This window comes from Ziziphus jujuba, chromosome 1 (assembly GCF_031755915.1).
Source record: "Ziziphus jujuba cultivar Dongzao chromosome 1, ASM3175591v1".
In the NCBI taxonomy this organism is placed as follows: Eukaryota; Viridiplantae; Streptophyta; class Magnoliopsida; order Rosales; family Rhamnaceae; genus Ziziphus; species Ziziphus jujuba.
In genome coordinates, this window is record NC_083379.1 from 39,233,223 (window position 1) to 39,356,458 (window position 123,236).

Here is a 123,236-nt window from a genome sequence, read left to right on the forward strand (position 1 = left end):
GAAGACCGAGAAAGAAGAGGATTCAATCTCAAGGAGAGGAGCGTCATCAATATAGATGCGGGAGGTGCAAACAGGTTGGTCACACCAGCCGATCATGCTCCGTCGCCGTACCTCTTGATAGCACTAACAACCAACAGCACCACTGAAACGAATTCCCATCAATCGCATGATGCTATATTCAGACAATGAGGCCATGTTATGTGGTATGCGTGTGTATGAAATGTAGTCAAGAATGCAATTAGTTGGTTAACCGCGTAACATGTGTTTTGGCGTAATAGACGTTGGCTTTATGTGTTCTTTTATTGTCAAATTCATCTGTCGTATTGTTTTGATAACATATCATTCCGTCTTCAATTTTTGGTTCAATTGTTTGTATGTTTCTTACTATTGCATGGATGATATTACTGCCCAATGGTAATGACCAATGCATCATCGGTAATTGACATTTGTACACCGTCGTAAAAGACTCACAACAATTCCATCCTGCAACTTCAATCATGTGTGTTCCAACCAATAACATGCTAAATGTAGCATTATTAAAGTGTATCAAATTTTGCAGCAAAACTGATAACTGTTCACGCTCGGTAATTCCCGAGTAAATCGTCGGTAACCACCAAATTCTCTCTGGAAAATTTACCGACAGTTTCGTCGGTAATTCCCGAGGTTGTACAGTTCATTATATTTTACCAATTTTTTGGACCCCACAAGGCCCCTAAGGTGTGTTGAATGCAAAAACATGCAAAACAGGGATTCTATTATTGTACTACGGAGAGAAAATCCCAAAATTTAATAAAAGTGTATCAAATTTTGCAAAAACATTGATGACTGTTCACCCTCGGTAATTCCCGAGGAAATCGTCGGTAACCCCTAAATTCCCTCTGGAATAATTACCGACAGTTTCGTCGGTAATTCCCGAGGGTGTACAGTACATATTATTTTACCAATTTTTTGGACCCCACAAGGCCCCTAAGGTGTGTTGAATGCAAAAACATGCAAAACAGGAATTCTATAATTGTACTACAGAGAGAAAATCCCAAAATTTCATAAAAGTATATCAAATTTTTGCAAAAAAATTGATGACTGTTCACCCTTGGTAATTCCCGAGGAAATCGTCGGTAACCACTAAATTCCCTCTGGAATAATTACCGACAGTTTCGTCGGTAATTCCCGAGGGTGTACAGTACATATTATTTTACCAATTTTTTGGACCCCACAAGGCCCCTAAGGTGTGTTGAATGCAAAAACATGCAAAACAGGGATTCTATAATTCTACTACGGAGAGAAAATCCCAAAATTTCATAAAAGTATATCAAATTTTGCAAAAAAATTGATGACTGTTCACCCTCGGTAATTCCCGAGGAAATCGTCGGTAACCACTAAATTCCCTCTGGAATAATTACCGACAGTTTCGTCGGTAATTCTCGAGGGTGTACAGTACATATTATTTTACCAATTTTTTGGACCCCACAAGGCCCCTAAGGTGTGTTAAATGCAAAAACATGCAAAACAGGGATTCTATAATTGTACTACAGAGAGAAAATCCCAAAATTTAATAAAAGTGTATCCAATTTTTCAAAAAAATTGATGACTGTTCACCATCGGTAATTCCCGAGGAAATCGTCGTAAACTACAAATACCCTCTGGAAATATTACCGACAGTTTCATCGGTAATTCCCGAGGGTGTACAGTTCATTATATTTTATTAATTTTTTGGACCCCACAAGGCCCCTAAGGTGTGTTAAATGCAAAAACATGCAAAATAGGGATTCTATAATTGTACTAAGGAAAGAAAATCCCAAAATTTAATAAAAGTGTATCCAAAGTTTGCAAAAAATAAGCAAACTGTTCACCCTCGGTAATTCCCGAGGAAATTGTCGGGAAACTACAAATGCCCTCTGGAAAAATTACCGACAGTTTCGTCGGTAATTCCCGAGGGTGTACAGTACGTCATATTTTGCCAATTTTTTGGACCTCACAAGGCCCCTAAGGTGTGTTGAATGCAAAAAAATGCAAAACAGGGATTCTATAATTGTACTAAGGAGAGAAAATCCCAAAATTTAATAAAAGTGTATCAAAGTTTGCAAAAAATAAGCTAACTGTTCACCCTCGGTAATTCCCGAGGAAAGAGTCGGGAAACTACAAATACCCTCTGGAAAATTTACCGACAGTTTCGTCGGTAATTCCCGAGGTTGTACAGTTCGTTATATTTTACCAATTTTTTGGACCCCACAAGGCCCTTAAGGTGTGTTGAATGCAAAAACATGCAAAACAGGGATTCTATTGGAGTACTAAGGAGAGAAAATCCCAAAATTTAATAAAAGTGTATCCAATTTTGCAAAAAAATTGATGACTGTTCACCCTCGGTAATTCCCGAGGAAAGCGTCGGTAAACTACGAATGCCCTCTGGATAAATTACCGACAATTTCATCGGTAATTCCCGAGGGTGTACAGTACGTCATATTTTGCCAATTTTTTGGACCCCACAAGGCCCCTAAGGTGTGTTGAATGAAAACACATGCAAAAAAGGGATTCTATAATTGTACTAAGGAGAGAAAATCCCAAAATTTAATAAAAGTGTATCAAAGTTTGCAAAAAATAAGCTAACTGTTCATCCTCGGTAATTCCTGACGAAAGCGTCAGGAAACTACAAATGCCCGCTGGAAAAATTACCGACGATTTCGTCGGTAATTCCCGAGGGTGTACAGTGCATGATATTTCGTTCGTAATAACCTCTGGAATATTTGATGTACTGTACACCCTCGGTACTTAACGACGAAACAATCGGTAATTTTCCAGAGGGTTTTTTTGGGATTACCGACGATTTCCTCGGGAATTACTGAGGGTGAACAGTTTCCATTTTTTTGCAAATTTGATATGCTTTTCTGAAATTTTGGGATTTCCTCTCCTTAGTACAATTATAGAATCCAAATTTTGCATGTTTTTGCATTCAACACACCTTAGGGGCCTTGTGGGGCCCAAAAAATTAGCAAAATATGACGAACTGTAGACCCTCGGGAATTACCGACGAAACTGTCGGTAATTTTTCCAGAGGGCATTTGTAGTTTCCCGACGATTTCGTCGGGAATTACCGAGGGTGAACAGTTAGCTTATTTTTTGCAAACTTTGATACACTTTTATTAAATTTTGGGATTTTCTCTCCTTAGTACAATTATAGAATCCATGTTTTCCATGTTTTTTCATTCAACACACCTTAGGGGCCTTGTGGGGTAAAAATAATTGGCAAAATAATACGTACTGTACACCCTCGGGAATTACCGACGAAACTGTCGGTAATTTTTCCAGAGGGCATTTGTAGTTTCCCGACGATTTCGTCGGGAATTACCGAGGGTGAACAGTTTGCTTATTTTTTGCAAACTTTGATACACTTTTATTAAATTTTGGGATTTTCTCTCCTTAGTACAATTATAGAATCCCTGTTTTGCATGTTTTTTCATTCAACACACCTTAGGGGCCTTGTGGGGTAAAAAAAATTGGCAAAATAATACGTACTGTACACCCTCGGTAATTACCGACGAAACTGTCGGTAATATTTCCAGAGGGCATTTGTAGTTTCCCGACGATTTCGTCGGGAATTACCGAGGGTGAACAGTTTGCTTATTTTTTGCAAACTTTGATACACTTTTATTAAATTTTGGGATTTTCTCTCCTTAGTACAATTATAGAATCCCTACTTTGCATGTTTTTGCATTCAACACACCTTAGGGGCCTTGTGGGGCCCAAAAAATTAGCAAAATATGACGAACTGTAGACCCTCTGGAATTATCGACGAAACTGTCGGTAATTTTGCCAGAGGGCATTTGTAGTTTCCCGACGATTTCGTCGGGAATTACCGAGGGTGAACAGTTAGCTTATTTTTTGCAAACTTTGATACACTTTTATTAAATTTTGGGATTTTCTCTCCTTAGTACAATTATAGAATCCCTGTTTTGCATGTTTTTTCATTCAACACACCTTAGGGGCCTTGTGGGGTCCAAAAACTTGGCAAAATATGATGTACTGTACACCCTCGGGAATTACCAACGAAAATGTCGGTAATTATTCCTGAAGGAATTTAGTGGTTACCGACGATTTTCTCGGGAATTACCGAGGGTGAACAGTCATAAATTTTTTTGCAAAATTTGATATACTTTTATGAAATTTTGGGATTTTCTCTCCTTAGTACAATTTTAGAATCCCTGTTTTGCATGTTTTTGCTTTAACACTCGTTATGGGACTTGTGGGGCCCAAAAAATATGTAAAATGTGATGGACTGTACACCCTCGGGAATTACCGACGAAAAAATCGGTAATTTTCCGAGAGAATTTGGTGGTTACCGACGTTTTCCTCGGGAATTACGGAGGGTGAACAGACATCCCATTTTTTGGCAAATTTTGATACACATTTATTAAATTTTGGGATTTTCTCCACTTATTATAATTTTAGAATCCCTATTTGCCATGTTTTTGCATTCAACCGAGGGTTTTTTTTATCTTTTATCTTTTATCTTTTTTTTTCAACGGTTCTCATTAGTAAAGATAGGTTCAGCATATTAAGATAACATTAGTATAGACCGTCATAACATTAAACATACGATCTACATTGAAAGTTTATTAAAGTACAAATCAACAGCATATTTTTTCTAAAAAACATAATGTCTTGCGGACCAAATGAAGGGTTCTCCTCACTACTCATGTATTCAATAAATTTCAGAGCGTAGACGCCACAATCACCCCTGCAGAATAGCATTAATGAAAACCAACTACGTGTATTTTCACACGTAACCACAATAAAAAACAGCAGCAATACAAGTTGTTTGAAATGACAACACATTCATACCCATTATCTTGGCGGGGTGCATCTTTGATCATGGTCATCGTGAATGGATCTAAAGTGGGAGACACGTTCGGATTCTTCCCGTAATATCCCCCATCCCTCAATAGGTAAGCCAGCATATACGTAAGGCATTCCGCATTCTTCAACTCTCTATTCTGGACATATTTATTTCCCATATTTGGATCGTATAAATCAATATGCCGGGCCTTCAAGTCCACACATGCTGCCAACCAATGCGCGCCTCCATTGTTGACAGGGATGTACACCTACAAATTAGAACATAACCTCATTATCCACAAAATGGGAAACTTAGTGAGAATTTTTTTCAATATATGTATGGACTTACATAATCACATATCCGCCACGACACGCTAGGTTTGGGTGACCTCCCACGCACATAGTTACAAAGGGTCGCATCACATGAATATGTGCTTCGAGATGCCCTCCATATGGGATAACGCCCTTTGATGGATGACTGCCAAATAATGAAATATATACAATATAAAATATCATCAATATAACATTAAGCAACGCAGTAACATCCCATCATCTTACCCAAAATAACACGTCTAATATGGCACAGGTGTTGGTGAACATCTTCTCATTATCAAACCGCCTTTTTCGTATGAAATACAAAATAGTGTCAATATGCTGCAAAACCACATTAAAGGAAATAAGTAACAAGTGCGAGGTGATAAATAAAACATCATTCCAAACATAGGACCACAATGATTTTACATGAACATAAAACATATAACTTACATCGGAATTCAACCATCCTTCATCAGTCAGTAGCTCAGCAAAAAATTCCTTTCCCACCGTCATATAAGATGTACACACGGTTGCTTCCTTCGGTGCCACCCTATACCACTCATCGAACGCCCTCTCCTTTGATGCATCAATAGGTCGAGTAAGATTAAATTTGACCTTCTTTTTACACGGGTCGGTGTAAGGAGAGATGACGTGATGTGACTGGTGGTAAACTCAACCGAATCGGCTTGTATCACCAACGTTATGCTTCCGATCTTCCACCTCAATCTCAGCTGATTGGTCATGATGTGGACTGTCAGCTGAAGCACCGATATCCCACCCGAAATGCAAAGGCCGATATGGCACCAAAGCCCAGGAATCCTCCACATAGGGTCCTCCAGGTACGATAGGCTCAAACGGTGTAGTACAATCATCATCCTCCTTCCTACCATTGGAACCGTCTATGGGTGCATCAAATTCTTCAGCTTGCTCTCCAACAGACGGTGCCACAGGGGATGATGGTCTAACCGAAGATGACGGTGAATGGCTATGCATATGATGCTCGGCCTGCAAAACACAATGATTATTTTTGCAGTTCCCAAACTCTAACAACAAATAATTGCTGAATTACAATATGTAATTTAATAATGCTGAAGCACTAAAGTAAAGTATACTAAGTTGTCTAAATGATACCTGATGCTTTTGTTGGTCAATAACAGAACTAAGCATCTTCCTTAACGCTGCCATCTCTTTATTTAATTCATCAACTTTTGCCTCCAAGCAAGCAAGCTAATCAATATCAATATCCAAAACATAAGTCAACATATATTAGTACAACATATGAAATACAAATTTGCGTGCAAGTAACAATTGCATACCCTAAAATTAGCATCTGGAGGGCCACTAGAATGCTCCTCAGCTTTGGATGCATCTTTAGCGCTAACATCTTTAGCGCCAACATCTTTAGCGCCAACTATTGGTGCTACAATTGGAGGTGACGTGTAGCGAACTTCATGTATGTCAACTGCTATTGTTCGCCAGTAATCCATAGTCTTCTCCTCATCGGTAGCATCTAACCTCCAGTGCACAACATACTACATGCAATGAAGAAAGGAAAAAAAAGTAAATTTGGAAACTGACTATGGTAATGTAACTTGAATGTAGTCGTACCATGTAGTCTAAACAAAATTTGCCTTACATTGCTATTGGAGGAGAACCAATTATGGACAGCAAAATGGTTCGGTTGCCTTGGAGTATGCCATCCAAGGATCCTCGGACAACGGGTTTCCAACCGGTCGGCAAATTGGTTACCAAAATCAAGGATTGCTTCAAACCCCCACACCTACAAAATACAAATTATAGGTTATTAAATATAAATTTTAAGTAAACGCTACATGTATTAAATATATTACCGTACCTGAAACACCAATGGAAAACCTTTTAGGTCATAATACTGTGATATATTCTTTACTGCACGTCCTCGTCCTCGTTGCTGGAATGCATTGTGGAATGAGTTGATCGTCTCCTTGTAGCTCAGAATGCCCCAAGGGTAGGAATTAAATACGTCGAGATCAGCAACCAAATCAATGAATTTTTTTTTTATTTGAACCTTCGGATCCATTCCAAGTACACCATGAACTAAGAAATATAGTAACGCAATTCTAACAGCATCCCAATCATCCACAAAAAGTGTATCCTTGAATAGTCGTTCCAGTTCAGGCGGTTTCAAGTCACTCCTGTCATCTAGCAACCTCGTGCGCAGCTCATTTCCTTTGGAAATTTGCATATCATACATCGAAGGGTACCTACAAAACTTTAACCCACTAATGAGTGCGAATTCCCACTTCGTAAACCGCACTGCAGATCCGCCGAAGTTAAACTCCAGTACTTCTGGATTGTTGGACACAACTTGTCTGCAAAGCAGGTGATGCACTAACTGACCAGAGAACCGGAGGTTCTTCATGTCAAGTAAGTGTCCAAAACATGTTTGTCTATACTTTTCGAGCTGCTCACTTGTGAGGACACTTGTAATTACTTTGTTCGCCCCTATTGGATTCCCGAATGAATGTGCCCTACCTTTATTTATATCGGCATCCTGCAACATCCGTTCCTTTGGAGCATCGATGGGCTGCAATATGAATTACATAAATGGAACTGACATCAACGATTTAATCATACCCTATTTTTCCACCCTAACTTGATAATAATAATTTCCAACTAAATCTTAAGACATATGGGTTCACATTTTTGCACAAGTGGTAATTACCGATGAAACCATCGGTAATCAACCTACAATGAACTAAAAAAAAAGCCCGATGGCCTATCGGCAATTACCGATGGCCATCGGGTGAAGTTTTTCTTCAGTTTTCACATTCATGAATAAATACTGTCACATGTCTTATCATTTACCGCACAAAACAACATAAATGAATATAAAACTTACCCTATCAGATGGGGGAGAGGAAAGTGGAACGTGCCCTCGAAGTTTGGTGCTTTCTGTCTCAGATTTGGATTTCTGCCTAGTAGTACGTTGACGCTTAGAGTCGGGTGCTGCTGCTATGCTACCACCGCGTCTCTTACTTTCCACCTTCTTAACTCCCTTCTTCGGTTGACGTCGCAAGTTCCTCTTTGGTGCCATTATAAAGTACAACCTACAAATGTACATTGACAACATTAATAAACTTTTATCTACCTTTAACAACATTGTCAACTATGTATACATACATGTATAAATATCCGCAATCCTCAATTTCATACGCTCTCTTCCTAAGGATATTGTGCATGCCATAACATTTACTGAACATTTAATGTATAGCAGTGTGCATGCCATCTAAATCTTTCTATCTTCTTCTTCTTTAATTTTTTATTTTTTTCTTTTTTGGGGATAAAGTGTTGCGTGTTTGCTTCTAGCTAACCATGTACCTAAAATTTTATGCATCGATCTTCTCTCTCTCTTTCTCTCTCTCTCTCTCTCTATATATATATATATATATACCTTTAGAAAGTACTAACTCTGGAATTCTCAACTTCAATTCTAATTAATCATAAAGTATTTTTCTCTTTTCTCCTGGTCAAGGGCCACCACCAGGAAATCCAAATCCGGGTTGGGGCGCACCAATAGGGAACCAAGGGAAATGGGGAAGCGAACGGAATCATAATGCAGATAGATACTCAAATCAGAGGGATAGAGGATCTCACGGTGGGGATTCTGGTTATGGTGAGGGTAATAAACCTTGGAACAGGCAGTCATCGTTTGGTAATGGAGGGGGAGGGGGAGGGGGAGGTTCTTCAAGGCCTCCGTTTAAGGGACAAAGAGTTTGCAAGTATCATGAGAGTGGTCATTGCAAGAAGGGTGCTTCTTGTGATTATATGCACTGTAACACCCCGTCCCGAATCGCACCGGAATTCGTGCACGTTGACCGAGGTTGACCGTTGACCGTTGACCGAAGGGGTCAAAAGTTGACTTTTTGACTCGGTGGGAATTTCGAGTTGACCAGGGTACCGTGGCGAAGTGCATGACGCCCTGAGTTCGTAGACTAGTAGCACGTCGAAAACGGAGCTACGGTTTGAAAGTTATGGGCAAAACAAGTTGAAGTGTAAACTGTCTAAAAGGTGCCGGGAGTTGACTTTTTCTTGTGATGTAATTGTGAGTTGACTCTTGTATGGTTGTAAAGTACTCGTCGATACGAGTTCATAGACTAGCGGCACGCTTAAATCGGACATGTGGTTAAAAAGTTATGGACGTTTGAAGTTTACCGGATACCGTATTATTTTAATATTTTTTTTGGGTCGGTGAACAGTGAAATGCCACGTGTCAGTTTCTGATTGGTCCACGTGGCATGAACAGTGTCATGCAGGGGTTTTATTTGTTAAAACACTCGGGGAAGAGAGAGAAAGAGAGAGAAGAGAGAGAAAGAGAGAGAGGAGAGAGAAAGAGAGAGAGAGAGAGCCACCGCCGGCCACCGGATTTTATTGTACACGCGCCGGACAGAAAGCTTGCCCACCTCATTTCCGGCAAAACCTCCAAATTTCACGGCGAACGGCCGCCGGACGCGCCCGGATCGGACGTCCGAAGTTTGGCGGCGATTTTTCCCCTCCACCGCCGGCCACCGCGAATCGGCACTATTCCGGCCGATATACAGTACACGCGCCATACACCCAGCATCCTCTCCTCAAGTCCGGCCTACCCACCAAAAATCACGGCCATCGGACCACCGACGCGCCGGGATCGGAGCGTTTTCCGGCGAGGGGTCAAAAATCTTCAAACGGTGATTTCTCCGCCGTCCGACCTCCGTTTTGCTCACCGTCGGTCCCGTTGGATTGCTCTCCTCACGATCTACAAATCTGCAAAATTTCACAGCAAACGGCCACCGTCGGAAATTACTGTTCCGGCGACGGTTGCCGGTGACGTGGCGGCCTGCCGGAAATTACTGTTCCGGCGAGTACCCCGAAAATTCCGGCCAGCTCCAGTCCGCAGTGTTCGACCTCCTGAACCCAAATCCGACTTCCGTTTCCACCAATTCGCGACGGTTTGGGAGAATTGCAGAGCCGAAACCCGAAAAGCTTCCCGATAAAATTCCGACCCCGTCGGGTACGATCATCGGAAATTAAGACCGGATCTGTGATTAGCATCACTCGAGCTTCGATTCGGTATATAATTCGTAAATTTTAGTTATCGTTTGGTGTTCGCTCCCCGGGTACCCATTTGGGGATTACCCGAATAAAATATTAATATTTGTGGTTTTGATACTGTGGATGTTTTAGGTGCACGTGCAAGTAGCGGAGTCGATCCTGCGGAGGATCTTGATTGAGATACGTGCACAAGGTGAGTGACCCACCTTCAAATTAATTTTGGGGAATTTAATTGATGAATATATTATGTGTGAATTAAATATTTGGAATTTAATTTCTATGTGCCAAATATTTATTGGATTTATTGTAGAATTATTTATGAATTTATTGGATTTAAGAAAATGCGAATTCTACAAATTTATGCCGTGTGGAATTATTTTATGGTTTTGAGGATTTTGAAATTGGTGTGGTTTTAATGGTAAATTGGGCACGATTCGATTTTCAAATATTTCAAGGAAAATATTTGGTTATGTTGGTGATTTCAATTTTTATGAAATATGCCCATAAAATATTATGGGATTTGATTATGATATTTCGAGAAATTATTTATGCTTGGAAAAAATGTGGATATTTGAATTGATGGATTTGGGAGTTGGTGGATTTGAAAATCATGGAATTTATGGTATGGATTATAAGGAAATTGTGGAGAATTTCCCGGTTCAAGCGGATGGATTATGCCCGCTATGCTTATGAAAAATGTGAAATTTGTTTTATGATTTAAATTTATGGATTTTATAATTTTTAGATGCACCGTGCACGTACTGGTGTTCTGATTATGTGATATGGTATATGTGATATGGTTAGTGTGCACACGGTTGTGATTAGCGCGCAGGTGGGTGTGAGTAGCGCGCGGTTGATATTATGAGGGTGTCCTGTGGATGCCATCGGAGAGGGCGGCCACCCCCCTTTGGCCGGGACACCAGGTTAGCAGCGGCGCAGTGGGACGCCACGCGACCGTATGCCGGTTTCTTTCTATAACCTCCTGTCTGGCGGTACCTTGGGACGCTGGGTACTGTTGGCGCCACTGGTATATAGTGGGTGCATCAAATGATTTTCAGAACTGTGTTTTAAAAATAAAATGTTTGGAAACTGAATTGGAATTAAAAATATAATTGTTACCGCTTCTGGTATTTAATTGATGTCTTGGTTTTCGGGAAATATGAATAAAGGGTTTTGTGAAAATGTTTTAAAAGGGGAACCTTTCCAACTGAGAGAATTGTAAGGGTTTTGAGAGACATTATTATTTCCAAATAATTATTATTTATATACCTATTACCGTGGTATGATAGTGTAGAGTAGTAGGGTCGCTCACTGAGATGATTAGCATCTCACACTCTTAAATTCCGTTCCTCTAGGTACCAGGTTGTCGGTGTTCACTCGGAGCGGACTCGATCTTCCTCGCTGTATTTGTTCGTGCAGTACCTTGTTCTTCTTTTACTGCAGTTGTACTATTTCTTTCACTTTTACTGTATTCTGTATTTTGTAGTACTTCATAAAGCTCTGTATACTGTATGGGACACTTATGTATTTGTATTGCACTGGATTACTGTATTTTTATTTTGGAGTGCTGAAATTTGTGGAACCAGTTCGTCGTACTGTGGGAGGAATAAGGGAACAATTATAGAAGTGTGTTTTCAGTGCAGGAAATTTTGTGGTAAATTCATCCCTTAGGGGAGGTTCTGCCGGATCTTCCACAGAAGGGTCCGGTAGGGTTTCCCTGGGATCAGGGCTTGTCTAGGGTTCCGGTGGGGAACTTTGGACGGGTCCTGACATGCACACTTGAGAGGTTTTAGTTTTAACATATCCATAGCAATAGCATCAGCCAGCAAAGGAAGAGCACTTTGATACTGTACAGTTTATTCCCCATTGGAGAGTTTTGACATGTATAAGCATTTTTTCTTTTCTATTTATTTGTAGAACAAAGTGCAATCTTCTAGTAGTCGACGACCTCACTTCTTTTTGCTCTCTCTCTCTCTCTCTCTCTCTCTCTCTCTCTCTCTCTCTCTCTCTCTCTCTCTAATATATATATATATTATGGTAATTTAAGGGTTTCAACATGTGTTGGAATTTGTGGAAAGGATGGGTATGTTGATGTTGCTGCTTGTAAGGGTCCTTTTGGTCTTAGTCAACAACCGTTAAAACATATTACCTTTATCTAGACAGGATGCTTTTATGCTTTTTGGATCAAATAAATGGCATCCTAGTTTTCATACATATTTGTGACACAAAATTCATAATATATTTCATTATTTTGTATATGAATACAAGGAAAAAAATCTAATAGGGAATTCTTTACGGTATTACATTCCTTTATGAATTACTATTAATTTCTCTCTCTCTCTCTCTCTCTCTCTCTCTCTCTCTCTCTCTCTCTCTCTCTCTTCTCTCATTCTTTCCCAAAAAATACCCAAAAAAAATAATCATAAAGTCTTTCTCTCATTTTTTCTCTAATTAATTTCTCTCTCTCTCTCTCTCTCTCTCTCTCTCTCTCTCTCTCTCTCTCTCTCTCTCTCTCTTTCTCTCTTTCTCTTATCTTCAATTCTATATATATATCTATACCCAAAAAAAAACATTTTTTTATAAAAATTTTTAAAAAAAAATTAAAAAACAACGTGTCGTCTGGGTGTCGTTCATCCCACACGACATGTCGTTCAATCAATCTTCAACCCTTGTCCGGGTTGACCCGAACCCGCCTAAACCATTACCGACCCGATTCTTGACCCGGTTATTTCTTCCACCTCCGGCCACCGATCAAGGCCAAACCGGTCCCATTTTTTTCCTCTCTTCATTTCCTACTAATGCCCAATATCAATCTATCCTAAATCTTCAAAAAATAAACCCGCCTAAACCAGTACCGATCCGATTCTTCACCCGGTTATTTCTTCCACCTCCAGCACCGATCAAGGCCAAACCGGTCCCATTTTTTTCCTCTCTTCATTTCCTACTAATGCCCAATATCAATCTATCCTAAATCTTCAAAAAATATAAACACAAAAAATATAAATAAAAACCCACACTCCACGGCAACGAAAAAAATAAACGTAAAGCCAAATCCACACAAAAACAACCCACACCGGTCCCACGGCAACAAATAAACAAAAAGATTCAACCAATTACCTTATTCCCTGTGCTGAGATGAGATCCTAATGTTTGGCTTTTCCACGAGAGCTTCGGTTTGGTTGTTTGTATTTGTGTGTTCGTGTAAAGCCGTTTGTTTGCTTTTTTTGTATTTTTGTATTTGTATGAAAGTGTAAAGACGTTTAGAAAAGGAAAAGTTTATTTTTGTTTGGTTTTAAAAATAAGAGGATATGTAAGTAATTGTTTTTTGTTTGAAGGTTATAAGAGATATTAAGGGGTAGATCAAAAAAGAAATGAATTGAGGGGGCAAAATTCATGAAGCTCGGTCCTATAGGGTATTGGGCCAAATTCCCCATTAACATATTCACTCAATAATAGGACCAAAAAAAAATGATATTCATGAGCATTAGATAATTATTCACTCAATAATAGGAGAGGGACAAATAGAAAATAAACTTATTAAATGAAATTGGCTCAGTTGATAAACTATCCACATCTATATTTAGGAGGTTATAAATTTATAAATTCGAAATACTGAATGGGAAAAAATATTATAATTGTTAAAAAAAAAAATGCTGCCTAATTTTTTTTTATTTAAGAAAAACACAATTTCCAACCTATATTCTAAGCTTGAAAACAAACTAGGTGCTAAGAGGTATTAACATAGTTAATGAGTGGCCTGTTTGGCCATAATGCTAAAAACCTATTTAAGACTCGCGTGGAGTTCAGTGGTTAGCACACCACAGCCCGCCCAGTAGGCGTTGGATTCGAATCTTGGGGGTAGGAGATGCCTGGGGCATAGCAAAAAAAAACCTATTTATTTATTATTATTATTATTTTATTGTTTATTAAATAAAAAAGTGTAAAAATATGGAAGAATAATTTATTTCTATAGCCTTCACTGTATCCTTCACTACGTCCCCGTAAATTCCCGATCTTTTCTATGCTCGATACTGAATCCTTGTAACCAACCCAACAAAGATGTAACAAATTTCTTTTATTTTTAACAAAACAATTTGTCAAATACATAGGTCCATTCAAATCATTCCACTTATTTGGGTATAAATATATGATTGCATTGCAGTGAATTAGATATAATAGTCTAGCACTCTTACTTATTTGGAACATTAACCAAAAATGGATTGGATTAAAAAAATAATTAAAAATTATTTACGGACTTAATCAAACTCCACTGCAATTTCTGTGACTTTTTTGACCAATCAATAGTTTGTCAACAGTAGTCAATAGTTTATAATGAAATAGTCCCATCTAAATTCATGCTTTTCTATGAGATAATAATCTAATTAATTAAAACGGATATATTAAGGGCTAGATTATTTATTGTCCTGTCCAAAAAAAAAATAAAAAATGGCAACAAATATGGGATTGAACAAAATTTACTATCGTTTAGTTCAGTTCAATCTAATCAAGTAATTCAAATAGATCATTAATAATTTTATAAAACAATTTTTTATCCAATATTCCCATTTCCAAAAAATTTTTAAAAATAAATAATAATAAAAAAAAACATGGCCAAACAAGCCTGAAATTCCTACATTGATAGTGTGAATTTAAATATGTAGGACTAAGCAACTAAAATTTGGATTTGAATGTAGGACCAAGAGTTAATGAGCTTTCCCAATAAACTAATTTGCAAGTCTAAGTATCAATATTTAATCTCCAAGTATCAAAGTTTATGAGTAAAATTATGATCAAGGGTAGTTGGATTTGGTTGTCGAAATTTATGTTGTATATTTTTGGTATTATGGATTGCCGTGCGATCTACATAAAACACAATTTATTTTGTTTGATTTCGTAGTGAAATAGTTAATCAAGTTTAGTTGTTGGTTCAAGAAATAGAGCTTAAAATCAAAGTTTTCTTCCCCAAAATCCCATCAATTAATTTGATTACAGTATGATAGATGAACATAATCTAACCAAAATGCTAAATGTTGGTCGATTTGCCACATTTCACTAAAATCCCATCCATTACTTCAATTTTCCTCATGTTCCACAAGTATGACCATTATTTGTCATAGTGGAAAATTTGTATTTATGGACCTAGCTTTCAAAGCAAACCTTCAATCTGATCATGGGCTCCATTTTATTAATTATCACGACCAAACAAAATGTTCTGAACCCACTTCACCACCCCTTTAACACTCTCAAACTATATATATATATATAGATAGATAGATATACAGCCACAAACACATACTCAATCATCCATCACTACTACAACACAAGAAATTTCTCTCTTTAAAGAATATTTGATCTTCTTCCTATCTAGAAAATGGCTCACTCAAAGCCTCTTCTTCTTCTTGGCCTTGGCTTCACTATTCTTCTGATCATCTCCTTTCAAGTACTCTCATCATCGGCTGCTGAGTTGGCTAATCATGAGAATGCTACAACCAGTAAATAAATTTCTTTCGCTTCGCATTAATTTTCCATTATATTGGATAATATATATGCAACATATATGTATTTTTTGGCAAATTTATCATACTACTTTTTTCACAATATATTATGTGCATTTCTTTTAAATGTGGTTTGAAAATCATCTGCTTAATTTTGTGGAAGCCCGATTATATCATACTGTTTTTCTGTTGTTTCAGAGGAGGGTGATAAAGCATATGCAAATGGAAATGGATATGGCAATGGAAATGGAAACGGGTATGGCAATGGAAACGGAAATGGAAATGGATATGGCAATGGAAATGGAAACGGGTATGGCAATGGAAACGGAAATGGAAATGGATATGGCAATGGAAATGGACAACGTGAGGCAGGACACAAGCTAAACTACGGATATGGAAATGGAAATGGAAATGGAAATGGGAATGGATATGGAAATGGAAATGGAAATGGTTATGGAAATGGAAATGGAAATGGAAATGGAAATGGTAATGGTTATGGGAATGGAAATGGAAATGGAATTGGTAATGGTTATGGGAATGGAAATGGAAATGGAAATGGGAATGGACAATACCAAGCAGCTGCACACAGGCTAAACCAAGGGTATGGAAATGGGAATGGAAATTATGGATATGGGAATGGTAATGGTTATGGAAATGGGAATGGTAACGGATATGGAAATGGAAATGGAAATGGAAATGGTAACGGGTATGGAAATGGTAATGGAGGAAATGGAAATTACGAAGCAGGACATAAGCTAGACCACGGCCACGGCCACAAGAACAATGCCAAACGTGGTGGAGGCAATCCAGGGAGTGGTTATGAAGCTGAGACTGCAAATGGTAAGAACTAAGAGCATGCAATTTGCCTATGGACCGGCATTCTCATTCCTATTATATGGAATAGATGTTTCACCTTGTTTTCAATAAAAAGTTGTTTCGTTTGAGACTAGTTCCATGAACTCTCTCAACTATATATATATATATATATATATTAAGCTTTTTTAAAGTTTGGTTTTTTTTTTTCTTTTTTTTTTTAATGTATACCATGATCACTGTCCGTGATATGCTACTTCTACCTATTGTAACGTGGTTTCGTGTGTTATAAAATCCATTGTTTTTTTTTCCCCCGAATTACTTATTATTGTTATTATTATTATTAAAAATTAAAAATAAAAAAATAAAAAATAAAAAAAATAAAACAGAGTTCCTAAATGAATATAGAAGAAATGGTTGCTAAGGGAAGATTAGCAATTTCAGGAAGATGGATATCACATTCTCTCCAAAAGGGACTTTGACTAGAAACAAGGTTATATAATATTAAAGAGACATTCAATACTTGTGATGGCAAAAAGAACTCAGAGCATTGGCTGCAGGGTTGGAAGGCCAAGAATTCTTACTTCATCTTTGACAAGTGTCTGCTTTAATATCTGTTACTTTCAAACAATCTCAGAAGAAGTATCAAAATACACACACACATGCACGCGCACACGCACACTATCAGCATCCAATTATATATAATTTATAGATCCCATCATAATATAATATTACATCCATCATAACAAAATTATATATATATAAATTATGGTCATTACGTTATGACAAATCCCAATATTTAAGTTAGTATCAATTCAATGTCCCACTAACCCTGTCCCAAATAGACTGGAATCACAGACAAACCAAACTATGCATGTCATGGAAATTTTACTGCTCAATTGTCATGGTTAGAATTTCTCTCGGAATCTTCTACATATCATTTGTTTTAAGCAAACAAAACCATAAAGATTAAAAAGCTAAAAATAGATAATTTGAAAAACTCTGTTCTAAAACTAGTCGGTAGCAATTTGCAATTTCTCCGATGAAATTGTACTCATTTTTACCAAGTAAAAAAACGAAGATAAAAAATTGCCATTCCACAAGTAGAGATCAATGTCATAATTTAACTGTAGTTTTAGACCAGTTAAAGAACTGCTTCACAAAACCCACCAACATCTTACACTCCTCAATAGCTCTTGAATCCGTACCATTCCTCAACAATGGAGGGAAAAACAACCAGAAAGCAGTGCTCACCACAAAAGCCAGAGTCAATGCTCCTGATACAACCCCAGGCAGCCTCAGCTTTCCAAACAATGCCTTCTTCAAGCCAAACTCCACAACTAAACACACGCCATGGAGAACAAAGAAGCACGTGACTTCCCACGTGGGAGGCACACGTATCACGTAATAGTACATTAGCTCGTGCATTAGACCCGACACCGTGAAAGCCGCAAGCACCGCCGCAAGTGGAGCCCAATTTGAGCCCAAAAGCGGGTCCAACGCAATCCTGGTGGGTTTGTATACGGTGTCTCGCAGAGCGTTGGTTACCATGAGGTTCCACCTTCTTCCCCAGAAATCTTGCAGAGATGTAGAAAAGTAGGGCTCATCGGAAGGCGATTGGAGCTCCATACCAAGAACGGGTCGGACCACTGCATTGCACGTGCCCAAAACAATGTCTAGAAAGAAATATAGCAGACAACAATACAGGCCTAAAACAATGTTTGGGCGCAATTGTTTTGTGTAATCATGGAGACCAACAGAGAGGGACAAAATCAATGCTTTTGTTGCCCAATTGAGAGGCAGTTTAGGGGGTTTTTGGGAATTGCTGATTTTGATTGGTAGGCAAGAAATTGAGAGAAAATAGAAGAAAGATTTTGGTGGGTAGTCAGAAGAAAGAGGACCCAAATCAAAACAGAAGAGAAGGAGCTTGAAACTACAGAGCCAAGTGATGAAGAAGGCTGTGACACCTGTTGGGAGGACTGTGGATAGGTAGAGAGGTAAGATGGTGAAGAGGAAGAAGACTGGGAGGAGAGAGATGAGTCTGAGTTTGCCTTTCGGAAGCTTTGAGGCTATGAAATAGCAATAGCTTAGAGATGCAAAGATTGAGAGCCATACCTTGATGAAGATCTTGAATTCATCTTCCTTTGACTTCTTGATCTCCATATTTTGTTGCTCACTTTCTGATTAAGATTTTGGTATTCCTTACCATCTAAAAATGGCCTTCTATCTTGTGTTCATGATTCATTTGGAAGTACATGATTCTCGCAGCTATGAGACAATATAATTCACCACACAGGTTGATGGTAATGCCCATTGTGGTCTTGCTTTCTACAACAGTTGTTTTTTGGCCTTTTCTTCTTCTTCGATTTTGTTGAATTCTTTATTTTATTTTATTTTGTTTTCAAATTTTTATGGCCAACTTTTTTGGATGCCATCTTTGTTGACCCACTTATGAGCTAGCATCGTCACAATTCCCTTCCCCCCCCCCCCCCCCTAAATTGATCCAAGTTTCCAACTTTACCAGAGAACGCTCGCGCATCTTCTAGATTATAGTACTTCTTTTTTTTTTTTTTTTTAACTCTTTTCTTTATTCGATGGCTAAAGATGTTTAATGTTTTTCAAGATTCTGCATACCACTTAGGAAATTTCGTTTATTCCACTTTTGGGGGGCCATGTTACCTGCCAAAAGTACACGTTTTTGGCAGATATTGGGATTGTTTAGGCACATGAGTAGGATAGCGGTCACCTTACCTTTAGGCTTTAGCCCATGTGATAGAGACAATTAATTATGAGCAAATTTCTTTAAACCCTTTAAATTTTAAATTTTGTAATAATTATACATTTATCTTATATTTTAAAAAATTATTATTAATTTTCTTTTAATTTTATATAACTTACTAAAATAGATTCATTTGTTAATTTTAAAAAAAATATTAAAAATTAATATTTTATAATTAAACAATATTATAAAAATATAATTATAATATTTCATAATTAAAATTAACAAATAAAAACTTACAAATATAAGTAATAATTTTTCAAAAACATTGAGTATAAGTATAATTAAAATAAAATTAAAAGGTTTAAATGAAAAAATTTCAATTAATTATTTATTAACCACTAATTATATCTTAGAGAAGAGCTTAATGATGAACACATGTTTCTCTGCATGGGAATCCTAGAAATTAGCTAGAATTACCTATAATTAAATATTATTCCTTTTTTTTAAAACATTTGTTTATATTATATATCCTATGGTAAAAGAGATATAAGAATATCTGTCATCATTATTAACAACAATACATAAAATTCTTGTTATAAAATATAAAAAAACAGTACTTGAAATGATAAAAATGCCATAGCACAACTTTTCATGAAAAACCTAAGACACCAAACAATCTACAAAGAAAAGAAAAATACTGTTTATTACCATTAATAATGAAACTTTAATGAGATCTACGTGTTATTTAATAATAATATAAAAAAAAAATCTATGTGTCATGTGGTAATCTAATTAATTACTATTAAAAAGCTTATTTTTTCCTATTAGGCATCTAATATTGAAAAATAAAAAATAAAAAAAAATTATATGTTGTTAATCAATGACTCTTATATCAACTGTGGAAGATCATCAATTATGACAAAAAACAAAATATATATTACTTGCCACCATTAGTAGGATACATAAGCAATTTAACAATTTAAGTGGATGCCTAAAAATTTTTATTTTTTAAAAATGAGGTTTTAAAAAAAATTAAATATTTAGAATAAAAACTTATTACATAATTAAAGACAATTAATGAGTAATAAGGGATAATAAAATAACAAGACTCTTATGATAAATAACAAAACTCAATTTACAAGAAGAATTTTAGTAAATTTAACATTATTATTTGAAAAAAATAAGAATATTACAAACCCAATGCGCATAAACAACCAAAATTAAAATCAAATTAGCTTAGATTTTTGTGGGGACAAATGAATGTAAGTGGGTGGTAAATTGGCCTTGACAAAGTCGAACAAAAGAGCATACTCCTTTATACCCTTCTCATGCACACCATTTCTCAACAGCTGAGGAAAAAACAGCCAATCTCCGGTCACCGCCAAGAACCCCAAAGTCAACGCCCCAGAAACCAACCTATGCAACCGCCACCTGTGATCCACCACCGCCTTCTTCACTACTATCTCCGCCGCCGTACACATCCCTTGGAGAACAAAGAACCACGTGACCTCCCACGTGGGATTTGCCCGAGTAAAGTAATAGTAAACCACCTCATGCATCAAACCGGACACCAAGAAAACCGCCAATAGACCTGGCAACCAAGCCCACCGCGGCCCAACAACCGTAACGGTAAACATACGGCGTACGGGGAAGTATACGGTGGGCCGAAGTATACCCGTTACCATGAGGTTCCACCTACGCCCCCAAAAATCTTGAAGTGATGTGGAAAGGTACGGTTCATTAAATTGAGGTTCGAGCTCGAAACCAAAAATGGCTCGAACCGGGATTGCAACAAGAGCTAGCACAATTTCTAGACCAAGGTACATATTTAGACAGTATAAAGAGAAGGTTATAACTGGGTGCAGATATGGTCTATACTCGTACATTTGAATAACAATGGCTAAAATCAAGGCCTTGATTGTGAATAAAATTGGTCTGTTTGATTTTTGGGTGGTTTGGTGAGATGGGTTTTGTTTTTGTTTGATTTTGATGGGGAGGGAAGCTATGGATATGAAATGGAAAAGATTTGGTGGTGGTGGATATAAAGGTCCTTCATCTAAGGAGAAGAGGATGAGCTTGAAATTTCCAAGCCAAACGAGGAAGAAAGTAGTGGGTGCACCAAGATGGAAAGAATGAAGATCTAAAGGGAGGATTGTGAAGAGGTAGAAGATTGGGAAGAGAGAGATGAATCTCATAATTCCTTTTGGGATTCTTGCTGATATGTAGTAACAGTAACATATACATGCAACGGCTTTGATCCATACCTTGATGAAGTTCCTGATTTCATCATTTCCATGATCATCCATATTTCTGAAATCCCTATCTCTCTCTCTCTCTCCCTTTTTTTTCCTGTCTTGGTTTTTTTGGTTCTGGTTTCAGTAAGTGGTGCTCGATTTGGTCAAGTGGAAGAAGATCTAGTATTTGTGTTTTAATATTTTAATTAATAACAGGTAGGTCGGTAGGTGAATATGAGGTCAATAATGTGACAAGTAAAGCTAAAGATCATATTCGTTATTAAATTCAAGCAAAATATATATATATATATATATATATTCGTTATTAAATGACATTTATCACGGGTCTCGTGGCTTGGTCGAGTAAGTCCTGCAATAAAATGTGGTAAATAAACCAATGTTTTACCTTGTTTCTCTGTTTTTTTAAATTTTGGATAGATTAGCTTTTTCTTACTTTGTTAACATAAATTTTGTGTGCAAGTGAATATTCAAGTAAAAAACGCCATCTTTGATTTTAACGCTCAAGTTAGACTGGAGGGAGTTGACGCTTTTTTTTTTTCAAGTTGTCTCAAAACGACTAATTTTTTGTTTTTTTTTTTGGGGTAGTTCTCACAACGACTAATTTGTTATATATATGGAGTGACTTTTGATACTGAGCCCCCAGATATACGGTGAAAAAGATTAGGAAATTGTAGAGGAAACTTTTAAAGATTGTTATTTTTTGTTGTCTATTTCATTTATTTCAAAATGCTGATAATTTTCTACAATTTTGGACACTCATTTTCGCATTTACCCAAAAAAGAAAATGTGATCAGAGACTTCAAACAATGTATTTTTACTCATTTTTTATTAAAAAAAATAAAAAATGATAACATAACTAAAAGAAAAAATAATCATCTCAAAAAATAATAATAATTAGATCTTTTTGAAAAATTGAAAAAGCCACAGAAAGCTTTCGTCAGATCACACATCCTCACTAAAATAAAAATAAAAAAATTGTTAAGGTTAATCAAATAAAAATATTGATATTAAAAAAAAAAAACTACATAATTAAAAAGGCCCAATGTTTTCTTTCGTGACTAAGGCTACAAATATAGGCCAGCCCCGTTGCCAAGTTCTCAAGAAACCAGTTCTAGTTCAAGTAAAGAGCGCAACACAAGGTGAATAGAACACTATGAACAGGAATATACCAAAATTAAGTTGTAAACTTACACAAAAAGAACTATTATTCAAGTATACAGCACATCCCATGGAACCTCATATGGCCAAGCAGCAGTAACCCTTTTAGCCTATGTACAGATTATGCTAAAAATGCACATAGGTATACAGATTAATCATTGAGCCAACCACCGGAACTTCTGCTGGGAAAAGATTGTTGAGGACTGGGACTAGGAACAAATCCCAACGGGCCACCTGGAAGGGTTTGGTGAGGACCAGGAGCAAAGCCTATCGAGCCACCAGGAGGAGGAGGAGGTGCAGGACAAGGAGAAAAGCCCATCCGGCCAGCTCTGTGTCCCGGTGGTGGAGCTCTGGGATCATAAAAGGGTGGTTCAGGCCCAAAACCACTCATTCTTGTGGAGTTCCATTCATCAAGTCGAGGTGCATATCGCTGCGTTGCCGAGATATTTATCCCATAAGGAGTTGGGAGTGGTGGGAGTGATCCAATCTGGCCATATCTAAGATCCTGTCCCACTAGAGAATTACTTACTGAAGGGTCAGGATTTTGCCCATAAAAACGAGCCTGTGTTTCTCTCCTAAGCCTCTCTTCCATATCAACGGTATATGGAGACCTATAGCCAAAGCTGTCTGTGTTTTCTCTCATGCGCCCCATAAATTGTTCCTCCATGTTTCTAATCCCATAATTGGAAGCAGGACTTACACTACCAGACCATCTGTTGGTCGCACTTGAATAATTATCATCAACATTCAAGCTGTACCTTCTGCTTATGTTATCAGGAAGTCTGGTTTCAGGCGCAGCATTAGTTGTTTCCAAGTGCACGCAGAAATCATCTGTACCACTCTTTCTGAGCTCAAAATGTTGACGTGTATTTTCATCAACCTTGTTGTTAGGCGGAGGCATTCCCCTTCGCCTCTCTCTTCCACCATCCAATTTGTTCTCTGCTGATATCTCACCCTTTCCCCTTCTTCGCTTCTTTTTACCACGCTGCCGCTTCACTGATTTCTCCTTGGGTTGGTTCCCTGATTTTGCTTTGGGTTGGTTCTTCTCACAGTCATGATTCTCACAGCTTCTTCCATCACCACTGCCCACAGTGGAGCTTTCATTATGTCTTTCAGTCCCTAATGCCCAATCTATGAAACCTTCTATATTGTCAGTTTGCACAGCAAGGTCATCAGTGATCAGCATGGATTCATCAATAGAATCATCATGATTGCCCATTGGAGATTCAGGGATTATAGAATTAGAAGGAATGCACTCCAGTGGCTCTTCTTGCCTGAAAATGTGACCATACTTTTCAGCTATAGCCTTGTGTTCAGCAGTCCAATCAGGACGGCTCCATAGATAGAGTACAGGTGGCCTTGTATTCCACTGCTCCATTTGCTTGTCATATACATCAACAGAACCAGGCAGATAAAATGACTGCAAGGAGATAATGGGAAGAAACACAATTAAAACCACACTTAAAAAATTAATTCTAATAGTTAAGCATCAGCCAATTGACATGGCAAAAGAATCTTTCAGTACCTTTCCTGATAAAAGCCGATCATCCTCCCAAATCAAATCATAAGGTAATTGCTTTTCATCTAACCTGGTATGGATGTATAAAACAGAAGGTGATTTCTTTTTCCATAATATGACCAAAGGAAAAATATAATTTGAATGCACAAGGACCTGCAGCAGTTTGTGTGAGGTATGTGAACGAGAGATTGCAAGCAGTTACCTCTGTGTTTCTGGTGGAACAATAAGAATAAGGAGTTTTGGATTAAATTCAAGAGCCTTGTCAATGAACTTGTTTGCCAGAACTGCTTTAACTCCGAAGGGAGGATTTAGCCCCAGGATCTGACCCAAAGAATACCAAGGAAAAGATAAAGTTGGTGAAAAAAAATGTACCAAAAGATGCATCTTGATCCTTAAGCTTTCAAATCTTACCAGTTGCGACCCAGATGGCAATTCATGTGGCTGGACAGTCATCCAATCCCTCCTCTCAAAATTATGATCATTCTGTAGAAAAGGATACTAATTAATTTATTTTTCTCTTTGATAAATATTTAACTTCCAAATAATAATCTTTCAAAATGTAATAATCAAACTGCCAAATCATTCAACTTCCACACAACGTTACCAGGTAAATTTAGACAAATTATACAAATGACAATGTAAAATATTAATCATTTGCAATTTTTACAAGCAAAACAGCAATCTGAAAATGAATCATAGAGCCAACAGTCAAATCAAAGCAAGAAGAGCGTCAATTTATATCAATACACCACATTCAAGCTTAAACCATGCCATAGTCACTTGTCTGACACCAGACTCAACAAATAGCAAATGCAAAACTCACTTAAAAATCAAATATATTACATAAAGAAACAAAAGAATAGACAATTTACAACTTTAATATGAGGGATTGCAAAATAAAACTTTGAACAAATCATATGATAGATGGCAATGGCAGAACCAAGAATCAGGGGGAGAAGAGAGAGAGAGGGATAGGGCAGTGCAGTAGTGTGATTCATTGGTGAAGAGAAAGTTCAGACAGTTTCAGTTTGCCATTTTTCTTTTTCAAGATTTACAAAAAAAATTAAAAAAAGGAAAGTTACAGTTAATAATTGCATTCCATAATTAAATAGTGTTACTGTACACAAATAACTACCCATCCCGAAATCCACGCCAAATTAAGTTAAAATTCATATGCATAGAAATATATCCATCCAAATTCATAGCCATGTCTATATATGATCATAAAGAACTATCATGTTGCATATCATTGATAATTATAAGAATTGAAAAAAATAAATAAATAAATAACCTTAGGTTGAATAAAATCATAGTTTTTGTACAAGCACTTCTTCCCTGTCTCTTCAAGCTTTCTCCTCATTAGGATACTGAAGTCATTAGCGCCACAACAAAAATCCACCACCTGTTAGCAGGACAGAGATACAAGCTTTACAATTTGACTCATCAATCTCAACTGTAATTTTCAAATTGAGACGCAATATAAACATGGACAGCCGGAAAAAAAGTAGCTAGGATAGCTACATTGTAATGTGATATAAGTTTTAAATTATATATATACCACTGGTACCTTTAAAATTTAGGTGACAAAACAGTTTCAACCACCTTCACTTGGCAAGACCCTAGACAGGGCACCACACAAGTAAAATAGGGTTGCATTTGTTATCCATAATTTGAAAACTTTTGGTTGTTATTCTAATCGTTTAGAACTATCTATAAAGGCTTGAGTCACAAATTATTAGTGTAAAGTCCCTTATCTTATTCAGTGCCTATTGTATGAATTCACAACAGCCAACTACTGTATGCTACACAACAAGATTCAATCTCTTTAATAAAAACCTATCTATTTATACCTCATAAATCATAAAGCTCTCTTATGGTTTCCAGTGATTCTTACACCAGAAACACTTCAACAATTATATTAGCCAAATAAAGAAGAATAAGGACTTAAAAACAATTTCGCTTCAAAAGTCAATTTGAATATTTCTGAATGAAGATAAAGTATAAGCCAGAGCACTTATAAGCACAATAAACAGGATTAAGTAGAACAAATGAGAATATTGGATCTGATAGCAACACTGTAAATTTATGTTTTAATGACAAAGATGAACAGTCAAGTAAGCAATCCCATAACTAATAGATTAGTTACAGCTTTCTAGCAATAAATAGATTCAAAGAAAGAATCAAACTATACTTATCAGGATCTTTAACCAATCTCACATGCATATTTTTGTACGTTAGTAAACTAAACATAGTCATTTGATGATCTGAGCTTAATGACAATCAATACAAAAATATGTTCAGTTGTAGAGCATCACATACCACAAATTTTACATATTTTCAGATGTAGAGCATCACATACCATATGCTACATAAATAAGGATAGAAGTTCTTACCGTATCACCTTCTCGTACATATGGATGGAGCTTATTGACAATCTGCACATTTAAGAGTCATACTTTCAGCATTCACTAGGCTCTAATGAAGCTTACACATTTAATTTGAATAAAGAAAGATATTTGTGAATCTGATTGTGTCACACGTGAAAAGTTTGTGAGCTAAATCCATATTTTGAACTGCAACAGCCACATTGGACACATTCCTGTATCACATGAAGATCATCTATATTTGGAACTACTCTTGCCACTAATAATTACATGTCCATTTCATAACAAGCCAATTATTCTCACTTCCCCAAACTACGACTGTACATACAAAAATGTCCAACATTCCCTTTTACATGATAACAAAAGAAATGCAAACTGAATACAAATTAATATTTCCAATTTCTTAAAATTTAGAATAAGCCAAATAACATAAAAAGGAGGGACCACACACATGAAATTCTTTGCAACTATCTTTCCATGGCCTTTTCCTCATTAATCAAAAGTACAGGATGAACAAGATACATGATCTTTATACCATAAAATACTGACAAAGGATGGAATTTAGCAAGTCCCCTACTTTTAGGTTGTTATATCATTAGTTCCAAGTAACTATATGAGTGAAAAAAGAACTTAAGAGAATTAATGAGAAGGACTCGTTCTCTGCTGTCATTCGTTAGATGGCTTGATGGCCATGAACCAACATGGAAGCAGCTTAACCAAACCCAACCCATCTCAGATGGCATGGTTTGGATCCAAAACCACCATGCAGTGGTCAGAACCCATTTAGCCAATAATCTTACAAAGAACGGTAAAACTGTTACACAATTAGCGACAGGTATTTGGTATTCCCTCAATCTTGTTTGTCAATGACGATGAAAAACTTTAAGGGATTTAGGGGAAGTAAAGAGGGATAATTCTTTTATTCTTGCCAATATGATGTGGTTGATTTGTCCCAAATAAATAAATAAAATTAAGATGCCTACGCTTGTGGGGGAGGAAGCTGGGTCCTTATGATTATTTTCCCAATCTTGTTCATCTCCAATTAAAAATTTTAAACAGTTTTGGACGGTTTTTTGCAATGTTGACTTTGTTTTGGACATTATGGCGGGAAAGAAATGGTAAGCTTTTTTAAAGACAGAAGTAAACATGTGAAGATTTTATGAGATGACATCAAAGCTTTAGGCATCTTTTGCAGGCATCTACTTTGAAAGTTTTCAAATATATCCTGCTTTCTTTGATTACTTGAGTTGAAAGGATGTGTTAGTTTAGTTTGTTAGCCCTTTTGAGCATTTATCATTTTCTAATATGATGCTAATCATCAAGAACGTACCGTATCAAAAAGAAAAAAGTAATGTTCATTTTAAGTAAATGATGGCCTTGTTCAAGATAACATGGGTGGAAAGAAACGGGAGGTTTTCTGAAAATAAAATTAAAGAAGTGTGATTTCTAAATATTTTGTATTAATAAAATCAAAAGTTTCTATCAAAAAGCAAAAAAAGAAATTAAAATTTTACTAGGACATTAAAGTAACCAAATAAATGAAAAGTGGGTTGAAAAGTATGGTTAACAAGAGAAATTGGAATTTAACTAGCATGTTATTTGAAACAACCTCAGGCAGGATGCAAGTAGGTTACCTCCTCTAGTTTTTCCACCTTTGTAAAATGGCGGCCAAAGGATGTATAGCGCATACCATGTAAAAAAGGTGCAAGATACACTTTGAGCTTGCTCTACAGAAAAATAAATCAATAAAGCAAATGAGGAAGAGGAAACAAGATCATTTTTTTCCGAAAAAAGAAGAAAAGAAAGATGTAGGCCCATAAATACATAAATATCTAAAGCATTAAAGGTGCAGTAAATGTGCAGAGAATGCTAGTTGAAATGAAAGGTAGGGCCAAAAATCCAAAATTAACTAAAATGAGTTATGGCAAAAATTAAGAACCTCTCAATATAAAAATAAGAAACGATAAAAGAAAATTTCTTTAAGAAAAAAGGAAGAAACAGCGGGAGACATAAATAACATATCTTTTAAGCAGATTAAAGATGCAGCTGCTTCTGTCACTAAACAATTTACATCAATTTACAAAATACAGACTGTTCACTAAACAAAGTAAAAACTAAGTTTTCAGCTTGTTCAACTAGCAATAACTTAGGAAGTATGGAATTAAACAAAGAACGTAAATGAGAACAATACAAACACTACAAATAGCTTGATATACTACAAATAGCAATAACTTGGGAAGTATGGAATTAAACAAAGAATATAAACGAGAACAATAAAGACAATACAAATAGCTTGATATACTGAACAAGTGAAAACCTCACGTAACCAATGGATTGTAGGATAATAAACTAGGGAGAATGACCTTCCACTTATATATCTGGCTGAGAACCTCTGGCTCACAAACAGCTTGTGCATCTTCATTACTTCCCCCTTTCTCTAATTGCTGCAAAGCTGTTCGAACAGCCTATATACATGTTCAAAGGAGAACGCACAAAAGAACATGGCAAACTATCAAAGAATGGATATATTAACAACAATTAAGACTTTGAAATTTGACAATGCGTGTATATACCTGAATAGAACCCTCCAATTTTCCCACTGTTATATTCTTGTCCGCAGCATACTTTGATGAGTTTGCATAAGTAGATGGAACTTTGTGCTTTTTCATAATATCTTCCAAAGTGATTGATGATGCAGCATCTTTCATTAATTGTGATATTCTAAGTGCAATAAACATTTCTCAGAATAACATGATATAAAACTAATATTGAAATCTCAAAACATGAGTTACAGCCAAAGTAGTCCCTAGTAAATCTAAATACAGGTTCACAATTGGCCTTACTTGAGCGCAATTTATAATTATTATGGCATCAATCAATGATCCACAACTATCCTTAACTCTTTAATATGAAAAGTTCAAACAATGCAACCATGCAAAGTTATTAGTACAATTGATTAGTTAGAAAAACAAATAGGTACCTCCTCTCTGAATCACAATCTAATGTAGGGGGCTCGTTGCTCAAGTTTTTTGGGGGAAGGGTTGCAGCTTTATTAAGTTCGTCATCAGGTGTGTCCTGCTTCCCAGACTTCAATCGTTCAGACCCCTTACTCACCTGAGCAAACAACCCGTCACCTAGGAACGCCTTATCTTCCACAACATCAGAGGACTTCAAATCCTTTTTGGGCACCCTCGTGGTAGTATTTAACCCAGAAAATTTCTTAGTGATATTTTTGTTACCACCCACTTTTACAGAGTATGACTCCTCATTCTGTTTGGATGCTGCATGATAAAATCTTCCCTGAGAAGATTTTCCTGAGCCAATAATTCTTTTTTTAGACACAGGGTTCTCTCTATCTTCCAGCAATTCTGATGTCTGTCTTCGCTTCTTTCCCTCAGCACTAGTCTTCATATTACCCAAAAAACTCTTTTTTTCCTCTACACCAGGGAATTTGATGTGATTCCTAATTGGAGTTTTAAGGTCTCTATCAATCTCATGTTTTCTGGGCACAAATATAGGTAAAACCAGTTAGCGAGTCACCTCCAGCAAATCATATACAAAGAAGGGTTGAAAAAGCACTTACAAACAATATATTAATATACGATTGGGTAGTAGACCTTCCCATGCCCTTATCATTATACCTTTCTTCCCTTCATCATCAAAAACAATCTTCCTGATACAAGCAACTCAAGCATAAATACACAGATTATTAATCGCCGACAATAATAATAAGTATTAACATGAAAAGAAGGAATTACAACTAAACACACTTTGGCAAGCATTTCCTGTGGTATGATGTAGGACAGCGTCTGCACACAGCAAACTGTTCATCGGGAACTTTTTTCTTCTCTCCTCCTTTACAAACAGAGCACTTATGAGCTGGACATAAAAATGATTCTCCCCTGGCAATCTTTTTCTCAAGTTCTTCAGAAGAAACTTCGTCATCCAGATGGAGCAATTTTGCAACACAATGTGGATGGTAAAAATGGCCACAAGTAGCAGAAGCACAACGGAAGACCTAAAAGCAATTGGTAAAGAAGAAAACTTTATGCTCTCCCACAACTATAACCTCAATAAAACTAAAATCACACATCAATTGAAGAAAATACTAACAAAATAAAAGGAGAAAACGGAAAAACAAGTAAAGGTCACTTCTCGACAAAGAAATAAAGGTCTGATGAAATATTTAATAACAGAGAAATTACTGAGAGGTCCAAACTGCTGGAGAGCTCAAAACAGAAGAAAAAGTGTGAAAAAAAATGCCATATCAATTGCAGCAGAAACAAATCGTTAGAAAATAATAATAATAAGAAGAAGAAGAAGAAGAAAAATAAAACAGGACAAACTAACAGGACACACTAATAAGAACCAATGTCCAGAAATGAATTGAGAATTACATAGCATTTCAAATAAGAAATAAATCAAAAGAACAATCCGAAAATCTACATCAAAATGAAGCAGATACAAGGAAGTATGAAGGAGGCCTAATTATAGAGGAAACAGCAAGCAGAAAGGTTAGGGGGAAAAATAAATAAAGAAAGTAAATAAGATCATAATATCACTAGGTTCACTAAAGTTAAGTTACCACTTAAAATAAAAGCTTAAGCTGATAAACACAGGGCCTGACTATGTATATAAAGCTTACATAGTAGTAGAAGAAAGTAAATTATAAGACCAATAGGTTCTCTAAATTTAAGTTATCACATAATACAAAAGCTTAAGCTGAATAAGCACTATATTAGTAGTTTCAACACACTTCCTCACATGTACGCCCACCAATTAACAGAGGATAGAATTTGGGCCTTATACATGCAGAAAAATTAATTAGTTCAAATGGAAGCATCAAGATTTTGACAGCTCTAATACCATGTTGAATTACCACTAACCCCAAAGCTTAAACTGATAGGAAGTTGACCCAGTTATGTAAAACAAGCTTAGATAATAGCAGTAGCAGTTTCAGCTAAAACAAGAAAGAATGTAAAGAATTCCAAAATCCCTTGTTTTGATACTTCAAAACCCTTTTATAACACTTTTAAAGCAAACTCATACCTCAGCACTTGAAGAATTGTTAGAGGAGCCTAACTTCCCACATACAAAGCACTGATGCTGATCATGTTCGCAGTTCTTACATAAGAAAACTGGTATTGCCTGCAAGTTCAAAAATAGAAAAGAAATATAATTCTAAATAATATAAACAATAAGAACAAATAGGATTAGCAAATAAAATATACAGCCGCAGCATACTTCTGCTTCCTCTTTGGACAAGAAGCCAAGAGAATCACACAGAGATTCAACACCAGCCTCTTCAGTTGCATGAAAGGACCTCATGCACTTCCCTTCACAACTGCATTAGATCACAAATGGTACTTGCAGCTTAAAACATGCAATTAATAGAAGAATTTTTTGAGATTACCATGCAACATTCCAGAATAAGGATGAAGTAAATAAAACAAAAATTCTTATTACTAACCAATTAAAACTTATACTAAGTGCTCCATCACATCGACCTCTTTCAGAGAAAAAAATCAGATCTAAACATAAAAGCTGCCTTTAAGCTAACCAAGAATGTTATCTTGGCAACTATCTAGCATACTTGCCTTCTATAAATAACTAATTTTCCTTTCAAAAGTTAAATCAGAACACACACTGAGGAAAACTTTTTATTTCTAACACATCTTAATACTTTTTGCACTCATTGAAGTAAAAACTTTGAATCAAAGCTCCTAACAATGTCTCTTTCAGGTGAAAGCTTACTTTCTGTATCCATATATTACAGTGATACCCAGCTTTCTAATTCAAGCTGCAAATGACATTTGATAGTCATCATACTAACCACCTTCGAACCATATGATTGAAAACAATGACCATGCTAATGATTAGGCTCTTTATGATGATGATGAATGATGATAATTGTAAGCAATAACTAAATGAGGAGCTAGTCCAAATCATATCTTATGAAACACAATAGTAAGCACAAGAATTAGACATCAGGGAGCATACCACAATATATCACCACCATTGTCACATATTGCACAGACAGAATCAAACAGGTCATCGTCATCATCAGAATCGTCTTCTTCAATACCATCAGAACTATAGTTATCTATGTCATTATCATCAACAATGAATGACTTTGGTACAGCTTTAATGCCCTGAAAACGCATGGTAAACTGGTTCAAAACAAGCAAATTTCATTGATAAAAGGGGAAAGGATAAAACCAAAAAGAAAAGTAGACCCACTAGAATGAAAAACAGATAAATAACAGAGTATGACCTCCTCGGGTACTTTATTCTTCCTTGGCTTCTCCTTGAGAAATGCATGTAAAAACTGTTCAGATAAAAAAAATTAACACTGTCGTTGAGTATGCATAATTAAAAAGACAAGGTGCCTTTGTTCGATAACAAGAGTTATAGTTAGTTATAGTTCATACAAAAGGGCTTAAGGTTCAAACTGGCCATAAACAATCATATAGAATCCAAAAAAATAATGAGTGAATCAGAGAGCAGGAGCTAGCAAAGGACAGTAAGAAAAGAAGTTTAAATCTCTACTATATTTTTTATGCATGTGGAGTTCTCATGTTTAATCAAATGACAATTCAAGCACTTCTAAACACAATATAAACTTGATATCCCAGGAAGTTACTATCACCAACTTTCAAGAAACAAAAATGGATCTGCCTCATTGAAAGTTCTCTTCTTTATATTAGAAACCAATCTGATAGAATACCAGCAGGAGTGTTCATATCTAGGCCAATATATTCTTCTTAATGGAATGAACAATGATACTGGACCTGATCTACGAATCACCAGAACAATTTATCATCCCCAGGTTAGAGTGAACAAGAATTGACGATATATATGACATGGTTATTCCAGCAGTATCCTTGCGCATTCTAGCAGAAAGTGAGATTTACACTATTAAATCAGCCATCAAAATAAATGTATTGGAGAATTTAAGAAACAAATAAAAATAATCAACTAAGAGCCCACATGCAATTAAAGATCTTTCCTAGGATGGCTCAAAGCAATCTCAAATGACACGGCTTCTCTTAATTAACATCTCAAATTCATTGAAAATTCACCTCATTTATATCAAATATGGTATCTAATGTTCAGCCAGGTTTTAATTTAGAATTTTTCCAAATGCATGCCATGTATTAACATTCTGCTCGAATATTTTCTAAACAGCAAATGCAAAAATATCTTTCCTAAAATAAAAAAAATAAAAAATAAAAAGAGTAAAAACATCTTCCTGAATTATCTAAAACTAAACGATTTAAATAATATGTAAAAAGGATAAATAAGCATGTTATAATTATAATGATAAGGAAAAAAGCTACACAAACCTTGGAGTTTGCTAAGGCATTATCCCTTCCAACTGCCTCAGTAATTAAATCCATGTGATCTATCAGATCATTCTGAGAAGGTCTACTCTCGTATGAACTGCAAATTAAGTAGACAATGCAAAATTTAAACCAAGAAAACTAGCAAATGGAAGTTGGATATTTATATACGTTTAAGAGATACCTGAAAGTTTTAGAAAGGTGATCCCACAAAGATTTGCTAGATGTTTCTGGATTTCTCTTCGCGAAATGAAGGCAGTTGACTGTTACTAAGATTGATCTTATTGTATCTTCAAAGCTCTTTCTGGGCTTCAGAAGCTTGATCCAATTGTTTTCCTTGGAGAGCACTGCTATCTCGGGTTTTACATTGGAAATGTCAAACCTCCACGCTATGACATGCTTATATATTTTCTGAAGGCCATCATCAGCAATCCCATGCAGGAAAAACTGTATCTTCTTGCTATCGGGTCTACTGTCCATATCCCATTGGATTGGTAAGAGAGAAAATGAAACAGGTTCATCCTTATCATCTACAAAATGGTAATTTGAAACAAATTGTGGCAGTGCTTCAGCCTCGTCATCTGATGATGCCATACGTAACCTCCCTCCTATCACACTTCCATTTTACACAGAACAAGAAGTTAAAGGAAAAATCCTTAATTGAAAATGAGAATATATATACATATATATATATATATATATTGGTAAGTCTAGCAAGATATAAAGTTCACATACGCCCTCTAACATGAATGTGCCAAGAAAATCACGGGAAATTGAAAACCCATATTTCAATTTTAAAAAATTAAAATTTCGTCTGAATTCTACGAAATGCTTTCTTTGTTTACTAAAAGATAAAAAGCGAGTAGTGAAATCTTGAATTCAATGCTTTACGTTTTACCAGGGAAGCAAAAAATCAAAGACGAAAACTGAATACAAATGAGATTCACAAGTTCCAATTTCACTCCTTTCACCCACTTTTCTCACCAACCAAACAAAAAAGTTCTAACAAACCCACTTCCTATGTACGCAGTATATACCATTGTTACCAAAAAGTACACCGCTGTAAACCCGAAAACGGTAACCAGAAAAAAAAATAAATAAATAAATAAAAATTAAAGTAAAATAAAATTCAATTCTCATAAACAGCCATTGACAAACGGCCAAATAAAATCGAAGAAACAACGCAATAGGTACCTGATACAAATTGAAAAACCCTAGTTTTGCCCTAGAAAGCTTTGGTTTCTCGAGAGTAATCAGAGGATCCTGAAGTGTACCTTTGTGGGTTTGGGAATAATTCATACATATTATGGCTCTTTCTTTTTTCTTTTTTTTTCCTTAATTACAAAAGTTTGAAAATATTTTCGGCATTATTTTATTCAATAATTTACCTCAAAACATCTTCACCGTCTTCTTCGCTGTGGTATAGATTTCATGACGTAACGTGATGTTGACGTCTGGGGATTTGATCTCGCTTTTATAAATTTTTAATAAATATTATTTTTTTAATAGAAAATTAAGGGAAAATGATGTCTTTATGAAACAAAACAATAGATGTGAGTACTTTTTCTTCTTCTTTTTTTTTTTAAATAAATGTAAACTTTAGAATTTAATTTTAAACAATTTTTTAAAATAATTTTAAACAAATTATTTTTATATTCTTCTTCTCCACCGTCTTCTTATAGGAATTCACAAAAGAAAAAAAAAATTATATGTGAAACTGTATAAGTATTTTAAAATTTAATTTTAATCAAATTACTTTTTATATTCTAGTTCTTTTGAAACAAAAAAAAAAAAATATATATATATATATATAAATAGCAACTCTACTCTATAAATTAATATTCTTTTTCTTCTTCTACTTATTCAATTTCATTCTATAATCTCCCTCAAATGGTTACATTTTTGTCTCCTTAAAAAAATAATAACTCTCAAATAACTTTGGAGCAAAATCTCATGCTCTTTGAAGTCGTGATTTTTGTATTTCTATCTCTTCCAAAGGTATTATTTGCAATTGAAAAGTAGGTATGGCTTTTTACTTTTTTCTATTTATTTTATGTCGATTCAATAGTTCATATTTTTTATTTTCTTAAGATTTAGCGATAAAATCTTCTTATATTCCTTGATTTGTAAAAAAATAAAAATGAATATAGTTACATTCAATATAAATTATGATTATATATATATATTGGTGTATTGAACATATCAATTGAAACAAACCGTATCTCATTTGATATGATGATATACAATTTCCTACCAAAAAATAATTTAGAAAATATATATCTGATATTTTAATATCATAATACTATTAAAAGCATCTTTTTTCCTATCAAAAACCATTTTAATATATATATATATATATATATATCTTTTGTTAAAAAAAAAAAAGACCATCTTATAACAAATATAGAATAGTTTTACAGTGTTGACCGGTACACATGAAGATCACACCTAAACCACATAGCAAAAGTTGAATTTCTTTTTTAAATATCAGTTTAAATTAGGTATGGTCCGCATTATAGAATTTTCATATATAAATATATATATATATATAGATATATATCTTTGTTTTCAAAATCTAAGTATAAACTTTCTAAAGGTACGGTTGGTAGTCTATCTTCATACAATATGTAACAAATAACAAAATCAAATACGAGTAAGGTGTGGACCAACTTTATTTATGAATTTGTGATACACGATCTCTAAGCAATATATATATATAAGGAAAAAAAATTAAAAAAAAAATAATAATAATAATAAAGGAACTGCCAAACGGATATATGAGTTCCGATAAAGACAATAAAAAATTATGGCACCATTTGGCTACTGAATCAGAAAGTAAAGTATTAAAAAAAAAAAAAGTGAAGTATTCCGAAAAAAGAAAAAGTCAGTATCAATAACATTTATTAAAACATACAGAGAGAGTTAGAAATAAGGAAAAATATATATATATATTATATATAACATTATTAACTTACCATCATTAGCTTGAAAGTGAAGATATTAAGAATCAGAATTTATTTAACCAACTAGATTGTTTGATTAGGAATAAAAACAGTTTCAAAAATTCAAAGCGAATTGCTTATAGAAGAAAGAACAGAGTGAGGGTAACAAATTCTTGTTGTCAACAGTTGGTGTTTTGTTTCTTTCAACATGATCCACATTGTGATTCTCAAAAGAATACATCCAAAACTGCATAGATATATAGTGGAAAAAGGACTTTCAACCACCCTACATCTTTTGCTTTCTCTTTTTGGTTTTGGTATCTATCTAACAAGTACATGTTTTACAATTTTCTCTTATTGTCCACCTTTTGGTATTGACATTCTCTACGAGCCTTTTTAGCGAGCAGCGTAGTTATTCTTTCACTTTGAAGGGTGTGAGCTACGAACTTAACCTACTATACAACCGTTTTCAACTCGACCCTTTTATGTCTCGTGAAGGCAAATAACTGAAAATGAAACTCACTCTGGCAAAGAAGACACCTCGTTTTCGAGCTGTGAGGAGACTGTAGAATCAGACGCAGCATCATCGATACTTAAGTTCGAAACTTCGCCATTTAAGGAAGAGCTTTCATTTGAAACTTCACCACTTAAGGAAGAGCTTTCATCCTCGCCGCTGATAGATGGTGCTGGGGATGCATCTGGAGTTGAAGGACAAGCATTGACATCAGCAGGGGAAGATGATCCATCTGACTCGTCAGTGACTTGTTGCAGGCTCCAATACATAATGCTGGCGGTTAGAGTGAGAATCATCTTCTGGTTCACCTGCCATAACATCACACAGATAATCATGAAGTTAAAAAATTTGCTTTTGAAGTTTATGAAGTAAAACTACCATTTGCACATTTCCTTATTACTTCCTTCTGCCATATAGCAGCTTGTGCATTTCTAGAGAGAAAAGGTTCCAAACAACATTCAAGAATGCAAAAATCTCCAGATAAATGCCGTGATAGTATTGTGTTCTCAAAAACCATGTTGCTTGTCTAAGTAATAAAAGAGCAAGCAGCAAAATTTCGTATCTGTGTGTTAGATGAGATGGATGAATAACCAAAATACACCATTACAGTTGCAGTCTCACCTCCATGATGTCCTCAGGCAACAAGAAAATGGAACAGCCAAGTTTCCGTGCAACACTGATTATGTATGTAGCATTCAACTTCTTTTCATCATCTACCATTTCCGAGAGAGAGAGAGAGAGAGAGAGAGAGAGAGAGAGAGAGGTGAGCCAATATTTTTGCAAAATTTTCTGAAGTTCTGGTTATTTGGCCAAATTACTTTTCTTAGACGGTCAAAAACAATAACAGCTGTATAATCATACCACTTTCACCCTTGGTAACGAGGTTCCAGTTGACAACCCTAGGCTCCACGGCACTAAGAAGCTCAAGAAAGAATATCCCACTAGACAGGCTCTTATCCTGAAGATAAGTCCCAAATTACAATGTTATCTATATATCATCATTTAGAATATGATATATGGGGAAGTAAAAAAAGGGAAAAAGTTTTAAACCTTAAAACTGTCAATGTGAGAATTTCTGCCTGTGCCTTTTACTTTCCTGTTAGCCCAATTTAGGATGTCTGCATCTTTCATCTCCTTTCCTCGGGAGTGAGATCTCAAATTCTTCAAAAGTTGAAGCATATTAAATCTCATCAACTGCCATAGGAAAGCTGAAATAGAGGTAAACAAAATTTAGCATTAGGTTAACAAATTCCCAAAAAACTTAGACAATTTATAAAAGCAATCAAGAGTAACTCAACCAAACTTGATTCAGGAAAAGTAATAAAAAGATTTACAATCAAATAAAGTTTCCTTTTAAAAAATAAAAAGGAAAAATACAGGGGTTTTGTGGTTAGATACCAAGTATGAGCTTTTTGTTTCCTTGTACAATATCATTTCCAGCTACGTTCACCAGTGAAAATCTCAACTCCTTCCCAATCCTCACAACTTGGTTGCAATTCTCGACTTTTCTAAATGGCATTTTAATTGGAGGCTTTGTTGCTTGCTTCCAGTTGACTGATCCTGGAGAAATCTTATCAAGTACTTCTAGAAGTAACCATCTGCATCAAAAAATACAGCAAATGAAGCTAATTCTGCATAATCACAATATCAGGATTAATACTAAAACTCAACAGATGACTTGTATATTGTAATTTGTTTATAAAATTGAAGAAAGAGATTCTAATTTGGTACTTTCCAAAAATATGAAAAATAATGCACACTTTGAGTATTGCTTAAATTAGGAACACACCCGTTTCTGACATCCTCAAACACATTATTGACATAAGTGGCAATCCCCAGACTGTTGATCCAGAGTCGGAAGCACCTCTCTTCTCTAGATGTTTGCACATCATCTGTCATCATCTCTGCAAAAGAAATCTTTTTGCTGTCCGTAGAAAGGCCATTCCTGTTGAAGGTATATTTTCAGTCAACCAAATATCATACCTTAAGCTTTTGATTTGACATAAAGAAAATGAAAATATCCAACAAAGAGCAATGTAATAATATGAAAATAGATGATATAGTTTACTTCTTACCTTTGGTGGAATATCTGTGCAACAAAAGCCAGATTCAAATTTGATGAACCCTCAACAATATCTTTAGGGGTTAAGTATCTTTTGCAGCCCATTCTCTCAGCATGGTCAAGAACCAATTTTGCCCTTTCATTTGGATCCTTGACATCCAATGTGGCTGGGCTGCAATGTTCTGGAGCAAGAACATTGAGCAGGTAAGCATAAGCCTCTCCATCCTGTGCATGGGTTGGCAAAAACATAAAAAGAAATTGAATTAAAAAATCATGAAATCAGTAGGTTATAACTAAAAACACCAATTCAGTAAATGAAAACCGAAAATGTTACAGTTGCAACAAGTGGAGATAAGTTCTGATTTGAATAAGGTGAAAAGTGGGATTAAAGTACACTTCAAGAGCAAGCAGAAAATTCAAACTAGGAAGGGTCCCAATTATGCTTTAGTGATGTATTCAAGACTAGGTATGCAAAGTAAGTGACAAATACCTTCACATCAGAAGAAAAATTTGTAACTGTTTTCTTGTAACCTGCTTTCTGGAGATGGAAATTCATCCATTTCAACAGAACTTTATCAGGGGGTAAACTTAAAAGCTCTTCAACGTCCTGCCAGACCAGGGATGCAAAATAAGTAAATGCAATCCTTAAAAAGTGAAAAATGAAAATGCAATAGTCAACATACTAACTTTGTGGAAAATAAAAACATAAAAATTTTCTAATTTCATTACCTTGCTGTCATCCACCAATTCCACAAGCTGAGGTGTTTTCTTAAGGTTAAGATCAGCCAATAGTTGGATCTGGAATATCCAGAGAAAGTTTATGCAACAAAAAAGTAAATAGGCAATCAAATCAATATCTATGAGGGGAGGCTCCTGTGATGTAATTACGTTTGATTAGAGTCAACTGCCTACCTTTATAATTTGGGAAATCAAACCTAATAGAAGATGCGGCTGCAACAAAAACCATTGTATAAACTGTCAAGACTCCCATAAGAATATATGTATTCATTTTAATTCATTTTTCAAATTAGTTGAACTTACTCTTCCTTCAACCAAGTCCTGGGTACCGATGTTAACCACCGTGCAGCCAATAGCCTTGGCAGAGTTAAGGCAAAGAGTATGGTTCTCGTTCCTCTCCCATGGGTTGATGACCCGTTTGGTATTGATTGCACGCTCATCTATTGTTCCAGGAACAGCAATATTGATAAGCTTACTGCATAAATCCATGAAATGAATTAGTACACTAAATATATCGGCTTTAACAGGCATAATAAAAACTGTAATCAGGAAGTCCTTGCTTAAATACCATAGAAGAACTCCATCTTTTGCAAGATCAAATAGATCATTTGTAGCTGGGTCTATTGGGAGATACTGCTTGAGAAATGGGTCATCCCCAAGATAACTGTTTATGTGAGCTACATATGAAGCTTTCTCGGATTCACTGATTGTGTGAAGCAGGGTGGTTGTGGTGGCCTTCAAGAATGATGATGAATTCTTTGGACCGTCCAATTTTCCTGCAGCTTGACCTTGCAAGTTCAAATATGCCTGCCATTTGTTGCAATTCATACAATGTTATCTCCATCCTCCATCCTTTTACCTCCAGGATTATACAAATGAAATTAATCGAAATATAACTTCCTGCTAGTTATTCCTACCAAAGGTTAACTTTAGTTTTCATACATCTTCACATGCTATAGAAAACTCATAAACCAACAAAATGAGAGTGTCTACCAGAGGATATAAAATGAGAAGGAGAAGACATAAATTGACTCACCTTGAGAAAGCCTTCAAAATCCATCTCATTGCTGAAGTCAGTACCCAGATCACCTAAGATTTCCTTAACCTCCTCCTCTTTGTACGTTTCTCTAAATGCCTTAGTTTTCACCAATAATGGTGGCAAATCCCCAGCTGTAACTTTACCGTTCTGATTCTTTAACGAAATAAACTGAAAATCCGCAGAAAAATCACAAGGAAAATTCTATATAGATCAAAACAACTCATGTCGGTTTCTGAATGTATGATTTCTGATCTGACAGAGAAATTAAGATCAAAAAACCAAAAATTCAAGCAAACAATGGATCATAAAAGAAGAACAAATTATGTTTTACCTTTGATTTGAGGCTGCGAAGCTCAACCTGTGTGAACTGGCTTTGAAGCCACTGGTCAGAAACAACAACACCTGAATAGCTTGACATCTCCGCAACTTGTCAAAACGTAGAAGAAAACAGATTGCCCCGAGTCTTGATTAAAATTTCACAACCAAAGACAAAAAGAAAAAACCCGGCAAAAATCTTTAGAGCAACAACTCAATCACGAACATCCAACATCAAGGATCAAGAGCACGACTTCAGATCCAGCAAATGTGCACAAATAACAATACACATGGAGCAACAAAGCACATGGGTGGTTGGACGTCACCAAACTCTCCTACTCTGTCACTGCTGAGATTCAAAACAAAAAAGATGTTGCTGAAATAAGACAAAAACTTACCAATAAGAAAAACAAACAAACAAATAGTAAAAACTCATCAATGACATGAAAAAAAGGCAAAAAAAAAAAAAAAAAAACGAATTACAAAACATTAGGCAGAACATAAAATCAAAATTGCCCTGAAGTTGCATGTCTGCAGAAGTCAAATATTGAAGTCCAAACACTATCGTATGAGATATGGAAATGCAATGCTGGAAATTGGCACCAAATCCAAATGAATGCTATACATATACATAAACGGATTTTGGTTATATTAATTACGATCAAGAAAACAGATATGAATCAAAATCCAACAAACTAAAACGAAGAATTAAAGTTTACCGAGCTGTATATAACCAGTGAAAATCCAAGAAAATACAGAAAACATAAAAACATGTCCAAGTATGTAGTTCATCATCGACAAATAAGACAAACAGACGAAAACCCAATAAAAAAAACGTAAAAACAAAGACAACCCAGAAGTGCAAATATATACATACACACCTATAAGAAAATCAAAACACATGCACTTCTGAAAATGGGGTTGGTTGCCCAGAAAGCTTTCTTCACAGTCCTTTTAATAAGAAAAACAGAATGAGAATGAAGAATGGGAATGAGCAAGAAAAGAAAGCAAGAGGCTTTTCATAAAAGGTTGTTTATAAGGATCGAAATTCCTTCGTGGGAGAGCAAAGTGGAGAAAGAAAGAAAGAAAGACCGCTGGTTTAAAAAAAAAAAATAAGGGTCCGAGTCTGAGAGGCCTCGGACCCCGCTAAAAGACTAAACGAAGACAGCCAAGAGCTTACTGTCTAGGCGGTTCATTGTACGCGCATGTGTTTGGGTTAATTTGGTAGACTCGCTCTTGTTGTTCCACAACTCAATGTTTAGGTGTCGACCTACTTGGTTTTTTCTGCGACCAATTTTTGTTTCCTTTTGGACTCTCTATTAAATCTCTATCTCAATCTCAATCTGTTTCTATCTTTTTTCTTCTTATTTTATTGTTGGATTTTTTTCTTTTCTTTTTTATAAAACTATATTCGAGATTTCTGTTGTGGGGAAAAAAACAAAAAACAACGAAACTGTTGATTGATTTCTATATTGTTTTGTAAATTAGTTATTATAATTTTATACATTATTACAGTTTTTGTTTTTAAAACTGAAAAAACTGGTTTTGGGTAATGGAAAACAAAAAGTTAAAAATAATACTGGTTTTTTTTTTTTCTCCTTATATCCTTAATTAATACCTGGAATATATTTATATATATAATATACTTTTTTTTGGGCAATAAAAAATACACAAATTAAATTTTTTTTTTTGGATGAATAAAAAGAATACATTAGACATAGTTTTTTTTTCCTTGAAATACACTAAACTTGGTTAAGAAGTGTAGTTGAATCAGTATGATGGAGGTGGGCCAAAAGGCTATAAATATATTTTAATATGTCAAAACCATATCAAAGTGGACCTAAAATATATTAATATATGAGTATACATTAAAAACCTTTTTTTTTTTTTTTTGGGTGAATAAGTGTATATTAGAGCCTATGAACATTAAAATGGGGTTAAAATTAAATAAAAAAGAATGGGCATATGTCACATTGTCAACTTTCTAGCAGCAGCGGGATGTGAATAAAACCATTAAAAAACAGTATATATCCAAAATCGTGGTCCATGAAATGTGGTCCTCTATTTCATAGATTACAGAACCATTGACTGAAATAGGCTTGGAGTTGGGGGTATTCATATATTTTAGGAATTTGTTATTTTCTTTACCTCACATTTTTGGAGATGATTTTAAATGTAATGTTTTATTGGATGAAAATTTTAAATTTCACCATTTGAATAGCAACCTAAACTAAAAATATAAATTTTATGTTTTCTGAAATATGAATGATTGATGAAATTATACCAAACTATGTGGTAACAAAATTATGAAATTAGGTTAGTATTAATTTTTTTTAAATATATATATATATATTGAAATAGGGTTAATACTAATTATTATGTTAGACTATTTTTTGGAAATTAAGGATCACATAATCTTCTCCCTTATCTAGAAGCCAACCACCGTCCAACCGACCATTTTATTTCATTCCCATTTTTTTGTCTATCCATGTGCAAGCACGACATCCTCATATATATTAGAACACCAAAAAAAGAAAAAAAGAAAAAAAAGCACTTTTTTCTCATGTTTATTTAGAAGATAATATAAAATTAAGTTTGACAATAGTTGTATACTTTTGAGTGAGCAAAAGTTACACATTTACTCTAAAAATTTATAAATAGGACTCGTTCAAAACTAGAATTACACTTTGCAAAATCCAAATCCAAATCCAAAATGTTGAGATTATAAAGAATTTAGATTGACAAGATGCTTATCTAACAGGAGAAGATATATTGGCACTTTGATGTACTATGTTTCTTTTCGTGCATATTATGTTTCTTTTTGTGCATATTAGGTAGAATTGTTTTGATCAAATGTCATTATCTTTGTTTACAGATTATGAGAACCAAAATAATAAATAAAAAAAATGAAAGTGCTTTTCTTTTTTTTGGAGAGAAGGAATTGGTTCAGAGAAATAAATCTGAAGAAGTTTTTGTAAATAAATAAATACAAATCTGAAGAAGTTATTGGGTTGGATGGTGCATCAACTGCTTCAAGTCAATCTTCTTGCTTGCATTTACTAAACTTGTGCTCTAACTGCTGGCCATGCTATTTAATTAGGAAAAAAAAAAAAAAAATTCATAGGCCATGCCGAAATCATACTGGGTAATAATTTCGTTCCAAATTCATAACCAAAAATGTTGTCTAGTCCAATTAGGTGAAGATTAACAATTCCAGTTCAATATAATTATGTGAATTTGAAAGAAGCAATTAATTTGCAACCCCAAATGGATTATTAGACTCAAAATGTGTTCCATTTCAATTTTTGTCATCTAGAAAAGCAAATCTATATAATTTTTAAGATGTAAAAAGTAGTATAAAAATACATAACCGTAATGGTTGAAAAGTATGGATTTTCTCTGATTTCAACAATATTTTAACCATATTTGAAAAATATGGTTATTTTAACAATAACCACTGGGATATTTAGGATCCGAATCATGGTCAGACGGGTAGATATTTTCAAACGGATTGAGACCAGCTGTAAGATCATCCCCAAATTTACAGTTTAGTTTGTTTATAAAATAAAATAGGAAATTGTGAAGGACATGTCAATCAATAATTGGTCCTTGAGGAAGCCACCGCAAGTAAAGAGTCACCCAATACATTTCGTGACCAGCAAGGCATCTACTCATAGTACTTGGCAAGATCCAATTGGGCATTGCCGAATCCCAATCTCACAGTCATTTGAAATCTTCTTCGGAGGTCTGTACTGTCATTTCAAGTTCGAAACAAAGAGAGAGAAAGAGAGATAAGCTCAAAACAAAGAGAGAGAGAGAGAGAGAGGGATATAGAGAGAGAAAGGGGCTCAAAGAGAGAGAAAGAGAGAAGCAGAGGTAGATAGAGATTAGAGAGAGAGAGAGAGAGAGAGAGAGACAGTTAAAAGTCGGTTAGTATATGAAAGCAGAGAGGGGGGAAGAAGAAGAAGAAATGGTTACAGACCAAGAAATCTTGCAGGGCTTGCAATCCCTAATCCGCGAATCCTCTTCGAACCCTAATGGCTTAAACACGCTAAGCGACGTCGTTCAGCAGCTGGAATCGAAGCTCGGGGTCGACCTCTCCCACAAGTCCGACTTCATACGGGCCCAGATCCAACTCCTTTTCCGATCCCACCCCCCTCAACCCCACCCCCACCAGCTCCATCATCATCAACACCCACAACATTCTCACCCCAAAGACCATTTTGCCCCCCATCAAAACCCTAATTTCCACCACCCAACCCCTTCCGCCTTCCAGACCTTCTCTTCCCAGCCCCCTCCGCCTAAACCCGAAGCTGCTGCCTCCGTCGCCGTTGCGCCCTCTGAGCCGCCCAAGGACAGGTTTCTGTGTTTTCCTTCTGGTTGATATCTTTCGGTTTATTTATTTATTTATTATTTATGTTTTTTCGTGCTTGGTTGCCGAGAAAATTCGACTGGAAGAAAGAATGTTGAAAGGGTTTCGGTTACTGCGTCGTGTTCTGTTTTTTCCGATCTTACAGGGTAATGTAGACTGAAAGGAAATGGTACTTGGTTTGTCAATTAGGGTTTTGGGAAGTAAGGGTTGAGTTGTTTGAAAGTAGGGTTTTAGGAAATTTGAAATCTTGCCCGCTTTTTCCTTACGAAGACTTTTCTGTGTCCCCCCCCCCCCCCCCCCCCAAAAAAAAAATATTTTAAGAAAAAAAAAAAAAACAGTTCTTTTATGCTATCATTTGTAGTATTAACAAATTTACTGTAGCTCTCTGTTTGGCAGTGGTGAAAATTGAGGTACAGGACTGCCAATTGAAAATTTGAGATTATCATTTTTAAAAATGTTTTTAAAAAAAATGCTATTTTTAATTATTGATTTTGCCCAGTAGATTTTGAACGATGTAACCTGTCAATTTCGTATATAGTTCCTTTCCTTTGTCTATTTTCATCGTACATTGGAGTGGTTTGTACGTAATTAATTTGGTTTAACTGTAGGAATGGTGTAGTCAACCTTTCGACTTTATCTTACCATTAACTTTAGGGTAACAATTCAATTTTGTCTTGTTTTGAATTGCAAGCAAATTGTAGGGCAGGAAACATACTGGATGTAGATGAACTAGTTACTGTTCTCATGGAAAGCTTTCCCTAATCGTAAACCAGTCCAGTTGCGCCCCTGCTATTGATTCAGGGTCTTACGCTTATTTTACCTTAGTTTCATTTTGGTTTGGCCACATGTTGCATCTTAAAAAGTCTTTGTTTGCAGAAACCCATTTGGAATGGTTTCTCACAGCATTCTTATCCTCAAAAGCAAAGCTGTTTCTAATAATTTTCTTGCTAGTTAAGATTTTTCTGATGTACATTGGAGATGTTTTAGACCAATTTTCCTTTTTAATGGTCAATGAAATATACATCCCGTCTCAATGAGTTAATTACGCTTAAGATTTTGGATATCTAGATCTTACATGTCATACCTGTTTCATCCTGAAAGTATGTAGTTTGATGTTTTGACTATTTTTTGTAATACTTTTTGTCATTTTTAATCCAGCACTCAAACAAAACCTAAGAAAAGAGGTGGCCCAGGGGGTCTAAACAAACTCTGTGGTGTATCCCCTGAACTTCAGACCATCGTTGGCCAACCAGCTCTTCCAAGGACTGAGGTTCAGACTTGTTTATTTGTGGTTTTATTCAGCTGTTTAACGTCTTCTATGGGTTTTTCTAATTTTGCTTGCTGTTGGATTTAGATTGTGAAGCAGCTATGGGCTTACATAAGGAAGAACAATCTCCAAGATCCTAGTAACAAAAGGAAGATAATTTGCAACGATGAGCTGCGATTGGTGTTTGAGACAGATTGTACTGACATGTTCAAGATGAACAAGTTGCTTGCCAAACATATTATACCTCTTGAACCTACAAGTATGTACTTGGTGTAGTTCTTTATGCATCCTCGTATATAGGAGCGTACATGCATCTGTTTAGAGTTTATGCCTTAACTAAGGACTTCTTGTTTTGGTGCTCTCAGAGCAGGCAGCTCCTAAAAGGCGTAAGGTAGATGTAGAGGCTGAAACTAAAAGCACTGAATCTGGTCCTTCTGTGATTATATCTGAAGCACTTGCTAATTTTTTTGGTGTTGGTGAAAGGGAGATGCTTCAATCAGAAGTTTTAAGACGTGTCTGGGAGTATATAAAAGTCAATCACCTGGAGGTAGGAAACAAATTATCTCTAGAAAAATAAGAAACGGTGCAGTTCAGCTCTGTTTTGAGACAATGTGCTTGTGTGAAGTTGAAATTTTATGCAGTCCCCTTTTCTCTGTGTAGTTATCTTTTTAAGTTTCATGGCTGTGATTCAAGTGAATTCCGTTGTATGCTTACAAAATTTTATTTTTCTTTTGGTATGTATAGCGGAGAGTGGTCCGATACTATTTTATTCTTTTCATGTTACTCAATATATTATTTTCTTGTAGAGGCATGGCAAATTGCTGCTGGATGAAGCCGCATTAGCAATCGATAGATCTATTAAGTCTACTATGATTTATAGCTTGAGTTTAGCATTTGGAACAACTTATTAACTGTTTTCTCTTTTATCTATGTAAATACTTCTTTAAGGATCCTCTAAACCAGATGGCTATACTATGCGATGCAAAGCTGCAGGAACTCTTCGGTTGTCAGAGCATCTCTGCCTTGGGAATACCTGAGGTGTTGGCCCGCCATCATATATTCAGAAGACCATGATGGCTGGTCATGGATGCCGGTAAGAAACCAAATGAAAATGCACTCATTCTGTTTCTCATAGGCTACACATCTGTGTTACGCTGATGCATTTCCAATGCATTCATTCTTGGATAATGATGGTTCGTTCTTTTCTGTTTGCATCAAGTAACTCTTTGCATGGATTTTTAGTACTCCCATCCACCAAAATTGATGGAATGTTGGTTTTGCTTGCAGTTGCAGATCGGGTACATTAAATGACAACATTTTAATGCACAGTCTATGGAAGAAGTTGATATGGAACTTGTATTTATGTAAAGACCATGACCTACCTCATGGCTGATCTTATTTTGTAGTTGGGGCCATGATCCTATGGTTCTGGTTTAACTGACTTGGCATTTTAGGTTAGAATGACCCTTGGGAGTTTCTAACACCTGTAAAAATGGCAGACAGTAGAAAAGAAAAAAATATTATGTAAGATGTTAGCTTTATTTGCAGGCATGAATCAGAATGATGTTTATTTGTTCAGTGTTACTGATCTGCAGCTTACAGTTTTCCGCCAGGTGGCGGAAGGCTAAGGCCCCTGCCTAGGACCCATTTTTAAAAAGGGTTGCCCAAAAACATTTTCATTATTAAATATTGTGATTTTGTGTATTAATTCATATTAAAAATTTAATTTTATATATAAAAAATTCTTTTTATAACATAAACTTTTAAGTGCACTCTTGTAGTATGTTATCTTTTTTTTTTAAAAAAAAAAAATCAAAATAATGAGCAGAATTAGATTAAAATAAGGTATAAATTCAGAATTCTCTCTGTTTGTGAATATTTTATTGTTATTTTTATTTAATATAAAATATCAAACTTTCAAAGTAATTTCAGTTGTTTTTTTGATTTGATGACTATAATTTAACAGTGTCCTAAACAAAAAAATAAAAAAATGAATAGGATATAGATTAATGTGAACAGAAGACTTTTTTTTTTTTCTTTGGTAATAAGCAGAAAACTGTTCTTAGAGAGAGAGAGAGAGAAAAAAAAATTGTCATTTTAGCGGTTCAGGGTGAGCATGGTAAGAGAACTCCAAAAAGTCTTCGGCCATTCCTGTTATTGCTTCTTGACTGGAAAACAACATGCCTTTTGCTTTATAAAAACAAACAAATTTCTAGTAGAAGGTAATCGTTTCTAGTGGTACAAGTTAGCACTCTTTTCTACCCAGCACCTAGAAATTAAGAAGACTTACCTCCTATCCACGAACTGGGTTTACGTGACATACCTAAAACTCTGCAAAAGATATTAAAATATTCTGTCTAGCTCTCCTATAAATCGACGATACCCAGAAGCAAAAACCATGGTGGTCTTTGAATTTTGAATAGCCAACAAAGTAGCAGAACAAATGGGGAGGACTGGAGGCAAAGTTTTGGTGGTGCACTGTCTGATGAGAGCAGTGCTGTTTACTTCGCTGCTTTGTGGAGGCAGTCCAATAACCTTTTGCAACATTGACACAAACCAGCTAAACGACTGCCTCCCAGCGGTGAGAGGCATGTCACCTCCACCACCAACACAGAACTGTTGTGATGTGATTCACCAAGCCTACTTGCCCTGCCTCTGCTCATACTTGCCTGTCCTCCCTATGTTTGGGATTGACCCAGTATCCGCTGTGGCATTGCCTAACAAATGTGGCCTGGAAACACCACGGGAATGCCATGGTAAGCCTTAAAAGTTTTGTAGCTCCTCGTTGCTATAAATGTCCAGTGATCTTGAGATGCATAGACAATCATGCTGTATCTTGAGTGCATGAGTTTTTGGTTTTTATGCAAGTTTTTAAGGTTATGGCATATCAATATCTATATCTATATATATATATATATATATATGTACCTATATTATAGGTCTCTAACCATTCATTTTCCTCCTTTGCAGTGCCTTGATAGCGGTTTCAGGTTGCTTTGAATAATGGCCGTGTTGTATTTTCCCTGTATTTTCAATGTTGCTTTCTCTTGTTAGATCGTAAATTTTAATATTTGTCCTGAAAACGTGGTGCCATATATTCAACATGCACCTGTTCTTGCGTTGGATTTCCTTATACTTTGAAGATTGAGTTTGCTTTATTTTGCTTTAACATCTTATTATGAGAATTATTAGTTGATAAAGGCAATGAAATTGTTCTTATTAACTATCTGCTAGCAGATCTCAGCACTCGTGCGCTTATGCATGAAACTCAGTAACCTCCCTTTCAAACACTATCAAAAGGTCCTAAGACATTAAAAATGAGGATTTGGATCAACTAGCAGGCCATAAAAACCAAAAAAGAGAAAACCGATTAAGGAGATGCAAACAATAATGCATTTTGGAAAATTTTGGACGGGAGCATTTTTTTTCCATTTTACCACAATATACATAGACTATTCCTCATCTTAACAATTCTTATTATTCAGCCTCCACGATTCATTTTGTTAAAAGATTGAAGCTATACAACAAACATTTGGAACCCAGATAGTGAATTCAGAAAACAAAATGTTACAATATCCAATCCCATCTGAGAAAATATTCATGTTCTTGAGATCATTTGAATCCCATGACATATGGAGCACTTCCCAAAAAGTTTAAAACCATTTATCGCTTTCATCATTTTACTTGAGTGTGTTCGTCACCTTGCAGTATTTTCCATTTTTTTTTTTTTCCCGAGTACACACTGCTTCAGGGTCATTCACTTAACGTGAAGAACTACTGCTGATTGGCCCTCCAAATATAGGTCTCATGTAAGCATCATCAAACCGTCTCCAGTAGTAATGAATTGTATAAACAGGCCTTTCTATCAGCATGGATAAACTATCTTTTGCTCGAAGGATGTTGGTTGTAGCAGATTCTTCAAAGGAGAGCAAAGGCAGGTTCATATCTTCTTTAAGGATCTTTGACTCTTCACGGCTGAGGTTGTTAGGTGCAGAGTTGGGAAGCAGATAACTTATAAGTGGTTTGGTTAAAAAACCAAACACCTAGTATAAAAGGTCGGTCACTCAGTCAATCATATCAATTGCCAAATGATCATATAATTTACTAGTTGGTAATCATATGCGACACTCCATTTACTTGAAGAACAATTAACAATTTGCAGGGGAAATAAGGTGAAATGGATTAAGTTTTGCAATATTCTAAAATAAAAAATAACTGCGAAACATATTAAAGAAATAGTTATGACATACCACTGTACTGAAAAGGACAACAATGATGGTGTTCGTAATCATCACAGCGTCGGTTGGATCCATGGTAACACCAGAAAATGTGTACTTCAAAAGCCAAGAGAATTTCAATTGAGCATGCATTATACTCCAATCAGTAGGACGATTAATCCTACGGGCTTGTATGATTCTTGATTCTTAGTAATGAAAAAAGCACACACCTGTTTAAATGCCAGAGCAATGGAGACAGCTCCTCTCATAAGTCCAGCCCACCATATGATTACCTAGAAAGGATAGCTTGTCAAAAATCACTGACCTCAATAAAGAGCCTGATGTTGCTTTTCCCATTGTAGGCATAGAAAGATTATGATTTGTAAGATGTGGGAACACTGACCTGGTGTCTGAATGTGATTTTATATGTTCTGTCAGCACGCCTATTCATGTAATTGGACAAAGCAGATAAAGGGAATACGAACGCAGCACGTCCAAGAGACATAAGTAAAATTATTGTAGCATAAATGGCAACTGAAGTTCCAAAACTGAAACCAAGAAATTTTTTTTGAGAAACAGACCACAGAAGTTACAGAGATGCTAGACGTTTCAGCGATACAATGGAAACATGGTTAGCATTCTTGACATTTTCCATTATATATGCAGAGCAATCGAATTAAACTAATATCAATTGCTAGCATTGATATGTGAATTAGAATTCAATGATATGACTAAAACAACTCTAGATTTAAAAGCAAACTAATCTTCCCAATCATCCCTGCTAGCTGCAAGGGAAGCAAATATGAGCTTGAGATTTTTCTTGAGTAGACCCTTATTTCATAATAAGCCAATGACCCTTTTATTTATTTAGCATGTATATGTTTTGCATAGCATAAAAATCAAAGAAAATCAATTCCAGCTGAAGAAAAGTTTCATCAAGCGAGTTTTAGTTTGGTTAAAAATTAGCCTCAGAGCTGTGAAAGGAATGCATGCAAACTAGAACCCCAAATTTTTGTATGGAGGATCCAAAATACTAGATAGATATATATATATATATATTTTTTTTTTCCTAACTTTCTGAAATATAACTGTGAGTTGTATCATTGACAAAGACAATATACCTTAACTTACTAATCCGCCACTTCTCAATGTCAAGAGCATCCATTCCCACATAAAGAAATATGAACGTCTCAGCTACAAATGACATCATCGCAAATAAATACCTAAAGATGAGGCAAGAGCAACAAACAATATTATAAGAATTTTTTTTTTATCATATAATGAAGAAATTTTCTAAACTCCTACAAAGATCTACAAATACATGCCTGGTTGTGATTCTAGAACTATCAGTTACATTATGCCATGCATAGTGGGACATGACAATTCCACAGAAGAAAACAGTGAGTATTCCACTCAGTTCAAACAGCTGCACAAGAGAACTTTGATAGATGAATGATCAGTGAGGAATAATAATTAATAAGCATCTGAAATTTATTACCATACAATATGAATGCACAAAAGTACCAGGAATTCACTAAATTATCACAGAAAACCTGTGCACCAGTATGTCAATATGTAGTAAATCTTCATATATGAAAGGACACAAATTAAATGAAGTAAAGGAATAATAATTAATAAGCATCTGAAATTTATTACCATACAATATGAATGCACAAAAGTACCAGGAATTCACTAAATTATCACAGAAAACCTGTGCACCAGTATGTCAATATGTAGTAAATCTTCATATATGAAAGGACACAAATTAAATGAACTTCAAGTACAACTTGTTAATTACCTCAGCCAACATGTATGATAGATAAGCCATTAAAACCATCAGTGCAATTTCACGAATGCTTGCATGTCTGTAAGCAAATTGAAAAATCAGATTCCAATGGATACCAAATTTAACTGAAACAGTTTGACTATAACCTGATATTTCCCACAAAACTATCTTGCTTCGAGTGAAACACATAAAGGTTACTTGCCTCCCAAAGTACAGGGTTTTAAGGGCATATGCCGTCAAAAGTCCAGCCTGCAAGATAATAGGAACTGGTCAGGACGAAAATGTCCTACCCGTGCTTAGAGCCAGAAGAGAATGCATACAAATCTGGACACATAGTTATTATCTCCTACCAATATATTTATCTAAAAACTAAATATTGGCTAATGAACATTTTGATCTTATGTTAAAAGCAGATCATCTATCCTATAGTTTACTCTCACACATAACAGCAAATTCAAACTTACAGTGACTCCAAGAGCAGTGCTCGTTGAAAACAAGTATAAAAAATCTACAATGAGACGAAGACCGGCTTTGCTATTAAGTTTAGTAACGTCGATCTTTTGAATTGCATTGAACAGAACAACCGTCGTTGCATCATTGACCACTCCTTCGCCAAAGACTAAACTGTATAGCAAAGGAGTTTCGTCTTGGTGGAGAACCTGCATTACATATAAAGGTATAACAACTCGGAACATGTAACTGTTAAACTAGCAGAAAGTCAATCAAAGAGAATATTTTTCACTTAATCAACCTGCAATGTGCAGACCGTATCGGTTGCTGAGAATATTGTCCCCAAAACTGAACCAAAACGAGTTGTTAATGGTCTATAGTATATACATACAACTAAAAGTTGTATTAAATAAATAGCAATTTTTGCATATTCGACCATACAAATTATAGGACATCTCACCAAGATAATCTCTTGCAGTCAGACCATGGAATTTCAACCTAGGAAATAACCACCAGCTGCCTAGGCCATAGGAGAAATTTATGAGAGGATTACATTAGTAATCAAGTAGAACCAGCAAAGAATAGCTGGGCAAAATTTAGTATTAAGTAATGCATTGGAGTAAGTAATTACAGTATTATTACCAGATGTTATGATTAATGAAGAAATGAAAACTCCAACAACCCCAAAGAGCATGATCGTTAAGAAGTTATGGAAGAACTGTTTCTTCTTGACTTGAAATCTGAGTTGTGATCATATGCAAGGGTGAGAAAAATAGGTAAGAAAATTGCATAACGAAGAAGTCCAATATTGAAGCAAACCAACCCAAACCCAATTCAGCAAAAATATGTTTTGACAAGGAGGGCTGACCTTACCCGGCATTGAAAATAATTGGTGGAAGAAGGTATATGAAGAACAATTCTTCATTGAAGGTGAGAATGTGAGAACTTTTCCACTTGCTCAGAATCAAGATCACAGTTCCAGTTATGCTTCCCTGTTTAATTAGTATACATAAGCATATTTTTGTTCACATGCAAATAACAATCCAAAAATCCGAAGCAAAACCATTGAAAACAAAGACAAACCCAGTAAAGAAAGAAAATGAAGGAGTAGTGCTTTAAATAAATTGAATTACAATGAAAATGGCAGTGATGGATTCGTTAACCCATTGATTCTCTTGAAGCAAATGACCGATAACTATGCAGAGACAGAGAACCGCAACGAACAGAGTGATTGGTATGACCAACTGGGCATGTTCACCTGCCACGTTCTCTGTCAACTCAGACACTACCACCGCCATTAATGCCTCTTCTGCTTGATAATGAATATAGAGCTCCTTCAATCACAATGAGTGCGGTCTCATACGGCTCTGCAATATATACTCTACAACAACAAAACTATGCATACGTCCTCTTCAAATTTTGCCAAAACCCACACAGTCCAAATCTACCTACGTCAACACAAAACTCTGTTCTCTCTCTCTCTATCTCTCTCTCTCTATCTCTCTCTCTCTCTCTCTCTCTCTCTCTCTCTCTGCTAACTGCGAGTTGAGTGTTTGCAGTGGTGGCTGACACGTATGAGAAAATGGATGGGAGAATAACACGTGTTGGTCTCCACGTCATCACGGAGGCCAGGATTTGTATAAATGATTGGGGGCTCCATTACTCCTTCATCTTTGTAACTTGGTGGTCTTAAGATTGAAAATTTGGGCCAGTTCTTCCAAAATACAACACCTTAAGTGAGGATTCTATTTACACCACTATTTGAACAATATACACATAAAGAAGAACCCAAACTCAGATCAGGGCAGGTAAACCCAAACCCAAATGAGCTTCTACCTCTATTTATTTTATTTTATTTCATTTTATTTTGGGATTAAATTCCAAATGAGCTTTTTATTTTTTAAGGTAAATAAAAAATTGTTGGAGGGTTAGAGATTGGCATAACTTTGTAATCCATAGTGGTAGATACATCCACTTCGACCTGGTCAATATGTGTATATCTTCAACAAATTTTACAGATATGATTGCGCTTCCGATCCAGATGACGGTGAATTCAAACTTTTACTTTCTTAATCAAAGTCGAAGCCATTATCAAATCCAAATGAGCTTTGATTAGCCTAAAAATAAAGATTTTTTGTATTTTATATTTTAGAAGATTTTAATCCGTGTACGACAGCTTAATGGTAAAAATTATTATTTACTCAGTCAACGAGCAAAGTTGAAAGCAATTCAACCCCAATATGAAAAATAAGACAGAAATTTTTTGTCCTTTCTTTTTCAATTTTTTGTCCTTTCTTTTTCCTTTTGTTTCCCTTTGATTATGATGGGCTTAAGCATTAAGGATTAGAGGGCCCTCGGGAGTGCCACCATATAGGCCAGAAGGTCAAGGTCTTAATGGAGGCCACAAGACCACAAGCGAGATATTACCCACCAAAAAAACATAATAATAATAATAAATAAATAAATAAATAGTTAAATTTTAAAAATTAATAAAATATATTTTTGGTGGAGAAGAAAGTAATTCTCAATGTTGAAAATAGGCTTATTTAAGTTTTGGGTTTGATACACCGTATACAATGACAGGAATTATGTAATGACAATTAGGAGAGGCCACATTATGTAGGGATGTCAATGGGATGGAGCGGGGTCGGTTTTTAAAATTCCATTTCCGTTTCTACGGGGAATTTTACATCCCATCCCCGTGATTTTCTCTGTTTCTTTAGGTGCTGGGTAGGATCGGAGATTTTGCGGGACGGGGCCGGGGCGGGACGGTTTTCCCCATTTTGTTTTTTAATTGATATATTTTTTTAGAAATTTATATAAAAAAATTATTTTATGATTAAAATATAAAGAAAATGACTATAATGCAATAAAAATATAATAAAATACATCAAGGAATAAATTTACAATTATAATAAAATACATATTTAAAAAAATAAATGAAAAGAAAAGAAGAAAATGATTTTACATAAATGAAATTTTGTAAAAAAAAAATAATAAATATATATATATATATATATATATATATATATATATATATATATATATATATATATATATATATATATATATATATATATATATATATATATATATCGGGGTGGGTTCGGGGCGGGGTTATTATTCCTCGTCCCCGACTCGGTTTTTAGGCACTTGTCCCGAGTCCGCCCCGCATCCCCAAATTTTCGGGGAAAAACGGGGCGGTGCACTGCGGGTATCAGACCGTGCGGGGCAAATTGCCATCCCTAACATTATGTAATACAATGACGTTTTTATTTTTTATTTTTATTTTTACTTTTTTTAGTTTTGGACATTTATAATATATATATATATATATATATAACATTATTTTATTTTATATTTTAACCAGCCCAACTATTAGATTTTTATTAATAAATTGAATAGGTTTATTTCTTTATTTTCCTCTAATTCTATTTTTTTTTTGGAATAATATGATTTCAATATTTTGACAATGATTTGATATTCACAATAAATACATTAAAAAATAACCATAGTTCTCCCTTGATGCAAAAGAGAAAAGGAAAATTATTTTAGATTTTTTAATGAAGAATTGGAAACTCTATGATTAAACAACATAAAATAGTAATTAAATAAATAATATCTATACATTATACTTTTTTGTTTAATTATATAATTATTTGTTACTAACTAATTGTGTTCATTGTAATTGTAAATGGTCATTATTTTTAAAATTGTAATTGTAGATGTTCACTTTTAAATTTTGTAATTAATAAGTATTATATTGTATTTAAAAAAAAAGTATTATATATTTTTGAAATAAAAAAGTATCATGTTGTATATAAAATTTAAATTATATTTATAAGTAGGATCATAAAGAAGTAAGAGATGAAAAAAAGAAAAAGATAAGTAGGAAAAAAATATATTGAAACTACGAAAAAGTACAACAAAGAAAAAACTGTAAAACTGAATTTGGGATGTGTGGGAGTAAAATTATGAAGAGAGGGAGACAAATGTTCAATTTTGGCAATCCAATAAAAAAATATTAAAAAAAATGGGGTGACCTTGTGCCCCAGGCCTATTAGAGTCCTCTTATGATCAAGAAGATAATTTAGGAGTTCGTATTTGATCTAAAGTTTAATAGATTTAAAATGAAATTCTACAGACTCTATAAAAATTTAAAAAAATTCAATGAAATCTTTGGAATTAAGGCTACATTTCATATTAACAAATTTTTTCACAATTTCACTGTTAAATTCATTTAAAATCCATTAAAATCTATCATTTTTAAATTTTTTATAAAATCAATGATTTTTTAAATACCATTATATTTTAAAAGAATTCTACAAAGTCTTAATTGAATACACATGCATTTTAATGGATTTTTATAAAATTCATTAAAATTTAAATTGAATATTATTGGACTTGTATAAACTCTTTTAAAATTTAAATCGAATACCTCCAAATTTTTAAACCTTAATCCTTCAAACTCTATAACGAATATGCCTCCTTACTATAAATAATAAAAAAGTTTATGCATTGTATTAATTAGATTGTTTTAATTAACCATTTTTTTTTTATATTTTTTGCATTTTGCTATGCACACATGTTAACATTTTAGAGCATCCCAAATGACTTTTTAAATATGTTATGCTCTTTGTTTTAAAGAGACAATACTAAAAAAAAATTTTCAATTGACTATTTATTTTGACTTTTTAATATAAAAAATTGGCTTGGCTCTCTATAGAAAGCCAAAACCACTTTTTATTTCAATATTATATAAATTAATTAAATATAGTATATATTTTTATGCCACTATTATAATATTTAAAAGATAGATAACTCATATAAAATAGAGATGCTACAAGTAAAACAATAAATATTTATAAAAAATTAAAAATAAAGAGCAATAATAGAGAATTTTATTGGAAAATATTTTTAAATTTTACTGGTTATCTCAAAATATATCCTATATTATAGAAAATATATTTTTTTACTTTAAAAAGTCATTTAAAAATACTCTTATAATTATTTTGTTAGAATTTTTTTTTTTAAAAAAGAAAAAAAATGATTTCAATATATCGACTAAAATGATAATGCTCTTAGTATAGCCCAAGTCCTATTTTAAGTGATGCTTTAAGTTGACACAAAATAAAATAAAATAAAGTGACTCTTTAATTGCCTATAATATTAGTGGTTCTAAGTATTGGAACTCCGAATTGTTCTGAGGTATTAAGTATTGCAACGCCGAAATATATTGTGAGAGAAAACTAATTAACACACCATCATACTTAATAAGAAGCACAAAGTAATGCAACAAATGTTATTTATAAAAAAAAAAAAAAAAAAAAAAAAAAAAAGATCCAAAGAGGAAGAATCTGTATTTATTTAATTTATTCCAGCCATAAAAACTCTGACATGTAAGAATATCCTCATGATTCTAATTCACACAACAAACGCAAGCATTGCGCTCTCTGTTACAAAGAGAAGGTGCATGGCATTGAGGATAACATTTGACTTCTTTACAGTCATCGTCAGAGTGACACCATGAAAAATGGTCTCGAAACCTCATTTTCACAGTCTGAAGCCTTATGACATTGGCTGCTTGTTGGCTCAATGCCTCCTATCTTTAAACAAATATAATTTTTTATGCTATATAAAAATCAATTCATATATATAATTGGAGATATTATAAAAAATTTATAATGTTTAAAAATTTAGAAATAAATATTTATTTTAACAATATACAAACTATATCAGTTTCATATTTATTTTAAATATTATCATTAAAGATGCTTTAATATCTAAAATGAATATCAAACTAATCTGGTTTAGACATTATAAATGAATATCAAACTAATTTAGTTTAAACATTATCTATTTAGTAATTTTGTTTTGAAAAATCAATATTTGTTAAAAAAAATAATAAAAAATATAATTAGTAACAATAAATAATATATATATATATATATATTATATTAAAAAATAATTTTAAAATTAACTATATATTTATATCATTAAAATTTAAATAATATTAATTTCTATAATAATATTACAAAACTTTTTGAAGAATAGATTATGCTAAACCAATATGGTAGGCTTGCCAAAAATTGAAAACCATATTGGCATTTGCCAAATTGCTCATTACCCATGTTGTGGCCCCCACACTAGCTATCATCCGATTGAAGGTATGATCAGCATCTTAAAAAATCTACTCTATTTTTGGGAGGATTAACTTTCTTTTCTCACAAAATGGACCCATTTTTGCTTCGTTACCTCCTTACCTTCTCATCAGCTCAGCTTCGCTTCTTTCTGGCTCGAGCTAGTTGACCTGTTTATTACCAAACTTGACACACTACCGCATAACTCATAGTTGTGGCCAGCTCAATTTAATACATTTTGTTCATTTTCTTTTTATGAGGCAAAAAATTTGATGCATCTCAAATAACAAACTGTTTTTTTTGTAGTATGAAATCATTGAATAAGAATACTATTTTTTTTTCTTTTTATAGAAATAAGAAGATTAATTTTGAGTAGGTATTTTGGTAACCAAGCAATAAATAATGACATCGTTACCTTATTAGCTAAAATAAGTATTATATTGTTTTATGAGCTGGGATAAATTTCAAATTAAACTCTAATAAATAGTTCATGACTATAACTAAGCAATTTTTTTCTTTCTGCACGATAAATGTTTAATATGAAGAAAAATATAGTAAAAAAAAATTAACAACAAAAATGATTTTACTTGATTTGTTTAAATATTGACCTACATCCATAACATATCAAATCCAGCCGATTGCATTTTTATTATACTTTCTTACTTATAGTACATGAAAAAGCAGCTCCATTTATAATGTAGAAAATTGGTAATAAAATAAAAAATAGAATATAATTGATTGAAAAATTAATCAGCTAAATTCAGCATAGTTGATTGTCTTTTGGTCCTTGAATGATGGAATTCAATATTTGAAAATCTTCAATAATGAATTTAAATTTTGTTATACTGCTAAAACAATTCGTATTGTTATTATTATTGTTATTTTTGAAAGGTGCTAACTATTATTGATTTTTTCTTTTCTTTTTACATTATAATAATACTGAATTGTTATTATTATTTTGATTATAAAATGCAAATATATTATAATCCGTGAATAGTATGAGTATAATGTAATAAAAAAATAACAGGAATATTGAAGTTTTCTTCATTTATTAAAAATATAAAATCAGTGGAAATTGAAAACAATAATATTGTGTTTTTTAACAGTCAATGGCTGCATAAATAAAAGGGGCATTCACGATTCTACGGGTAGTAAAATAGTGGAGGGCGCAAACCGGTTTGATAAGGTTTAATTTGGTTTTTAATATGAATGATCCGGTTGGACTTGGCAATTTTGGTTACTATATCAGTTTAAACATAACCGACTATACATATAATATAACTCCCTAATATTGTATTATAATTTTAATATATTTTCAAATTATTTAGTTTATAATATAAATAATAATAAATTTCAATTATTAAAAAATAGTACTATTTTCTAAAAGTTATTAAAATTTTTTAAAATAATAAACCAACCAAATCAAAATGCAAAATCATTTTGGATGGAATAGAAAAACATACAAAAAGTTAATCGAACCGAAGTGCCAATAGAAAGCGGCTCACTGAATCATTCTCATCTTACAAAGAACAACGTTGGGCTTCGAGCAATCGGCTAACTAAAGCCGTTAGCCAACAACCGGAACCCCTTCCTCCAATTAGGCGGGAAAGGCGTATTTTAAGGGTTTTTTTTTTTTTTTCTTTCCCCTTCTATTTAAAGTTTTACATTTTAGAATATATATGTTAAATTTAGGTGTTGTATTGTATTCGTATCATGTTATATTATATTTATATAGAATTTAATTAATTTAAATATTATTCGTTAAACTTTTTTATAAACATAAATAAATTTAAATTTATTTAAAAAATTATCGTATAATTTATTATTTTATCTATTAATTCATTAACTATAAATATAAATTTAAAATTTAAAATTTAATTAGTTTTCAAATAATAAAATTATATTTTTTAAAAAACTTAAAAAATTTTTATTTGGTTTTAGATTTTTTAAAAATCAAACTAAAAAAACAAATTAATACATATTTAATAATATTAAATAATTTTAATATTATAAAATTTATATAATTATAAAAATAAAATTTTTTAATAGATTTAATGGATTTATAATGTATTATTCTATTTCATATGTTAAAATTTATTAATTTATTAAATTTTATTGAATAATATTTATATAAATATGATATAATATCCAAATCTATAAATTCTGGTATGATTCATATTGTATTATCAAAATTACCTTATAAAGTTTAACTAAAAACATAGGTAGTTAATTAATTAATTAAAATAATAATAAAAATTGCAAATTTCTTCTTGCAAGTAAAATTAATTAATTAATCAATAATAATAATAAATAACTTTTGGGGCCGAAAAAAAAAAAAAAAAATTCCCAGTACAATGCAAGTAGAAATCCAGGAAAAAGCCAGCCTGGAAAAAAGGTTCAGAGCTCAAGCTCTTACTTCTCTGTCTTTCTCTTTCACTCTCTAAAGCTCTGAGCAAATCTCACACATTTCCCGAGGAAACCTGAAGTTTTTTGGCGGTAGATACAGCTGGAAGTTGCTGACAACTGTGACTTGCCGGCGGGGCCTTTTTTACCGGCAATGTGTAACTTACGCGCTTTGACTGTACTCGCTCTTTTTCTGCGATCGCTGGTAGCTTTGGTCTCTGCTCAGCGATCCAATGCTACAACTCAATGGCCCACACTCAGCGGTATGTGTATTTTCTTTAGCTCTCACTCTCACTCTCTGTGGAACTGCTTTGTATTATTATTATTATTATTTTTTCAAATTTTATTTTCTGTTTCTCTTCGCATTTGGCGGTTGTTTGTTGTGCCTTTTATTTGATTTTTTTTTCTTTTGATCTTCTGTCCGAGTTATTTTCTGTTTGGTTGCCGAGAAAATGGAGGAAAGTTGAAATGAAAAATTCGAATCTTTTTGTTTTAGGTAAAGCAAGTAACTTCCTTGACTAGATTGAGTCATTTTCCAATGTTATTCGTTAAAAAGTTCGCTTTCTTTCAGTTAGATTGGGTTCCAAAGCGAAAGATTCAAAGTTCATGATCAACTTAGAATTGTCTGTTTCATTTATAAGTTATTCATTGTATTACACTTTAAAAAGGAAAAAAATAAAGTAGTTTCCGGTAGTAATTTCTGCTTCCTGAAAGGGTGTCTTTAGGATTATTTATTTAGCAGTGTTGAAGAAGTTGATTTTTAGGATTATTTATTTAGCAGAGTTGAAGAATTTGATTTAAATTTTCAGGAAATGCACCTCTGGTCATAGCACGTGGTGGATTCTCTGGGCTGTTTCCTGATTCTACCTCAGACGCCTACCGTTTGCCATTGCTTATGAGTCTGCCAAATGTGCAACTGTGGTGTGATGTGCAATTAACAAAAGATGGATTTGGAATTTGCTTTCCAGATCTGACGCTGGAAAACAGCAGTTCTATACAAACTCAGTTCGACAAAGGCGAAAAGGAATACCTTGTCAATGGCATTCCTACCAAAGGATGGTTTGCCGTGGACTACACTCTTAAACAACTATCAGATGTCATTGGTAAGCCCGGATTTATCATAATTGGTTTCATAACGAACGAGACCATAAGTACCGTATGAATTGGGAAAAAAGAGAGGAAAAACAAACATAGATCATAAAAAAGCTGCTAAGTTTAATTAAGATAGGTTGCTTTCAGTTAACATGGTGTTAGAATTGATCCATAAAACGGTCCCTCTATGTCTCATATGTTTTAAGCACCATACTTGCTGACTTTTTCTGTTTCTTTTTTACCATACAGTTACTCAAGGAATCTATTCCAGGAGTAATAAGTTTGATGGAAATTTGTACTCACTTCTCACTGTTGACGATGTGGCTACGCAATTTAAACCACCAGGCTTGTGGTTGAATGTCCAGGTAAATGAATGACGATAAGTTTCATTCAGCTCCAAACCTTTATTTTATTTTTGTTTTTTGCTTTTGTGGCGATCTACTTATTAGGTTTGTAGATTATGGTTTCCATCATATCATTTTTAGCCAATCCGTTTGTTCTAATGCTTGTGCAGCATGGTACATTCTACAACCAACATAATTTGAGTATGAGAAACTATATAATTTCTGCATCTAGAAGAGTAGCTATTAGTTATATCTCATCCCCTGAGGTGGGGTTCCTGTGAAGTCTTAAAAGGAGAATCAGTCCAAAAACAAAGCTGGTCTTTCGGTTTCTGACACAAGATGAGATTGAGCCTTCAACAAACCAGACTTATGGTTCTCTCTTAAAGAATCTGACATTTATCAAAACATTTGCATCTGGAATTCTTGTACCAAAGTTTTACATTTGGCCGGAAGTAAATCTTTATTTGGAACCTCAAACTTCTCTTGTCTCGGATGCTCACAAAGAAAAGCTAGAAGTATTTGCATCAGAGTTTATGAATGACTATACTTTTAGCTACAATTATAGTTATGATCCAATAGCTGAGTACCTGAACTTCATTGAAACTGGTGGCTTCAGTGTTGATGGTGTACTGTCTGACTTCCCAGTAACTCCATCTGAGGCCATAGGTAACTTATCTTCTTCTGGTTAACTAATATTAAGCATGCTCCTCATATTCATATTGAATTAGTTTTAGAACTCGTTTTATTGTCTTGTTTACAGTTTTCTCACGCTAAGACTCTTACTTATTTTTCACACTCTTTTACTGCTCTCTCTTCTTTCTCTTCTAGTAAACTTATCCACTCTCCTCACAAAAGGAGGAAAAAAAAAAAAAAAATTTGTCTGCATCTCCATCTCATGCTTAATTATTCTTTTTTTCTCTACTAATTAATTTGCACATCCTATACTTATTCTTTTCACATTTAATTTCTCTACATCATGGAAGTCAAGATGTGTTATCCACCATGCTTTCTTGGATATGTCAGGTGAAAAATGAAAAGAGGAAAAAAAAAAAAAAAAAAAAAAAAAAAAAAAAAAAGGAAAGAACCGCCATTATCCATTATCATAGTGTTCTTCCACATACCACTCAAATCATCCGACCTTTCATAATTGATGGAATCCAATTTGATGCTATGTTTAAATTTTATCTTAACCTTCTTCCATCATAATAGACTAAGACTCCATGCTGGCATGGTTAATCATTATTGCGGCACCTAAAAAATCACTCTGAACTACTTCCTCTCCTGTTCTTCTAAATTGTTCTAGCTTCTAAAATATGACTTTGTTGATTTACTGATTTACTGTACTTTTTAGTGAATCCTATTCTGACTTTTTGAAATTATTTCTGTTACTTTACAAGTGTTAGTTTCCATAACTGGAGAGGATCAGTTCTTTCCTGCAGTCAGGAATGTGAACACCATTGCTTATACTTGGATGAGATACTTCATAGACTTGACTTGGCTGTTTTGAAACATAATACTTGATTAATCAATTATTAGGTCTACTTTGAGTTGCTGATTTTTCAATTGCACTGCAGGTTGTTTCGCTCACCTACGTGAAAATGCTCCACTACAAGGTACTTCACCACCTTAGGTTTTTTGCTAGTAGCACAGTTCTAAAAGCATTATTAACCTGTTTATTTCATCTTGCTCATGCATCAGCCAATCCATTGATTATTTCAAAATATGGAGCAAGTGGAGACTACCCTAGTTGTACTAACTTGGCATACAAGAAAGCAATTGCTGATGGTGTTGATGTTCTCGACTGTCCTGTTCAAATGTCAAAGGATGGAACACCATTTTGCTTCAGCTCTATAAATCTTATCGATAGCACAACAGTTGCTCAGTCTCCTTTTAGCAACCGAGCAATAAGTATTCCAGAGATCAAGGCTGGCACTGGAATATTTACATTTAGCCTGACGTGGGATGAAATTCAAACCTTAAAGCGTAAGTTCTCATCAAATCTCATTTGATTGTCTTGGCAGATTGGTGGTTTTGAACATTTTCCTTCTCTCCGAAGTAGCTTCCATAAAATATTGATTCAATAGATACTGAAATCAGAGATAGACTTTGCAGCTTCGGCTTTTTTTTTTTTTTTTTTCCCCTCTTCCTCAATAAATTAACACCATATTGCTTTCTTCCAAATGTGTAACTGGTGAAAAACATTCCAACTTTTGGAGTCTGCTATTGAATTGATTTCACCTAAAACTGGTGAAAATATTTTGCTTTCATTGCCTTCAGTGTTGTTAACAAAGGGCAAGAGGATTGGTATTCATTGATATTCTCAAATACATTCGGATCATTTAAAAACACAACTATGCTATGAAAATGGGTATAACATGGCAATACCTCTTGCTGGACGTGAAATGGATTCTAGATTACATTTAGTAGAGGTGGGCAAAATTCATTAAGTTAATAAGACATATCAAAAGGAACATATCCTACTGGCTCATATTATAGGTTGGTAATTTGGTTAGAAAATGTGCACGAGTCATGCTGTTTTGGGACATTGGGACTGGGAGTCCTTACATGCCATTAAAGAGACCCTCTCCAGAAGTTGTTTTATCCACCTATTCTAGTTTTGCTCTTGCATATAATTTATGTTTATCAACTTGCATATCTGATGGTGTTCTTGATCAAGGCCTCTTGTTTCGATCAATTATTTAATATCCCCATATTTCTATTGTTTTCTGCATACCTGTAGCGTCTATATCAAACCCCTTCACTGATTACAAATTGTTCCGGAATCCAAAGGACAAAAACAGTGGCCACTTTCTGACACTATCTGAATTTTTGGCCTTGACAAAGAACGTCAGCTCTCTGTCCGGTGTCTTGTTCAGCATAGAGGTGAGATTTTGTATACTTCATTAATTGTTTGGATCTATCCTTATTTAGTCACGGAACAAAAAAGTTTGGTTTAGATCTTTTAATGTCTAGTCTCATGGTTGAATGCTTTGATTGTTGGACATCCAGTAGTTTGGCTGATAAGAATTTTAAAATATTGGTAGAAGGGAATATGATTTATAAAATACAAGCTATCAAACATCGACACCAAAGACTTTTTTAGTTGTTAAAACCTTTATGTTTAAGGTAAATCCGTCAAGTTATAGATATATCTATGATTGTTCTTTCCCCACGCTCATGTCTTAAACATGGGCTTATGGGGATCTCTTAAATTGCATGATTTGACAAAGTGTCATATATTTGCAAATAGAAAAATGGTAGGAAGTTTGAATATCTAAACTGCTATGAATTTATCAACAAACTGAATTATATTGGCGAATGCAGAAAATCTGCATGTGAGAATTGTAATTGTAAAAAATGTGATTTTTTACAGAAAATCCGTAAAAAATCTGCAGCACCAGTGAACTTACTTAAAATTTCTACATCAATAATTTCTACTGATTGATGATTCAATTTTGCTCTTGTTCCTTTCAGCATGCAGCTTATCTTGCAGAGGAGAAGAAATTAAGCGTAACTGATGCGGTCCTTGGTGCCTTGAGCAAAGCTGGTTTTGATGATCAGAAAGTTTTGATTCAATCTAGTAATAGTTCTGTTCTACGAAAATTCAAGGGGAAAGAGAAATATAAACTTGTATACAGGATTGAAGAGAAGATCAGTGATATTGATCATTCAACGTTGGATGACATCAAGAAGTTTGCTAGTTCTGTGGTGGTTAACAAGGATTCTGTGTTTCCCAAAACTGAGTCATTCTTGACTGGTAAGACAGATGTGGTAGAAGTGCTACAATCATCCAATCTTTCTGTTTTTGTGGAGACCTTCAACAATGAGTTTGTATCTCAAGCATGGGACTTCTTCTCTGATCCAATTGTGGAGATCAATTCCTTTGTTGTGGGAGCCAATATTGATGGTGTAATTACAGAGTTCCCTCAAACAGCTGCTAGATATAAAAGTAAGTGTTGGACATAAACCAATAAAGAACTGTCTAAACAATTATATACTGGCCAAAATCAGGAAGAAGTATCAATTGTTAATTACTGACATATATGTATATATAGTTGGACATAAACCATTAAAGAACTGTCTAAACAATGATATACTGGCCAAAATCAGGAAGAAGTATCAATTGTTAATTACTGATATATATATATATATATATACATAGTATAATACCAGTTCTGAAGAATTATGCTTATTGTTGTTAGAGTTGATGATCCGAATTCTTATTGATCTGACTCGAAAAGCTTACGGTGCAATCCGTTTGGTGAAGTTTATTTTGAGGAAAAATTGGGGCTTTGTGGTGGTAGCGGAGGTTGAAGGCCGATAGGCTTAAGACTGCAGCCCACCATTGAGCCCAATGGGGCTGCGAGGGCATCGGCCCAGCGGTATGGACCTTTCCAATTTTAAAGTTTATCCCGTCTTTACAATATATATATATATTTTCGGGGGTTTTCAGATTTAGGGTTTTTTACTTCTTTGTTTGCTCACCTTTAGTATCAATATTTATCAATAAAAGCTTAACCTCTCTTTGTCCGTGGTTTTTTCTTGTCAAGAGTTTTCCACGTAAATCTGTGTGTGTTTTGATTTTTTCTTCTATTGCTATTGTTTTTTTTTTTTTTTTTGTTTGTGGGTTCTATTTTCGTAACAATTGTGTTGCAGATTAATGTTAATTATTGGTTTTCTGAAACTGCTAATGGATGAAAATGGCAATAGAGGTACAATATTGTAACTAAATGTATAGTACTTCAGCCTACCTTTTGTTTCCTTTATTGTTTGGGGTGTCATTAAGGATGAAATCAACCATTTTAAAGGTTAGCATTTATTGACTGATTTGCTTGTTTCTAATGCAGAAAACCGATGCTTTGGTCTTCCCAACGCACCAAGTTACATGAGTCCTGTTCTGCCTGATAGTCTCATACAACTAATTACTCCTCCTTATTTGCCACCAGCTGAGGCCCCAAATCCAATCCTGACCAAGCAGGATGTGACAGAGCCACCTTTACCTTCTGTTTCATTGACACCCCCAGCTCCTAGCCCAGGTGGATCTACAGCAGCAGCAGAGAAATCACCTAATGGACAGCCTAAGGTTGCTGCAAGCTCATTCCTGTTGACCATGGCTACGCTTCTCGCTGTTCTCTATCTGTTTTAAAACCATAGCATTGCAGCACTTGGTCCTTCTTTTGCTCTTGCATTTCCCCTTGTCGGTGCCAAAGACTAAACTTTATTGCAAAGGAGTTTCATCTTGATGGAGAACCTACATTTCATAAAAAGGTATTACATCTCGGAACGTTGAACTGCTAAACTAGCAGAAAATCAACCAACCAAAGAGAATATTTCAGTTAACCGACCTGTAATGTGCAGACTGTATGGGTTGATGAGAAAATTGTTCCCAAAACTGAACCAAAACAAGTTGTTCATGGTCTATATATGTATACATACAACCAAAAGTTTTATACTACATATTCAAATAAATAGCAATTTTTGCAGATTTGACCATACAAACAAGGACATCTCACCAAGATAATCTTTTGCATCCAGATCGTGGAATTTCAACCTAGGAAGTAGCCATCAGCTGCCTAGGCCAAAGTACAGCAGAAATTTATGAGAGAATTCCATCAGTATGTTCTATAGCAGTGGGAAAAAATTAATAGATGGGGAAAAAAAAACAAAAAAAACGATTATTAAGTAATGCATTGGAGTAAGTATAGTATTATAACCAGATGTTATGATTAATGAAGAAATGAAAACTCCAACAACTACAAAGAGCATGATCGTTAAAAAGTTATGGAAGAACTGTTTTTTCTTGACTTGGAATCTGATAGCTGGTGATTTTATGCAATGTGAGAAAAAATAGGTAAGAGAATTGAGTAACAAAGAACTCGAATACAGAAGTAAACAAACCCAACCTAGCAAAATATGTTTGACAACGATGCTGACCTTACAAGGCATTGAAAATAGTTGGAGGAAGAAGGTATATGAAGAACAATTCTTCATTGAAGGTGAGAATGTGAGAGCTTTTCCACTTGCTCAGAATCAAAACTACTGTTCCAGTGATGCTTCCCTGTTTAATTAGTATTTAGTATAACAATTTATTGGCATATATGATATACCAAATGTGTAAGCGTCATATATATACATATATATATATATATATATATATGAAAAATTTATAGCATAATTAAAATAATTGCTATGATTTCAAAATGATTTATGTGATTCAGATATTAAAAGATTTATGAAATGACCATTTAGAAACAGATGGCTTATGGATCACCTCATTTTATTTTATCCTGGGAGAGAGAGAGAGAGCCTCTGTATTTACTCGTTGTGTTGTTTGCAGAGGAGGCTGACACGTGTGAGAAAATGAATGGGAATAGCATGTGGTGTTCTCCACGTAAGCACGGAGTCGAGAGACATAAATGTTGGGCTTCCAATACCCCTTCTTGTTTGTAACTTCATCGCTTAAGATTGAAAGTTTGGGCCAGTTTACACAACAATAATTCTGAGTAAATCTATTTACGAACCTTTTCAACTCTATACACTACAGAAGAACCCAAACCCATGTTCGTAAGTACAAAAACATAGAAGGATGGGGTTTATGAAAAAATTTTGCTTCGCCCTGTTCAAAAAAAGCTTCATGAGAGTTATTTTTCATTGGCTTTTGTTAGAAGCTTTTGTATAAAATTCTCCAAACTTTTTTAAAAGCTGTTTTTGAGTGAAGTAGCATTTCAAAAGCCATATCAAACAAGGTCTTAACTGGGTTTGATTTTTTCTTAGATATTTTGACAATTGGAAGATTGTGTATATAGAGTTGGAAAAAATTGTCGAAATAGAACCCAACTAAATTGATTCCTTAGCAAATGTCAATTTTCTTTCCAAGTAAACAAACACTGAACGTCTAGTCTCTAACAAAATGGAATATTGGACATGGGGGGTGCGGACATTGACTTAAGACTTGGTGTGGAGTCAATGTGGTAAGCACGTTTGGTGGTCCATAAGCCATTTCGCTTTCTATGTATACATGGGGTTAGCAATAGCAAAAATATAAATAAATTAAGCTTTCTATGTATTTATTTATTTTTTAATCCATTCTCATAAAAATCCTTCATTGGTTTTTTTTGGTAATACGTATATAAAAAAATTTCCTTTATTGTTTACTTAATCAAATTAAATCAATTATTTCTCAGCCATGCTTACCCAGCATTATCTAAAGTTGTAAACCGTATAACTTTGTAGATTGACGATATTACTGAATGACTATTTTTATTTTCTAAAATATTTTTCAAAGTCATAATATATATCCAACGGTTTTGCTTTCAGTTTCATTTTCAATGTCTCTTTGAATGTGATTGATAGCTTGAGAAAAGACTTGGAAGCTTAAGTTTTTCTTTCGCACCATGAATGAGTCAAGCAGAAATTTGGAACCGAGATTCGGTCGCCTTTTTCAAGAGAACTAGTCTATTAATTAATTAAATTTTTTTTTTTTTAAGAAAAAAAAAAGAACAATTCAATTTGACATTGACAGTTATCATAGCATAAAATATTTCAATTTCCAATCCCTGTTAAAATAACAAAAGTTATTGAATTTTCTATCAAAAAAAAAAAAAAAAGGTTATTGAAGGAAAATGTAAAATTTGGGCTGCAAGCCATAGCAGTAGTACCTTTTATTGTGTAAATTAAAATTGTTATCTGCTTCCTCTGGTTATCATATCAATAACAGCGCGTGTCAGACACATTATAGTAGTGACTAGTGAGCGATTATTATTTACTGTAAAGGCTTAATTTCAGCCAAAAAATTAAAAAATATAAAAAAAGATAGAAATTAAAGGCTTAAATCTGAGGTAAGGGTTATTACCAAAAACAAAAAAAAAAAAAAAAAAAATCTGAGGTAAGGGGGTGGCATTATATTCCCATGTGCACTATCCTATACATAGTACAAATAATTTCGACTTGGGTCCACAAAATGGCCAAGGTCCAATTATCCCAACGTTGCTATAGTTTATTTAAAACCTAGATACCCATATAAAGAAGATGTTCAAATTTTAAAAAATTAGCTGTTGGATGTGGCATTTTCCATTCTATAATGCAGAATTTTGCAGGTGGTTTTAATATTCTTAGGTAAAAAGGAAAAAATAAAATGAAAAATCCGTTTTCTTAGACACCATATTGCCATGAAAAATAAATGTGTGATTGGACATTTACAGAGCCCCACAATGCCTTTGTCTTTGAAGAAAAAAAAAATCCTTATGAGCAATAATACCGCAGATATGACTTCCTGCTGAAATGGTTCAATTTAGGGAAAAATTGTTTCTGGCATTGGGGTTTATATATATATATATATATATATATATGTTTGATTGCTGACTTCAAGAGGAAGTACATGTCCCACAGGCCAATAAGAAACCAGGCCAAGAGTAATTATATAAATGTTATCTGCACCCACGAGGGCAATGATGAGAATTTAATTAATATGCCAAAAAAAAAAATTAAAAAAATTGAAAACAAAATTCTTTGATATCATAGTTGATTTTTGATTTTGATTTTTTGTTTATGTTATTTAATTATGCATAATTTATTTATTTTAAATATTTATTAATGTTAATTAATAATGGTTAAATTTTATTAAACATCTTATTTAATTGCATACAATTAAAAAATATATATATATATATATATATATATATATATATATATATATATATATATATATATATATATATAAATAACAATTTATTATTATTATTATAAACATATTAAGTCATTATTGAAACAGTTAATGCGTTTTGATTTTTTTATATCATTAAGGAGAGATTTTTAACTCAGATAATTATTTTAGGCTGACATGGACCTAATATATATGACATATATCACCATCAAAACAATGATAATTATCTATTGAACTAATTTTGAAGAACAACGTTTAAACGCGTTTGATTTTGCACACTTTTTTCAATACTTATGATAATTTAGCAAACAAATCTTTACGACTTATAGCTAAAGAAATTGAAAATATATAAATTGAACCCTTTTGGTCCACACAGAAAATGAGATGAGCAAGTAAGTAAGTAGTAAGTTTTAAACCAAGATTGGAGGAAAAAAGGTTGTATTCAGAAGCACACAGACACACCCTCTTGTCCCTTTCTTTGAATAATTCTATTCTTCTTCTTCTTTTGGCCTTCCTTCTTCCTACGCGGCTTTGAGTGCGCTCCATCATCTTTATCAAATCTCTCACTCACCGCCTAAAAAAACAAAACACTAATTTTTCTCAAAGAAAAATAATGTGTATATATATATATATATATATTTAACAGTGTGGTATAAACTTTTTCTTTAATCATAAAACAATCAGATCAAATCCACTTTTGCTAATATGAATCAAATACGGCCATTTGATCCGTTTCCTTAGTTTCCCTTTGCTAATATGAACCAACTACGGCCGTTTGATTCGTTTCCTTATTTTCCCTTCCCATGTGTTGCCACATGTAGACTGTCTCTTCTTGTCCTTAAATCATTATTATTATTATTCAGAACCTTCCTACCCAATTGTACAATCAATTTATTTAAGGCCAAATGCCTTCTTCGTGGTATATGGCTAAAGTACAAACACATTTTCAAAAACTGTGTTGTGAGGTTAATGTTTTAAATTTAATTATAAATAATGACAATAGTGATTAAATTGATACTGTCTCAATGCTTGACCTCCGTTTCTAACCAGTTGTTCATCTCATTGTCGTTATTATCCTTGTTGTTAATATTATAATCATTTTAGCAGGAAGACAGAGGATTAGGTATTGGCATAGATAAACAAATTGCAAATTAATTATATATATATATATAATATCAAACTTACATAATTTTTTTTTATCTTTCTATTTATTTTTAAATGATAATTAGTGATTAATTTTTTTACATATGGGGATATCCGTATGATAAAAATAATAAATATCTCACCCTTAAAAAAGATTTTGATCATCTCTTGTGATATGTATGGAACATGTCCATTCACATTTAAAAAATTATATAGAACATGATCCAAGCTAATTCTGATGTTTAACCACGTCTATCTTGGAGATGAAAATTTTAAAAATATAAATGAAAAAAAAATGATCAAATATATAGTATACAAATATTTGATATATTACTTAATTCATCTTATGATACCACATATTAATGTGATGCAAATTTAAATAGGATAAAAAATAAAATATATAAATTTTTTAATTTTTTTTAAAAAAACTCAATATTATTTGAGAATTTGATTATTTTTTATTAAAGGGTTTACTTTCCCTTAATAAGTTTTTAATATAAAAAAACAAAAATAATAAAGATTTAAATTAATATTACTACATATGATTTGTTGATCCTATCTCCAGTAGTTAATAATTAAAGTAAATTATATAGCCCACTAAATTATGTTGATATATTTACTACTTTTAATTAGAGGTGGTATAAAATAATATAAATTTGTTATCATCTTTTTTATTTCTTTGCCGTGTGTGTATATAATATATTTCACTTAAGTGTAATAATCGAGTATTGCTCCCTTCCCAATTTATTCCCCCCACCCCCACCCCCCCACCCAAAAAAAGAAGTAATAATCCAATATGGAAGATCTAAAACTTAATCGTAATAAAAATAGAAACTTGTGTAATAAAAAGTTTTAATCAATTTTATTTGATAATAATTTTTTTTTGGGGATAAAATTCATCTATTTTCTTTGACAAGAAAGGAAACCAACCTAGACCAGTAACCAATATATGCATCTAGTTCACGTATCATTGAATAAAGAAAATAGAATAAGCACTTTTAGTTAAAGGCTCTTTTTCTTTTTTTTTTTTTCCTAGTTACTTTTTGAACTTGTGATTTTTGGCAAACAATCTTCTAAAAGATTTATAAAGAGAAAAAAAAGTTGATTCTTGTAATTTAAGATTTTAGGCTGCAATGTGGATGGTGGGCTTCTCATTTTCATGGCATTTATGCAGCATCTTAAATAATCAACACTCGCACACACAGAGCCCCTAATATAGTTCATTTAAGTAACAAAACACTAATTTGGTTCATTATGGGGTAGGTAGAAACTAATAAGTAGTGATAAATGAATATTAAGCAACCTCTGATTTAAGGATGTATTTTTTAATGTTTTTGGAGTTTAATAAATATTGTCAAAAGGAGGAAGGAAAAAAAAAAAAAAACCTGTAATCATGTTTATTAAAAAATTAAGAATTACTTTTTTGATAAGGAAAAAAAACAAAGCATTAAAGCTTTGTTTCTTTAAATAAATATTTTAGAATTTAAAAGAATAGACATTCAATATGTTTTGAAGTACTTTTTATTATATGTATAATTAAATATTTTTTCATTTATTTTATAAAATATTTATTAACAAAAATATAAAAAAAATTAGGTACATCCAAACATGCCCTTATAATCATAAAGTAATTTATATATATAAAGTAAGCAGGGTGTGATTAAAATTTTATTATCCTTTCTTGCAACTTACTCTTCTGGAACTTGAAGTGTTCAAGTGTCCCATATTATTTTATTTTTTCTGTCTTTCCTTTTACCTTTTTCCTCTCTATTATCATTTTTACTAAACTTAGAGATATTACTTTTTGACTTTTATTTTTATCTTTAAAATAAGTAAAAAAATGGAAAACCAAAAACTAAAAAGAAAGAAAAATTCTCCATATAGTGGTTAACAGAGTAGATTAAACTCATAAATGTATCAAACAGAACTCATAGACTTAAAATTCTCTTTCTAGAAGGAGACAAACTCATACATATAAAATTGAAAGCATATCAAAACAAAAAATAGAACAAATTGGGGAGATAAAAAAAATAAAAATAAAAATAAAAAAGGCAGACAATGTTGAATAAATAGCAGATTTAAAATAGTAAAAGAACTTCTAAATTCATATTGAAAAAAAAATGTAAAATGTCAACTTTTCAAAATGAATCACTGCTTTAAAGAGAGGGTCAACATCACAGATAATGCCGTCGAGTCTTGGCAAAAATGGTGTCTTGTGCATCATCTTCCTTCATGTTTCTGAAAGCTACAAACCTTTTTCCCACGCAACAAAAAAAAAAAAAAAAAAAAAAAAACTTTATGATGCATTTCACTATCAACTGGTCTGTTTAATACGACGTTAACTTAGCTGCCGTTTCTCTGCAAGGCTTTGAGTTGCCTATGTTGGTGGTGGGCTCCCACCACTGAACTCGACCGGCTTTGCGCGTTGATGCTGTGGTAGTCTGACCAATCATTGGACGCCACGTTTGCATTAGCCAGATTGTTCATTACCGCCATGTTGTGGCCCCCACACTAGCTGTCGTCCAATAGAAGGTATTATCAGCACCTCACAGACCTCTTCAGCTCGGCTTCGCTTTTTGGCTCGAGCCAGTTGACCTGTTCAATCCCAAAGCTAACACGTTGCAACATAAATCATGCCAGCTCAGTTTAATGCATGTTGTTCATTATTATTATTCTTTTTTTTTTTGTTTGTTCAAAATTTTAATACATCTTAAATAACAACTTTTTTATTTTCTTAAAAAACCAAATGAAATACTCTTTACATGGTATGGAATCATAAAATAAGAAGTTTATGAAAAAAAAAAGAAAAAAAAGAAGAAGAACAATTATTGTTTTGTTTCTGAGCAGTTGTTAACTTTCTAACTAAAGTATAAATAAATAGTGCATGACATTAACTAAGATTTTTTTTCTCTGTGCATAATAAATGTTAAAGTATGGTGAAAAGAATAACACAAATGATTTAACATTGTTGTTTGGTTCCAATACTTTGCAAATCTTCAATAATAATTTAAATTTTAGTTATTTAGTGAAACAATCATTAATGTAATTGTTATTATTATTTAGAAAAAAGTGCGAAACTAAAATTTATTTATTTTTTAATTTTTTTCCTTAAAAAAGATACTAAAATTAATTTATTAAAAAATATTAACATTTATCACCATTGATAATTATTATTAGTAAAATATTAATAATTTTTTTAATTATATATAAATTAATTTTAATTTTCAAATAATTAAATATCTATATAACAAATTTGAATTCTTTAACAACTACTAATTAATAACATATATATATATATATAAATATTTAATTAATGATGATTACGATCTATATTATCTTTGTATAAAAAAAAGAATAGTACCTGAACGCGTACAAACATATGTCAATTTCATAGCTGGACATTATGGGACTCAATTAGCATAATAGTATAACTCCAATAAAAATGAGAGGAATATTGAAGTTTTCTTTCATTTTATTTTAAAAATATAAGTTTGGTGAAAATTTGAAAATTGATATTTGTGTTGGTTTTTTAAGTAGCTATAGTTGTAGCTACGAAAGGGACTTTCGCAACTTCAACGGGCAGGAAGTGGTTCCATTGAATCGATCTCAATCTTGAAGACAGCGTCAAATTTCCGACAAACAACAATTTGGGGCTAAGAGCTGTATCGGCTAGACAACTGAGCCATTTTCCTTCGGTATGAATGTACGTGGGAAAGGCATATTTAAAGTTTCAGAGAACTACCTGCTTTAACATTAAATTAAAATAAAAATAAAAATTAGAGCTCCTTTATTAATTGATTAAAATAATAATAAAAATTTGCAAAATCGTGTAAAATGAATTAAATAATTTTTGGGGGAAAAAGAAAGAAAGTAAAATATAAGTAAGAAATCCAGGGAAAAGCCAGCCTGAAAAGGTTCAGAGCATAAGCTCCTTCTGCTCTCTCTCTCTCTCTCTTGCTTCTTTCTTCTTTCTCTCTCTAAGCTGAGCAAATCTCACACATTTCCCGAGGAAACCTGAAGTATTTTCGGCGGTAGATATAGCCGAAGTTGCTGACAACTGTGACTTGCCGGCGAGGCGTAAGTTACCGGCAATGTGTAACTCACGCGCTTTGGTTTTACTCGCTCTTTTTCTGCAATCTCTGGTAGCTTTGGTCTCTGCTCAGGGATCTAATGCTACAGCTCAATGGCAAACACTCAGCGGTGTGTCTATTTTCTTTAGCTCTCTCTCGCTCTCGCTCTCTCTGTCTGAATTTTTTTTTTTCTTTTCTGTTTCTATTTGTATTTGGCGGTTTGTTGTTGTGCTTTTGTTTTATTTATTTATTTATTTTCTGTCTTGAGTTGTTTTCTGGTTGGCAGCTCAGAAAATGGAGGAAAGTTGGAATGCAAATTGAAATCAATTTTTTTTTTTTTTTGGGTTCTTGTCAGTGTAGTAACCTCCGTTGACTGGATTGAGTAGTTTCCATTGCTTATTCGTTTTATGAGTTAGTTTTCTGCTGAGTTGAATACAATTTGATTTGGCTCAGGTTGATTGGGTTCTAAAGCGAAAGATTAAAGTTTCATATATTTAGAATCTTTTGGTTTCATTTAATTTTTTCAGCATTCTCAGCTGTCAAATGGAGAAATTCGAAATCTCTGTTTTGTTTCTCCGACAATTGAAAAGATAAACGATGAAGATGAGGTGTGGAGCTGTAGAAAATTGGAACTCATCTCATTGAGTCCAAAATGATGCATAATTTAATTCCACATCTCTCCTTTCTTTTTTTTCCCACAATTTTTCTCCGCAACCAAATGGTGGGACTATCGAATTCTATGCATGTTTGACTTTGATGCTGATTTATGTTAATATGTAGTCTTTACTAACTCGTTTGGTTGCTGTAAAAATGGATGTGGAATTTACTTTTGCTGTCTGTGAGCAAGTGATTTGCTCCCAATGCTTGACTTGGAAAATTCTGAGTTGGATACGGAAAATAATATAGGGGTTTGCCAATGTTTTGAATTTATTTCTTATTATGTTTTTTCCCCAAAAGATATCTAGTTATTATAAGTATTCAGTAGTTTTTTTGGGCTTCTAAAAGGTTCTTCATGATTTATTCAACAGAGTTGGTTGGTGTTTTATGTTTGGACTACCTGTTTGATGAAGAATTTGATTTATTTTTCAGGAGATGCACCTCTGGTCATAGCACATGGTGGATTCTCTGGGCTATTTCCTGATTCTAGCTATGCTGCCTACAGTTTGGCATTGATTACTAGTTTACCCAATGTTCAATTATGGTGTGATGTGCAATTAACAAAAGATGAAGCTGGAATTTGCTTTCGAGATTTGAGGCTGGACAATAGTAGTTCTATAACAAATCAGTTCGAGAAAGGGCAAAAAGAATACCCTGTTAATGGGGTTCGTACCAAAGGATGGTTTGCCGTGGACTACACTCTTAAACAACTAGCAGATGTCGTTGGTAAGGCAAAAACTATCGTAATGGGTTTCATTATATTTTTGTTTTGTTGCTGCTCCAAATATTTTGTGAACTTAATATGATGCTTTCAGGAAAACTTGTCTTTCTTCTACCATGGTAGAATAACATAATCTTGTAAATTTATATGGGAATTGGCTATACTGAGATTATAAGTGCTGTATGAATTGAGAAAGAAAGTGGGAAAAAAAAAATGAAATAGTTCATTAAAATGCTGTAAGATTAATTAAGATCGATTGTTCTCAGTTAACATGATATTAGATTTGATCAATTAAATGGTCACTCTATGTCTCACATGTGGGAAGTAAGTGGAGTGGTTTTGTCAACAATTTACAATATTGCTCTGTTGCTCATGTTGGAATCTTGCTACTCCCAATTTTGTCCATTTATTTTGAATCTATAAATTAGTAAAATAACTTTTGCTTTCAGGGTTTGAAGAACTGATTATTAATTGAATTTAAGTATGTGCGAAGTTTCTTTTCCATCACTGTTTATTAAATTATCTATTTATTTATGGTATGTTTGTATCTTTGCGAGTGTAGCGGTTTAGCCACATATGAATAAACAATGTAAAGTACCTTTCCGTAATTTAGTTATTTATTCAATAATTTCCAACTTTATTTTTTGGTCAAATGCTTTTCTTAGTGGTTGGTAAGTTGCTTGCATCTTTGGTATTTCATTTATTGTTATATTGAATTAATTGGGATTGTCTAGGTGGTTGTGAACTAAATTGTTATTTTAAAAGAACCTAGTTCAAGAGATTGATAAAAATGCAGCTCGCACGCCGACTTACAGGGGCTGGTTATGCAGTTAACCTTATATTAGCATGATCTTTGTTTTAACTAATACAATTGTGTGGATAATGTAGTTTTTAAATGCCAATATGCTTATTGAGAGTTCTTTTAGGTGTGATGTTTTAAGCACCATACTTGCTGACTGTTTCTGTTTCTTTGTTACCATACAGTTACACAAGGAGTCTATTCCAGGACTAATAAGTTTGATGGAAATTTGTACTCATTTCTCACCATTGATGATGTGGCTACGCAATTTAAACCACCAGGCTTGTGGTTGAATGTTCAGGTAAATGAATGATGATATGTTTCATTCAGCTTCAAACCTTTATTTTATTTTTGTTTTCTGCTTTCTGGCTTTTGTGGTGATCTACTTCTTAGGTGGTTACGATTTATATTGTATCAGTTTGAGCCATTCCTTTGTTCTAATGCTTATGCAGCATGATATATTCTACAACCAACATAATTTGAGTATGAGGAACTTTATAATTTCTGCATCTAGAAGAGTAGTTATCAGTTATATCTCATCCCCTGAGGTGGGGTTCCTGAGAAGTATTAAAGGGAGAATCAGTCCAAAAACGAAGCTGGTCTTTCGGTTTCTGACACAAGATGAGATTGAGCCTTCAACAAACCAGACTTATGGTTCTCTCTTAAAGAATCTGACATTTATCAAAACATTTGCATCTGGAATTCTTGTACCAAAGTTTTACATTTGGCCGGAAGTAAATCTTTATTTGGAACCTCAAACTTCTCTTGTCTCAGATGCTCACAAAGAAAAGTTAGAAGTATTTGCATCGGAGTTTATGAATGACTATCCTCTTAGCTACAATTATAGTTATGATCCAATAGCTGAGTACCTGAACTTCATTGAAACTGGCGGCTTCAGCGTTGATGGCGTACTGTCTGACTTCCCAATAACTCCATCTGAGGCCATAGGTAACTTGTCTTCTTCTGGTCATAAGAATGGTGACTTAACTAATGTCAAGCATGAATCCTCTTCATGCTCATATTGAAAAAGTTGAGCAAGTTTTTGAAGTTGTTTTCTTGTCTTGTTTATTCATGTTCTCTGTCCTTGCTTGCTTAAAGGATTACAGAACACTTATCTTATTAGTTTTTCACTCTCTCTTACTGCTTTCTTTCCCTTCTCTCTCTTCTAGTAGACTTATCCACTCTTCCTTGCGAAAGGGAAAAAAGTAGTCTACCTCTCCCTTTAATTCTACATTATTCTTTTTTTCTCTAATAATTAATATTCACATCCTGCTCTTTTTCTTTGTACGTTTAATTTCTCTACATCATGAAACTAAATATGTGTTCCATATAAATTATATCAACCATGCTTTCATGGATATATTAGGTAAAATGTTACCAAAAAAAAAAAAAAAAAAAAAGGAAAAGAAAAAAGAAAAAGAAGAAAAAACAAGGAAAAAGAAAAAAGAAGAGAAGAGCAGCCATTATCCGTTATCATTTTGTTCTTCCACATACCACTCAAATCATCAGACCTTTCATAATGGATGAACTCAAAATTTGATTCTATGTTTAAATTCTGTCTTAATCTTCTTTCGTTCTAATAGATTTCATACTTGCATGGCTAATCATTATTGCAGCACCTGAAAAAATCACTTTAAATTACTTCCTCTCCTGTTCTTCAAAATTTTGCTCTACTTCAAGCTTCTAAAATGTCATGTTGTTGATTTACTAATTTACTGTACTCTTTTATGAATCCTAACATGACTTTTTGAAATGATTCTGTTACATTGCCTTTGATTTATATGACTATGAGATGATTTTTGTAATTAGAGACTAAGAATTGAACCCCATATAGATGTTGCAAAATGTAGAATGCAATTTTGTCCCTTTTACTCTTGCACAAGTGTTAGTTTCCATGACTGGAGAGGATCAGTGTTTTCCTGCAGTCAGGAATGGAACACCTTTTGTTATAAATGGATGGGATTCTCTGTAGACTTGATTTGTCTGTTTTCAAACATAATACTTCATTACTTATTAGTAAGTCTGCTTTAAGTTGCTGATTTCTCAATTGCACTGCAGATTGTTTTGCTCACCTGGGCAAAAATGCTCGAGGACAAGGTACTTCACCGCCTTAGTTTCTTTTTTAGAAGCACAATTTTAGAAGCATTATTGACCTGTTTATTTCATCTTTCTCATGTTTCAGCCAAGCCATTGGTTATCTCACAATATGGAGCAAGTGGAGACTACCCTAGTTGTACTAACTTGGCATATGAGAATGCAATTGCTGATGGTGTTGATGTTATTGACTGTCCTGTTCAAATGTCGAAGGATGGAACACCATTTTGCTTCAGCTCTATCAATCTTATTGATAGCACAACGGTTGCTCAGTCTCCATTTAGCAGCCGAACAAGAAGTATTCCACAGATCAAGGCTGGTACTGGAATATTTACATTTAGCCTGACATGGGATGAAATTCAAACCTTAACCCGTAAGTTCTTATTAAATCTCATTCGATTATAGTGGCGGTTTGGTGGTATTTAATATTTTTCTTCTCTTGGAGGTGGCATATATAAAATATTCATTCAATAGATTTTATTGAAATCAGAGATAGACATTGTGCCTTATATTTTTTTCCCTTCATCTTTATATATGGACGCTATCTTGCTCTCTTCCAGATATGTAACTGGTAAAAAAACATTCCAAACTCTTGGAGACTGCAATTGAATTGATTTCACCTGAAACTGGTGAAAATATTTTTACACTCTTTACCTTCAGTATTGTTAACAAATGGAAAGCGGATTGTTATTTATCGATTTTCTCAAAAACTTTTGGATCATTAAAAAACACAAAAACTATGCCATGATAATTGGTATAAATGGCAGTACCTCTTGCCATGATGATAGATGTAAAATGGCAGTACCTCTTGCTGGACTTGAAATGGATTCAAGATTACATTTAGAATAAATTAGAGGTGGACAAAATACATTAAGTTAATAAGATATATCAAAAAGAAAATGATCCCACTAGCTTATATTATAGCCTTATAAGTTGGCAATTTCATAGGGAATGTGCATGATACATGCTGCTTTGTGACATCGGGATTCCTTCTATGCCATGAAAGAGACCTTTTCCAGAAGTTACTTGTTTTATCTACCTCTTCTGGTTTTGCTCTTGCATATCATTTATGTTTATTTAACATGCATATTTGATGGTGTTTCTTAAAGAAGACCTGTTGTTTTGATTAATTATTTAATATTCCCATATTTATATAGTTTTCTTTGCACCTGTAGCATCTATATCAAGCCCCTTCTCAGATTTCACATTGTTCCGGAATCCAAGGAACAAAAACAGTGGCAAATTTCTGACGCTATCTGAATTTTTGAACATGACAAAGAATGTGAGCTCTCTGTCTGTCTTGATCAGCATTGAGGTGAGGTTTTTGTATGCTTCATTAATTGTTTGGTTTTCTCCTTATTTAGTTATGGAACAAAATAGTTTGGCTTAGATCTTTTAAGGTCTACTCTCATGGTTGAATGCTTTGATAGCTGGAAATGCAGTAGTTTGGCTACTGAGAAATTGTATTGAATATATTGGCAGAAGGGAATATGATATAAAAGCTAAGAAACATCGACACCATAGACTTTTTAGTTGTTAAAACCTTTAAGGTAAATTTTGTCAAGTCATAGATATATCTGATTTTTCTTTTGCCAAGCTGCTGACTTAAACATGTGCTCATGGAGATCTCTTTAATTGCATCATTTGAGAAACTGTCATATTTTTGCAAATATGAGGTGGGCAGAGAAGAACCAAACTGAGTTTGAATGTCTAAACTGCTAGGAATCTATATTATATATTTTCAACAAACTGAATTATACTGGTCATTGCTGAAAATTCTGCAGACTTAAAAATTCTACTTATGATGATTCAATTTTCCTTTTTTCTTTTCAGCATGCGGGTTATCTTGCAGAGGAGCAGAACTTAGGTGTAACTGATGCAGTCCTTAGTGCCTTGAGCAAAGCTAGTTTTGCTGAACAGAAAGTTTTCATTCAATCTAGTAATAGTTCTGTTCTAGCAAAATTCCAGGGAAAAGAGAATTATAAACTTGTATACAGGATTGAAGAGAAGATCAGTGATATAGATGCCTCATCATTGGATGACATCAAGAAGTTTGCTAGTTCTGTGGTGGTTAACAAGGATTCCGTGTTTCCTGAAACTGAGTTATTCTTGACTGGTACTACAAATGTGGTAAAAAAGCTACAATCATCAAATCTTTCAGTTTATGTAGAAACCTTCAACAATGAATTTGTATCTCAACCATGGGACTTCTTCTCTGATGCAACTGTGGAGATCAATTCCTATGTTATGGGAGCCAATATTGATGGTGTAATTACACCGTTCCCTAAAACAGCTGCTAGATATAAAAGTAAGTATTTGACATAAACAAATGAACTGTCTAAATAATCATATAATGGTCCAAAAATCAGAAAAATGCTTATTATAATTTAGATTAATTTTAATCACGGTTTTTCTGAAAATGCTAATGGATGAAATTGGCAATAGAGGTGCAAGAGTGCAACTAACTGTATTTGATTTGAGCCTACCTTGCCTTCTGTTTCCTTTATTGTTTGGTGTGTCATTCAGGATCAAATCAACCATGTTAAAGTCTAGCCTATACTGATTGATTGTGCTTGTTTTTATGCAGAAAACCAATGCTTGGGTCGTGGCTCCAAGATACCTGCTTACATGAGTCCTGTTCAACCTGATAGTCTCATACAACTCATTACTACTCCTTATTTGCCTCCAGCTGAGGCCCCAAATCCTGTCCTGACTGAGCAAGATGTGACAGAGCCACCTTTACCTTCTGTTTCATCGACACCCCCAGCTTCTAGCCCAGGTGGATCTGCAGCAGCACCACCACCTAAATCACCTAATGCACAGCCTAAGGTTGCTGCAAGCTCCTTCCTGTTGACCATGGCTACGCTCCTTGCCGCTCTGTCTCTGTTTTAAAACTATAGTGTTGCCACACTTGGTTGTTTTTCTTGCTCTTGCATCTTCCCAATGTCGGTGTTTGAATCTCGTGTAGCTTTGAGGTTTTTTTCTTCATGAATTCACTGCTAATCCATTATTTTTTATTTTTATTTTTTGGTTTTCCTTCTTTTTACCGAGCCGTGGTAAATTCTTTCCCTGTTTATGTTGTAGGTATGTTCATTCTTCCCCATGTAATTTAGGGATACCAAATAGTCTTTGAGAGGTACATGTCAGGGTCAAAATTGTTGTAGCCAGCATTGTTGTTCTTTTCTGCTGTTGTATCTCATATTTATTATAAATTTATTCTTTGGTGTCTGTTATGACTATGAAACTTGGAGACCTCAACTTGATCAACAACATATTGACCAAGCTTCGGCTTTTAAATTTTTAAATAACGTCTCGATGTGGAAATTGAAAGCTTTTCCATTGACTTAAAATTTCACGTAATTATTTTTTATATCAATGTTGATGGCTAATTTCCGGCACTATTAACAAGTATTTCTCAATTATTTTATAAGGAAACTGAAGCTAAATTATTCATTCCTGAAAGTCTACCTTTTCTATTCTCTCAATGGACCGAACATAATAAAGATAGAAAATGCCAATTAAGACCCAAATTCATTTACAAGACCCCAAACTCAGGCTTCGTATTATTGATGATTTTGAATGGGTACTGTAACTCGAGTCATTTTCATGCCAATCAAAATATTGATAATTCTACAATGAGGGAGGATATTTAAAAAGAAAAAAAAAAAAAAAAAGGGAAAGTAAATCTTGGAAAAAAGGATCATAAACAATCAATTCTATATCGAGAATCTCTATTAACACGATAAATGGTCCATCATTTCCAAAAATTGTTGCCTTAATATATTCCTTATGATCATATATATTATTTCTGGTAACTTATGATGATAACAGATACCAATTTGCCATCCCTTGAATAATTCCGTACTCAACTCACAGTGGGGTAGCCTGCTTGGGTTCTGCCACCACTTTAAAGGAAATTCAATTTGAAACCATATAAATTCATCGTGATTACATACCACAAATAAACCAGGAAATGGGGTTAAATTTTTTTATTTTTTTATTTTTTTGACTTTTTATCTTTATAATCTATATGAAAATAGTCCAAATGGATTCTAATTGGGAAAAAAAAAACTGATTATTCTCTTAATTCCTTAAAGCAAGTTAATTATACCAAAAATAACCAAAACGAAATCCTCTTGTTTATTACCATTCCATCTTTATGCACAAAAAAATTACACTATATAAGAATCAGGACAAGAAGTAGCAAGAACATGTGAAGCTAAGGAATAAACAATGGATTCCAGCTCAGTTTTTCAGTGCCTTTGCTTAATGTTCTTCTTGTTAGCATCCATTACCAATGTTAATGCTCAGAATGGGGTTTTCAGCATTATGAAATTTGGTGCTGTTGCTGATGGAAAAACTGATATCGGCAAGGTGGTTTTCCTTTTCCAAAAACCCATAAAAATCTAAGATTTGATTATATATTTGTTTTCCTATTTATTTTTTCTTAATTGTTAACATGTTATTTATTTAAATTATTATTATTATTATTTTTATGATGTAGGCCGTTAATGATGCATGGTACCAAGCTTGCCATACAAGTGGGCAAACTGTGGTTTTGATCCCAAAAGGCACATTCTTTCTGAACCCAATCTTGCTTAAAGGTCCATGCAAAGACCAAACCAAGTTTACTATTCAGGGTGACCTTAAAGCTCCCATTGAGAATCAATTTTCAGTTGATATTGAATATTGGATCAACTTCCAATATGTCAACCAGTTGGTAATTGATGGAGGTGGATCTTTGGATGGTCAAGGTCCTACTGCTTGGCCCTACAATAAGAAAAAACTTCCTACGGTAAGTTCTAGTTGTCCAACCAATTTACATTACATAATTTCATTTTCTTTTGCTGAATGTGACAATATTGTATTAGTACTGATTTTATGTTTTTGTTTTAACTATCTAACTTTCTTATTTTTCAGACATTGCGTTTGGATTTTATCACCAATTCACAAATAAGTGGCTTACACTTGTTTGACAGCAAGAGAGTCCATATCAATCTTTTTGGCTGTCAAGGTTTACAGATAAATGGTATTAGTGTACAAGCTCCAGCTGACAGTCCTAACACCGATGGAATCCACATTGGTTCGTCGAACGACATCATGATTTCGGATTCAAATATATCTACCGGAGATGATTGCATATCGTTGAGCCCTGGATCTAAGAACATGAACTTTCACAATGTCAAATGTGGTCCTGGCCATGGAATAAGTGTTGGAAGTCTTGGTTCAGAAGCTAAAGAAGATGATGTTTGGGGAATTACTGTCAGAAATTGTACATTTATTGGTACTGCTAATGGAGTGAGGATCAAAACATGGGCTCGTAGTTTTGCAAGCATTGCTTCAAATATTACCTTTCAGCATATTATCATGGATAATGTCAGGAACCCCATCATCATTGATCAACAATATTGCCCTTCTGGAAACTGCCAAAAGGTATCAATCTATCTTCCTTTTCTTCTAGCATGTTCTTTTTGTATATAGAACATGATCAAATCCTAACATGTTCTAATTATATATATATATATATATATATGTATGTATAATTTTGCTGAAAATGTGCCATAAAAAATGCGCCTCATGTTGCTGCCTGCTGCTTTTGTTCTGCAACATACTGTCTAATGTGAGGCATGTATATTTATTGATTTAATGTGCTCTTTTGTGTGCTATAGGAAATCTATATATATATATATATATATATATTGATCAATCCTTTTCTTTCTCAACAGGGTTCCTCTCAAGTTCAGATTCGAGATGTTAAATTCATAGATATTTCAGGTTCTTCGAGCTCCAAAGCTGCAGTAAATCTTGATTGCAGCCAAAGCAAACCTTGTCAGAAAATAGAGCTCAACAACATCGACTTAGTTTATAATGGTAAAGATGGACCTGCAATTTCGGAGTGTAATAATGTCAATGGAATTGTTTCTGGCACACAAGTGCCTTCCTCTTGCATAAAGAATTAAATCCTTTCTGTCTTACCTCAAATATGTACTTGTACCCTGTTTCTAAGGTTGTTAGCGTTGAACTATATTATCTATTAAACTTTTAATTAGAATTGAAATGCCATTAATTAGTATGGTCTGTTTCTCTTTCTTACAAATAAATTTTATATTCAAAATTATTAGGTAGTTTCCTGTAGTTATCACTTAATCCAGTGTATCTGATTATCTTATAGATGAATCTATTATTATCAATGTTTTATTTTTGTTTTTTTAAACAAATCTTATAGAAAGATTACTAAATTCAAAAACGATTTTAAATGCAGAAAAATTTCCATATAGTATCTAACAGATGGATTGGTATCCTATCCAAATAAATATATTTAAAAAGTTTTACCATAAAAAATATAGTATTTAGTTTTCTTTGGTCATTTAATTAATTAATTTTTTTGTTTTCCTTTTAATGGCTTGTGTTCTAATAATCCAAGAAAGCTGGATTTGGCGAACTGAAAAAAAGATCTTTTTGAATCCTTAAAACAAGTATATTATTAAACAAGCGAATCTAGTTTCAAAAAACACAGTATATTTACTGATCAAACCAAATGAGATGTCAACCAAATAGCAACAGAATAAACCAAAATCCAGTTTTGTTTAGAAAATAAACACTATATAAGAACAGAACAACCGTGCTAAATTACTAATCTTGAAGCTTAGCCAAAAACAAACGCTACAAACACCATGCCAAAATCTCTCACCATGTATTCAAACCGGTTCTTTTCCTCTGTTTTCTCACTGTTATTGTTGATCCCCATTACAAAAGCACAAGACCAAACAGATGTTTTTAATGTTGTCGAATACGGTGCCATTGACGATGGATCTACAGATACCAGCGATGTATGTATTTTTATTTAAACCTCAATGCATACATACATATATATATATATGTATATATATGTATGTATGTATTTATTTAAATGTATAACATTTAATTTGACTCTATTTCTTTGTTCAATTTTTGTGTTTATAGGCCATTTATAGTGCATGGGATGTTGCTTGTCAATCGAATGGCAGCAGTGAGATTTTGATCCCAGATGGAACATACTTAGTGAACCCATTGAGATTGAAAGGTCCTTGCAATGGCCAATTAAGTGTAAACATAATTGGGAAACTAATTGCTCCCACTGAGAAGGAATATTGGTATGATATTGATCACTGGATTACTTTTAGATACATAAATGGCTTTGAAATTGGTGGCAATGGTGTTTTGGATGGTCAAGGAAAATCTGCTTGGTCCAGCAACACATGTTTGAAAGATCCAAATTGCAAGAAACTTCCTGCTGTAAGTTCTATTTAATGCTTCAACTCCATGCCTCATATTTTTAAGCTTGTATTATTTTCAGTGCTGTTAAACTTTATTTAGTTATTTATTTAATTATTTTTCCTCTTCAGTCATTGAGATTAGATTTTGTGAAGAATTCGAAAATAAAGGATATAAGCTTGATAGACAGCAAGAACGTCCACATAAACATTTTTGCTTGCAAAAACATAACAATCAAGGGAATTAAAATACAAGCTCCGGCGAAAAGTCCCAACACTGATGGGATCCACATTGGTTTATCAACCAACATCTCTATTTCGGATTCAGAGATATCCACTGGAGATGATTGCGTATCATTAAGCCCCGGGGCAAACAACTTAGACATTGAAAATGTCAAGTGTGGTCCGGGACATGGAATTGGCATCGGTAGTATTGGTGGATTTCGTAATGAAAAAGATATTAATGGTTTAGTAGTTAGAAACTGTACCTTCATTGGCACTCAAAATGGATTGAGGATCAAAACTTGGGCTCATTCTCATTCAACCAATGTTTCCAATATTACATTTGAGCATATCAAAATGACTGATGTGTCTAATCCCATTGTTATTGATCAAGAATATTGCCCTTCTCACAATTGTAGCAAGGTAATCAATGCAAACTTTTTACTTTTTTTTTTTTTTTTTAATTTACTAATTGACATAACTTTAATTAGCACTACGATTAAGAAACCAATATTCCTTTTTTGATGATCAAAATACAGGGTTATTCCTCCCAAGTTCAGATTCGCGACGTTCGATTCAAAGACATTCAGGGTACTTCTAATTCCAAGATTGCTGTGAAATTCAGATGCAGTGAAATTAAACCTTGCCAGAACATTGTGCTCAAGGACATCAATCTACAATACACTCATGGAATTGCACATTCCCAGTGTTCTAATGTTATAGGGGTTGCTTGCGGCGAACAAAAACCTCCCTCCTGTATTGAGCAATGCACTTGTTTAAATAGAAATCCAATTTATTAGGAACGAAAAAGCAAATAGGCAGTTTCTTGAAGTCTGTTGGAAGATATTGTAAATATTTTGTTTTTAGGCTATGTAATTGAACTCTATATAATTAATAAAATTTGGATCTGAGTTGAGGAATTGAAATGTTGATCAAATTAAGCTATATATGTTTAATTGATGAACCACATATGAAGAAGAAATTAATTTATGACTTGAAAATAACAAGCAGAATTCAGTCAGATCATGACCATGAATGAAGACTCTGGCTTTGTCATTGCAATGGCTATTAGCTATTGGATTTGCGTATAGATTTTGTAACTGAATAAGTTCTTGCAACATCAAAAGAATAAATCCCCTGTTGAAGATGTAAAATCTTCAGATAAATTAGAAAATCCTACTGGGCTGGCTGGCAGTTAGAGAAGATGTACACTGGATTTATTATGTCACAAGATTTGTTTAAAAATATTTCATCCATTTTGTAGTATATAATCCTAATTAATCTTGAATCTAAAAAGTAATATTAAAGGGTTAATATATAGTGATTCGACTATATTAAGCCTACACATCCACTCTTCAAAGGCTTTCATGAGGAATTCTTATTAAAAGGAGGACAAAAGCTTACAAATCCTGCAGTTCTCTGTCTGATTGAACACAATCCAAACCAAGAACCCAATTACACAGTCTGATCGACTAACAAAAAATATACTTGTTTTTCCTTACACGAAAACAAAAAAGAAGATGTAAATATTGCCAGAAAAGGCATATATATATATATATATAGGATAATTCTATGGTGCGGTCTGTCCATATGCTAACTCACATCAAAGCCGACACTTAAAAAAAAAAAATGTAAGCTTTGCTCTGTGTATGTAAAAAGCATTGACTTTGGTGTGGGTATGTATACGGATGAGCCACACCATAGCCTCACCCTATATATATATATATATATATATATGAAAAATGAATTTTACCAACTCTTGAGTCTTGAGTCTTGATCCATGAAAGAATAATAGATAAGGATGCAATTTTCTATTCCTTTGAGTAGAATTAAAATTCCTAAAAGAAATTTATAAAGGTTAATTCTTCAAACTCATTCGATTACCATAAAATTAAAAACTTAACATGCATTACAATGTTCATTTTTTTTTGTTTGGTAAAACTCATCAAGCTCTAATTAATGATTTAACAGACATAACAGAATGGTTATATTAGTCATAAGTGTTTTATCCAAAAAATGAACAAAATCTATTATATAAATTATATCATCAACTCTCTTAACATATCCAGGGCAAATTGCACAGGAAGACACAAACAAATACCCAATGTATGTAATAGAAGAAACCAATTTTCTGTTGACCCTTAATTTGATCAACCATGAAAATCCACCACTGACTTCTGTGTTAGTTTGTGTAGCATTGATTCCCATATCAAATTGTTGGAAAATAAACTTAATATGAATTGTTGGGCCCACTTCCTATTTGCTTAAGCTTTTAGGGTGGATTTGGTGATTTAAACTCAAATAACCACATGGAAACATGATGGTGGGATATATCGTTAACAATTTATCAACCCCATGGATAGTCAAACCTCTTCAAGAGCAGGTGTGTATATTTAGTTTTTGGGTTGGATGTGATTTCACACAAATAACCACATGCAAACATGATGGTGGGATATCGCATTAACAATTTATCCACCCCATGGATAGTCAAACCTCCATTGTTATAAAGATTCTATCCAGTAACTTTGACTTCATTGAGGGATGTGTGGTTGCCATTTGGTAACATTTCATGATAGCAATTGTTAGAGAGGTTTCTTGATGCCGTATGTGAGATCCCATATCAGTTGGAAAGGGGAATGAAGCATGCTTTAAAAGAGGGTTTGGATACCTTTCCCTTGAGACGCATTCCCATGAGAGAAGTAAAACCATGAGGGGTAGAATTGGGCTCACCATCTACCTTCCAAAGTGGATAGTATCTCGATTGGGCTTGGGAGGCCCGGGCCAGTGGGACTAGTATGTGAGGAGTCGGACCCCTAATCATTGAGACGCGTTCCCATGAGGGAAGTAAAATCGTGAGGGGTAGGATTGGGCTCACCACCTACCTTCCAAAGCGGACAGTTTCTCTGTTGGGCCTGGAAGGCCCGGGCCAGTAGGACTGGTAGGTGAGGGGTGGGACCCCTAACCATTGAGACGCATTTTAACAAAACCGTGTGGGCTGAGCCCAAAGCGGACAAAATCTCATGCGGGTGGACTGGGCTGTTATAGATGGTATCAGAGGCAGATCCGGATTGGTGTGCCAGCGAGGACATTGGGTTCCAAGGGGGGTGGATTGTGAGATCCCATATCGATTGGAAAGGGGAACGAAGTATGCCTTAAAAGAGGATGTGTATACCTTTTCCTTGAGACGCGTTCCCATGAGGGAAGTAAAACCGTCAGGGGTAGGATTGGGCTCACCACCTAACTTCCAAAGCGGACAGTATCTCGATTGGACCTAAGAGACCCGGGCTAGTGGGATTGGCAGGTGAGGGGTGGGACCCCTAACCATTGAGATTCATTCCCATGAAGGAAGTAAAGCCGTGAGGGGTAGGATTGGGCGCACTACCTAGCTTCCAAAGCGGATAGTATCTCGGTTGGGCTTGGGAGATCCGGGCCAGTGGGACTGGCAGGTGAGGGGTGGGACCCTTAACCATTGAGACGCATTTTGACAAAACCATGCGGGCTGGGCCTAAAGCGGACAATATATCATGCGGATGGACTGGGCTGTTACACCATAGCTAAGTTGAAGTTGTTGTTGTTTCCTTCAGCTTGGGTTGAGAGAAGAAGAACCAGGAAAATAAGAACCCCAAAGAATGATTTTGATGCCATAAGAGCTAGCTACAAGAACTTAATATAAAGACTACAAGTCAAAAAAAATAAAATAGTAGTTAGGGAAGGATTTGAAAGCAATGGCAATTTTATAGAAAGACCACAAGAACAAAAAAAGAGTAGTTGGGAAAGGATTAGAAAAATAAGGCAATTTTTTTTTTTTAATTGTCAGAGCTAGGCAATTATATGGTAAATTGCAACAATCTTTGGGATTGGTCAACAATTTAGGGTGGAGTTTATGGAAGTTTAGTTGGTGGAATTATATGATAGTTGGTGGGATTGGTCAACAATCTTCCTTAATTTACTTAATTTCATTAATTTTTGTATAGCAATTTTTTATTCTTTCCATACTAGAATTGGAGATAAGCTTGTATATATATGTGTGTGTGTTTTGTACAAAATGATATATATAGATCAATGAAGAAAATTATTCTTCCAATTCTTTTTCTTTTCCTACATGATATTAGAGCTTAGGCTCTATTTTTTTTTTCTTTTTTGGATACTTACTCTCTCTGCTCATTTCTTAAGGCAAGACATGGCTTCTTCTAATATGAATGTTTCTAACTTAGACCCCTTTTTCCAACCCATACATGTTGCATCACTCTGATAACCCAAGTGTTGTGCTTGTGGTGCCACCACTCAATGGGAACGATTATAATACTTGGTATAGATCAATGCGCATAGCTTTAAGGGCAAGAAACAAATTGTATTTTTTAAAAGGAACAATATCTGCTCTAGATTCCAAATGTCTGACTTATTAACAGTGGGTGAGGCCATGATATGGTTGCTTCATGGCTTATAAATTCATTGGTTCCAGATCTTGCAACAAGTATTATTTATGCAGATACAGCTTGAACAATTTGGGAGGACTAACGTTTTTCTTACCAAATTACACAAAGATTTATGAGGTAAAAAAGGCAATTTTAAACTGTAAACAAAGAAGTCTTTCTGTCACTACTTATTACAGTTGTTTAAAGATTTTATGAGATTAATTATCATCTTATATAACTATTCCAAGTTGTTCTTTTGGAGCTACAAAGGAAGTTTCAGATCCATTGCAACAAGACCATGCAATGCAATACTTATAGGGACTCAACGATGTATATTTTGCCATTAAAAGTCAACTTTTACTACAGGAGCCTCTCCCCTCTCTAAATAAAGTATATTCATTGGCATTGCAAGAAGAGAGGCAAAGACTACTCAATGTATCATCATCTGCTCAACAAGACGGGTCAACATTAGTATCTCAAGGCACCAATTACCGCAGGAATATAAAACTAGATTCTAATTTAAAAACTCATAACAAATTTGGAAATGGGCAAACATCTAGTAATGGGATAAGGCAAAAGCAACATTTAAAGTATCATTGTAGTCACGATGTAAAAGATGGTCACACTATTGATATATGTTACAAAATACATGGATATCCACCACTTAACATCAATAGTTCATCAGAGGCTTCTCATTTTCAACCTCGTGGTTTTGTGGCATCTTCTGAGTAGTCAACACCATTAGGAATTGAGCAATCTACCATTGCTTCTCTTTCTACAGTAACTGTAACACCCCGTCCCAAATCGCACCGGAATCCGTGCACGTTGACCGAGGTTGACCGTTGACCGAAGGGGGTCAAAAGTTGACTTTTTGACTCGATGAGAATTTTGAGTTGACTAGGGTACCGTGGCGAAGTGCACGATGCCACGAGTTCGTAGACTGGTAGCACGTCGAAAACGGAGCTACGGTTTGAAAGTTATGGGCAAAACAAGTTGAAGTGTAAACTGTCTAAAAGGTGCCGGGAGTTGACTTTTTCTTGTGATGTAATTGTGAGTTGACTCTTGTATGGTTGTAAAGTGCTCGTCGATACGAGTTCACAGACTAGCGGCACGCTCAAAACGGACATCCGGTTAAAAAGTTATGGACGTTTGAAGTTTACCGGATACCGTATTATTTTAATGTTTTTGGGTCGTGAACAGTGAAATGCCATGTGTCAGCTTCTGAGTGGTCCACGTGGCATGAACAGTGTCACACAGGGTTTTAATTTTGAAAAACTCTCGGGGAAGAGAGAGAAAGAGAGAGAAGAGAGAGAAAGAGAGAGAGGAGAGAGGAAGAGAGAGAGAGGACCCGCCGGCCGCCGGCCATTTTCACGTTTTTCCGGCCTAGTTACTGTACACGCGCCGGCCAGCCAGATTGCCCACCTCATTTCCGGCAAAACCTCCAAATTTCACGGCGAACGGCCGCCGGACGCGCCCGGATCGGACGTCCGAAGTTTGGCGGCGATTTTTCCCCTCCACCGCCGGCCACCGCGAATCGGCACTATTCCGGCCGATGTACAGTACACGCGCCATACACCCAGCATCCTCTCCTCAAGTCCGGCCTACCCACCAAAAATCACGGCCATCGGACCACCGACGCGCCGGGATCGGAGCGTTTTCCGGCGAGGGGTCGAAAATCTTCAAACGGTGATTTCTCCGCCGTCCGACCTCCGTTTTGCTCACCGTCGGTCCCGTTGGATTGCTCTCCTCACGATCTACAAATCTGCAAAATTTCACAGCAAATGGCCACCGTCGGAAATCACTGTTCCGGCGAGTACCCCGAAAATTTCCGGCCAGCTCCAGTCCGCAGTGTTCGACCTCCTGAACCCAAATCCGACTTCCGTTTCCACCAATTCGCGACGGTTTGGGAGAATTGCAGAGCCGAAACCCGAAAAGCTTCCCGATAAAATTCAAACCCCGTCGGGTACGATCATCGAAAATTAAGACCGGATCTGTGATTAGCATCACTCGAGCTTCGATTCGGTATATAACTCGTAAATTCTAGATATCGTTTGTGTTTTGACCCCCCCGGGTACCGGGTATTATTTACCCGAATAAAATATTAATTTATTTGACTGTCTGTGAATTTTGTTCTAGGAGCACCGGTGAGTCGTAAAATTGATCCCGTAGTGGATCATGGGTTAATTGCGTGCTCCAGGTGAGTGACCCACCTTCAAATTAATTTTGGGAATTTAATTGGTGAATATATTATGTGTGAATTAAATATTTGGAATTTAATTTCTATGTGCCAAATATTTATTGGATTTATTGTAGAATTATTTATGAATTTATTGGATTTAAGAAAATGCGAATTCTACAAATTTATGCCGTGTGGAATTATTTTATGGTTTTGAGGATTTTGAAATTGGTGTGGTTTTAATGGTAAATTGGGCACGATTTGATTTTCAAATATTTCAAGGAAAATATTTGGTTATGTTGGTGATTTCAATTTTTATGAAATATGCCCATAAAATATTATGGGATTTGATTATGATATTTCGAGAAATTATTTATGCTTGGAAAAAAATGTGGATATTTGAATTGATGGATTTGGGAGTTGGTGGATTTGAAAATCATGGCATTTATGGTATTGATTACAAAGAAATTGTGGGAAAATTCCCGGTTCAAGCGGATGGATTATGCCCGCTATGCTTATGAAAAATGTGAAAATTGTTTTATGATTTAAATTTATGGATTTTATAATTTTTAGATGCACCGTGCACGTACTGGTGTTCTGATTATGTGATATGGTATATGTGATATGGTTAGTGTGCACACGGTTGTGATTAGCGCGCAGGTGGGTGTGATTAGCGCGCAGGTGGGTGTGAGTAGCGCGCGGTTGATATTATGAGGGTGTCCTGTGGATGCCATCGGAGAGGGCGGCCACCCCCCTTTGGCCGGGACACCAGGTTAGCAGCGGCGCAGTGGGACGCCACGCGACCGTATGCCGGTTTCTTTCTATAACCTCCTGTCTGGCGGTACCTTGGGACGCTGGGTACTGTTGGCGCCACTGGTATATAGTGGGTGCATCAAATGATTTTCAGAACTGTGTTTTAAAAAATAAAATGTTTGGAAACTGAATTGGAATTAAAAATATAATTGTTACCGCTTCTGGTATTTAATTGATGTCTTGGTTTTCGGGGAATATGAATAAAGGGTTTTGTGAAAATGTTTTAAAAGGGGAACCTTTCCAACTGAGAGAATTGTAAGGGTTTTGAGAGAAATTATTATTTCTAAATAATTATTATTTATACTTATTACTGTGATATTATATGGTATAGTAGTAGGGTCGCTCACTGAGATGATTAGCATCTCACACTCTTAAATTCCGTTCCTCTAGGTACCAGGTTGTCGGTGTTCACTCGGAGCGGACTTGATCTTCCTCGCTGTTTTAGTTCGGCAGTACCCTGTTATTCTTTTATTGCAGTTGTAATATTTCTTTCACTCTTGTTGTATTTATTTTGCACTGGATTACTGTATTTATTTTTTTTTAAGTACTGCAATTTGTGGAACCAATTTGTAGTTTGTGGGAGGAATAAGGGGATATTTTTGAAGTGTGTTTTCAGTGCAGGTAAATTTGTGGTAAGTAAATCCCTTAGGGGAGGTGCTGCCGGATTTTCCGTTGGAAGGTTCGGTGGTATTTCCCTGGGATCAGGGCTGTCTAGGGTTCCGGAGGAGGAATTCTGGACGGGTCCTGACAGTTGGTATCAGAGCTCTAGGTTCTAGTATTTCGAAGGGACTGTGCATTGTTGTGCATCCTATCCGTGTTTAATCTCTCGTTTTACCCGTGTGAAAGCGTTCTTTCTGTTTGTCTCGAAGTAAATTCGTTGCCCGAGTTTGAATAACTCTAATCTTCGAGGGTGTCAATTAGGATCATCTAGCCTAACGGGAAATTCCTATGGCCTAGTCGATGGTCGAGGATGCCTTTTCTTTTTGAAGGTCAAGCTTATCATCGTGAATGGTATCCGTTTCGTTCATGGAGAAGAAGGATGATTGCCTAAGGATGTGTGTCGATCGATTTCAAGGCGTCAAAATATTTTCCCGATCGATTATCATAATTTAAATGCTTTTCAAAGTGGTATTTGAAATTAAAAGTGTTTTATTCAAGTATTTTTGGTTTTTGTTCGTACATGTATCTGTATGTTATATTGTTGATATTATACTGCACCATATGGAGGCGGCGAACCAATGTGGTCCATGTAGAGCTAGCCCCATGATCATGTTGCCTACGAGCCCGGGGAATTGGACGGCCAATATAGGCAACCACCCTGGTTTGTATTGGTAGCAGAGTGTCGGTGACAGTTGGAATCATGGATTACGTAACATGTAGAAGGTGTCGTACGTACCTCCATTACAAGCGTGCATATTTTATTTTATGCAATGGATTTTAAGATATGATTTTCAATGTGGAGTTTTAACAATTGCCTATGCAAGTTAGGTATATTTGAAAAATATATTTTATTATTTGTTTTATGTTATGGTTTTTCCAAGAGCGACTTAAGGGTTAAGTATCGCCAGTCGAGAATCCAAAGCAGGGTATCGTTGAGTTCAAAAAGGAGATCTTAAAGGAAGCACGCGATTCAAAGTATGCGATACACCCCAAGGGTACCAAGATGTATGGAATGCTCACTGGATGACATGGTGGTTTGGCACGATAAAGGAAGTTGCAAGATCCGAATAAAGGTACTTAGGTGTAAAAGTAGGGAGATGTAAACATGGATTTCGTGCTTAAACTATCATTCACAAAGAGAAGGTACGACAGCGTTTAGAGAATCAAGCAAGCTCCGGATAGCGACTAAAGTTCTACTTGGTGGTTGATGAGGTTAATGAGATGAGGATGATTCCTTAGGCATGGTTGGATGTTTAAGCATGGTTATTTTCATTCTAGAAGCTAAGATCTTGATATCTTATTTCCTTGGAGATTTAAGGTTCGTATTGGTGGTGCTTTATCGATTCAAGGTGGTTGATATTGTTGGTGATAATTTACAATGATAAGAAGTATGATTTTTGGGACGGAGTTAGAATTTAAGAAGTGTGGAATACTTTATTGGGTTAAGGATCTAGTGATTTGTTCATAGTATTGGTGGTGATGCTAGAATTAAGATTTAAATTCCTTATTGCTTGAGGTGTGGATTCATGGAATCTATTTGAAATGGGGGAAACTTAGGGTTTTCAAGAATGGTATTTGGATGTTGAGAATTTTATTCATGACCTTGATGAATTTAGTTAAAAGAAAGATTGATGTTTGTCGAGGTTAAGACTATTGGTAAATCAATGAGGAGCAAGGGTTTTATAATTGTAAGTACTAGGAGGGTAATCGAAGACAAGTGAATTAATCTCAACCTTAACTTGGTGATACCAGTATTTGAGGAAATTAGAGTTAAGTTCTAATCTTACCTTTTAAAGTGCTGATTGAGTCACGAGAGTTGGTTGTTGGTTTAAGGATGCATGCTTTAGAAGCACCTTATGGTTAGCGTTTGACTATGACCAAGACTTGTAGATCGTGTTCTCGTGGACCAATTTGACTATCCTTAATTAGTGGGCATGAGAAGGAAAGTTGCACAAGAGGGAAGTTAAAGTCACTATTAGGCGAATGTAGTGGCAGATGCTTTGAGTAGGAAGGCTACTGGATCCCTTGCTCACATCCAAGTCATCCAACTACCTCTCATGGTGGAGTTGAAGAAGATGGGGGTGTTAAGTTGAGGACAATTAAGGGCAAGGTACAAGAAGGTCTTGATCCGGAATTTTCCATAAGGAGGGATGGAGCCCTCGTGTATAAAGGACGACTTTGCGTTCCGGATATCCCAGGACTCAAGAAGGAGATTTTGGAGGAGGCGCACAGCTCGATGTATGCGATGCATCCGGGAAGTACCAAGATGTACCGGACGCTTGTTAAGTATTATTGGTGGATTGGTATGAAGAGAGAAGTGGCAGACTTCGTATCAAAGTGTTTGATTTGTCAACAAGTGAAAGCAGAAAGACAGAAGCCTTTGGGACTACTCCAACCTTTACCGATTCCCGTGTGGAAGTGGGAAGAACTCAATATGGACTTCGTATTCAAGCTTCCTTCCACACCTAGAAGGTACGACGGCATTTGGGTAATCATTGATCGTCTCACCAAGTCGGCACACTTCCTACCGGTACGAGAACATTTTTCACCCGAGAAGTTAGCTTAGTTGTTCGTGCAACGCATTGTAAGTCTTCATGGAGTACCGTTAGCCATCGTCTCCGATCGAGATCCGCGCTTTACTTCACGACTATGGCGGAAGTTGGCTGATGCACTAGGAGCAAGACTTAACTACAGCACCGCTTTTCACCCACAATCTGATGGACAAGCAGAGCGCACAATCCAGACATTAGAAGACATGCTAAGGTCTTGCATTATGCAGTTTCGTGGTAGCTGGGATGAACAACTGCCATTGATAGAGTTTTGTCCTCCTGCGTACCGTGAGGCGAGAAGGAGAGAGTTCGAGGAACTGCGACAGGGGAACATGACAGTGACCGAGTACGAGAGGAGATTCCGAGAACTATCAGAATTCTGCATGCACCTGATTCCCGACGATCACACGAAGAAGGTGAGGTTCATAGACGGATTGAAAGAGAGCATCGGCTACACCCTTTCCGGATCAGTACATCCCACCTATCAGTCCGCCAGGGATGCAGCGCTCGAGCTAGAGAGACAGGAAGAGATACACAGACCCTCGAGGCGCAGATCATTCGAAGGATCGTATAGCGGAGTACCTCGACAGGGGGCAGCTAAGAAGAGCCATAGCTCAGGCTCAGACAGTGATGGGTTAAGCCCACGAGGCAGATTCCAGAGGAGAGATAGTTATCGCATGCCCCAGCCAGCTCGCCATTCGGTCATTGTGGATGCAAGCTCGTATCAGCAGTCACGCATTGGTTCTCCGCGGATTTGTCCACTTTGTAGGGGGAATCATTCTGGGCAGTGTCAGATGGATGGTTTATGCTTTCGGTGTGGGCAGCCAGGCCACATAAGGAGGGATTGCCCTTATGGTAGCGGCAGTGTGCTAGAAGCAGGTCGACGGACACAGCATACGGGGATATTTCCAGGACAGAGTTCCCAGGGAAGTCAGCCAGTAGGAGTTTCTTCGGGATCAGTCCAGCCGTCTGCAGGATCGAGTCGAGGTAGAGGAAGGAGACCCCAGCAGACAAGTCAAGGCCGGGTGTTTGCTATGACGCAGCAGGGAGCCAGGACTACGCCCGACGATTTCACAGATCAAGTGATGGAAGCAGACCTGATCCTGTTGGATCTATCCGGACTTGAAGTAGTGTTGGGCATGGATTGGTTGGTAAGGAACTACTTAGTCGAGGAAGCGACATGGGAGCCCGAAGTGCAGGTGCATGATCAGAACCCTTGTTTGTTCTAGTGACGTGCGGAAATTTCGAGGACGAAATTTTTGTAAGGGGGGAAGGCTGTAACACCCCGTCCCAAATCGCACCGGAATCCGTGCACGTTGACCGAGGTTGACCGTTGACCGTTGACCGAAGGGGGTCAAAAGTTGACTTTTTGACTCGATGAGAATTTTGAGTTGACTAGGGTACCGTGGCGAAGTGCACGATGCCACGAGTTCGTAGACTGGTAGCACGTCAAAAACGGAGCTACGGTTTGAAAGTTATGGGCAAAACAAGTTGAAGTGTAAACTGTCTAAAAGGTGCCGGGAGTTGACTTTTTCTTGTGATGTAATTGTGAGTTGACTCTTGTATGGTTGTAAAGTGCTCGTCGATACGAGTTCACAGACTAGCGGCACGCTCAAAACGGACATCCGGTTAAAAAGTTATGGACGTTTGAAGTTTACCGGATACCGTATTATTTTAATGTTTTTGGGTCGTGAACAGTGAAATGCCATGTGTCAGCTTCTGAGTGGTCCACGTGGCATGAACAGTGTCACGCAGGGTTTTAATTTTGAAAAACTCTCGGGGAAGAGAGAGAAAGAGAGAGAAGAGAGAGAAAGAGAGAGAGGAGAGAGGAAGAGAGAGAGAGGACCCGCCGGCCGCCGGCCATTTTCACGTTTTTCCGGCCTAGTTACTGTACACGCGCCGGCCAGCCAGATTGCCCACCTCATTTCCGGCAAAACCTCCAAATTTCACGGCGAACGGCCGCCGGACGCGCCCGGATCGGACGTCCGAAGTTTGGCGGCGATTTTTCCCCTCCACCGCCGGCCACCGCGAATCGGCACTATTCCGGCCGATGTACAGTACACGCGCCATACACCCAGCATCCTCTCCTCAAGTCCGGCCTACCCACCAAAAATCACGGCCATCGGACCACCGACGCGCCGGGATCGGAGCGTTTTCCGGCGAGGGGTCGAAAATCTTCAAACGGTGATTTCTCCGCCGTCCGACCTCCGTTTTGCTCACCGTCGGTCCCGTTGGATTGCTCTCCTCACGATCTACAAATCTGCAAAATTTCACAGCAAATGGCCACCGCCGGAAATCACTGTTCCGGCGAGTACCCCGAAAATTTCCGGCCAGCTCCAGTCCGCAGTGTTCGACCTCCTGAACCCAAATCCGACTTCCGTTTCCACCAATTCGCGACGGTTTGGGAGAATTGCAGAGCCGAAACCCGAAAAGCTTCCCGATAAAATTCAAACCCCGTCGGGTACGATCATCGAAAATTAAGACCGGATCTGTGATTAGCATTACTCGAGCTTCGATTCGGTATATAACTCGTAAATTCTAGATATCGTTTGTGTTTTGACCCCCCCGGGTACCGGGTATTATTTACCCGAATAAAATATTAATTTATTTGACTGTCTGTGAATTTTGTTCTAGGAGCACCGGTGAGTCGTAAAATTGATCCCGTAGTGGATCATGGGTTAATTGCGTGCTCCAGGTGAGTGACCCACCTTCAAATTAATTTTGGGAATTTAATTGGTGAATATATTATGTGTGAATTAAATATTTGGAATTTAATTTCTATGTGCCAAATATTTATTGGATTTATTGTAGAATTATTTATGAATTTATTGGATTTAAGAAAATGCGAATTCTACAAATTTATGCCGTGTGGAATTATTTTATGGTTTTGAGGATTTTGAAATTGGTGTGGTTTTAATGGTAAATTGGGCACGATTTGATTTTCAAATATTTCAAGGAAAATATTTGGTTATGTTGGTGATTTCAATTTTTATGAAATATGCCCATAAAATATTATGGGATTTGATTATGATATTTCGAGAAATTATTTATGCTTGGAAAAAAATGTGGATATTTGAATTGATGGATTTGGGAGTTGGTGGATTTGAAAATCATGGCATTTATGGTATTGATTACAAAGAAATTGTGGGAAAATTCCCGGTTCAAGCGGATGGATTATGCCCGCTATGCTTATGAAAAATGTGAAAATTGTTTTATGATTTAAATTTATGGATTTTATAATTTTTAGATGCACCGTGCACGTACTGGTGTTCTGATTATGTGATATGGTATATGTGATATGGTTAGTGTGCACACGGTTGTGATTAGCGCGCAGGTGGGTGTGATTAGCGCGCAGGTGGGTGTGAGTAGCGCGCGGTTGATATTATGAGGGTGTCCTGTGGATGCCATCGGAGAGGGCGGCCACCCCCCTTTGGCCGGGACACCAGGTTAGCAGCGGCGCAGTGGGACGCCACGCGACCGTATGCCGGTTTCTTTCTATAACCTCCTGTCTGGCGGTACCTTGGGACGCTGGGTACTGTTGGCGCCACTGGTATATAGTGGGTGCATCAAATGATTTTCAGAACTGTGTTTTAAAAAATAAAATGTTTGGAAACTGAATTGGAATTAAAAATATAATTGTTACCGCTTCTGGTATTTAATTGATGTCTTGGTTTTCGGGGAATATGAATAAAGGGTTTTGTGAAAATGTTTTAAAAGGGGAACCTTTCCAACTGAGAGAATTGTAAGGGTTTTGAGAGAAATTATTATTTCTAAATAATTATTATTTATACTTATTACTGTGATATTATATGGTATAGTAGTAGGGTCGCTCACTGAGATGATTAGCATCTCACACTCTTAAATTCCGTTCCTCTAGGTACCAGGTTGTCGGTGTTCACTCGGAGCGGACTTGATCTTCCTCGCTGTTTTAGTTCGGCAGTACCCTGTTATTCTTTTATTGCAGTTGTAATATTTCTTTCACTCTTGTTGTATTTATTTTGCACTGGATTACTGTATTTATTTTTTTTTAAGTACTGCAATTTGTGGAACCAATTTGTAGTTTGTGGGAGGAATAAGGGGATATTTTTGAAGTGTGTTTTCAGTGCAGGTAAATTTGTGGTAAGTAAATCCCTTAGGGGAGGTGCTGCCGGATTTTCCGTTGGAAGGTTCGGTGGTATTTCCCTGGGATCAGGGCTGTCTAGGGTTCCGGAGGAGGAATTCTGGACGGGTCCTGACAGTAACAGAGGAGTAATATGATCAAATTCTAGTGATTCTTTAACAAGGTAGAAATGATGCCTTGATTAGTTTAGCTGGTACTACTTTAAGTTCTTTACATAATAACACTTGGATAATTGATAGTGGAGCCACAAATCATGTGTTCCTCATCTTAATTATTAGACTCTATATCACCAAAAACCTCTCCTTTTTGTGTCCAAATGTTGATGGTTCTACTACTCAAATAACGAATATTGGTTTTACTTCTACTCACTCTTTCCAACTTGATAATATTCTTCTCATTCCATCTTTTAAGTTCAATTTGTTGTCTATATCACAGATCGCAAAAGGTCTTAACTGTTTGGTAACATTTTTTTCCTGATTGTTGCATAGTTGAGGACCTCACCACGAAGAAAATAATTGGAGTGGGTAAATGTTGGAATTGTCTTTATCATATGCAATATTTAACAAATCTTTATGCCAATGCAATCCTTTATTTGACATTGGGCGTTAAAGATTGGGTCATCCTCCTGCTAATCCATCCACTTTTATTTCTACTATTGATTCTAGTGTTTCGTTTTCTAATAAAATTTGTGATGTGTGTCCTTTGGAAAAGCATGTAAGAAATCTTTTTTCTTCAAGTAATACAAAGACTACTTTAGCTTTTGAATTGCTTCATTGTGATATTTGGGGAAGTTTTGCTATTCTTAGTAATTCTGGTGCACAATATTTTGTGACTGTTGTTGATGATTGTAGTCATTGTACTTGCATTTTTTTTTTTTTTTGGATGAAGCATAAAAATGAAACTTAATTTCCTTTGAAAATTATTTGTCTTTTTTTTTTTTTTTTCAGCTTAGTACAATACCAGGATAAGAAAAACACAAACAAATAGTTCTTTTGTTATACTCATTAATGATTGCATTCTACACTTTTTATCAAAGGTGTTTGCATTGATAATGGAATAGAATTTCATTCCAAAGATTTAAAAGATTCTTTTAAAACCCATGGGGTTCTTCATCAATAAAGTTGTGTTTCCATTCCACAATAAAATGGTATTATGAAGTGTAAGCATCGCCATTCATTTGCTGTTGCTTGAACATTAAGATTTTAAAATAATCATTCTTCGAACTTCTGGGGGAAGTGTGTTCTCACTGTTATTTATTTAATTAACAAAATTACTTTACGAGTCCTGAATGGCAAAACTCCACATGAAATGATTTTAGGTAAACATCCTACTTGCTCTCATCTTAAAGTCTTTGGTTGTCTTTGTTATGCCCATAATCTTTCTCCACACAAAACTAAATTTGATGCTTGTTTCAAGTTTGTCATATTCATTGGGTATCCTTTTGGACAAAAAAGGATACAAAATTTATGATATTGGGTCTCAAAATATTTATGTCTATAGGGATGTTTTGTTTTATGTGCATGTTTTTCTCTATCATGATTCCTTTATAGGTATTCTAACCATCCAGTTATGCCTCTACCAATTTCTTAAGACCATAATAATTCTATTGTGCCTCTTCCAATTTCAGAGGGTCACTATAATAACAATGCAATTTTTTCCTCCTTCTTTATCCCATTCATCTCCTAATGGTGTTAACACAAAACATTTTGACTCAAACAGTCAACCTATTTGCACTCCATGGACACCAGGATATTTGAATGATTACATATGCAACACTATCAGCACAGCATCTTACCCTCATCCAGCAACAACTCGTGGTACATGTACTTCCTATCCTGTATCCAAAGTAATTTCTTATACTTGTTTATTTGGCAAACTTCACATGCACCAACAACAAAGCAAGTTGCTAATATTTTCACTAGATTACTTGTCTTCTTAGCAAGCTAGGCCTGATTAACATTCATGCTCCACCTTGAGGGGGAGTATTACTGGGTAAATTGCAATAATCTTTGGAATTGGTCAACAAGTTAAGGTGGAGTTTATGGAAGTTTGGCTGGTAAGATTTGTCTGCAATGATTTCTTCGTTAATTTACTTAATTTCATTATTTTTTGTACAGCAATTTTTTATTCTTGCCATACAAGAATTAGAGATAAGCTTATATATATATATATATATATATATATATATGTATATGTGGGTGTGTGTTGTATAGAATGATACAGATCAGTGAGGAAAATTATTCTTCCAATTCTTTTTCTTTTCTTACATATATATATATATACGTATATATATATATATATATATATATATCCTATAAGAACTGCTAATGATACTATTGTTATTGTAAATTAAGCTCAATATGTATAGAGTTTGAACCTAAATCAACCATGGAAACCATATTTAGGAAACTATAATATATATTTTTTTGGTAAAAGGAAACTATAATATTCATTACATCTGTATAAGGTATTGGTATCGTAATTAAATATATATTCTATTATAAAATCATATATTATATTATATATAGTACAAATGTGTATAGGCAGTTTATAATTTGTATGTAGACGTACTCGTTCTATTTATTGTTGCCAATACTAAAACAAATATCAAATTGGATCCAAGTTCTTGGTGCTCATTTACTAAACCTAACCTTCTGCTCTCTTTTTGCGAGGCAGGCCATAATTGGAAGTAAAATGTTAAGAAGGAAAAAAAAAATAAAAATGAAAATAATTTTTTTTTAGAACTTTTTGCTTTATTATTAAAAATTTAATTCCATCCAAACGCTATTTTTAATAGCTTTCAGGTTTAAAATTTCATAAAGCCCAACATTGGACAAACCTATAAAAGTCTATATTGCATTTTGTTTGCTTTCAAATTATTGACGGGGACCATAAGAAATTCTGTTATGAGGCTGGTTTAAAATTATTGTAACCTTCGACAAACTTTTGAAAGGTTCTTTGCCAAGTGGCTTGGCTTTTGGCTTATCATTGAATGCCAACTGAAGGTTGTGACAACGTCACCTATCTTGGGCTAATGCTCTGGAACATGTTTTTCACCCCTTGGATTGTTCAAGCTGCTCATCTGAGGATGTGGGCTGATTAAATCCAATTGAAGTTCCCTTATTGGCATTGTTTATGTTAATCGTGTGATTTTGTCACTTATTCTTTCTTATTTCCCAAGTAGGAAATGTGAGCTAGTATACATTCACCAATGACATGGCCTGGGTGAGAGGTGTCCCAACCTATCTCAGCTTGATAACTTCCAACTAGGATTGAAGCCCACCTCAAATTGCAACACAACCTTTAGTTCTTATGTATCTTGAAGTGACTTCTGCAACTTGAGTAATTTCACATCCTGAGCAACTTTTATGATTGGCTTTTACAACCTGATCCCCTATAATCATTTTAGGTGGTACTCATAGGAATTTGCTTAGACAAGATGGGTTAAAATTCTTCCCACAACATAAGATAAGTTGTTTGTTGCCGAAAAAGCCTATAATACTTCCTATTCAAAAAGAGTAGCCATATATATTATGAGTGATCAAGAATACAAAATACTTTTGAAATATTGAACTTCTTTAAATGTGAGAGATTAAAGATTCCATTGCTTAGAGCATTTCTAATTTTAAATGTGGATTACTGGTTATGTTACAAATAAATTCACAATTTTGATACTTATATTGTATAAATGATATATATGTGGTATAAATATACAACTAAATTAAAAATTATTCTTTAATGGTACTGTATTAAAAGGCTATTTATTGTTACTATGTAATTGTATATTCTATTATTTTTATAAATTTTTAGATAATATTAATTTTATACGAAAAATTTGCTTTTACAAAAGCTCACAGTACATTAGAAATTCGCGTAAACAATATATAAGCCAAATCGATTTAATATTGATTCTATTCATTATTATTGGAGAGCAATTTTTTAACATAATGTCTATAATACCTATGTGACATGCTCATTTTCTTAATCTATTTTCATATTGAAAAATATTCCTATGCTTCATTTATGAAAGCAGTTTTTGGAATCATAAAACTATATATCATTTTTCATTGGGGTCATGGCCTACTTCGTAATTGCATTTAAAATAGTTATAATTTATGATAACTAGAGTTGAGAAACCAGAGGTTTTCCCATGTTAACGAGTACATATAATCCAAGCTTTATTTTCATTAATTATTTTCTCCAATAATATTATTAATTCTCGTGCACATCAAAGTTTACCTGGTTCTTTTATTTGATAAACATTAATTGTTAGTTTGGGATCAACTTGTCATTGATTCTATCTTAAACATAATCTAACTAATAGACAATAATATAAGAGCTTAAAACCATGCGTAATTGACTCCTTGGGTTCAGTACAACTTGATTACCTACTGCATTAATATGGGCTAACCAATGCATTCTCACACTCTTTATTTGTAGAAGCACATTAAGCATTCATTATATATCCTATTATAATTCTACATAAGAAAAAATAATACAAATTGCCTCGGCGGTTTTCCATTTAACATTGACCGTATCCATGAAAAGTTCAGAACCATTAAGCTAATGTAATTTTTTTTTTTAAACTTTATGTATTAATTAATTCCTTGGTATATGACAAGTGGGTCTTAGCATAGATTTTTATTAAATCCATTAATTTTCTAGGTTAATTAATGATTAGCGTAGACATTGTTTGTTTACTGTACAAGCTCAATTCAGGTATTGTTTTACAAAATCTTATTTAAAATATCAATATGAGAATGTGGGGTCGGCGCCGGCCCTGCAGCCTCGCCTATTTCAAAGTTCACACAATTTTTTGCAATTCAATATTATAATATTTTTATATAATATTATACATGAATAAAAAACAAATACAACTCCCTATGCATCACAAAGTTGCAATTTTTCAAAACACTATAATATTTATAACAATATATAAAATTTAAAGTCCTCCGCCCTCCACAATGTCAGCGTTTTAGATGCCTAAATATGCTGAAATTTAAAGTATATTTGGTTTTGCACATATAAATATTTGATAAGATATTCATTAAAAACTAAGGAAAACCTTTTTGACTTCAGGCTGCTGGGTTATATAAAGGAAGTCTTCCTTTAAGTTTTCCTCACATCAATATCGTCAACTAAGTTTCATATTTCTCTGTCAAAAATAAAGGCAAATTCTAAGAGAAAAAAGACATATAGAAAATTTGCGAGAGAAAAAAAAAATGATATGCTTAATGGTTTGTCAGTCCCATTTGAGCACAGCAGCCATTGTTTTCTACACTTGTATTTGGATCCCATGTCTTCGGCTCAAGAGAGCTCTTCTTAGGATTCTAGGGATCATATCTTTGGCATATGATGAAGAGTTCGGTACCGAGCCGTCCCTTCCTGTGGGTAGGTTTGTGGACTTGCAGAGTTGCAGAGATAGAAAGAATGAAGAATTAATGGAGGAAAGCTGCTGCTCAGTCTGCTTGGTGGAGTTTGATAAGGAAGATTTGGTTAGTAAATTGCCAAAGTGTGGGCATGTTTTCCACTTTGATTGCATTGAGAGTTGGGTAAATTGCAACCAATTCACTTGCCCACTTTGCAGATCTTTTCTCCTCAATGTAAAACCTTCTCATGCAAAGTGTACTCATGGTCTTTTTTCAAATACCCCCTCCTCCTACTTTGCATTTTCTTGGCACTAAAATGTGATTTTTATTTCTTCTTTTCTTTTTTCTTTTTGGAGGATCAAATTTTATGCTGTAAATTTAGTTGCTTATATAATTATACATTTTTTATTGAAGGTACATTACATATATATATATATATATATAAATATGATTTTTGTGTCTTGATTAAGATGAATTTTCAAATTGATGATCATAACAGAAGGGTTGCAATTATGGAAGAATTTTTATTTATTTATTTTATGTTGTCGGTGTTTTTATATGTTTTCAATATTTATATATTCTTTCTCTTTTACTCTTTTAATAAAAAATTGAATATTGATAAGGTGTGTTTGACAAATAAATTTCTTTTTTTTTTAATAGGGAATATTTCATTTAAACCTCATAAGATTTGGAATAAATATAAAAAACATCTCTTAGATTTCTAATAAATCATTTAGATTCCTGATGAAATTTTAAATTACTCTTATACCCTTAATGAAATTAAATTATTACTTTTAAATGTTTTCTTTTCTTTTTATATTTTTGCAAAAAATAATTTTTATTTTGGCCGGCCATTTTGTAAAAATTAATTTAAAGAGTTGAAAATTTTATTAAAAATAAAATTTTCAAATATATAAATTACTTAAAAAAAGTTTATAATTAAAATTATCATATAGTTTTTTCTTTTTTTTAAAAAAAGAAATTATCACATAGTTTTTTTAAAAAATTAATTAAGATATACGAGAAAAAAACTTTAAAGCCTTTAAATTAATTTTTGCAAAAAGATAAAGAATAATAAAGTTTTTAAAGGCAATTTAATTTTAATAAGAATATATAAATAATTTAAATTGCCTTCGAACGTTGTGGATGATTTATTTGAAACATATTTTTGTATTTATCCCAAATTTTAAAAATATAAATAAAATATTCCCTTTTAATATATGTAAGCAAATTAAATATAGTTTGACAAAAAGTAATAATAATAATAAAGAGGAAGGCTGATGTCATTTGTTTGTGTGATAAGCGAGGAAAATATTATTATTATTATTATTTATTTATTTATTTATGTTTTTTGGGTGCAGAAAGAGGAAAAGATTAGTTGTATGGGTCAAGGGGTAGAGCGCCACACATGGGTCCTTCATTTCTCTTCAATATTTTATTTATTTTTCAAGATATTGGAGTTGACAAATTAATTGGGCTAATTTATTTGTATGTGTCATTTACCCAAACCAATAATCTTCAATTCAATATTTTCTTTTGCATTATATATATATATATATATATATATATATATATATATATATTTGTATATATTTTGGATAAATTACAGAAGGGGAATACATCATCAGTTTTTCAATCCAAGATTTCAAAATTATTATCAATATCATTGCCAACTTCACCATCCTAATGAAACTAGATTATATATATTTAAATTAATTTCATATGAAAATATATAGCAATCCATTCCAAAAGAAGAAAAAGGTAAACGTATAGTAATCTATAAATAGTATATATTCGTTTTCTTTACTTCTTAAATTTTGCGAGCATTGGTTTTTATTTGTAAATGCATCCAAGGTCCGATTATCCGTTCTTATTGTCCTTTCTTTGGTCGAAATGTGTCTTGACCAACTAAAAAAACATAAAATAATTAGAATGTGTGAGAGCTGGAGTACATAAAATGGGAAGACCTGATGTTGCTTTCTTGTTTTATTAAAAAATAATTTATCTATAATTAAAAACAAAAAGCAAAATAATTTTACAAAATGAAAAAAATCATGAATTTTTGCTAAGGGCAAATTTCATTTATACCTACTAAATTTGCCATAATAAATACATTTAGGCTTCATGCTTTCAATTAATTTTTATATTCGAAGGCCAAAAGAAAGCTAAAATTCGGCATTTTATGATCGAACAATACAATGAAAATACAAATCATGGTCTTTAACTATTAAAATTAAGTACTAAAATATAACAGATAAGGTCTAAGTAATGATTTTTCAAAAATATGAGTTCTAACTATAATTAAGACAAAACTAAGTAGGTCTAGGTGAAATTTTTCTAATGAAATTTGTTTGGTCATATTTTGAGAAATTTGAACCTAATGAAAAGAAATTCAGTTTCCTATATACAATAAGATTGTCCGATGTAACGGAAGTAGTGTTTCCACTAATTAATTTGTTTTTTCTTAATATGTCACACCATCTTATTGGTGGAATAAACAATTGAATAGGCATAAAAGCATCCCAGTTGAAATGTGTATTGCCATCTATACATCTTAGAAGTTGAAAAGTTTTTACTGTCTATGTGTATGACATGGATGTTTATTTAATGAAAAATGTTATTTATCACTACTAATGGACATCATAAATGAAATTCGTATGTTGTTTGGCAATTTAATTAGTTATTTACAAATGTTCACTATTCCATATTAGGTTAGAAAAGTCAATACATAATTAAATGCATTCAATTACAAATTTTCATATCAACAATGGTTCCACTTATGATTTGGTGACAAATATCAATATTATTTCTTAATAGACACTCAACCCAAAAATTGATCTCCAATACATCTGTCTAAATCATATATTTTTTTTCCTTTAAGAAATTTTTTTTCTTGATAAGGTTTGTTTTATTTATTTGTTAATTTACATTGTCTTAATAGAGCTTCTAAAACTAGACCATTCCCTTTACAGTGTCTACTTTATTATCATTATTATTTTGCTACATCAACGTGTCCTTTGTTGGTCGAAAAAGAGAAACTTCACTTGAACTGATAATCAGAAATAAAGTGATCAAGGTTAAATAATTTTAAACGATGAGGGTTTTCTTTGTTTATTGGGCAAACGATAAAACAATATATAGTATATGAAGTTTCATTTAACATTTTTAAAAAAATATAATATGCCACTTTTAAATCATTACATATCAAATAAGGTTGACTTAGTTGCCAAGCTACTCACACCTATGAGTGGTAGGTCATGAGTTCTAGACATTAAAATGAGGATAATTATTCTAAATGATAAAAAAAATCATCACATAAATGTAGCATATATGTTACTTGGAATCAACATAAGAAAAAGCCAAATCTAAATTATCAATCATTTAAATTTTGGGTTAATTATAAATTAATTAAAATTACTCTTGTTGCATGAGCCTACTGCATAATTGAAAAAAAAAATATATATCAAAATAGTTAACAAAAAATGGTGGTAAAGCCAAACTTAATTATAAATGAGAATTATAATTTATATATCAGAATAATTGAAAAAAAAAAGTACTAAATTCTTATTTGCATGAGCCTACTGCAATATAAGTAATAAATTTGGAGTTGACTCAGAGTTTGAGGTGTTGAAGCGAGTCTATATGTAACTCTTTTTTTACCGAGGGGGTTGACCCTTCTTTGTAATCATCCTAATATCTCACATATGGATTTTTTTTTTGTTTTTTTGTTTTTTTTGGTTCTACACTTTTTGTAACACCCCGTCCCAAAGTACAACAAAAATTTTCCAACTTTGACAGAGGTTGACCGTTGACTTTGATCGTTGACCGTTGACCGAAAGGGTCAAAAGTTGACTTTTTGACTCGGATGGAATTCTAGGTTGACTGAGGTACCCTTACGAAGTACACGTTGGCACGAGTTCCTAGACTACTAGCACGTTGAAAACGGAGTTACAGTTTGAAAGATATGAGCAAAACAAGATTGGGATCCAAACTATCCAAGGGTGCTGAGTTGACTATTTATTTATGAGGAAATGAGCTTTGACTCATACATGGTTGTGAAGTGCTCGTCGATACGAGTCCATAGACTAGCGGCACGCCTGATTTGGACATCCCGTTAAAAAGTTATAGACCTGCAAATTTTTAAAATACCGTATTATTTTAATATTATTTTTAAACGTGTAACAATGTGCCACGTGTGACTTAATAAATGTGACCATGTTTCACTATGATGAGATGCCACATGTCAACCATGCTTAATACCCTATTATTTTATTATTGTTATTTTATATAATAATATTATTTTTAATATTATTTAATTATTTTATTTTATTTTCTTTTTCTTTTTCTTTTCTTTTTTTTTCTTTTTCTTTTCTTCTCCCCACGTGGGGAAAAAAGGGGGGGCACGGGGGGAATTTCCATTTTTTTTTTCTTCTTCTTCTCCTTCTTCTTCTTCCCCCCCGACGGGGTCTCTCTGTCAGGACCCGTCCAGAATTCCTTTCCTGGAACCCTAGACAAGCCCTGATCCCAGGGAAACCCTACCGAACCCTCCAACGGAAAATCCGGCAGAGCCTCCCCTAAGGGATTTACTTACCAAAAATTACCTGCACTGAAAACACACTTCTATATTCATCCCCTTATTCCTCCCACATTACTACAAATTGTTTTCCACAAATTTCAGCACTTCAAATAACCATAGAAGCAATACAAGATAGAGAGGAAAAAGGGAAGAAAAACTTCTTGAACCTTCGGCAACGAACTGAGACGTTGGGCTCGCCCCGGACAATCAACGTCTCCAATCTGGACCTAGGGGAACAGAATTTAGGAGTGTGAGATGCTAATCATCTCAGTGAGTGACCCTAACTACTGAACACCTTTAATATAAATAATATACCAAATAAAGGGATTTAATAAAACAATACCGAATAATTAAATAAATAACTAAATAAACATTTGAAGTAACAATTTCTCTCAAAACCCTCACTATTCACTCCGTTGGAAATGTTCCCCTTTTAAAACATTTTCACAAAATCTGATATTCGTACCTCCCGAAAACCAAGGGACCAAATAATTTAATAAACAACAATTAAATAAATAAATACCCCAAATATAAATAAACTGTAATAAATTATAATAAATAATTTTAGAACACCTTTGGGGTTTAAAACATTATTTGCAATTTACACCGACGCACCACACCATATACCGGTGATGCCCTCCGATACCCAGCGTCCCGAGCACCGACTGGCGGGGGGGTTAAAGAGAGAAACCTGCAACGGTCACTTCGACGTCCCGACAGTACCGCTGCTAAAACCATCAACCCGGCCAAGGAGGGGGGCGGCTGTGCGCAATAACAAACTTGCCTGCCCACGGTCCAATGGCAACTCACGGGTGAAGTAATAACCACGCGCTAAACCACATAATAACCGCGCGCTACCACGTGTCCATACACCATACACTAGAACACCAATACTGTATGAGTGCGTCTAAAAATAAACATTATTAACCAACCGTACCGTTTTCCAAAATTACCGTGGAAAATACATTAAATTCTCACACTTACCATCCCACATATTTTTATTTAACAACCCGGTACGAAACAGCGATAACAACAAACCACAATTTTCTCGAAATACGAGATGCAACCATAAAAATACCGCGGGCATAATTTATAAATTTAAACAATTATTTTCGTAAAATATTTAACCCAATTATGCCCGAAAAATATTACTTAAAATCACGTACAATTAATACCGAAATCCACTTTGCTCATGCGTAATAATAAATTAAACCACAATAAAACCATAACCAATTTGTACCACATGAGCATAATTTAAATACCAATTAAACATAATTAATTACCCAAAAATGATGTAAAATCCAGACACAAACAATTACTGAAAATACTTGCTCATGTGTAATAAATACCATTTAATCACAATAAAATAATAATCGGGAATTTCTTAATGACCCCAAAATGTCATTCAGCACCAATGGGTAAATATATATATAAAATAATATTTTTTCCGGTTGTATTTAAAATACGCCACATGAGCACAATTTACAGATATCAAATTAATACCACATAAATACAATTAATTACCCCAAAAATATTTTTAAAGGTGGGTCACTCACCTGGAGCACGCAATTAACCCATGATCCACTATGGGATCAATTCCAGGACTCACCGGTGCTCCTAGAACAAAATTCACAGACAGTCAAATAAATTAATATTTTAATCGGGTAAATAATACCCGGTACCCGGGGGTCAAACACAAACTTTAACCAAAATGGTCGAATGATATACCGAATCGAAGCTCGTGGAACGAGGATTACCAATCCGGTCTCCATTGACCCCAATTCCGCCGGAGGTGGCCGGAAAGTTTCGGCCGGTTTTGATCTTGAGGGATCTTTCAAATGGTGGGGATTTTGGGCAAACTAACCTCGGAAATGGACTCAGAGGGGTCGAAAATGGTGGGATAGGGGTATAGGTCGGGCTGGGTTGGTCAGAAAAGGCGAGAATCGCCAGAAAAACATAATCGGCCGCCGCCGGCTTCACCGGCCCGATCTGGGCGCGTCCGGCGGCGACAGGCCGGGAAATTTGGTGGTCGAGGTCGCCCGGAGATGGGCTACACCGGTGGCCGGCGCGTGTAGCATTCCGGCGACTGAAATCCGGCCAAACGCCGGTCAAACAGAGAGAGGGAGAGAGTCAGAGGAGAGAGAAAGAGAGAAAAAAAATTCCTGCGTGTTTTTGTCTCTCGGCTCGGGAAGAAGAAGGAAAGGAAAAGAAAGAAAAAAAGAAAAAAGAAAGAAGAAAAAAAGAAAAAGAAAGAAAAAGGTGTTTTCCCACATGGGGAAAAGAAAAGAAAAAGAAAAAGAAAAAGAAAAAGAAAAGAAAAAGGAAAAGAAAAAGAAAAAGAAAAAGGAAAATAAAAATAATTAAATAATTATACAAAAATATTATTATTTAAAATAATAATAAAAATAATTTGATTTTACACATGGTTGACATGTGGCTTCTCCACATGGTGACACATGGTCATCTTCATTAAGTCACACGTGGCATATCGTTACGCGTTTAAAAATAATATTAAAATAATACAGTATTTGAAAAACTTTACAAGTCCATAACTTTCAAACCACATGTCCAAATCGGACGTGCCGCTAGTCTATGGACTCATATCGACGAGCACTTCACAACCATGTATGAGTCAAAGCTCAAACTTGCATGAATAAAAAGTCAACTTCGGCACCCCTTGGACAGTTTGGACCTCAACTTGTTTTGCTCATAACTTTCAAACCGTAGCTCCGTTTTCAACGTGCTACCAGTCTACGAACTCGTGCCAACGTGTACTCCGTAACGGTACCTCAGTCAACCTAGAATTCCAACCGGGTCAAAAAGTCAACTTTTGACCTCTTGGTCAACGGTCAACCTCAGTCAACGTGCAAAAATTCCGACATGGTTCGGGACGGGGTGTTACACTCTCTCTCTCTGGGTCTGCGTTTTTCTTCCGGCCATCAGACAGCCACATGCGCCAGGCGACGGGACGGCCCACGGCCGGGCAAGCTTAGTCGTCGAGTCTCCGGCCGGTTGGCCGACGGACGTGCTGGGATTGGCGCCCAACATCGGCGGCCGGTGTCCTCCCTGTTGACCAGTTTTCTGGCTGCTACCGGCGGCGTGAGCGGTCCTTTCCCATGAATTTGGGCCCCCTGAATCCGTTTCCGAGCTTGGATTGGCTCAAATCTGGCTCATTCATGAGGTATGACATGAGACCCGTTCGGCAGCAACTTCACGGCAGGATTTCGGCGACCTCCGGCGGAGGTGGGGCAAATTGAAGGTATATTCTTGATGTCCTCGTTACAAGCTTCGATTTGGTACCTTAATTGTGAATTGTGATTGAGTATTTTGAAAGATGTCATTTTTGGATAGAATAATATTATTTTAATGCGATAATCTGAAAAATGTATGTGTGATGTTTAAGTAATTGTTATTTATATTGATGATGTCCAATTGTGTTGAATTGCATAAATATGGATTGAATTAATGTTTCTTAAATTTGGAAAGCTGTAGATTTTAAACTGCTGTTAAATTATTGTTAACTTTATTGGGAGGTTACTAATAGAATCTATCTTTATATGCTAAATTATTTGTGGAACTGTATGTGGTTCTATTGACATTTAGTATGAATTAATTTGAAAGTTTGCGAAATTGATTATATTGAATTATTGTAGAAGAGACAAATTTTATGAAATTATGATTTAAATTTTATTATGTTTATTGATGCTAAATGGAAATTTGGTTTATTAAAGAATTCTTGATTTTTATTATTGTGATTTAATTGTATTCATTACGTATGAGCAAGGTGTTTTCATTTAATTGTATTCATTACGTATGAGCAAGGTGTTTTCATTTAATTAAGTGTATTTGGATTTTAATATTATTTTTGGGCATGATTTGGTTTAAATATTTCGAAGAAAATATTGGTTTAAGTTTGGTGGTCTCAAATCATATAATTATGTCCTTGGAATATTATTTGATTGATTTTATGATTTGGAAAAAAATTAATTGTATATTATTATCGGTGGACTTATGCTGGTGTTATTAAAGAAAAATGTGGGATGGTGAATTCGAAAAATGGTATAATTCCCACAGTGAATTTTGGAAAAAAATTGCGTATTTTAATAATAAATATGGTTATTTATTTTAGATGCACCCATACACGTACCGGTGTTCTGTAGTTGTGGATGTGGTTAACGCACAGATGGATGTGGATGTGATTAGTACGCAAGTTGTAATGTCTCGCGTGAGTTGCCATTGGACCGAGGGCAGACAAGTTTTATGTAATGTACATCAGTCGCCCCCCTCCATGGCCGGGATGCCGGTTTTAGCAGCGGCGCTGTAAGGACGCCAAAGCGACCGTATGCAAGTTTCTCTCTTTAACCTCCCACCGGACGGTGCTCGGGACGCTGGGTATCGGAGGGCACCACTGATATATAGTATGGTGCATCAAGTATATTTTGATATATATATATATATATATATATGTGTGTGTGTGTGTGTGTGTGTGTGTTCGTACATATATTTGTATGTTATATCATTTGATATTATTCTGTATATACCGCACCATACGGAGGCGGCGAACAAATGTGGTCCATGTAGAGCTAGCCCCATAATCATGTTGCCTACGAGTCCAGGGGATCGGATGGCCAATATAGGCAACCACCCAGGTTTGTATTGGTAGTAAGGGCGGCGACAGCTGGAATCATGGATCACGTAGTATATCAGAAGACATCGTACGTATCTCCATTACGAGCGTGCATATTTCATTTTATGCTATGGATTTTAAGATATGATTCTTATGTATTTATGTTATGTTATCTAACTGTGATTTAATTTCTTACCAATATTCTTAATCGATGTTATTATATTATTATTACTACCATATGATACCTTCGGATAAGTATAACAGCCTATGGATAAGAAAGATAGCCATCGGGCAAGTATAATAGTTCTCGGACAAGAGGTAGCCTTTGGGTATGTGAGATAGCCCTTGGCAGGTGTGGTTATGTGGTAACCCTCGGGCAAGTTACATTAATACTAGTATCATTAAAACGTTGTTATTGTTTTTATTTTTGTTGTTAATGTGATGTTGTTTTACCTTTCTTTCTATATTATGCATTGGCATATTTTTAACACGATATTGAAGTGTAATGGACATGTGCAGCACTAAGTGGGTGGTGTGGGCGGACGAGAATTTGTGATGGTATATTGTAATTGGTTATTTAATAAATTAATTCCATTATATGCCTTTTGTATAATTTGTTATTGAAGTGCTGCCAGTTGTGGAACTTAAATTGTAGTAATGTGGGAGGAATAAGGTGGTGTATATAGAAGTGTATTTTCAGTGCAAATAATTTTATAATAAGTTCAACCCTTAGGGGAGGTTCTACCGGATTTTCCATTGGAGGACCAGATAGAGTTTCCCTGGGATCAGAGCTTGTCTAGGGTTCCGGTGAGGAATTTTGGACGGGTCCTGACACTTTTATTTCAAAGTCCAATATTAGATCTATAAAATTTCCTAGCGAGTGTGTATGACCAGTACCAATTGCTTGATATGTTTAGAGGAAAGGCGTTGTCAAATGCATGCGCTTTTGAGTCTCCCTAAAACAAATAACAATTGATTAAGAAGGAATGTATTGAGAATGAATACTTTGTTCAAATGCCAAGCTAAAGATAAACATCTAACCGGCATACAAGCAAAATAAAATAAATTTAAGATTGATGATGTCAGGACCCGTCTAAGATCCTTCACCGGAACCCTAGACAAATTTTGATCCCAGGAAAACCCTATCGGACCCTTCAATGGAAAATCCGGCAGAATCTCTCCTAAGGGTTGAATTTACCACAAAATTATCCTGCACGTAAAATACTTCTAGATACATCCCCTTATTCCTCCCACCTTACTATAATATATTTCCATAGATTTGTAGCACTCCAAATAAATGACAGGGATTCAATATATGATTCAATAAATATGTCTCCAATTGGTATAAGAGCATTATACAAATAATTATGAAATTAATACAATGATAGATGAAGCAATACAAGATGGAGAGGAAAAAGGAAGGAAATGCTTCTTGGACTTTCGGCAATGAATTGAGACGTTGGACTCGCCCCGGACAATCAACGTCTCCCAACCTGGGCCTAGGGAAACAGAATTTAAAAACATGAGATGCTAATTATCATAGTGAATGACCCAATCTATTACGCAATTATAATATTAATAATATAACAATAAAAGAAACTTAATTAATCAATACCAAACAATTAAATAAATAATTATAATAAATATTTGAAATAATATTTTCTTTCAAAACTCTCACGATTTATTCTGTTAGAAATGTTCCCCTTTTAAAACATTTTTACAAAACCTAATAATTGTACCCCAAAAATCAAGGAATAATTAATTAAATAAATTATAAGTAAAATACATTAAATTAAAGATCTAGAATGTATAATAAGAAACAAGAATAATTTTAATAACAATTATTAAATTGTACACAAAATGTCATAAATAAAATAAGCAAAATCAAATAAAATTTACATAAAAAAAAATCAAGAAAATATCAAATTAAACGGAATGCAATAATTTAGAATGCATATAAATACAAATATTAATTTAGAACTCAATATACACATTGAAAACATTTTAAAAATCCAATAATTAAATTTAGAATAAAACATCACTAGATAAAATAAATAACATCGTAAATAAACTTGTATTAAAGAAATTTGGCATAAAACAAAAATAAACTCAGTATATAAATTATAAAATTTATTGTTTAAATCAATGAAATAATTAAAGAAACATTTTAATAGATTTTAAATCTCAATTTAAAATAGATAAAAGAATACAATAAAATTCATATTAAAATCTCAAAATTTAAATAAATAATATCAACGTAGTAAAATAAAATTCTAAAACACCAATTTAAAATAATTGATAAAAGCATGAATAAATACATTTTAGAAAATACTAATTGTAAATAGGTGATAAAACAAGTTAAATACTTTTAATTCAAATATGACTTTAAAACTTTAGGATTTGAAATTTATATTTGAAAAATGATACTTGACGCACCACACTATATACCAGTGATGCCCTATGATACCCAGCGTCCCGAGCACTATTTAGCGGAAGGTTAAAGAGAGAAACTTGCATACGGTCGCTTCGGCGTCCTGACAGCGTCGTTGTTTAAGCCGTCAACCCGGCCATGGAGGGGGGCGGCTTATGGCCAATGTCAAACTTGCTTGCCCTCGGTCCGATGGCAACTCACGGGAGACATTATAACTTGCGCGCTCATCTACATACACAGTACAGAACACCAGTACTGTATGAGTGCGTCTAAAATAAATAACGATATTATTTTAAAAATAACAATTTTTCCAAAACTCACCGTGGGAATCATACAATTTTTCAAATTCACAATCCCACATTTTTTCTTTAATATCTCCAGTATAAATCCATCAATAATAATATATAAATAACTTTTTTCCAAATCATAAAATCAATCAAATAATATTTCAAGGGCATAATTATATAATTTGAAAGCACCAAACTTTAACCAATATTTTTCTTGAAATATTTAAAATCGAATCATAACCAAAAATAATATTTAAATCCAAATATAATTAATTAAATGAAGACACATTGCTCATGCATAATAAATTCAATTAAATCACAATAACAATACTCAAGAATTTCGTAATAAACCAAACTTTCATTTAGCATCAATGGGCATATATATATATATATAAAATACAATTTTACCACAGTTATAATTAAATTCCATCACATGAGCATATTTTCTAAATATTAAATTAATACAAAATAAATATAATTAATCACCCCAAATACTTTCGCAACAACACATATATTAAAACCATTATAAATCGGCATTGTAAAATTAAATGGAAATTCCTTCAAATATTAAACATATATTAAAATTCACATGAAAACTTTCTAATTACATAATATTCCAACAATAAAATTTAACAATTATTAATAAAATCCTATATCCATAAAATTCTTGAAATCGAATATTTTTTGATGCACAAATAATTATAATTCATTCAATTTTGGCATCAAAATTCCAAATATAAATTTATAAATATTCAACACATAAAACATATTCTTCAAATAACCAATTAACACAAAATGTATATATTTTAACATCCCAAAATAATTTTGAAGGTGGGTTACTCACCTTAAGCATGCAATCCAACCAAGATCCTCCATAGGATCAATTCTACGGCTCACACGTGCTCCTAAAACAACAATATTACACAGGATCAAATAAATTAATATTTTATTCGGATAAATAATATCCGGTACCCGAGGGATTTAACACAAACGGTGTCCACAATTCATAAATAAGGTATCAACGGAAAGCTAAGGGGACGAGAAATACGTTACCGATCTCCGTTGGACTCACCTCGACCTGAGGTGGCTGGAAAGTGGATGGAAGCTTTCGGCCGAACTTCAATTTGTCGTGTCTCCCAAACGGTAGGGAATTGAGCTGAATGGACCTCAAAATTGAGCTCTGGAGGTCCAAAATAGGTGGAAAGGAGTATCAACTTAGCCGGCTGGTGGCCAGATCGCCGACGGAGCCAATCTTGCCGTCGTCAGCAACGAAGCCCGATCCGGCCACATCTGGCGACGGTTGGCCGCCATTTTCCGGCTGCTGGCCGGAATCTTTCCCCTTTTCCTCCCCATCAGGCGCGTGTGGCTTCATATGATCCAAAAAAAAGAGAAACGGGGTGAAGCCGAGAGGGAGAAGGAAGGAAGAAGGAAGAAGGAAGAAGAAGAAGAAGAAGAAGAAGAAGAAGAAGAAAAGAAAAGAAAAAGAAAAAGAAAGAAATTTTCATGGGTGTTTCCCCACGTGAGGAAAAAAGAAATTTTTTTTTTAAAAATAATAATAATAATAAAAAAATAATAAAAATACTAAAATAATAAAATAATAAAATAAATAAATAATATTAAGATAATATAGTATTTAATATGGTTAACATGTGGCATCTCCTCATTGTGACACATGGCATCCTTTATTAAATCACATGTGGTACACTGTTCACATATTTAAAAATAATATTAAAATAATACTGTATTTGAAAAACTTTACAGGTCCATAACTTTTCAACAAAATGTCCAAATCATGTGTACTGCTAGTCTACGGACTTGTATTGAGGAGTAATTCACATTCATACATGAGTCAAAACTTATATCCCCAAAAATAAAAAGTCAATCCTGCACCCTTGGACAATTTGGATCTCAACTTGTTTTACTCATAACTTTCAAACCGTAGCTCCGTTTTCGACGTGCTACTAGTCTATGAACTCGTACCAATGTGTACTTCATAACAGGACCTCT

At 34.4% G+C, this 123,236-nt stretch overlaps 11 protein-coding genes and 1 long non-coding RNA gene across 24 annotated transcripts; 5 read left to right on the top strand and 7 right to left on the bottom strand.

The window, feature by feature from the left end:
• Positions 1-5,633: 5,633 nt before the first annotated feature.
• Positions 5,634-6,367, bottom strand: LOC132800388 (uncharacterized). The gene is made up of 2 exons (XM_060813953.1): positions 6,277-6,367; positions 5,634-6,150 (listed from the first exon to the last, which is right to left on the bottom strand). The coding sequence occupies exons 1-2, from the start codon at positions 6,328-6,330 to the stop codon at positions 5,818-5,820; spliced, it is 387 nt and encodes a 128-aa protein (XP_060669936.1). The 5' UTR covers positions 6,331-6,367; the 3' UTR covers positions 5,634-5,817.
• A 9,113-nt stretch (positions 6,368-15,480) lies between these two features.
• On the top strand, positions 15,481-16,663 carry LOC107434304 (glycine-rich cell wall structural protein 2-like). 2 transcript variants are annotated; one of them, XM_060813940.1, is made up of 3 exons: positions 15,481-15,707; positions 15,909-15,930; positions 15,985-16,663. In XM_060813940.1, exons 1-3 carry the CDS (start codon positions 15,587-15,589, stop codon positions 16,559-16,561), a joined length of 720 nt encoding a protein of 239 aa, XP_060669923.1. In that variant the 5' UTR covers positions 15,481-15,586; the 3' UTR covers positions 16,562-16,663. The 2 variants fall into 2 exon arrangements, with proteins under 2 accessions (XP_060669923.1, XP_015901244.3); XM_016045758.4 differs by having other exon boundaries at positions 15,482-15,707; positions 15,909-16,663.
• Positions 16,664-16,717: 54 nt separating this feature from the next.
• On the bottom strand, positions 16,718-18,991 carry LOC107434310 (probable long-chain-alcohol O-fatty-acyltransferase 1). The gene has a single exon (XM_016045763.4). The coding sequence runs from the start codon at positions 18,684-18,686 to the stop codon at positions 17,640-17,642; it is 1,047 nt and encodes a 348-aa protein (XP_015901249.2). The 5' UTR covers positions 18,687-18,991; the 3' UTR covers positions 16,718-17,639.
• A 1,346-nt stretch (positions 18,992-20,337) lies between these two features.
• Positions 20,338-21,743, bottom strand: LOC107434314 (probable long-chain-alcohol O-fatty-acyltransferase 5). Its single transcript, XM_016045768.4, has one exon. The coding sequence runs from the start codon at positions 21,549-21,551 to the stop codon at positions 20,472-20,474; it is 1,080 nt and encodes a 359-aa protein (XP_015901254.1). The 5' UTR covers positions 21,552-21,743; the 3' UTR covers positions 20,338-20,471.
• Positions 21,744-22,526: 783 nt separating this feature from the next.
• On the bottom strand, positions 22,527-35,258 carry LOC107434324 (protein ENHANCED DOWNY MILDEW 2). Of its 5 annotated transcripts, none has more exons than XM_016045777.4 (19): positions 35,099-35,258; positions 34,089-34,520; positions 33,908-34,004; positions 32,836-32,889; positions 32,562-32,713; positions 31,806-31,905; positions 31,611-31,709; positions 30,332-30,579; positions 30,145-30,234; positions 29,542-30,063; positions 29,135-29,282; positions 28,925-29,026; positions 28,196-28,288; positions 26,571-26,612; positions 25,469-25,579; positions 24,589-24,660; positions 24,380-24,498; positions 24,184-24,247; positions 22,527-24,078 (listed from the first exon to the last, which is right to left on the bottom strand). In XM_016045777.4, exons 2-19 carry the CDS (start codon positions 34,496-34,498, stop codon positions 22,810-22,812), a joined length of 3,792 nt encoding a protein of 1,263 aa, XP_015901263.3. In that variant the 5' UTR covers positions 34,499-34,520; positions 35,099-35,258; the 3' UTR covers positions 22,527-22,809. The 5 variants fall into 5 exon arrangements, with proteins under 5 accessions (XP_015901263.3, XP_048328710.2, XP_060672747.1 ...); XM_048472753.2 differs by having other exon boundaries at positions 34,089-34,512; positions 35,099-35,251; XM_060816764.1 differs by lacking the exon at positions 32,836-32,889.
• A 1,638-nt stretch (positions 35,259-36,896) lies between these two features.
• On the bottom strand, positions 36,897-42,761 carry LOC125424125 (fimbrin-1). 3 transcript variants are annotated; one of them, XM_060813850.1, is made up of 15 exons: positions 42,396-42,761; positions 41,531-41,860; positions 41,197-41,367; positions 40,729-40,967; positions 40,464-40,635; positions 40,335-40,373; positions 40,152-40,220; positions 39,913-40,029; positions 39,436-39,647; positions 39,150-39,305; positions 38,759-38,958; positions 38,411-38,568; positions 38,222-38,318; positions 37,982-38,073; positions 36,897-37,668 (listed from the first exon to the last, which is right to left on the bottom strand). In XM_060813850.1, the coding sequence occupies exons 2-15, from the start codon at positions 41,615-41,617 to the stop codon at positions 37,366-37,368; spliced, it is 2,112 nt and encodes a 703-aa protein (XP_060669833.1). In that variant the 5' UTR covers positions 41,618-41,860; positions 42,396-42,761; the 3' UTR covers positions 36,897-37,365. The 3 variants fall into 3 exon arrangements, with proteins under 3 accessions (XP_060669833.1, XP_048336551.2, XP_060669834.1); XM_048480594.2 differs by having other exon boundaries at positions 41,531-41,863; XM_060813851.1 differs by having other exon boundaries at positions 41,531-41,890.
• Positions 42,762-45,330: 2,569 nt separating this feature from the next.
• Positions 45,331-48,731, top strand: LOC107434308 (uncharacterized). Its single transcript, XM_016045761.4, has 6 exons — positions 45,331-45,873; positions 47,045-47,156; positions 47,241-47,412; positions 47,519-47,700; positions 48,102-48,246; positions 48,441-48,731. The coding sequence occupies exons 1-5, from the start codon at positions 45,452-45,454 to the stop codon at positions 48,225-48,227; spliced, it is 1,014 nt and encodes a 337-aa protein (XP_015901247.2). The 5' UTR covers positions 45,331-45,451; the 3' UTR covers positions 48,228-48,246; positions 48,441-48,731.
• A 155-nt stretch (positions 48,732-48,886) lies between these two features.
• Positions 48,887-50,286, top strand: LOC107434321 (putative lipid-transfer protein DIR1). The gene is made up of 2 exons (XM_016045773.4): positions 48,887-49,909; positions 50,124-50,286. The coding sequence occupies exons 1-2, from the start codon at positions 49,597-49,599 to the stop codon at positions 50,129-50,131; spliced, it is 321 nt and encodes a 106-aa protein (XP_015901259.1). The 5' UTR covers positions 48,887-49,596; the 3' UTR covers positions 50,132-50,286.
• A 326-nt stretch (positions 50,287-50,612) lies between these two features.
• On the bottom strand, positions 50,613-55,073 carry LOC107434318 (sodium/hydrogen exchanger 4). Of its 5 annotated transcripts, XM_016045771.4 has the most exons (14): positions 54,740-55,073; positions 54,480-54,598; positions 54,249-54,346; positions 54,067-54,126; positions 53,908-53,954; positions 53,621-53,815; positions 53,359-53,405; positions 53,169-53,235; positions 52,696-52,796; positions 52,492-52,593; positions 51,774-51,918; positions 51,601-51,663; positions 51,404-51,487; positions 50,613-51,196 (listed from the first exon to the last, which is right to left on the bottom strand). In XM_016045771.4, the coding sequence occupies exons 1-14, from the start codon at positions 54,902-54,904 to the stop codon at positions 50,915-50,917; spliced, it is 1,575 nt and encodes a 524-aa protein (XP_015901257.3). In that variant the 5' UTR covers positions 54,905-55,073; the 3' UTR covers positions 50,613-50,914. The 5 variants fall into 5 exon arrangements, with proteins under 5 accessions (XP_015901257.3, XP_048336824.2, XP_048336817.2 ...); XM_048480867.2 differs by having other exon boundaries at positions 51,774-51,813; positions 53,169-53,405; XM_048480860.2 differs by having other exon boundaries at positions 53,169-53,405.
• A 7,052-nt stretch (positions 55,074-62,125) lies between these two features.
• Positions 62,126-69,068, top strand: LOC107434315 (glycerophosphodiester phosphodiesterase GDPDL4). Its single transcript, XM_048468985.2, is given in 9 exon segments — positions 62,126-62,412; positions 62,959-63,252; positions 63,491-63,606; positions 63,756-64,251; positions 65,160-65,198; positions 65,284-65,568; positions 66,326-66,468; positions 67,060-67,534; positions 68,433-69,068. Coding segments are annotated over 9 exon segments (2,256 nt in total). The 5' UTR covers positions 62,126-62,303; the 3' UTR covers positions 68,732-69,068.
• On the bottom strand, positions 68,386-69,833 carry LOC107434316 (uncharacterized). 2 transcript variants are annotated; one of them, XR_007239309.2, is made up of 4 exons: positions 69,520-69,833; positions 69,099-69,158; positions 68,931-68,977; positions 68,386-68,836 (listed from the first exon to the last, which is right to left on the bottom strand). It is a non-coding gene; the product is annotated as an uncharacterized LOC107434316 (long non-coding RNA). The 2 variants fall into 2 exon arrangements; XR_001582892.4 differs by having other exon boundaries at positions 69,099-69,154; positions 69,520-69,829.
• Positions 69,834-76,954: 7,121 nt separating this feature from the next.
• On the top strand, positions 76,955-84,959 carry LOC107434323 (glycerophosphodiester phosphodiesterase GDPDL3). Its single transcript, XM_016045776.3, has 9 exons — positions 76,955-77,590; positions 78,550-78,843; positions 79,823-79,938; positions 80,090-80,585; positions 81,696-81,734; positions 81,820-82,104; positions 82,907-83,046; positions 83,565-84,039; positions 84,319-84,959. The coding sequence occupies exons 1-9, from the start codon at positions 77,482-77,484 to the stop codon at positions 84,621-84,623; spliced, it is 2,259 nt and encodes a 752-aa protein (XP_015901262.3). The 5' UTR covers positions 76,955-77,481; the 3' UTR covers positions 84,624-84,959.
• The last annotated feature ends 38,277 nt before the right edge of the window (positions 84,960-123,236 follow it).

Coding starts and splice junctions, on each gene's coding strand:
- LOC107434321 (XM_016045773.4), top strand. CDS start 49,597: ATGGGGAGGACTGGAGGCAAAGTTTTGGTGGTGCACTGTCTGATGAGA.
- LOC107434310 (XM_016045763.4), bottom strand. CDS start 18,686: ATGGAGATCAAGAAGTCAAAGGAAGATGAATTCAAGATCTTCATCAAG.
- LOC132800388 (XM_060813953.1), bottom strand. CDS start 6,330: ATGGCAGCGTTAAGGAAGATGCTTAGTTCTGTTATTGACCAACAAAAG. Junction 6,151..6,276: donor TTGACCAACAAAAGCATCAG/GTATCATTTAGA, acceptor TGTGTTTTGCAG/GCCGAGCATCATATGCATAG.
- LOC107434308 (XM_016045761.4), top strand. CDS start 45,452: ATGAAAGCAGAGAGGGGGGAAGAAGAAGAAGAAATGGTTACAGACCAA. Junction 47,157..47,240: donor CAGCTCTTCCAAGGACTGAG/GTTCAGACTTGT, acceptor TGTTGGATTTAG/ATTGTGAAGCAGCTATGGGC. Junction 47,701..48,101: donor TAAAAGTCAATCACCTGGAG/GTAGGAAACAAA, acceptor TACTTCTTTAAG/GATCCTCTAAACCAGATGGC.
- LOC107434314 (XM_016045768.4), bottom strand. CDS start 21,551: ATGGATGATCATGGAAATGATGAAATCAGGAACTTCATCAAGGTATGG.
- LOC107434323 (XM_016045776.3), top strand. CDS start 77,482: ATGTGTAACTCACGCGCTTTGGTTTTACTCGCTCTTTTTCTGCAATCT. Junction 82,105..82,906: donor TGAAATTCAAACCTTAACCC/GTAAGTTCTTAT, acceptor TTGCACCTGTAG/CATCTATATCAAGCCCCTTC. Junction 84,040..84,318: donor AACAGCTGCTAGATATAAAA/GTAAGTATTTGA, acceptor GTTTTTATGCAG/AAAACCAATGCTTGGGTCGT.
- LOC125424125 (XM_060813850.1), bottom strand. CDS start 41,617: ATGTCAAGCTATTCAGGTGTTGTTGTTTCTGACCAGTGGCTTCAAAGC. Junction 39,306..39,435: donor GCACAGATATTCCACCAAAG/GTAAGAAGTAAA, acceptor TACCTTCAACAG/GAATGGCCTTTCTACGGACA. Junction 38,569..38,758: donor AAACAAAAAGCTCATACTTG/GTATCTAACCAC, acceptor CCTCTATTTCAG/CTTTCCTATGGCAGTTGATG.
- LOC107434324 (XM_016045777.4), bottom strand. CDS start 34,498: ATGGCATCATCAGATGACGAGGCTGAAGCACTGCCACAATTTGTTTCA. Junction 24,499..24,588: donor TGCCATCTGGGTCGCAACTG/GTAAGATTTGAA, acceptor TCTTTGGGTCAG/ATCCTGGGGCTAAATCCTCC. Junction 24,079..24,183: donor ATCGGCTTTTATCAGGAAAG/GTACTGAAAGAT, acceptor ATCTCCTTGCAG/TCATTTTATCTGCCTGGTTC.
- LOC107434318 (XM_048480860.2), bottom strand. CDS start 54,904: ATGGCGGTGGTAGTGTCTGAGTTGACAGAGAACGTGGCAGGTGAACAT. Junction 53,406..53,620: donor GCACTGCTCTTGGAGTCACT/GTAAGTTTGAAT, acceptor ATTATCTTGCAG/GCTGGACTTTTGACGGCATA. Junction 51,919..52,491: donor TGGCGGATTAGTAAGTTAAG/GTATATTGTCTT, acceptor TCTTGGTTTCAG/TTTTGGAACTTCAGTTGCCA.
- LOC107434304 (XM_016045758.4), top strand. CDS start 15,587: ATGGCTCACTCAAAGCCTCTTCTTCTTCTTGGCCTTGGCTTCACTATT. Junction 15,708..15,908: donor TCATGAGAATGCTACAACCA/GTAAATAAATTT, acceptor CTGTTGTTTCAG/AGGAGGGTGATAAAGCATAT.